General features: G+C 39.9%; 5 protein-coding genes across 9 annotated transcripts; 3 read left to right on the top strand and 2 right to left on the bottom strand.

Annotated features, from left to right (window-relative positions):
* Window positions 1-27,087: 27,087 nt before the first annotated feature.
* Window positions 27,088-49,610, bottom strand: mylk4a (myosin light chain kinase family, member 4a). 4 transcript variants are annotated; one of them, XM_077519700.1, is made up of 15 exons: window positions 49,324-49,610; window positions 37,164-37,298; window positions 36,904-36,988; window positions 36,348-36,771; window positions 35,885-36,171; window positions 34,207-34,312; window positions 33,662-33,755; window positions 33,256-33,365; window positions 31,898-32,039; window positions 31,744-31,814; window positions 31,538-31,666; window positions 31,115-31,267; window positions 30,969-31,047; window positions 30,812-30,866; window positions 27,088-28,769 (listed from the first exon to the last, which is right to left on the bottom strand). In XM_077519700.1, the coding sequence occupies exons 1-14, from the start codon at window positions 49,480-49,482 to the stop codon at window positions 30,813-30,815; spliced, it is 2,028 nt and encodes a 675-aa protein (XP_077375826.1). In that variant the 5' UTR covers window positions 49,483-49,610; the 3' UTR covers window positions 27,088-28,769; window position 30,812. The 4 variants fall into 4 exon arrangements, with proteins under 4 accessions (XP_077375826.1, XP_077375809.1, XP_077375834.1 ...); XM_077519683.1 differs by lacking the exon at window positions 49,324-49,610 and adding an exon at window positions 39,863-40,589; XM_077519708.1 differs by lacking the exon at window positions 37,164-37,298.
* Window positions 49,611-50,922: 1,312 nt separating this feature from the next.
* wrnip1 (WRN helicase interacting protein 1) lies at window positions 50,923-62,478 on the top strand. Its single transcript, XM_077519720.1, has 7 exons — window positions 50,923-51,739; window positions 52,027-52,221; window positions 54,486-54,727; window positions 56,247-56,470; window positions 60,281-60,436; window positions 60,522-60,601; window positions 61,911-62,478. The coding sequence occupies exons 1-7, from the start codon at window positions 51,155-51,157 to the stop codon at window positions 62,190-62,192; spliced, it is 1,764 nt and encodes a 587-aa protein (XP_077375846.1). The 5' UTR covers window positions 50,923-51,154; the 3' UTR covers window positions 62,193-62,478.
* A 1,060-nt stretch (window positions 62,479-63,538) lies between these two features.
* LOC144007862 (proproteinase E-like) lies at window positions 63,539-65,533 on the bottom strand. The gene is made up of 6 exons (XM_077507811.1): window positions 65,431-65,533; window positions 65,184-65,358; window positions 64,254-64,379; window positions 64,026-64,162; window positions 63,805-63,947; window positions 63,539-63,724 (listed from the first exon to the last, which is right to left on the bottom strand). Exons 1-6 carry the CDS (start codon window positions 65,465-65,467, stop codon window positions 63,539-63,541), a joined length of 804 nt encoding a protein of 267 aa, XP_077363937.1. The 5' UTR covers window positions 65,468-65,533.
* A 1,011-nt stretch (window positions 65,534-66,544) lies between these two features.
* Window positions 66,545-94,194, top strand: wnt3a (wingless-type MMTV integration site family, member 3A). The gene is made up of 4 exons (XM_077519728.1): window positions 66,545-67,267; window positions 76,233-76,474; window positions 89,229-89,494; window positions 89,572-94,194. Exons 1-4 carry the CDS (start codon window positions 67,161-67,163, stop codon window positions 90,049-90,051), a joined length of 1,095 nt encoding a protein of 364 aa, XP_077375854.1. The 5' UTR covers window positions 66,545-67,160; the 3' UTR covers window positions 90,052-94,194.
* A 21,966-nt stretch (window positions 94,195-116,160) lies between these two features.
* On the top strand, window positions 116,161-118,622 carry LOC144017825 (ADP-ribosylation factor 3-like). 2 transcript variants are annotated; one of them, XM_077519766.1, is made up of 5 exons: window positions 116,161-116,293; window positions 116,850-117,028; window positions 117,102-117,212; window positions 117,326-117,450; window positions 117,668-118,622. In XM_077519766.1, exons 2-5 carry the CDS (start codon window positions 116,893-116,895, stop codon window positions 117,824-117,826), a joined length of 531 nt encoding a protein of 176 aa, XP_077375892.1. In that variant the 5' UTR covers window positions 116,161-116,293; window positions 116,850-116,892; the 3' UTR covers window positions 117,827-118,622. The 2 variants fall into 2 exon arrangements, with proteins under 2 accessions (XP_077375892.1, XP_077375901.1); XM_077519775.1 differs by having other exon boundaries at window positions 116,287-116,348.
* The last annotated feature ends 1,625 nt before the right edge of the window (window positions 118,623-120,247 follow it).

Here is a 120,247-nt window from a genome sequence, read left to right as displayed (position 1 = left end):
TTATGGCTCCATTTTGTTTTGCTTTCAGAGAGAAAAGGAAGCGTGCGACTTAACGCTGTTGTGAAATTTGGTGTTCAAATGTTTTGCCGTTATTGTAAAGGAGTTCCTTGGTTTACGGCAGATTTGTCAGATGAGGTTTCGAGGTTATGAACGGTGCGTAATGAACCAGTTTGTGCCAGTTTTGTACTTAATTGTGGTCTTCGAAATGTGATAGTTTAACTACAGCATTACCAAGAATAAAGGATAGTTAGTAAGGAGATATTAAATTTAAATACATTACAAATGAAAGCCTCCTTCTCTTAACTCATTCACTCCCAGCCATTTTCACAGAAGCAGTCCTGTTCGCTCCCGGCTGTTTTACTGGATTTTGACTGATTTTGCAAGGCCCACAGAATATTGTGTTCTATTGCTATAAAAGCATGTAACACATCAAAAGCATCAAAAGAAAGATTAAAGTCTCTTCTTTCATCAGGAAAAAAAGTATGTTTCTATCTGTTTCCGTTTTGCAGCAATTAGCATTAGAAGAGAGCTAAGTTTCATCAGTTTTCACAAATCTATTTAAAATTGTAAGTAATTGAGCTTTTTTTTACATGGCCCTGGTTGATCTCCTTTGCTCTGCTGCCACCTGCTGGCCGTTTGTGTAATAAGTAATAACTACCATTTCTGCAACCCTTCTTTGCAGTTGAGAGGCTGCATCAAAGCCTTCTGTATGCTCTAACATAAAAAAACAAAAAAACAAAAAAACGTATAAATACGTCTTTGGGACACTTAGAACATTAAAAAAAACAACATATTTACACGCTATTGGGAGCAAATTAGTTAAGGTGCATCTCTTAATAATTGTTAACAAATTAGGTAATCGTGGAAAATAGTACATCCATTGAAAATTTTCCATAAACAGTGTAAATTATTTCAAGATTTAATTTCTTACTGCAATCGAAAACCCACAATTCTCCAACTCAAGTAACTGGAAAATTACATTAAAAATATATGAAATGGTTTATTATTTATTTATTTATTTTATTTATTCATTATTTATAATAGTGTAATTTATTCAGCTACACTTATTTCACATATGATTATTGTTGCATTTTTGTTACATATTTCAGAAAGATAATCAGTCAGTGATGTAAACACATGAGAGCGCATGCTCACTTGGTAGCCACTGCTACCTTGGCGTAATTCAAATAGGTCATATTAAATTATAATACACAGGTATATTGATAAACACACACGAAAGAAACACTAGCTGACACTTACTTGTGGTGACGACAGCAAAAATGTCTTTAAGGTGAAAATATCTCCACCATTCCTAGCTTTGACACTTAGCCAAGATATGCTAGGCTAGCACACCAATTTGTAGCTAGAAACAGCAGGTGCATTTCCCAACTGTTACCTTATTTAAACCCCTTCAACAACAAGCAATAAAGTCGTTCACAAATGACTAGACTCCACAACATTGGCAGGGTGGGCCGTCCACATGCTTGGATTCCACGGCCGCTGTCACCACCCCCACCCCCACCTTGTTTAGTCTGCGTGTCAGCGGCTATCAGCTCGCCGCCGCGCGGAGACACATTAGCGCCACAAAATCGAACCAGAAGCGGGAAATGTGAGACTTTCGTGGGCCACGTCTCACCTGTTAGTCAAACAAATAAACACCTAAGTAGCCTACACGTTTCCTGTCCAAATATGCTTTAAATGTGTCATCTCTTTCTTAACGGTGTTAAAAGAAGGTACGAACTGCAAAACATAACAAAACATTACCTTCACTGGATGGAGTCTTGTTCATTTGATCGTGGTATGCGTATGCCCTTAATTAAATGGCAAAAAAACAAAAAAAAAACAAAACAAAAAAACAAGTTGAGCTAATATTATTCTGGTTCTTGTGAAGTTCGTTTTTCTTTTTTATTTATTCATTTATTTATGTATTTGTACCCTGATATTTTGTGTGACTTTTGTAGCATATCCCCCGCCCACAAAAAAAAAAGAATTGTCCATTGAAGGCTTTGAAATTTAGAGGTTACAAAGTTCCATATAGGTTGGTTGGTGGCTATTAGCATTGTGCCAGCTAGCATTAGCTGCTTCCTTCTTGAAGTGGGTATTCTGTGTGGTCTTAACAGAGTTGCAGACTTGAGCTTGAAGGGCATAAAAACGGGGGATTGGCATTCAGTGGGGGAAGTCAGGGAGTAGCGTCAGCGAAAACAAGGTTTTGATTGACAGCTTGATTTGCACAAATACATGAAGCAATTTCCCAACTCTCTGAGAGTTTCTGCTTTGAATGAAAAACGTCAAAACGGTCATCTCAACAAATGCTTAAAGGGATACTTGACTTAGCTATTTTTGGCAAGTCAAACATTATTTTGCCTATAATAAATTTGATATTTTCCTTATTTTTCATGTACAATTAGTACCTTTAAAAACACATTTTGCAACTTGCTGTCGACTGAAAATGACGTCACAAGGGCTCAGGTAACCAATCACAGTTCCGCTTGGGAATGTCACATGACCAAACCTATAAAACAGGTGAGCTGTGATTGGTTACCTGAGCCCTTGTGATGTCATTTTCAGTCGACAGCAAGTTGCAAAATGTGTTTTTAAAGGTACTATGGTACATGAAAAATAATGAAAGTATCAAATTAATTATAGACAAAATATTAAGTTTTTATTGCTATAATAGGCTAAATAAGTGAAGTATCCCCTTGAACTTGTCTGTGCACGAATGTTGTACATTTCTTAATATTCCCAGACACAGGACAGACAATCTAAGGTCACAGTTTTTGCTAGTGTACAGCCTCATTTAAAGGACGTGGTATTTTTTTTATTTTTTTTTGCTTGTATATGAAATTGGTCACTGGAGTGTCATCCCCTGCTTTAAGCATGAGACTAGCCACAGGAGGGAAACATGACACCAAAGCTAAAAGTTAAAGCAGATTTGCATTAGCTAACAATGTTAGCGTCTGATAAGCGGCACAGACTTGGTTGAGATTGAAGTTGTTGACTGCAGTGGAGGTGGGGACAAATTTGTATTATAGGTGACATGTCCTCACAATAATTGTTCAGTATAGTTCAATGGCTTTGTGATGAAGTGCTAATATCAGAAGTCAAAATCAAATCCATGCTGTCTAGTAGACGCTCGTGTGTGTTTTGCAGTTCACCATAGCCACAAATACAAATCTGGATTCGTCATCAGGCCAACAATATGTGGGCTGGCACAACTGCATGAGAAAGTGTACTACTGTATATAAATCTTAATTGGTATATTTTGAGTAAATCATCTTACAAACATGTTATTTTAAAAATGGTTGTAAGAAAACATGCATTGTTTAAATGTTATTGTGCTATAAGTGCAAGAACATCTTTTTTTATTTTAATGGTAATCTGATGTCAAGAAGCAACTGTTTTTTTTATTCTCTATTTTTAAGTCCTGTACATGCATATTCAATATTAAAGTGTGCATAAACGTTTCGACAGGCGCTTCAGGTAACTGAGTGTAATGACCCGCAGCCACTCATGGTCCTCTTCGAAAAGCTCCCACAGGCATTACCGTCAAGGGGTGTCATGCTGGCGCCACCCGCAGGCCAAAGATTGTATGTGCACTTGAAAAAAAAGTCCAATGAGTTCTTCCACAAGAGTTGAGAACGTGATCAAAATGTACCCGTTTCGGCAACTTGAATATTATTATTATTATTATTATTTTTCTTGTTGTTGTTCTCATTTCAAAGTAAAAGTAATCATCCTTTGAAGATTACTGACAATTATATACAAGTTATATAATTACTGTAATCACAGAACAGCACGTTCTATTTTTGGTTCTGTTGTTATCGATTCGTCACACATGACATCACTGGTAGTTCTCTTGTTAAATGAATACTTATCTGATTATCTTTATTCGTCGAACACGGTTTTTGTGAGGTGTCCGGTGAGCGCACAGCCATGTGTGCATCGCGTCACTTTCTCACACTCGTCAGTCGAGCGTGTTACGGAGCCACGACTTCAAACTAAGCCGAATAAGCGGCGACCATGCGGACGGCCTCTCCGAGGGATTCGGATATGATCTATCCTGCGGAGAGCGCTCCTCTGAGGGCAAACACAGCCAATTTGCAGCCATTTCATGCTCTGCGCTTCAGCACACCAAAAGATGGAGACCACACACAAACGCACACCCACACACACACATACGAAAGAACCTGGATCTTCACTAGGGGTGAGACGATACGGGTAAATCACGATTCGATACTGTGACGATATTTGGCTCACGATATCGATAATATCACGATACACGATATCTAGGATTTTTGATATATTGTCAAAAAAATTTTGCAACATATCACGATATGTGACTGAAAAAGCCAACAAATGCCCATAAAAAGGAAAATGGCTAATTATGCATTTATTCAATACCAGAAAGTTCACAAAAGTTCTGCATAGTGCCTCACTGCCTCTGAGCGTTTTAACTGTAAACATTGTAAAGTGAGACAAATTAACTCATTCACTCCCGGCCATTTTCACTGAAGCAACCCCTTTACTGGATTTTCACTGCTTTTGCAAGGCCCACAGAGTATTCTATTGCTATAAAACATGGAATCTACCAAAAGAAAAATTAGCATCTCTTCTTTCAATAGGAAAAAAAAGTATATCTATTTACGTTTTTCAGCAATTAGCATTAGAATATAGCTAAGTTTGATCCTCTTTGATACTCTTCTGCCACCTGCTGGCCTTTTTTTGTAATAACTACCATTGCTTCAAGCGTTTTCTTCAGTTCCGAGGCTGCATCAAAGCCTTCTGTATGCTCTAGCATAAAAAAACAAACAAACAAAAAAAAAAACATAAAAAACGTATAAATACGTCTTTGGGAGCAAATGAGTTAAAGTGCATGAACATTTATATCATCACACTGCACAACTGGACACATTATATCGATATCTACCACCAGTGTATCGATAATTTTTTTGCAAAAGAGAGCGCAACAATATATTGCGATATCGATTTTTTTCTCCCACCCCTAATCTTCACCCAGCCTGGCTGATCATGTCATGCATGTAAAAACTCAGAATGGAGGTGGTGGTTTGGTTAATGAGCTACACTGTTACGTAACACAAAAACAAAAATTAGAAATGGTGGAGAGCAAAAGATTTACTCAGTTTAATTTCACACTGGATCATTCAAATGTCAAGTTTGCATAATATGCCCCCTTTAAACATCACTATGTTATCTCATCATGCAACAGTTATATATAAATATGATTTTTTTTCTTGCTACAAATGTCACATGACTATAATGCGGTCGATGGTGCTTGAGGTTAGAGAGAAAACGTGTATTTGTGTGCACTTGTGCAATGTGTGTGTCTTTTATTACATGCCTCAGTGATCCAGGAAAGGGAAAGCATATGTCTCGCTGAAATACGATCTAATTCGCTTTATCTGCGGACGCTGTGCCCTGTTTTAACCTCTCGCGTCAAACCAACCATATAAAAGTCCATCCTAATTCGGTGTGTGTCATGTTATACAAAATGTCTTCTTCTTCTTATGGGTTGTCGGCTTGAACTATTTTTACAGCTACCTAACAAAAGCCACTGTCAGTTGGCCACACGTGTCATTGTGTGGATCTTTTGGGTGGTTCGAGTAGATGTCGTGGACACGAGCCCCTGATGGAAACGCACAATATGTGCACGGCTTTGATTGACTACTCAAGAGTTGAGTACTTTTTAAGTGCAGTTTTTAATTTCACTTTTATGTGTTATGTTAAAAAAATATATTACACTGTAAATCAGGCGTGTCCAAACTTTTTCATTTGAGGGCCACATACAGAAAATCCGAAGGACGCAAGGGCCACATAATGTTATGAAGAGAAATTGTGTTTAGTCCTAAAAATTGTACAAATCATTTATTTGTGCTTTTGCATAGTTAGAAAAATGCTACAGTATATAAACCAATTTATTTGTAATATGGCAGTACGGTTATTATAGTTTTGGAATTTTTCATTTTAGTTATTTTTATTAGTTTTCAGGGTGGTTCTGTTAGTTTTTATTAGTTTTAGTTCTTTAATAAATGCTTAGTTTTAGTTAGTTTCAGTATTAGTATTTTTTTAATTATTTTTTTAATGTGTATTACTTGTGCGCAATATTTAAAAAACACCATAGGAGCAATGTCATCTTTTGATGCTTTTCTATTGGCTGCTTCTAGATGACGTAATTTCTGTGTGACATACTTTCAAACGTCATTATTCCGGTCTATATCTAAATAAAATTACTAATAATCATATTTAAAATAATCCCCAAAGGCTCATGCATTAAATTAATTACCAAAGACTAAAACGAAGGACATGTTTGCTATAATTAGAGTTAGTTTTAGTTAGTTTTGTAAACATAAAATGTAGTTTCAGTTAGTTTTCGTTTTTTAAAAAGCATTTTCGTTTTTATTTTATTTCGGTAATTTGAATTTTTTGTTTTATTTTTTTCATTAGTTTTAGTTAACTAAAATAACCTTTAATAGCACCTGTTTTTTCGATACTCTCCCTTCTTACTTTGACCATCTCCAAACATTTTTGTTTTGTTTATTTTATTTGAACTGAGTCAAATGCCAGATTTAGCATATGTCGCGCGCCACTGAAAAATGGACGGCGGGCCACAAATGGCCCCCGGGCCGTAGTTTGTACACCACTGCTGTAAATGAACCAAACTGTATCTTGCTAAGTGTTTTTTTTTTTTTTTTTTTTTTTTTTTTAGGCGTTATTCAGTGTCACACTGCTCTAAATTATCCATAGGTGTAAATGTGAACGTGAATGCTTGTTTGTGATTGACTGGCGACTAGAGTGGCCCCGCCTCTTTCTCGCCTCAAGTCAGGTGGGGTAGGCTCCAGCTCACCCATGAACCAAATGAGGACAAGCGGTTTTGAAAATAGAGGGACTTTCTGTCATGCCAGCTGCAACGTCATATATTTCCCCTTTTACAGTTTTAACCTCTGCACTACATCATGGCTAACTTTCATCTCTTTCCACAAATGAACTAAATCACTTCCCCCTCGGTGACCCGGTGCAAATCTCACCTCATCTATCTTGATTGCGAGAGAGCCAACGCGGTCGGAGGCCATCTATGGTAGTTAGTGGTGGCTACCTCAAGTAGCAACAAAGATGTGTAATAAGAAGTGCGCTCAGGTAAATCACTTCTCAGCCTGTCATCACCTGCCGCCACCGCCGGGATAATATTGGAAACAGGCGGCATGCACATGTCAGTACCTTTTTTTTTCTTTTCTTTTTTCATTGGGATATCTATCCATCCATTTTCTATGTGTTTATCCCAGCTGACTTTGGGCAAGAGGTAGGCTAGACTTGTCTCCCGCTAATTGCAGACACGAGAATAGATTTTTGTTTTATTTGAATTGCGTTCAAATGTGCGGAAGCGTATTGTATTCACTTGAAAAACTCGTGTTTTTCTGAGTAATTTTTTAATGGCTTTTTTTCCTTTTCTGTTTTATGGATTATTTTCTGTTTTTCAGAATCTTTTTTTCCGTGTTTTTTTTTTCCATAGTATGGAAGTGTATTGCGTTCACCTGAGGGAAAAAATGGCTTTAGTGAATGTTCATATATATATATATATATATATATATATATATATATATATATATATATATATATATATATATATATATATATATATTTAATTTTTTTCCCCCTTTTTTTTTAAAGTATTTTTTCTGTTTTTTAAGCATTTTTTTCTTTTGCTGTTTTTCAAAGTATTTATTTTATTGTATGTTTTTTTTTCTGGTTCAAATTTTTATTTATTTATTTATTCACTTTTTTTATGTATTTATTTATTTATGTTGCTGTTTTTCATGATTTTTTGACAGAAAAAAAGACGTTTCAAAAAGGGAATATTTATTTATTTATGTTTATGTATTTATTTATGTATTCATTAAAAAAATAAATATTCCATAAAATAAGCCCAAAAGAAAATTACTGAAAAAAAGCTTTTTTTCTTCTTTTTTTTTTATTCCCAAACAAATTAAATGTGCTTCCGTACAAATGCACTGGTTTTGTTCAACTGTATAATGTTCTCATGCCATATCATCACAAATATTTTAATCTGATCAAATAATGATGCCACGTTCATCAAGCTGCCTCTGGTGGGGAAGAAAAAGTCGGTGGAAAATTCAGTCAGGACTCCATTGACGTCCTTCTTCGTCTGCTGGCCAGAAAGCTAATCTACGTCTCAGGGTGCAGCGCTGCTCGAGCTTTAGTGGCTTTCCTCTTCCCAGGGTGGCCCTTACAGGCTGCTGACACGGCAATTTCATCCCTCTATCCCCCGGTCGCCTTTGTGCATTGCGGCTCTGCTACCTCAGAGACAATCCAGACCACCGATGGAACGCTGCTCCAAACGGCCAGAGCTGCCATGTTTATCCAGCTAATGAGCATTATATGAAACAGTTAGGGCGACACAGTGATGATTGGTTCGCACGTCCGCCTTCCAGTACTGAGGCCTCGGGTTTGAGTCCAGGCTCCGGCCTTCCTGGGAGTTTGTATGTTCTTCCTGTGCCTGCGTGGGTCTTCTCCGGGTACTCCGGTCTCCTCCCACATTCCAAAGACATGCATGGCAGGTTAATTGGGCACTCTGAATTGTCCCTAGGTGAGTGTGGATGGTTGTTCGTCTCTGTATGCCCTGCGATTGGCTGGCAACCAGTCCAGGGTGTCCCCCGCCGACTGCCCAAAGCCAGCTGAGATATTCTCCAGTGGTCAAGAAAATGGATGGATGGATCAATGGATGACAGGGATAGATTGGCCAGCGAGGCATCCTGGATGTTAAGGTTATTTTAAACTAAAAGGAAAAACCTTTCCATCGATTGACGCTTCTGCGTTAGCACGTCGGCCGCATACAGTCTTGGTACACCGACATTTTCAATAAAGTGAAAAAACGGTAAATGATAAAACAATATGCAGGTGAACTCCCTTTACCATTATGATCAAATTGGATTTTTCATTGTTTTTTTGGACTGTGACGTTTTTTTGGGCAAAAATACAATTAGTAACCCGTTCAAGTTGATTTGACTGGCTGGTTAAACAGTAAACAAATTTGTGAACGTGGATTTTGGCTGCGAGTCCAAGCGCTACAAAATCAGTGCAAATGAATTAGTGATAGACCGATATGTTTTTTTCAAGGCCGATACCGATACAGATTATTTGTAGTCAAGTTGGCCGATAACCGATATTTCAAGCCGATATTCATTTGCAGTAAAATGGGGAGGGGGGGGGGAATTCTTTCAAACTATATATAATTTCTCACTGAGTAACAAATTCATGTGAATGTAGCTCATTTGGGGTTTTTGTTAGGGTTCGTAAAAACGTTTCAAAAAGATTTTTGCGGTGAAAAATTGTGTGAATATGTTCCAAATGTGTTTACGACAAATAAAAACTGACTGCGAACATCTTACAAATCCTGATGAAAACCCCAAATTCGCTACGTTCGCAAGTATCCCCTGCTCAGTGAGCTTTATCGGCCTTCAGATTCAAAACATGGCCGATGCCGATATTTGTCAAAATGCCAAATATCGGCGCCGATAATCGTCCGGGGCCGATTATCAGTCTATCCCTAAAATGAATAAGCATGAATAATTTGATAACTGACCTTACCGTGGCACCCACTCCCCGCCCACTAAATGCTACGAGCAGCGCCCTCCGACATTTACCTGTCGAGATGAGCTGAAGTATATATTCCATAGTAATGGAAAAGTTGTCAAATCTTCCTTGTGATTTCTCAGGCAAGTATTTTTAGGACGCTAGTATTGCTCTTCCAAAGCAAGCAAAGGGGGCTTTAATTTTTTTGTGAATGCAATTTTGCCCAAAAACAAAAGGAAATATGCATCGCTGTCTGATGCTGCAGAAGTCAGGAAAAGACAGTCGCCTTACTCACTTCGACCGATTGTCGCCAAAACCGAAGTTTTTGGACATTATTCCCGTCAGGCAAGGTAAGAATGAATTTATATTACCTCATAGTTTCAATGTTTTGTTGCCATTTATAGTAACTAGTAAGTCAACAAAAGTGTGGACGGTTAGCTACCGGAGCTATCGTTAGCCTTTGGCTAAAAACAACAATGGCGAACATGATCATAGTGCAGACGTAGTAGTTTCTGGTCATTTTGGAGGCATTCAACTGGTCACATGTGCAAAGTTTGTTCTATTGGCATTTATAGTAAATAGTAAGACAACAAACGCGTGGACTGTTAGCTATCCGGCGCTATCATTAGCCTTTGGCTAAACACAACAATGGAAAACATTACCTTAGTGTGGACGTAGTAGTTTCTGGTCATTTTGGAGGGATTCGACTGGTCGTTTTGATTCGACTGGTCTTCCACAAAGTTTGATCCAGCGCAGACATTTTTCGTAATTGTTTGAGGGTGTAAGGAAGGTAATAAACTGGACAGTGTCTCTCTCTTGTGTCTCTCTTACACAAGCCGCGACTACCGCAGGACGCCGGTTAGTCGATCGGGATAACGGCTTTCACTCTTACGCAAGCCGTAACTACAGCGTTTAACCATTTTTATCGACTTTTTCTTGGCTTTGGATATCCACGCAATGCACCACCGGGAGCTGGATTGCTTTTGTTTGTCCGCAGCAAAACGCACGTGCCGTCACAGTCTTGCGTTTTGATTTGTTTACGAGGTCATGCGGGCGTGGTTTACGATAAGGTCAATTGTGCCTTTGACCGGAAGAGAGAGAAAAATTCAAACTAGGTTTGATTATTGGAATGTATGGACCCTGCTTGACTTTCTGGCGTTCAAATTTCTGAGTGAGCATGACTTGCAAATGCTATTTCTACTTAAGTGGCTTTGGGGCTCAGGCGATTGTGCTGTAGTATTTCCACCTAGCAAAAAGTGGTCATGTGAGTAGGAAAAAAAAAAAAAAAAAGAGCCTAGTTCTGTTTATGGAGAATTTCACGCATCTGTGTTGTTGTTTAGTACACTAAGAAGTGCTATTGCATATGAGACAGTAAAAGTACTGTAATTTTTCAAAACAGCATATGGGACCTCTTCTGCCATTTGCTGTCAGACATTGACTCAGAATGTCTTCTTCCTGCAGATTCTACTGTTACACTTTCTATGCATTCTGCTCCACAGGAGGTTTTCTTACCATCCTGCTTGGGTTTCCTCTCTACAGAAATGAAAGTCATGAGATATGTTATTTTTGACAGAAAGCTGGCAGGGGACACCTTTCGCTAGACATTGATGCTTTCCCAGAGTTTCAAGCGCCCTCTGCTGCAAGAACGCACCTCCTGCAGGATCCCCCCCCCCCCCCCCCCCCCCCCATAATAATGACATCTATTTTTGCCCCGGGTGGTCCTGGCGTTGAATTTTGTGACAGCGAGCCCACGTAAATGTAAGAAATTAGCGGGCCAATTTGGGGGAGGTTAAAAGACGTTCCGCTCGGAGTCCGTCTGTCAGCGAGGCGTCGAAAAGCAAAGCAGTGCACCCGCCTATTGAAGGCCTCTCTCGAAAAAGCTGACTGCCAGGACATTGTATTCTCCGCGAGAGGCCCGCCACCATGTAATGATGTAATGAGCACTGTAGCTACTTGAGAGTAAAATAGGGCGTTGTATAAGAGGTGCTCTGTGTGGCTACTTTAACTCGAGTCGCTGGCCATGTGGGGTTAAAGAGAGACTGCTGGAGGAAGTCGAGGGCGCTGAGAAAGTGGGGGGGTTCCAGGTGTGTGTATGTGTGCACTAATTTCTGCTGAGTTTCAAGAAAGTGGTTTCCTGCTTTGGGGCAATCAGCAGTGTTTCTTTGTGGGTCTACTGCATGGTTCTGATGGGTTCTGTCTGTCAGACCTGAGGTTTGCTGAAAGGAAACCATGTGGGGGAGTTTTTTTGTTGTTGTTGTTGTTGTTGTGCACTGAATTTCTAAGGGTGTATTCAGACCTGCACTGTTTGGTCCGCTTTAAACGGACCAGAGTTCGCTTCCCATGTTGGTCCGGACCTTTTGTGCAGGTCTGAATACACACAAACGAATCGTGGTGCGGACCAAACAAGCGGACCAAGACCCACTTTTTGAGGTGGTCTCGTCCGCTTCCAAACGCACTCGGTGCGGTTCGCTTCGCAGTCTGAATGCAGACCGCGGCTGATCCGCTCCAACTGCAGGACATATGCGCCTAACAAGCCACCGTAGCCAAGCATCGTGTGGAGGAAATATTGCCCGGTAGTTAATATTGTGCTACATTCATTCATAAATCATGCGTATACCTTTTAGCCACGTCGGAATGTCATGTTTTCCTTTATTTCTGGGTTTCGTTACGCATTTAATGCTTATCATTTTGTCCAGTAGGAGCACAGATCGCACATTGCTTTGCTAACAGTGGAGGAGTGGAGCTAACAGTCAGTTTTGCTAGCTTAGCAATTTGCTGGCTGTATTTTGCGATTTTTGCCGATCCCTCTATGACCATTTCCCAGAAAAGAGGCTAAGTTGCTATGCTGAGCTTTTAATTTGCCCAATGTTAAAGAGCAACTCAACAGGAAATCAGACTCTTACTCAATCATCGTGACGTAATGCATGCGTAAAATACACATTGAATGAATGACAACAAAGAACTCGCGAGGAATTATCACGTCCCATGGCGGATATCAAAGGTGGAATTTCGCCTTACAACAAAGAAGCACTTCTTCAAAAGCAGTACAGCCATGGAGGACACGCGAAAGATTTGTTTCCAACCGAAAGATGAATAAAATTAGCAGATCCAGCCACCGGCGACTCCAAGTGGATGTAAACATACAGTGACTTGCACTCTGCTAGACTAAGCTACAGTACATGTGTGCTGAGCACGCTTTAGCCCACATTAGGAGCGGCCACCGCCCCACCCCACACGGAATTACATGAAACCGGACGTGTTGAGGGCTTTACTCTGAACAAAATGGGCGCAATATTTGGGATCTAAGACGTCTTTTTCTTGCCATTTATGTCAGCAAACTCACTTTGAAATGAGCGAAGGCGCTTTCGTTTTACACACGGGATACATCATCACCATCACGTGAGCAGGAACATGGCGTCACTCACGGTGCATTCGAAATTTGATCGGATTAAGTTGCCAGAGATATTTGCACTTTTATTCTTTGTACACAATGCCTATAACCCAATACTGGCAAATGATTAATAAGTGGTGTCACGCGTTAAGGTTGGGAGGAGTCATTGATTTATTTTGCTTAACTCATTCACTCCCAGCCATTTTCACAGAAACAATTCCGTTCGCTCCCGGCCGTTTTACTGGATTTTGACTGATTTTGCAAGGCCCACAGAATATTGTGTTCAATTGCTATAAAAGCATGGAACCTACCAAAAGAAAGATTAGAGTTTCTTCTTTCATCAGGAAAAAAAAGTATGTTTCTATCCGTTTCCGTTTCGCAGCAATTAGCATTAGAAGAGAGCTAAGTTTCATCAGTTTTCACAAATCTATTTAAAATTCTAAGTAATTTAGCTTTTTTTCTAGATGGCTCTGGTTGATCTCCTTTGCTCTGCTGCCACCTGCTGGCCGTTTGTGTAATAACTACCATTTCTGCAACCGTTCTTTGCAGCTGAGAGGCTACATCAAAGCCTTCTGTATGCTCTAGCATAAAACAAAAAACAAAACGTATAAATACGTCTTTGGGGCACTTACAACATAAAAAAAACGTATTTAGATGTTATTGGGAGCAAATGAGTTAATTACAGATTAAGGATTTTGGGCCTTTTCTAACCGTACTATCCATCCGTCCGTCCATCCATCCATCTTCTGCAGTGCTTGTCTTGATGCGAGTTGTAGGTGAGCTGGAGCCTATCACACCTGACAATGACAGAGAGGAATGGGCATATATAGACAAAGAACCATTCACACTTGAGGACAAGAGTCTCCAATGAACCCAGAATGTTTTTGGCCCTTATACGTAGTACTTGCAGCTCCTTTTGAGGTTTCCTTTGTTTTAGATTTGCATGGCAGACCATATCAAACGTTCTTGCATCCATGTTCAGCCCTAGAGTCGTAGATTCCTCACTCATGATGAATGACCAAATGACCTTTTAAATGGCCTCTGTTGACACAATCGCTATTGGACGCTATATTCACAGCTAAAGTCTTTGTGGCAAACAACAAAAATTAGCCTAAAAAGTGAGACAAAAGGTGGAACAAGAACTCCAAATGTTTGTGTTGGGTCTTCAGGGGTTTGACAGCCACAGGATACGAGCCGACCATTGTTAGTCACTGCAAGTCACTCTTATTGGTACGACTTCCTCCTCTCCCACCAGCTTCTATACACACAAACATGCACGCACACAAACAAACAACGATCAATTGCTACAGTCCACATGTTTGCAAAACAAAACAACACGTTCAAATTTCAATTTGGATCTTTTCAACTGTGATGGCTTTATGATGATGAAAATCTTCCAGGCATGCACCCAATCACGCCATCGCGGAGTAGGAAAAACAAAGCATAAAATGTAATGAATCATTTTCAACCTACCTGTACTTCTATTATTGCTGACATTTACCAATTTTATCATCTTTGTCATTCAAATAAACGCAAGTAGTCAGTTTTGCAAGCTGAACACACATAAATCGTCTACGTCAAACTCTCTGTGTGGTCAAGTGAATTTGGGCCCAAGAATGCACCCCTCCACTTTGACTATTTTCCTGTTTCCTCTGTCTGAAAAGTAACGTGGTCTCAAACGATGGCAGGCGCAACGAGGTCAGACCAACAGCACACCAAGTAATGCATTTTTTTTTTTTTTTTTTCCTCAAAAGGTTGAGAGCAGCCTGCAAATACATTTTTACATTTTAATGAGACCAAAGAGCCTCTGTGGACCTGGAATTATGTCTCAATAGAGCATGTTCTCCCAGAAATTTTGGAGCCTTCCATAGTTAGTAAGTCATGTCTGTAATTAGTAAAAAATGGACATTTTTATTATTGAATGCTATGAAAGTAACATGCTCTAACCAATTTGAAAAGAGCCTTTTAACTTCAGCTTGTCCACCATGTTTGTGGAGCGTATTATGGCGTTGCTACAGCAGCACTACTTTACTTAACTTTTCACATGAGAAAATGTGTCCCATATGACCTTTTTCAGTATTTTCACATTCCAAATGTCATACAATTCAGAATCTGCAAATAATTCCTCTTTGATTTGTGTTGCAAGAGGTCATGTTTACTCATCATGCATACGAATGCGAGGAGCTCACACGTCATGACTGAGAGATCGTTGAGGACTCTGGATGGATACGAGGTTGACAAGAAGTTCATTCATTAATGTTTGTATTTTCTACCTTACATGGCCCTCAAAGTGCTTTACATTCGACTACTCATTCACCTGCTGACAAACACTTATTTAGCCCGTTTTTGGAGGTGCTTCAGCACCACCAAAATGAACAACAGCACCCCCACAATTTTAGAGTATATCCATCCATCCATTTTCTTGACCGCTTATTCCTCACAAGGGTCGCGGGAAGTGCTGGAGCCTATCTCAGCTGGCTTTGGGCAGTAGGCGGGGGACACCCTGGACTGGTTGCCAGCCAATCGCAGGGCACTCAGAGGGACAATTTGGAGCGCCCAATTAACCTGCCATGCATGTCTTTGGAATGTGGGAGGAGACCGGAGTACCCGGAGAAGACCCACACAGGCACGGGGAGAACATGCAAACTCCACCCAGGAGGGCCGGAGCCTGGACTCGAACTGGAGCACGTGCTAACCACTCATCCACCACATCATTTTATATATGTATGAACCATAAAAAAGTAATATAATAATAATAATAATAATAATAATAATATATATAATATATAGTACAACAAAAATAGAGTAACCCCCCCATTTGATTCGAAAATGGTTTGATCCACCTCAGCCCCTCCGCTCCCTCCCACACTCTCTGTTGCAACGTTGTAATTAGGGATGTAACAATATCCAAACATCACGATATGATATTATCACAATATGAAGGTCACAATACGATAATTATCACGATATTGTGGGGGTGTTGGCGATATTTAAAAAAGATCACAATATTGTCAAAAAGAGAGCTCATATTTTTTTTTTAAAAAGCACAATATTGTGCTTTTGTACATAACAGAAATGCATATAAACCACCTACAAACGCTAATAACAATATTGAGGCACTGACTTGCTAATGCAAGCACACATTGATCGCTTCACAAGCAAATTAGGTTCCCCTTCATCTGACAATTAGCATAGATTTTAAACATAGAAGGCCAAAACATCCCTAATGAAAATTAAATTGCACTAATAAACGAGCCACTAGAGGGTGCTAGAACTGCACAAATGGAAACCAACCTGACTTTTTTAACAGATGTGTTCCTTTTAAATATTGTGAACATGACGACGACGATATTGTGGCAGTTTGAATATCACAATATCACGATATTGCCCTTATCGTGACATCCCTAGTCGTAATGTACAAGCAGAGCACGCTGATCGTCCTCCAGCGGTACCTAGTGTGACTATCTAGTCGAGTTTAAATTCTAAGTGCCTTCCTTCCACCGCGATATGTGAAAGGTTTATTACTCTACCAAAGCCAACATTTTTTTTTTAGTCATGCTATTTGGTAAGTTCTTACGTCATGGTTGAGAATTTGTGGGGAATTCATACGTCATGGATGAGAGGTCAAGGAGAAGTTCATTCACACTGTGGCTGAGAAGTCCAGGAGGAGTTCATACATCATGGATGAGAGGTTGATGTGGAGGCAGGAAGGTAGATTGGATGGATGGATGGTAAATGCCAGGCACAGCTGAATGAGAGAAAGAGAGAGAGAGCTGAAGGGACTGACGTCCATCCCTACCTTTGTTTTCTTCACCTCATGTGTGACCTTCATTTCTACTGCTCGGAATGCATCCTGTGTTGCACGGTGGGAAAGCCGTCACACAGCAATGGCGGGGGCAGCGCCGGTGGCCTTTGGGCTGCCTTGTCCTCCGTCGTCAGCGGCCTCTCCCCACTGCAGCGACGCCGTGAAACTGCTCATCCATCATGCAGCACTGCGTGGGAGGACACACGCTGTGGGTGGGATGGGAGGACGCGACTAAATGTAATGCACAGCATGAACATGTGACACGTGAATGTTGGGCGAGCCGCCTGGGGGAGTAGTGAATATGACTGAGGGGATTTTTTTTTTTTTATGTGTGGGTAAGAAAACTGCATGTTGACGTCAAAGACGATGTTATACAACATGATTCAGGTGGAGTCCATACATGACTTAGCAGTTGAGAGGGAGTTCATACATGTATGACAGCACAAAGAGGAGTTCATAGGTCATGGAGGAGAGGTTAGCGAGGAGTTTATCCATCATGATTAAGAGGTCAAGGTGGAGTTTATACGTCATGGCTGAATGATCCAGAAGGGCTTCATACGTCATGTATGCAAAGTCAAGGAGGAGTTTAAACATCATGGCTAAGGTGCCATGGAGTTCAAATGTCATGGGATAGAAGTCGTGGAGAAGTTCAAAGGTCATGGATAAATGGTCATGAAGTTGTCCTTACATCATGGCTGAGGGGTTGAGAGAATTTTATCATGATGTTGCAGGCTCCAGGAGGAGTTCATACATCATGGTTGGATGTTCGAAGAGGACTTCATATGTCTTGGCTGAGGGGGTGGGGTGGAGTTCATACGTCAATGACAAGAGGTCAACTTTCAAATATGGAGAGATAGGAGGAGGATTTCGTAGGGAATGACTGAGTGGTTGAGGAGGAGTTCATACATTATGGACGACAAAAAAAAGAGGAGTTAATAAATAATGGATGAGAAGTAAAAATAGAGTTCATACGTCATAGTTGAGTATTTCATATGCCATGGCTGAGGAGATCATACATCCTGGTTGAGTGGTCCAGGAGGAGTACATACATCATGGATGAAAGGTCAAGGCGTTCGTGTTATGGATTAAAAGTCGTGGAGTATTTCATACGTCATGGATGAGAGGTCAAAGATCAGATGTTTTGGATAAGAGATTAATGAGTCGTTCATGGGTAATAACTGGGAGTTCATACATAATGGTTGAAGGGTTCAGGAGGAGTTCATACATAATGGATAAAAGTTCAAGGAGCTGATGTTATGGACGAAAGGTTGTGGATGAATTTATACACGAGTTCATACGTCATGAGGGAATGGGAGGAGTTCATACGTCATGGTTGAGGGGCTCAAAGGAGTTCATACGTCACGGATGAAAAACTAAGAATTTCTTATGGTCCTGATGAGAGGTCATGGAGGAGTTCTTGGGTCCTGGCTGAGTCCTCAATGAGGAGGTGATACATCATGGCTGAGGAGAAGTTCATACGGCTTGGTTGACTGATGGAGAAGTTGATGTCATGTATGGCAGGTTGAGGAGTTCATACGTCATGGATGACAAGGAGAGTCAAGGAGAGTTCATTCATCACAAGTGTGGGACCGAGGACAAGATCATACAGTATGTCATGGCTGAGGGGTTGTGGGGAGTTCATGTGTCGTGGATGAGAGGTCGAGGAGAAGTTTATACGTCTGGCTGGAGTGGTTAAAATGATGTGTGGAAACCAATGATGTGATCTTCTTAACACGCTGACCGCAGACACAAGTACGAGATCGTTAAGTCTTGCTTCAACAATGCAACTTCGCTACGGAACGAAAGGGCGACGCGCACACCCGGCAGCAGCCGTGATGGATGGGGCCTTTCTCGGCTACAGAGGCCACTCAGCGGGGCTGGCAGACTGAACAGAGACCCCATGCAGGCCTCAGGGTGAATCAGAGGGACGAGTAAATAGGATCCGACTCAAAGATGACCCGCAGCTCACGCAGATGAACGTGGGGAACCTCCGAGAACACTGGAGGCGTCACCGCGGCCGTTTGATCGTGTTTGAAACTGACGAGTGCAAACACACCACACGGCAAGTCGAGACTCTCCACTGGACATCACTCCGCTTCAAGATGGCCTTCTGTTTTGATTACATGTACATTAAATTGCTCCCATGTACAAAGTACCTTGTGTCATCCAAAATGATGACTTTTGGATGTACAAATATGAATACGGTAGAAACCTCATGAAATTATTATGAAGACAATGATGAGTTTTGAATTGAAAGTCACAAATGAATTAATGTAACAATGTTTTAGTATTGCATACTTATTTTTCAGTTAAGTGATACAGTTGATGGATGGGTAGAACTTCACTACATCACATAATTACCGTATTTTCACGACTATAAGTCGCACCTAAAAGCCTTCAATTTTTTCAAAAGCTGACCATGCGCCTTATAATCCAGTGCGCCTTATATATGGATCAATATTGAGCCGCAACAGGTTTCGCTGTCAAGACGCTATCGGTGACCCTGCACGATCGGTGACGCGCATGCGCAGAAGATCCCGCCATCTTGGATCGCTAGCTAATACTAATACTTTACCTCAGAGAAAATAATAAAACAGCTGTTTATTCATTTTGGGAGTGAATGGAGTTGTCAGAAAGCTGGTTTGTAATCTATTAATAAAGTTTGACTGACCTATCTGACTGTTTTGTTGACATTCCCTTTAGCGCAGCACCATCTAATGGATACATAACGTAACCACAGCCTCGACTGTTGCGCCTTATATATGGAAAAAGTTTTAAAATATGTCATTCATTGAAGGTGCGCCTTATAATGAGGTGCGCCTTATAGTGCGGAAAATACGGTAACTAAGACAGGTAAAGGAGCCATTTTTTGGAAATTTTATGTCTGTATTAAAAAAAAAAAGTAGATGGTAAAAAGAAGGACTTTTGCTCCACAGTTTTATATTGTAATAAACTTTACAACTCATCCCCAAACTCATCTATGATGTATAAACTCCTTCTCGACCACTCACACTGGTGTCTGACCTCCTTCTTGACCTCCCATACGTATGAACTCCGCTTCGACCTCTCAGCCATAATTAATGTCATTCCGGGTAAAATTTATTTAAATCAATCATCAATCAATTACTATTTTTTTAAATGAAGATACGAGAACTGGATCAAATTTCAGAAAATATTAATGCTCACTTTTGATTGACACAAACTGAAAGATGCTTATTAGGTAGAGTATTTATCGTTTCTAATCATTTGTACTCTCGTGTTGCTCGAAGAAGCAACCTGATTGTCAGTAACAACTTGTACATGTTTACAGTCTGGACGCAAGTGATGGGATGCAGGGCTGGACTGGCACAAAAAATTGGCCCTGGCATTTTGACTTAGGCCCCCCGGCCCAGCCCAATTCCTGACCACCCTTGGGTACCACGTAGCCCTACCACCAAGAGAGCCTCTATCCAGCCTGTTTTCTATGTCTCCGTCCTTCAGCACAGCTGAATCTAATGATCAGCTAATCATCAAGCTTTGCAGAAGCCTGATAACGATCCCGATCATCAATCAGGTGTGTTATTGGAGAGAAACATGGAAAACAGGCTGGATAGGGGCCCTTGAGGACCGAACTTGGACTGATGTTTATTTGTTCAGTTTAATCTCTATATTGTAAATCAATTAATGGGCTACACCCTCTAAATTGTGGGCCGGGAAATAATTGAATAGCACCACATCGGCCCCAAAAGACACCAGCCCACCGGGCATCTGCCCTGTACGCCAGATGGCCAGTCCAGCCCTCACGGGATGGGAATTTCAGAGTCTCCAGAAATCCACACACACACACACAAAAAAATAATAATTTTGCTGTCCATCACTTTTCTTAAACAAATGGTTCATACAAATGAAATTAGGGATGCACGATAATGCTATTTTCAACCGATACCAATAAACCAATCATTTAGACCGTGCCGATGTCGATAACCGATAAGTAAGCCGATAATTGTTTGAAAAATGAACTTGAATACAAATAAGTCTAACATGTACAAATACATTGAAACATTGTGTAAACTTTAGGCAATGTTTCAATGTATGTAAAGCATCATGAAGATGAATTTTATTGATATGAGCCACAACAAATGGACCAACGTGGCATGTCTATTATTATTGACCGATTTCTTTATTATCTAGTTTATCTGTATGAAATCAAATTGGTCGCTAATTGCCGATAATTTCCGGCCAATTTCTCTATTATCTGGTTTATCTTTATGACACCAAATTGACAATTGCCGATAATTATTGACAAATTTCTTTATTATCTGGTTTATCTGTATGACACCAAATTGGTTGATAATTGCCGATAATTATCGGCGGATTTCTCTATTATCTGGTTTATCTGTTTGAAATCAAATTGGTCGATAATTGCCGATAATTATTGGCAAATTTCTTTATTACCTGTTTTATCTGCATGATGTCAAATTGGTTGGTAATTGCCGATAATTATCGGCGGATTTCTCTATTATCTGGTTTATCTGTTTGAAATCAAATTGGTTGATAATTGCCGATAATTTTTGGCAAATTTCTTTATTATCTGCTTTATCTGCATGATGTCAAATTGGTTGATAATTGCCGATAATTTTCGGCAAATTTCTTTATCTGGTTTATCTGTATGATGTCAAATTGGTTGATAATTGCCGATAATTTTGGGCAAATTTCTTTATTATCTGCTTTATCTGTTTGACGTCAAATTGGTTGATAATTGCCGATAATTTTTGGTAAATTTCTTTATTATCTGCTTTATCTGTTTGACGTCAAATTGGTCGATAATTGCTGATAATTATTGGCAAATTTCTTTATTATCTGCATGATGTCAAATTGTTTGATAATTGTCGATAATTATCGGCAAATTTCTTTATTATCTGGTTTTTCTGTATGACACCAAATTGGTTGATAATTGCCAATAATTATCGGCGGATTTCTCTATTATCTGGTTTATCTGTTTGAAATCAAATTGGTCGATAATTGCCGATAATTATTGGCAAATTTTTTTATTACCTGTTTTATCTGCATGATGTCAAATTGGTTGATAATTGTCGATAATTATCGGCAAATTTCTTTATGTTCTGGTTTATCTGTATGACACCAAATTGGTTGATAATTGCCGATAATTATCGGCGGATTTCTCTATTATCTGGTTTATCTGTTTGAAATCAAATAGGTCGATAATTGCCGATAATTATCGGCCACCGATATTATCGTGCATCCCTAAATGAAATTAATGAATTTGCATAATATGAGTGATTTTATTGTGACAGGTGAATGTTAAGTGTCATATAATTTTACACTATATAGCAAGAATGCCAGAAACCTTTTAGTAAGACTCCCGGAGGAACAAAACTGCATTTATGTCACTGTTATGCATATTATACAGGTGTGCGTAATGTCATGGCCGGAGAGTGCACATTTGCTCGTTGCCATGTCAGCGTGTGACGACACGGGTCCCTCTCAATCCCAAGCCTCAAATCCGAACCACCTGCCCTTCAGCGGGCTCTCTCTCGCCTTGCCGAACTCCTTAAAGAGCGAACACTCCTTGTTTGGACTAACATCAGGGTCCGCTCCGGGGATCTTACATGAAACGTGGAATCTCACCCTTCCCATACCCTCGGACAAGTCCTCGTGGCCCCGTCTCCTCCCTGCTGCAGCGGGGGCCTCCATATTTTTTAATTACGTACAGGAAACTCCTGTTACAAAGGACACTTTCTTGGTGGATCTGCAGGGGGAGGCTGTGAGAACTTCTCGTCTCCGAGTGGCCTCTCCAGTGTGTGGGTGGTACAGGCTGAACAGCTTGTACCACCCGCAGATTTGGGTCAGTGGTGATTTTTATTTTTTATTTTTTGCCCAAAGCCAAGATGGCTGACTACAGAATCAACATGTATCGTATCTTTTTTCACGTCGTAATCATTTTATACAGCTGGATCAAGATTTCCACGTCAGCATGATTCCCAAGCCACCCCCCCCCCCCCCCCCCTTTCTAGCTTTTTTTTTTTTTTTTCTCCGGTGGTCTCTAACTGACAGGAACTCAAGCACTATTTGTTATCTTTAGGCCCAATAAGTCCATCTGGTTTTGGTTTGGCTCTTGGAGATCGCCCCTGGAGATGTGGATGGAGGGGACGGCGAGGCAAGGCGGTGGAGGGGCAGTACTTTCTCTCACTATTTCTCTCTCTCCTCCTAAATTGAATTTCTCACCATTGCGACCCGGGTCTCGGACCAGGGAGCCGGCCAACTTGCAGCTGGCTTTCAACCCTCGGGCTTCTGTGAAGAATATTTGGACAGAATCAGTATCACCTGTTTTGTCAGGAAAAGTTCTTTATATTCCTGAAAAAATGAAAAATTATCATTTGTGGAGTACTCCACTGGAAGATATGTAATATAATTACAGTACGCACAAACATAAGAGGCATAGAAGACCCCCAATGAGGCCCAAGTAAGAGTCATTGTTCCAACAAGCAAAGACAATAGGCCTATATGTACTTTGTGTTATAGTTTGAACATTTAGAATTACTGTAACAGCTATGCTAACTTCCATTAGCAATAAATTCTCACTAGGATTTTCATCGCTAGTCAATCTGGTGACCGGTGGTTGTGTTCTTACTTTAGCTAATGCTAACTATTCTCATGGTTGACAGTTTAATAGCGCTAAACAAGTCAATGCACTCACCATTATCCAGCCTTTTTTGCTTGGTCACAGCAGCTATTGGAAGCTGTCTGTGCCATTTCCCTAAAGTCAGTTTTCGCCGCCAGAAAAGTTTGCATTGGGTCTGACTGGCAAGCGCAGTATTAGGCTAGTATGATTCTTATGCTGCATTCGAGGATGGTCGGAAATCGGATTTACAGAGTTGGTTTGTTCTGGTTCCGACCTGAAAGCATTCGAGGCGAAAGTAAACAACCAAAATGGCGGCTAGTGGTAAATTGTTTTTTATTTTGGTTCTTAAAACTTATTTTTGACCTCCAGCAAACTTACCTTCTCGCAATTTTGCTTCATTTATTGTTTTTATCTTATTTCATAAGCACGCCAGTTTAGTAGTTCACCGTATAATTTCATGCCAGGAGATAGCGGCATACTGTCACGTACGTTGTGTTACGTCAATGTCGAATATTTATGAATGAAGAACGCTATCTAGTTTTATACCCAAGTAAATTGTGTTTTACCATTCTCGGTCTGAGTTCCAAAGGGGAAACCGTTGTAGAGTGACGTCACTTGTAGTCCGTTGGTGAAGTCGGGGTCCTTTTTTTTCCGACTTCGCAAGTGGAATTTAAGGGGGCGTTCCCGTACACACTTCCTGGTTTGAACTCGGAAAAGTCCGACTTCCGACCATCCTCGAATGCAGCATTAGACATTGAAGCAGCAAGTAGTCATTGGTCCGGTATGACGAAAACATGCCTACTAGCAGTCGAGAACGCAAATGTAAAAGTAAAATAGGAAAGAATATAACAGTTAAATTATTATTTTTTTTTTTGTATGAATTGCTATGACAACTGTGTGACATACACATAGCCCAAACAATTGACTTTAAAAAAGTGAGTATTATGTACAGTATATGCCGCTAATCAGATGCTAACACTGTTAGCTAGCACTATTCTGTGTCAATGCTAACGCGCTGCTTACCTGCTGGCTTTTGGCACCTCTGTCTCATCCAGCTCTTAATAGTGGCTCTCATCAAGTCACTGGCTGACAAACTCAATGTTGAAGTCGTCATTATTTTTTATTTGATTTGTATACATGCCGTTAAAGTCAATTTCCTTTACATTTTGTTTTCTCTCTGCAGTCTTTGGATACGTGAAGTTGTGAAAATATAAATGTGAAGAGTTGTAATATGAAGAAATTTACAGTGACCAACACAATGTGCCTCTACACAGCTGACACGTCGCCGTCACTGCAGTGAGATCAGTCCGAGGAGGTATGTGACTCCACTCTAACTTCTATCTATACATTGAATTTGAAATAGACGAGTGTGCACTTCCCATCCCTTTTATTTCATGTGTCATACATATTTCACCCCAGTTAACAGGCAGATGAAAAGTGTTTGATCACCATCCAATGTACATAAAAATTAACTCCACATTACATTCAATTTGTGTCTCAATAACTTTTTTTTGTTGTTGTTTTGCACTGCTGTTGCATGAATTCCTCCATCTCTCTGGGGTGTATTTAATTCTTTGACAACATACAAAGTCCTGCGCGTAATCTGAGCTGGGGATCCGATCAAACGTGACGCACATAAACACTTCCTGATAGGCCCGAGATGAAAGCGTGTGACTAACTCCTGGAAACTAATAAGAAGCATCTGAGGGAGCCTGTTGTGTGTGCGCGATACAATTTATTCACCTGAGCAAATAAACGGTGCGTGTGTGTGGGGCGGTGATGGCTTAGAAAAAAAAAGGAGGCTTTGACTGAGATACAGTATACTGCTGGGAGAAGAGGGAAAAAAAGCTGTAAAAGAGACTTTTTTTTTTTTTTTCAGAGGTCACAGGAAGGGCGAATAGATTAGTGAGGTGAATGTGACAATTTCAAGTTACATTGCCACAAAGTATACATTCTGTTAGAGGCAGCCATGTCCTGTAAAAAGGGACACTGAGGTCTTATTTTGCGCTGGCCGCAGCAGCATTAGTCAAGCACTGCTGCACACTCAATGGCGGAGAACCATGAGAAATGCATATTTATTTTATTTATAAGAAAAGCATGTGAATGTCCCAGACGATTCATGAAAGAAAATGCCATTGGACACTTTTTCAGCAACCAAAAATGAATTTCTACAAAAAACATTTTAATGTCACAAGACAAGACTTGCTGGCCACAACATTAGGTGCATCTGAATAAATGTACCTTGTCTAATTTTTAACATTTTTCAACGTTGAACACTTTCATTTTTCTTAAAATTAAGGCGACCATATTTTGATTTCCCAAAAAAAAAAGAGGACACTTGGTCTGGCCTCAATACCTAAATCAGGCGTGTCCAAACGTTTTCATTTGAGGGCCACATGCAGAAAATCAGAAGGACGCAAGGGCCACATAATGTTATGAAGAGAAATTGTGTTTAGTCCTAAAAATTGTACAAATAATGTATTTGTGCTTTTACATATTTAGAAAATTGCTACAGTATATAAACCATTTTATTTGTAATATGGCTGTAGTGTTATTATAGTTTGGGAATTTTTAATTTTAGTTAGTTTTTATTAGTTTTCAGGGTTGTTGTTTTTATTAGTTTTAGTTCTTTAATAAATGCTTAGTTTTAGTTTAGTTTTAGTTAGTTTCAGTATTAGTTTTAGTTGTTTTTTTTTTTTTTTAATGTGTATGTATTACTTGAGGGCAATATTTAAAAAAACACCATGGTAGCAACGTCATCTTTTGGTGCTATTCTATTGGCTGCTGCTAGATGACGTCACTTCTGTGTGACATACTTTCAAACGTCATTATTCCGGTTGATATCAAAATAAATATACTAAAAATCACACCAAAGACTAAAACGAAGGAAATTTTTGCTATAATTATAGTTTTAGTTAGTTTTGTAAACATAAGATGTAATTTCAGTTAGTTTTCATTTTTTTTAAAAGCATTTTTGTTTTTAATTTATTTCGTTAACAAAATTGTTTATTTGAATTTTAATTTGTTATTTTGTTAGTTTTAGTTAATTAAAATAACCTTTAATAGCACCTGTTTTTTTCGACACCCTCCCTTCTTACTTTGACCATCTCCAAACATTTTTGTTTTATTTTATTTGAACTGAGTCAAATGCAATTTTTAGCATGTGTCGCGGGCCACTGAAAAATGGACGGCGGGCCCAAGGCTGTAGGTTGGACACCACTGACCTAAATGATAAAAGTTTATTCAGCATATGCCTCCTCTGTATGGGTGCAAAATAAAGCAAAAAAGTAAAACATAACTCTTTTGAAGTCTTGAATATATAAGGACATAGTTCCCAAAAATTCTGGGCCGCCGACAGCTCAGCACTTTATTTGAATGCAATTGATGTATGTAAAAAGCTGACTTTTAAAAAAAAAAATAAAAAATAAAACATGACATACACAGAACCCCCCCCCCCCCCCCCCCCCACACACACACACACACACACACACGTCGCGTGTCAGTCAAATTCAACACATGCTAAGGTCCTGTGAAAAATATTGAAAACCGGACATTTGACGATGTCAATGTCAGAGCAAAAGAGGACGTTTTAACATAAAACATCATGGGAGGTTTTATCCTAAAACATTTTTTTACATTGAGCTGAAAAACAAACCAGTCAAGTTTGAGACACAATATCAGTTTAATGTGTGTCAACTCATATACAAAAAAAAGAAACCATGCTGAATTATGAGAGTAACTTATTGAACTTCAACAATACAAACATACATTATGACATTTAAACAAAAAACCTTGCAAGTGTGCAAACTAACCCAGGTACCATCCACTTATTAACTCATTTACTCCCAATAACATATAAATACGTTTTTTTTTAAATGTTCTAAGTGTCCCAAAGACGTATTTATACGTTTTTTTTGTTTTTTTTGTTTTTTTTTTTAATGCTAGAGCATACAGAAGGCTTTGATGCAGAAATGGTAGTTATTACACAAACGGCCATCAGGCGGCAGCAGAACAAAGGAGATTAACCAGGGCCATGTAGAAACAAAGCTCAATTACTTACAATTTTAAATAGATTTGTGAAAACTGATGAAACTCTAGCTCTCTTCTAATGCTAATTGCTGCATAACGGAAACAGATAGAAACATACTTTTTTTTCCTAGTGAAAGAAGAGACTTTAATCTTTCTTTTTGATGGGCTCCATGCTTTTATAGCAATAGAACACAATATTCTGTGGGCCTTGCAAAATCAGTCAAAAGCCAGTAAAACAGCCGGGAGCGAACGGGACTGCTTGAAAATGGCTGGGAGTGAATGAGTTAACACATTGACTGCCATAGACGGCTATCGACGTCAAAGATTCCTTTGGACTGGACTGGCAGTAAATGAGTTAAGCAAGAGTAGGTAGATATTGTGTTCCTTTCAGTTATACAGTCAACCTTCACAGAAGGCGAATCTATCATGTGGCGACAAGGAAACAAGCATCTAACATCGAAGCGGCACCAGGGTGTTTTGACATGCATACAGTACAGTTTTTAGAAAATAAAGATACAAAAATACTATTTTTGTGCACTGACTCAGAAGGAAGGCATTTTAGCTGATAAGACATTTTTGTTAATGCATTACAAAGTAGAAACCCAGCGGTGAAACTTACGTAAAGCTTCTCAACTTAAATATACTTTCATAAACACCATTTTAAAGTGCGCATACTACACCAACAACAACTACAGCACGTGGATCTGATAGTTATTTGTCAAGCAAAAAATGCACATGTACCAAAGACAATGTTAAAACACGTGAAATGAATCTTGCTGTAGAAGTGCTTAACACGTGATTGCGCCTTTAACATTCAAAGTAATGTTGTCACATCAGTTTATGCATGTTCAGTGTAGCTAGATAATAACTTAAGCAGGGGTGTCCAAATAGTCGTACATGTTCACATTTTTTGGGGGGGTGAAAACCAATCCAATGCACGTCAATACTAGTCAATAATGTTATTTTAGTTGTCAACGTGAGTAGTATTCACGAAGCCTATAACAATGTGATGGAGGTGTATGATGTATAAATAAAAATGGATGAATAGATAGCACTGGCCGCAAATGGCCCTCGAGCAACTTTGGACACCCCTGACTTAAATGATACATTCTCTATATATATTTAATATTACAGTACAGTAGAAATTGTGTTTATATTTTAACTCACAACCACCAAAGCCAAAGAGGCTTTAAAATGTAAAATAAATAGATAACATGGTGCTACGAGCCACAATTACCAAGTGGTGGGCGTGTAAGAGGACAGGAAGCTTGGTCCGGAGTGGCCACAGCTGGGAGCCATCATGTCACACTGGTACCCTGACAAGAAAACATCACATACGATGATGCTCACTATTCCTACTGCATATAGAGCATACTTACTGTTTAGATGTATTTATGTGTGTTTAGCTGCCACTTCACTGCTGCTAGTTTACACAGTATATAGACTACTTTGTTGACACATACAATACTGCTGACTACTGTAGCCACAGAACACATTAATTATAGAGTAGCTTGCCTTCTTAAAATTGAGTGTTGCTTCCCTCTAGTGGACAGTCTGAAATAATTTCTTTTAAGGATTTAGCTCACAAATAATCAAACTTGGCAGCAGGGGTGTTCAATTTTTTTCATTTGAGGGCCACATACAGAAAATCAGAAGGACGCAAGGGCCACATAATGTATGAAGAGAAATTGTGTTTAGTCCAAAAAATTGTACAAATAATTTATTTGTGCTTTTGCATTTTTAGAAAAATGCTACAGTATATAAACCAATTTATTTGTAATATAGCAGTACGGTTATTATAGTTTTGGAATTTTTCATTTTAGTTATTTTCATTAGTTTTCAGGGTGGTTCTGTTAGTTTTTCTTAGTTCAGTTCTTCAAAAAAATGCTTAGTTTTAGTTTAGTTTGTTAGTTTCAGTATTAGTATTAGTTTAAAAAAAAAGTGTATTACTTGTGCGCAATATTTAAAAACACGTCAACGTCATCTGAAGGTGCTTTCTTGGCTACTATTAGATGACGTAATTTCTGTGTGACATACTTTCAAATGTCATTATTCCGGTTTATATCAAAATAAATCTACTAAAAATCACATTTAAAATCATCCCCAAAGGCTCATGCATTAAATTAATTACCAAAGACTAAAACGAAGGACATGTTTGCTATAATTATACTTAGTCTTAGTTAGTTTTGTAAACATAAAATGTAGTTTCAGTTAGTTTTCGTTTTTTAAAAAGCATTTTCGTTTTTATTTTATTTTGGTAACAATATTGTTTTTTGAATTTTAGTTTTATTTATTTTTTTCATTAGTTTTAGTTAACTAAAATAACCTTTAATGGCACCTGTTTTTCGATACCCTCCCTTCTTACTTTGACCATCTCCCAACATTTTTGTTTTGTTTATTTTATTTGAACTGAGTCAAATGCCATTTTTAGCATATGTCGCGGGCCACTGAAAAATGGATGGCGGGCCGCAAATGGCCCCGGGGCCGTAAGTTGGACACCACTGGCCTAGTGGCTAGCACATTTGCCTTACAGTGAATGGGTTCAGGGTTCATATCTCCGTTGTGCAAGCATGATCTCCACATGCTTGTGTGGGACCCTCCCACACATGCGTGAATATGTGTATAATGCAAGTGCTAGGGACCAGCGGTGTCAAATGTGCCAGAACTGGCCCAAGGAGATAGATAACACATTAACTGCTATTTGTCAGTAAAAGTAACTGTTATAGGGCGCACTGACGACCACTTAAATGACATTGTGAAATTGGCTGTTATGCAGGATTTGATGTCTGATTCTGTATTGATACACTTGTGAAGGTAATTGACTAATGCAAAAATATCTGTCACGTCTGAGGTGTGGTGGTGGACCCAAAAGAGGGATTTAATTAAACTAAAAACTAGGAGTTAAAGGAGGTAGTAGCTAGAAACAAAAACAAACGCCAAGTCAAAACCATGGTGGGAACGACAGGGCAAAAAAACGGCAGCATGACAGCGGGGGAAACAACAATGGATCGATGCAGACAAAGGGGAGACAAGAGCCTAAATAAACACACACACACTAATTGAACCAATGAGACACACCAGGGCAAAAAAACGAGTGGCAGAGGGTGCTGATTGGTTGACACATGAGAAAGGTACAAAACCCAAACTAAACCTGAACTATGATGTAAGAAAAAAAACAAAACAAAACATGACAATATCAGCTTCAGTTTAAAACAGCTGCGAAGGAGACAACTTCACCTCAATCGGATAACTTCCCACTTTTGTTTGTATGATGTGCTGAGTCCATTGAGGTTGTCAAGATTTCCAGATAAATGTGAAAATGTACCACTGCCATTCTGGATAACTACTGTATACTTACTTCAACTCTCTGTTTGAGGCACACAGGATGACCGGCGAGACCGGCACATGGTTTTCTGTGGGAAAAAAGGTTGTAAAGTTGTTTTTCCCAATTTTATTCAGTTTTGTGTTTATTTGCACATAAAGTCCTCTAGCATAGCGCTGTTTGTGTACAATACCTTGGTATTAAGTTTGTAATGAAGGGAACCGTCGGACAGCCAAGGATGTTTCAGGGCCTCGGAAGCTCCCATCCTCCAACTGAAAAAAACAACAACATTATTTTACAAGGAAGCAAAATGACATCCTACACAAGCTGATAATGTACCATTTATTGACGACGAGGAGCCTGGTGATGAAGTCTTTGGCCTCTTCGGACGTGTCCACAAACTCTTGTTCTTCGAAGTTCCACTGGCAGGCCAAGATGTTATTGAGCGTCTCGTTGTCGTCGTCGCCCAGGAAAGGACACAGGCCGCTCAGGCTAAGTGGGGACAGACAGGCATGCATGTTTATTTTTATTATTACATATCGTTACATGTCAGCTGGGTTTCCTTCCCAGTTGACATTGGGCCAAAGGCAGTGTACACATTGGACTGGCCAGCAGCCAATCACAGAGCACATATAGACACATGACTCATGAGCATTTAAAGTCTCATTCACACTTAAGGGCAATTTAGAGTCTTTTAAGTTACCTGAGAACCCTTCAATATTGAAAAAAAAATACAGCAAATCTCTGTTAATGTATACTCACAGCATGTATGTGATGACACCAAGGCTCCACATGTCTGTGTTAAAGGACACAAAGTCGTAGTTGATCACTTCAGGGGCAAGAAATTCGGGAGTGCCAAAATTGACTCGCAGCTTCTCCCTCGGTTTGTAGCTATTTGAGAATAGAATCGTGCTATTAAAGTCAACAAAAGAGTCAACAATATTACAAATGCAGAAATGAGCACTTACATCCTCGCGAGGCCAAAATCGATGATCTTGATTTTATTAGTGACCCTGCTTACGCATAGGATGTTTTCCGGCTGCAGTGTGAGAATAATCCACTTTAGTGTTTGCTTTATGTCTAAAATAAAAACCAATTTTGTGTTTGTATGAATTCAGTTACCTTTAAGTCCAAATGTAGGATAGACATTTTGTGCATATGCTGCAAGCCCTCACAGATCTGCCTGATGAAGACCACGGCATCCAGCTCCATTAACGTGTAGTTTTCATCGATTATCCTGTCAAACAGCTCGCCTCCGCCGACGCTGGCAAAACAATCGGTAAATCGTCTATGAGCATCAAATGTGTACACTTGCATGCAAAGTAGAAAAATCATGCTCACTTTTCAAGTGAGCAAAGCATTGGAACAAGTGACTGATTGTGTTTTTAGTTGCTCAGGTGTTGCCTTTTAAACTGATTGCTTAAACATGAGTTATGCGGTGGATCTTAACCTGGGTTCGATAAAACCACTGGGGTTCAATGAGTCAGTCTCAGGTTTGGCAGAGGTCAAGACCAAACATATCCAACTCAAATGGTTCGTGATGATACACCCAACTGCAATGCCAAGTTCAGCAATTCTCGTCCAGCTAGCTATCAAGCAAAACTAAAGGAACCATTTTATTTATCAACTAGACTAAGTGCAATTTCTGGAGAAATTGCGTGGGAATGCTGAAAGCTAAATGCTAATGAAGGAAACAAAGAAACTGTGAAAATTACAAACGCAACAGATAACGCAACAGGTGTTAACTTGTTGTATTATGACTATACTGAAATTGAAAAAAAAAAAAAAAAAAAGTTGCTCCAGTCAGGGTTTGAACCTGCGCACCACTGGTATGGCTGCCTTTGCAATGCACCTGGCTCGAGCACTTAACCCCGTGAGCTAACCTGAATGAGTGAGCATCAGAGCGAATTGGCGTATTTGTAATTTAAAGTGTCATCTGATGCTGAAAGTCATCATTGCTGATTTGGGACACGTGTTTGCCATGTCATGTCAGGATAACGCATTTCCTGGTATGATAGTCAGTTGGTATACTTAATATCCATTTTCATAATTGCCACGGACACATGTGCAATGTACAGTTGGCAGTGGGATTTGAACCTGCAAACTCCTGCTTATGCTTTCAGCATTCCCACAATAAAGAAGGATTTGATCAATGCACACAGAAAACTGGTGGCGTTCAGCACCTCCAACAAGGTTAAGAACCACGAAGATAGTACTTGTTTTTGGCTTTTATTCACCTGTGAAAACTAAATTTACTGTTAAGAGCTGTCTATGGGAGAAAAGCAAACCATGTAAAACAAAAACAAGGATATTGTTGGAGTTGTTGACGTGGTAGCAGAATTTATCGTGACGCATGAAAGGTCCCACTTGAGTTACTAAAATGTCTCCCACAAGGTTCTGGAGAACAGCCTCAAACACCAAAGGATTCAATGTAATCCCTATTATCTTCAATGGAGAATGTGTAAGAAGATAGGACGTACTATTCCAGCACGAGGATGATGTCATTCCTGGACTCGTACGCTGCGTATAGTTGGATTAGGTTGGCGTGGTCCAGACTGTTCATAACTTGGATCTCGTTCTTCACCACCTCCTGGTAAGAAATCAACACAGGAGTCAGAAAAGACAAGCACAGGAGGAAGCAGGACAACGGCAGCTGTTGTCAGCTATGGTGATGCCACACAATGCATCATCATCATCATCATCTCTTCTAGGTCAAATATTTCACACCTCGACGGTTAAGATCCCTTCGGTGTCTCCTGTTATAACAGCGCGTGCTGAATACTGTAAATGAGCCTTTCGCTTTTTATATCGCGCACTCGAGTAGCCGTCTGTGTATCAAGCATGACTAATCCATCACGATGCTGATGTGTATGAGGGGGGCTATACCTTTTCTTTCTGTGACTTGGCTTTGATGACCTTGGCTGCCAACGTCAGACCGGATGAGTTTTCAACACATTTGTGCACTTGGCCAAAACGACCCCTTTGGAGAAAGTGAAGACAGGAAGGAAAATTACATTCGAAATCTACACAGCAACCTCCATTTTGCTCTCACCAAGCAACCGCGAAGCAAGGAACAACATGTTGATGGGTTTCCTACGTGTTAATGAAAAGAAAAGATCTCCGTGCAAACAAACAAGCCTAATCTGTTATTTCATTACAGCGGAGCTCACTGGTGCCTCCGCTTTGAAGCTGTGGATTAACACTTGGTGATTAGCAAGCAGCTGGCACCAGCGATACGGTTTCACATACCGCTCAGTCCGGCAATAAAAATAGACGCCAAGACTCTCGAGTTATGAAACAGACAAGGAGGGGGTGGGGCAGGTTATACAAGGCTTCATCATGGGGATGCGAAGTAAGAACTGACCCCATAAACATGCCATCATCTTTCCTTTTGTTTTAAATACATATTGGATTCGAAGAGCAACTCTCACCCGCCCAGGACCTCCTGCCAATTGATGGTGTAGAAGTTGCTGATCTGGTTGGGCTTGGCCGACACGATGCGGTGATTAAATGGCGCAGCCGGGGGAGGAGTGGTATCTGAAGTGGGGTGAAGACATATTCCATGATGAGAAGTCAGGCGAGAACATTCCATTGTTATTGACTGCCATTGTTTAATCAGCTACAATGAGGCTTCCTAAGGCTTTTGTCACTTGCAGACTCAATAGTCAATTGGTACAATTTTATTGTTCTGCTAGGCCACTGCAGACTGCCTTTTACTTAATGTCTTTCACAAGAAATTAAAAACTAAAGGACCCTTGCGATTCGTTGCCCCCAAATTGTGGAATGCACTTCCTTATGAACGAGGAGCTGCATCCATCCGTTCATCTTCTACCGCTTATGCGGGGTCAGATCTCAGAGGTAGCAGCTTTAGCAGGGAAGCAGAGAAGACAGTCTCTCCAGTGTGTCCTGGGTCGTCTCCGGGGCTTGCCCAGAACACCTCACCAGGGAGGCATCCAGGAGGCATTCTAACCAGATGCCCGAGCCAACTCATCTGGCTCTTCTCAATGTGGAGGAGCGGTGGCTTGACTTGATTAGAGTTTCTTACACTATCTCTAAGGGAGAGCCAAGAAACCCTCAGAGGAAACTCATATCAGCCGCTAGTATGCAGGATTTTCTTCTTTTGGTCACAACACAGCTCATGAGGGTTGGAAGGTAGATTGACCCAGTAAATTGAGAGCTTCAGTTTTCGGCTCAGATCCTTCACCACTACAAACTGACACAGATTCTGCGTCACAACAGACACTGTACTGATCCGCCTGTTGAGCTACCGCTTTATCGTGAACAAGACCCTAAGATACTTGAACTTCTCCACCTGTGGCATGATATCATCCCTGACCCGGAAGGGCACGCCACCCTTTTCCCAAATGAGGACCAAATGGTCTCATATTTGGAGGTGCTAATTTTCATCTCAACCGCAAACTCAATTTGGTCCCTCTCCAAGTCTGGGATAAGATTCTTTCAATTGGGAGGATTAGTGCGTTCCCAATACCTAGAGGGATTTTTTTTGTTTTGTTTTTGTCTTTGCCTCCCCAAAGAAGTAGAACGGAGAGGGGAGAGATAAACGAGACAAAGGTTGCAGAGTGGAGAGGAAGTAATGGGATTGACCCTAAGTACCTTGAGGAAAGAATGGAGCGTGAGATCAACAGGCAAATTGGTACAGCGTCTACATTTGGGGTTAAACTGACTAGCCAATGCATCGAATTCACCACCCCGCAATGATGGCTGTCTGTACCTTGAAGATAATTAATCACCAATCATGTGTTTTCAGTAAGATGGTGGGTTTGTTTAGTACCTTAGCTTGGTCTCAACTAGTTTACCGTCTAAAGAAGACCAACATGTGAAGCTAGACTTCTGTTCAATGTGACGCTGATGTGTTAAAAAGTGGTCAGAACATTCAGAGACATTTTCCCATTCCATTAAAAATGTAGAATCATAAAGCATTACTCATTAAAATACACCATATGAGCAAAGGTATAAAAGGGACACCTGGTCATTAGACAAACAATCAGGGAAAACAGAAGTAACTGTTTTTCCACACCACTCATCCATGTATATCATCCACTTTCTGAAAACCTTCACCGTAGGGATCCAAAAAAAGTGCTGACTTACCAATAAAGTATTGCTCTTCATCCCCAGGCTTCTTTTCTTCCTCAGTCTTGGCTTTCTTTTCCGTCCTCTCTCGCTCCAACCTCTGTTTCAGATCAAACTGGAACTCAACCCCATCCGCCCGGAAGACCGCCCAGTCTTCCTGCTCTTCCTGATCCTCGTCATCTTCCTCCTCAACTTCCAGGACCTCGGTGTATTCCTCCACCACCACAAGTTCTTCAGTCTCAATTGAACCGCCGGCGACGCTGACCTCCCTCTTTGACAGGAAGGTGACTTCACAATCGTCACTGCTGGAGCAACGTAAATGCTCAGACATTAGACCGTTATCGGATACAATGCAGTATGACTAAAGGGCTTAAATGGCTCAAATTTGAATGGAGATTATTTTATATGCTTTATAAACTAAATATAATGGTAATATTGTTGTATAATTGACATTGGCATAAAAAAAAAAACAACCAACTACCTTGTGTCTGTTTTTTCTTTTTGATTGTCAGAATCAGATGTGTGTGATTCTTCTTTTACTGCGAGTTCCTCCACCTCTACAACCTCTTCCACCACTTCTTCCTCAACCTCTTCTTCCTCCACTTCATCTTTGTCTACCTGTTCCACTACATCCTGCGTTTCAACCGTCTCGCCAGTAACCTCCATGTTTTCTTCGGGATCCTTTTCCTCATCCATCTGAACATCAAGCTTCTCCTTCTGAGAGCTTTGGGTATCTTCCCGTAAGCCGTCGACTGTGCCACTGTTAGGGTGTTGCGCTGCAGAGGAAACTTCAGCTTCTGTCTTCCAAGACACGGGGCTCGTCTGCTGAGATGACTTCGCTGCATTCTCCCTGTTGAGTTTGAGCACCTCTTCCCGAAGCAGTGCCTGTTTTTTCGGTGAGAGTTCTACAAAAACAAACATCCAAAGAGAGTAACATTTCATTGACCCTCCTTTATAGGTGCAGAGCACATACTGTATTAATATTTTTTTTTTTCTCAGCGTATATGGTAGGAAGAACTACTCCTATTCCTATATACCTGCAGTGTCTGGGGGTTTCATCGTCTTTTGGCCTTTGGGGGTCAAACAGGGCCTCTCTGCACCATCTTTACTGTGGTCCTTGAACTGTGAATTACAAGTCATTAAAAATCACACTCTAAAATGTGCAGCTATATAGGAGATATCACTTGAAGAAATCCGCAAAATTACGAACGGTACGGTGTACAAAATAAGTAACCAGGAAAGTGCAGATTATAAATAATACAGAGGCACAGCTCTTCATGAGCGTCAATAGACCTACAAAGGTTGCATGTTTGCGAGCGGCGAGGAAATGCTTTGGTCCGTGGATGATCGTCCTGTGAGATGACAGAGTAGCAGGCTCACAAATAGGAGTTACCTCTTCGTTCCCTTTTTTGGCTTTATTAGAGGTAGTTATCTAATGAAAAGACAAGATGGCAGCGCTTAGTAGGGTTATGACAAGAGCACATCATGTTGCATACAAATGCGGACAGATGACTCGCATGTAAACACACACAGGACAAATGAATTCAACTGTCACCATTTCAATAAAAACAGAAATTATGGGGATGATGTCAAAGCAATCTGATCGGATGTTAATTCAGGGGTCCTCGCTTCATGGAGTAAGTAAGTACTATATACATACTGTAGAGTTTACAGTGTATTTAGTGTAAATGTACACCCAGGATAAGTTATTGTGACCCTGGCTAGAGGGACAAGGGGGGAGGGCAGTTCTCGACTTACTTCGAGGGGCCCAGGCACCTTTGGACTAATGTGAGCAGCTCGAAACTTATCTGACTGGAACATTAGTTTCAGGAACCACAAGTGTGAATTACAAAAAGTTCCTGGAAACTAAGCGGCTGACTACTGAGTGCTATGGGCTTCTGGCAATGTTGTCATATTACTGAATTTGTATTTTCCTTGCCTTTAGTTCACTATGATGATGCGTCAATGCTTGACGTAGACACACAAAAGCACCATTGTGACTACTCGACTCTTTTAGTAGTCAATGACAAGGTAGATCTTGATGATGTTAGAGACACAACAATGGAAACACATGGCTCATCATGGCAGCACATAAATAAGCAACAATTCCCTTTGTTTTCAGGTTCCACTGACGCATGCGCTGATTGGCACAACATCATGCCCCTAATTATTCATGCCAAATGGATGGACGGCAATCGGCCAGCGAATTTAAAGCTTATCACTTGTTGCACTCAGATACAGAATGCAACGCGTTGGAGTCTCACCCTGAGTGGAAAATATTACAAGTGACGGTAGGCCCCGGTCCAAATGCCGCAGCTGAGGAAGCTCACTAAACACTGGGCGCTCAGGTTAACATGGAAAAAAAAAAAAAAAACTGTCTTGAACCCACCGGGGGGTGGGCTCGCACATTTGCTGCCGTGAGGTAAACGGCGCACATGGGATATTTCCGGTGCCGTCTCTCCCCAGTGACAGCGGATCAAATCGCTGATTGGGAGACACAAGAGTAACGGAAATTACTCGACAGCAATTTAGGAATGTCACACTTCGAATGGTAGACAAGCACAAAGTGTAAAGGCTCTGACGACAACAGAAATTCCCTGAAACGCGAGTCAGACACCACACGGTAGCCATACAGTTGGTAGACCGCTATCACCTTGGATTTATCATATTATTATATATTATCTTCATTATTCATTTAACTGTATGGCACTGTGACATAATAATATTCTCAAGTAGGTAACAACCTTAACGCTAGTCCTTGTTTTTGGTTACATAAGTCATGATAGCCGTACACGGATAACAAATTTGAGGGCGCCAGTGAAGGTTTCTCCTGGTGCCAAAAAAACACTTAGAGACCTTTTAATGAAGTTAATTGGCAGCAACTGAAGAAAACAAGGTAACTTGATTATGTTTTCCAGCATTTATTTATTTTTTTTTAGTAGATCTGCTAAGGACATTGATGATGTTGGTCATGAATCAGGGAAAAATTCTTGCTGTAAACTATTTTTTCCACTTTTGTTAACATAGCAGATTCTGGATAGATTGCAAATACAATTCCAATGAAGCAGGGTACGCAGATGTACTTTTCAGTCAGTCAGAATTACAGTAAATTGCAATAGATATAATAATGGCTGTGTCCTCTTGTGCCACATGAACGCAAACTGTACTCCTGTGCAGCTGCACAACTTGATTCCATGAACACTGTTGGAAACCTCATAACAGCGAATGTCAGGACATTCAGAAATAAAACAAGGACCACCACTATGTGACAAGTTTCAATGCTTGACGATCATTGTAGGTGGTTTTGCAAGTTTCCTTCATTTATCAATGAATAATAATGCATTGACCTCAAACCCAAAATATAGGCATAAGAAAAGAGGTCACACGTATGTATCCACAGTTCCAAAGTTTGCTTTGGCAAGTTTGCAGTCTACTGAATGCCATCGCAGTTTGTGTGCAAATGATCAAACAGCGGTAGGCCTATGTTATGTGCTTTGGCACTCTTATCAGGTGCATTTTTATGACAGTTTTGGCATTTGTCAAGGTATAACCAAGACAATAAAAACTGTCAAAAGTGTGTGAATGCTAGAACAAATGCATTTCTGACTCATAACACTCTGCTGACACTGGACTCCCAATGTATCGAAGGAATTCAAGTACTTTCAGACCACAAACACTGTCTGTGCCCGAGATCCCAAAACAGCATTTCTAAAGAGGCCCCTCGCATTTCACCTCTGGCCTCAAAGTCGTCTCGTGCCACACTGCAGTCCCAGTGACTCGCCTCCTACCGGTCAGGCCAAGCCCCACTTCACCATACGCACATGCATACAACACCTGCAAATTTACCTCACAAGACAGGTCACGTGTAAACCAAGAGTGTTGCTGCTACGATCCATTTCACATCTTTTTCCAAGATGAGACAAGACACCACCAAGACCAAAGATGGTTTATAATGGCTATCAACAAATGACACTGAGTAATTTCACAATTTCTCACCTTGTCTGGCTTTTTTATTGTATCTGATGATTTCCTCTTTGAGACTTGCTTTCCTTTGTTACCCTTGCTGGCAGCGGGACTTTTGAACATGAGCTCCATAACTTTGGAGCTCTTGATCGTCTCCCCGATGAAGCTGATCACCTGCTGCATGCTGAGGACCAGTTTCTCCATTCCCTCCAGCTTCTGAGCCTGAATCTCAGACCGCTGGTTAACCGCAGACATGATGGTGCTCATTTCCTGGTATATATCCTTGACGTCTTGTCCCTGTGACTGGTTGACGAGGCTTTTGACATTCTCCTCATCCTTTTCAGTAACACTGGACTTGGCATCCAGTCGAATAAGGACCTTCTCTTGAAGGTTGATGAGCTTGTCCATCTTACCACTCAATGACTCGATCCGATTTTGTATGAGGTCAAAACTGCTATTGTCGCCCACCCGCTGACCTAAACCCGTTGTCTTCATGAAGGAACTCATGACTCTTGCAGTGAAGAAAAATCACGTCAAGACACCAACTCGAGACAATGGAGGAATCTGTAACGTCCGTGAAACAGACGGAAAGACTTTTGTAACAATTGGAGCCAGCTCTACCCTTCAGTGCTCCCGTCAGATGTGCAAACTTGTCAATTAACACTCCGGAAAAAAGGATTTAAGGATTGAAAAAGGATCTATCACAAGCAATCTCAACTGCAAACGATGAGAAAAGAACCTAAAAATAGTATGCAGTAAACCATCCAGTAAACCTATAGTTCTCTCATGCAATATTCCTGGTGCCTGCTCCTGTCCACACTATTGGGGTTGCAGCAAGCCCGCGCACATAAATGTAAATGGACGGACTGCGTCATGGCATGGGTCAAATGTTTGGGGAGGGGGCTTGGCACTGCTCGGACTGTGAGACATTTGAGAGCCTTTAAGTGCTAAGCCCACCAGCATCACTCGCCTGAGTGCCTGGTGTCAAAATGGTCAGTGTACACACTACTTGAGTGGCACAGAAGGATGATAAAGCTTATTTGCTAATGAAAGGGCAAAGACACCAAGTGAGGGATTAGATAACCCTGTTTATGAGCAACCAATACAATCTCCAGAGCACATTAAATGCACTTCTGTGTTGCACACTTGTCACACGAGATGCTTACATTAACAAAATATTGTGTAATTGTTTGAAAAATGAATTAAATGCTATCAACTTACCAAGCTAGTTAACGTTCCATTATGTTAGCTTGTTAGTTATAGTAGTAATTTAACTCACTAGTTGGTTGGTAGCATGTTAGTAGGGTTGGATAATCCAGGTCCAGAAAGTAAAAACCCTACCCATAGATTGGCTTTAGCCACCTGTGCTTACTCAACCGGCAGGTAAATGAGATGGTCCCCACCTGTTGCTGTTGAGTAGAAGCACCTGTGGCTAAAGCCAATATGTTTCGTGGTTTTTACTTTCTGGACCTAGATTCCCCAAGTAGTTAGTATTTGTAAGTTAGCTTGTTAAATATATTAGCAACTTATCTTACTAGTCAGCATGTTAGTAAGTTAGTTTGTTAAGTTATACTCGCTAGTTGTCATGTTAGTTGTCATGTTAGCAACCCTAATTAGCATGTTAACTTGTTAGGTAGTCATACTAGCAACTTAACGAATTAGTTGAAAGTTTAGTAAGGTAGTTATTATACTAGCAACAATTATTATTTAGCCAGCTATTTTTTTTTTTAGGAAGAGTTTGTTGACATGTTAGAAATAGTGTTTAGCATCTTAGTTAGCATTTTATCAAATTAGTTAACATCTTAGCACGCTAGTTAGTAGGGATGCAATTTGTGTGGGTCCATATTTAGGCAGGACAATCCTAATTGTCAGTGATGTGTCCTACGTCCTGCGCAACCCTAAGCAGGATGCTGGTTTGTCCTCATTTTAAAAGAAGAATTAGCTCCGGTTGAGTTTATGTGACCTAAAATCAGCCCCACCCCACGTTTGTCACAACTGGTCTGTGATTGGCCAAGAGTGGCTTCTGTTAAAAATTTCGTATAGCATTGGTTCAGTAAAGTGTAAACAAAGCTCCACGTGTGGCTATCTGACCACGGTATTTCCTCTCCGTGTTCTTTGACAGCAACGTTAGTAAGCAAAAGCAGCCCTAGCAAAAATGCCAAAACGCCGGACATCTTTTAATATTGAATGGACGTAAGAGCACAATTTCCTGGCCAAAAACATTTGAGACTCATTTCACGGTTTCTGCGCTTTGCCGGTGTGATATGGACGTGGTCGGGGCAAATCAGCCATAGAACGTCACGCGGGGCGGAGAAGCAAAAAAAGCAAGAGGCGAGTAGCAGGTGCGTCATCTTTGAAGACATTAGTTGGTTGGTTAGTTAGATGGTTAGATCCACTTGAGAATCCAAATGACAGTCTGTCCTATGTTTGAAAAAGAATTGGATTTCAAGTCTGACAAATCTGCCTGCATCAAAACAGGTAGGGTACATTTGATTTGTAATCAAAATAAAGTATACAGCAACATACCAACCATGTACACAAGTGTAACACAAGTAGGAATTGTTTGCTGTCACCAATAGTTTACCTGCTTTTGGTTAAGTATTTAAGTCATTTATCAAGTGTAAAAAAAAAAAAAAAAAGAAGGTACTAAGGGGTTTTAAGTGGGCTGAGTGCCACTATCGTAGCAGATATACATAATTGGGCATTTAGTTTCCGTTTCATATTTAATGCCTTCTTCAAGTTCATGTCACTTGACTAAACTGTGTACATAATGTTCCAAGCATAAAAAAAGAGACATGTTGTAAACCAGACACTATTGGGAGAATGTAAAAAGGGGCTCGTGATTCCATCCGTCTTTAGGGGACATACAGTAGCTACAGTAAGATTGGCCTGGCTGCTGAAAAAAAAAAAGAGATGGCTGACACGAATGATTTATCGTGAGCTAGCTCACTGACAAGCACATCCACTGATAACCAGAAGGAAAGAGCTAATTTTAACTATATACTTGTTATATGAACATAATCCACATTCCCTCTCAAACACAATGTATGCGAGTGTACAGGGCAGAACCAGATATTGACTGTCATAAAAGAAAATCTTGCTGACATACCGTAGTCAAAGTAATTCTAATGATCATAAATCCTAAATTTCGATAGTTTAGCGGCAATGTGGCCCGCTCGAGCCGCCGTGATGACACTTGACAATGTCGGAGGCACGGACTGCAAACTGAGCCAGTGACCCCGGCCAAATTTGCCACACTGTAGTGCTTACAGCCAAGATCTGACCTCATGGCTGCAATGCGCCACGAGTGAAAGCTTGGCAGACCGAGCTGAGAAGCTCAAGTCGGTATTAAAGCGTGACACTTGACTCTTATTGAATTAATGACAAAAGTATGCTTGTTTTAAAACCGCTCATTTTAAAAACCTCACATCCGTGCACCTCTACGGTGCACGTCCCTTGCTTTTTGCTTGTCGCCCGTGTACGATGACAGTGGCAGGAAAGAACAAGCTCTTCTGACGTGACGGAAACAGACTGCTCTGAAAGCAGACATCCATCACGCCAGCAGGGATAGTTACGCTCACACCTTCCCTGGGTTGCCAACAGATGACAGACGGCGAAGGTCGTTTGCTGCATGTCGTGTCAATTTGAGAGGCATGGAACTTTCTTGCGCATGGAGCAATCCAAAGTCCATGGCAAATATGGAATTAGGATTCAACTCTGACAGTCTATCGTGACGTATAATGACATGGCGGAAGGTCCACCTGTTGCCATTTGCCAGATTTGCGTGCAACTTAGGGCTGCCGCAAACGACTATTTTGCTAGTCGACTAATCACCAACAGTAGTCGCGATTAGTCGACTAATCGTATCGTATCGTATCGTATCGTCAGCCTCCTTAAATAATTGGCCAATCTCTTTTTGACCCTTTTCGACCCCAAAATCGGAACCACATTCTGATTACATATTTTCATTTTCATCTCAGGGGTAAAATTATATATACATAAAATAATAAACTGTTCAACTCAGGATGTAGACAATTTTAGCAAAGGTGGCCAGCATTTTTTTTTTTTTTTCCGACTTAAGCCAATATTTTTAAGGGGCTGACAAGCAAGCAACTACTCTTATATAACCATCATTAGCATATAGCTTGAATTTGCACTGTAACGTAACGTTAAGACATCGTTGCCACATTTACTATTTAGCTATAACATTGCTGTAACTACGTTGCACGTTTTATCACACAGAGTGTGCTAAATACTGAAAGCGTTTCCGTTAACGTCCACATTAGCACTTAGCTACGCTAACCATCCAAAAAACATACAGTGGCTGAGATGACTGTCCCTCGCCGTCAGAAGGATTTGACAAAAGGTGATTCTGTCTCAAATGCTCATGTATTGCCGATATGCTGCCGTGAAAGGCAAGGTCTGTCTTGCATATTTTACATTGAACATTATTTGCTTTAGCGTCTTTGTAGAAATGTTTCCAAATTTTCGAAGGCCGATGTCGGTTAGCCATGATAGCATACTGTGTACAGCTGGTGCTAAGAGTATATCGCTTCCGGTGACGTCACGTCTGACGGATTAATGCCACTGTGCATGTGCGTCCAGTATGAGCAGGCAGGATGAGCGGCAGGCAGTCAAACGAACGGTTGAGGCAGTTTTGGAAGAAAAAAACAAGTATAAGGCTGATATATATTATGTAAAACTGACTAGTCGACTATTTAAATTAGCCGTCGACGCTTTTGGTCGTCGACATAGTCACGACTAGTCGACTAATCTTGGCAGCTCTAGTTCAACTAAAGAGGCCCAGATTTCACAGACGACATCAGCAATCTTTCAGTATATTTCAGTATACTTTTTGACATATTCTGCTTTTGCCTTAAACTCCAATTTAACTTTCATTTTACTGAACCACTGATATTATTTTTAATTGCCTAATGTGTGTACAAATGCCCCTGCTCACCGCATCTGCAGTTGTGTAAAGGTGTCCCCAGCCACTATTTGTATAAATACAGTAATAACATTCAGTTTTGAGTTTCATTGTCACCAGGTTTTTTTTTTTTCCCCTACTAAGTTCATTTTTGTTGTTGTAATTTGCAGTGGTGTAAAACTGCACTGAAAGCTGTTTTTGATATTTTGGTTACTTATTTTAGCTGTACAGAGCAGTGGGTGTCCAGCAGAGGCTGTTGAGAGTTTTGACAAATATATAGTATGTATCACTCACTCATTACAAGGGAAACCAATGCCAAAAAAAGTAACCGTAAGGTGACCACGTCTTCTAAGCATTTGCACTCACTTTATGTGCCAAACCGTGTCTGGATGCAGACACGCGTATGGCACCTGTTCAATCAGCTAGTATACGATTAAATATTCTTTAGCTAATGTCACTGCAAAATTCCAATGTGTTATGTTTGGATCCACTCTCCATTGAATGAATGGTATACTGTACTACGCTTTCATGCATGTGACCGCCAACATGCAACTGGCATGAATTGAATACATAGCAAATCATTTTTCTTATTCTGGTCAATGTATAAAAAAAAATAAAAAATAATAATAATCAAAAGTAGAAATAAGATCAATTAGAAAACATATTGTATATGTCAATTTACAAAAGTTTAATCCTGATTTGATTCTCAAGCTAAAATACAAGCTATGATATTTAAAATTCCCATTTGATCTACTAAGAATTTAGCAAGCAAGAACTCATAAAATCATTTATGCTTTTATTACATTATCCATACCTTTTTACTTACTTCATCTTTGTGACTTGTGAATTTAGACTGGTTAGCCTGTTTTATTTTGGATTTGGTTCCTTTTGTTCGGCACCTTTGTAAGTTTTGTATGTCTGTTGACGTCAGCCGTTACTGTGAAGTACTTTGCAACATGCATGAAATATAGTTTTTCCAGTTACCTGATTGCATTTGCGGTTCTATTGTAACTTGCATGGAAATCTCCTTTTTTGGTACTAAGTGAGTAACCTGCCTGACCCTCTGGTATCAGGCTATTTGGCGAGCGTTCAATGTGATCAGTTAAAAATGGAGCATGGCCTCCTGGTCAAAGAACAAAATGTCCCGAGAGGCGAAGGGCCACTGAGCCGCGTGGCTACCGTCCAGTCAGCCTCACTCTGGTCACTGTGCTTGCCAGCCCTGGCTCTACTTTACCTCGGAAACTTGTGCACTTAAATGTGTATGCGGCAGCCGTGAAACCTAATTCCCCACTCTAATGTCTCCCCAGCAGTGTTCTTTTGCCGTCATCCTCGAACATGTTCGCTCCGCATGCAAACATATTTTTCACATTTCAAAACAGCTATGTTGATTGGTTGGATGGATTCCCAGTTTTGCTTCAAAGCCTTTTGAAACCCCGATTATGGTTAAAGGATGTGTCTGGGGCACCTGCACTAGTGTCAGTGTTGCTCATTATCTGGCCAAATTTGAACATCCACCTACACCGCAATAAGAATCAACAAAGCAATTATGAAACAGCCTCCTGCTTGTCCTGTTGACGGACACAAATATTGCAAAAAAACTGGTTATGTCAGTTGAGTCTTTGCATGTGTCTCACAAGTAATAATAAAAATGGCAAGGAGAAGTGTTTGTAACCGCAATGTAGTTACCAGTTAAGCTAACAGTTAGCCTAGCTCCCTCTATTTCTTCTATTACAGTATGACTTCCTCCTTTGTACAATGAACCTCTATTTAGTTAGTTTGCTCTTATTCACAATCTTTCTGTACAACCTAAAATGTAAAAGTAGTAATTGCTGTTAAGGAAGTATGTTGAAGTTATACATCTTGCGTAAGACCTTAAGTTTAGCCTACCTTGTTAAATGATGTTCTGACAGTCCTCGATGCGTTTATGTTTTTGCTGAGCTGAGATGCTAAAAGCTAAAGCTAACAATCGATAGAGGTGTCGTTATTGTTTGACAGTATAAATTTGTATGGGTTTTAGTGGGACCATATGCCCAGAACATTTTTTTCAAACGCAAATCATCTATAAGCTACTAAGCCATTTATTTGTATCAGAAATGTATAAGAGGAGATTGAATTTGCAGTAATGATATTATGGCTTTGTATCATAATTTGGGGTGTATTTATGGTTTAAAATATCAGTAATTATAAGTATTTTTAGGGGAGGGCCGTTACTTATTTGTCATCTGTTGTTAGTGTATGTTATTTTAATAATGTGAGGCTAGCCATCTGCGGCGCTACCAAGATTAGCCAGATAAGCTAACGGGGCTAACTACTTATTATGGCCTCGGCCTAATGCCTTTTGATTTTGAATGACAGCTATTATCCTGTTATGTAGCAAATGTTTTTCTTTTAAATATGATAAACATTCATATTCAACGTTAATGTGTTTTTAAGTCAAGCACTCCTGTAAAGGATGAGAGCTGTGCTGCACTTATGATTCTGTCATTATGGTATCCATACACTTGCGAGGATGCTACAAGAGTCATTTTAAGTCAATGATAGAATGCGGGAGGCCGCATGGGAAGAGCTTAGTCACATAGCGATGGAACCGCTGTGGTAAATGTCATTGTAGATCTCCTAAATGTCAAAGTAGGAATGGAAACAAGAGAGGGTGAGAGTATGGCAACTTGTCTCTGAGGTGGCACACTCTAAAGGCATAAACCAAAACTGCTGAATGAGTGTTTAATGCTCTGTTTAAAAGGATGCATGTATTTTTTACACTATTTTAGATTCAAACAACCTGTTTATATTAATCCTTGGAAAAGAATGTTTTCATTGGCAGCGTTAAGATGATGCAACGCACCAGCCGTGTGAATCACTAGATGGCAGTAAACGCATGTTGCAAACTCCGGCTCTGTACTGTACAATCCCTGACACGCTGCACTCTCTCGTAAACGCCAAAGGCGATGTTAGCTCACGTTTAATTCTTCCAGCTGCTGTGTAGTGTGTACAGTATAAGCAGGGAAGTTACACACATGCAGACAAGCTTGCACACCGATGAAGGCTGGAAGGAGTGGCCCCCTCCGTTAAATGAAGCCTGCTACCTTCAAATGTCTTCTTTGTGGTGTGTGTCATTATTATTATTATTATTATTATTATTATTATTATTATTATTATTATTATTATTATTATTATTAATTTAGTTTAAAAAATCTTTGGTCTTCAATGACTTTACCTAATTTATGGGACACAACTGGGTCAAATATAATAACAGTAATATGCTATATTTCCATCTGTCCCATTCTGTACACGTTGTTGTTGTTGTTGTACACATCAGTGAGTTTGTGTTTGGGTCAGTTTGTGATCTTTTGCATCAAGCAATTTAAACTTTCCGGAAATAATACAACTTTTTGTTTTTATTATTATTATTATTGTTGTTATTATTATTATCATTATTATTTTAACCCAAGTTAAGTACCAATGAATTTACTCTGTTTGGTGACTCCTGCTTATAAATAGCCCTAAATATATTTTTTATAAATGTTTGTGACTTTGTTAACTTGGTTTGTTGACTATAGCTAAACGTCACAGAATATGTTTGTTTGCAGTCATTTTGACCCAATGCTCTTTTGGCTGTTTGAGGCCGTCAATCATCAAAAATCAAGTAAATGACAAGGAAATTTGGAAAATGTTCTTGCAATTATTTTCTGGAGAATTTAATTGCCATGTCAAATCGACACAAAATAACAGATGCAGATAAAAACAATGTATACAGGATTGAGTGAACTGTATCATTGTTCATTGTTATTTATATTTCACCCAGTTGTCCCCATAAAATTAGGTGAAGTAACTTAAAATAAACAAATGAAAACTATTTAAATCATTCGTTTCCAGACAAATTTACACAACAGTTAACGAAGTTAAAGGCATGTCTTTGCCGTCTTTGTCTGTGTTAATTGTGTCTTTAATGAGTTAACGCCTCTTACAGAGTGCTCCGCCTCATATTAATAATCAGGTGAGGGACAGAATGTCGTAACATAATGCCAACAACTGCTTTGTAGATCTTGTAAACTGCACGTTGCCCACTGCAGTTAATCTTTTATACATTATGGAGCATAATGCTTGTGGCTTTCTTTACCATTTGGATGTGATTGGTCACTTTTTCTGTTCTTCCGTGAAGCATTGTTATTTCCAGTATTTTGTGGGCAAACGTAAGGCAAGATTTGCTAACTACAGTACACCCTCCTACCCACGTTCAGTATATTGAATTGAAATTCTGCTCAGAATATTTTATGAACAAAATTTACAGATTAATTCACTAGAAAAGACCGTATTTGCATACTTGCAAAAGTGATGGAACTTATAACTCTCAGAAAATAAGAAATTGTGATGAGAAAATATAATATTATAAAGTTTTTTTTTTTTTTTTTTAATGTAATTTTAAGGTTGTGAAACACTTTTGATACCAAAGGAAAAAACAACAACAGGTTAACAGTCATTCATGACGAAGATCAAACTTATTCTACACATCAACTTTTCTTTCTGCATATCTTTGTAACATCTACTTCATGCATGTTGACTGTAGTACCTGTGTGTCGTGCGGTGATGCGTTGTGACTCCTCCTGAAGAAGAGTAAATCCCCAAACTTGTGCCAAATGTAGGCTACAAGAAGCACACACATGCTGCTGACCAACCAAACATCCCAAGTGCTGGTAAAGTCCCCTAGAGCTGTAACAAGCCCCCACATCTTGTTTCCTCCTCCTCTACAACCCTTCACTGCAATCTAAAAGACCTGTTACGTGCTGGGTGGGGAAGGACAGTTTCAAATGACGAGTTTGAAGGGATGACAGCAAGGTGTCGTGCATGGGGCACCCAAACTCGTCTACAGAGCCTCCGTTAATTCAGTCATGCCCCTCTCGGCTGCTATCAGCACTTAGAGCCCAGTGACGGTTGGTTTGTCCCTGTGACAAAAGAGTGACAGGTGCCATCGAGAGGACTTGTGACAGCTATGACGCACGTGCGTAATCCTGCGTAATCTCTACGAGAAAATTGCCCTTTATTAAAAACCAGTACACTTTTTAAAACTTCTTAAATTAATATTTAACAAAGCTCTGACATTGAGAAACGAGGAAGTCACGCAAGGGGATCGCGTCCCGTTGCACACAACACACGCACCCACCCACGCAGATGTGGTCGCACACGCGTACACTACACACACACTGGGGATGTGGTGTAAAATAAAATGCCTGAGCTACATCATATCATATTACCGAGGCTATAGAGGGATGTTAACACTATATATATATATATATATATATAAAAAAAAAAAACGTGCTGTTTGCGATGGACTGTATGCGCATCTGGGTTGGGCTTTTATTTTGAAAAGAATAAACCGGACATGCGCAGCAGTCTCATGTCTTTACTAGAAAAAAAACAAACAAACCAAAAAAAACAAAAAAAACAAGATGGGTTAGGGATTGTTTGTTTGTTTGTTTTTTTGGTTTAAAATACACAATGATACTTGTAGCTTTGTGTTGTACAGTTTTGTTATTAAACGTTAGCTTAATTCTCAGCACTCTAAAATACAATTTTTCAAATGAGCAAAACGAGTACCAGTAGTAAAAGTAACGTAAATATAATCATGATATAACGTGCCATTTTTTTAAAGTAAATATGCAATCTGTGGCCTTAATTATGTTGGGTATTTTTTATATTCAATTTGACCTTCCCCCCAATTGCCCCAAAATCTACTTTCCACTTGCAAATGAGTGCAGACTAGTACTATGTCAAAAAAGAAAATATTTTTCGCGCACAAGTGCTATTTTATTTCCCACTCCTCACTTTGCTTTTGAGTAGACAACTTTCAAAATGTGATTCTTTATAAATGCATGATTCGTCTGCAATACACTCAGCACAGTACAGTACAGTGTTGTTTAGCTTTTTAGCAGCCTCTGCTGGTACTCATGAAGTTGAATTCATCGTGATGTTATTTTTCAAACATAGAATGTATGTATGGATTGCATGTGTACCTCTCGTTTCAACTTCATCTCCCAGAAGGAGCGCATCATTTTCACCTTTTCTAAGTTGGGGAAGAAGACTATGATAGCACATACCTTATTCATCGTAAGGTTGATAAAAATGTGTAGTATGTTTTCAAAGCGGTCGCGGCTGCTACTTGACACTGTAATGTCCGATTACCCCTGAACGTTACACAGGAAGTGTGTCCTCAACACGAGGATACAACAGACGCGACAGAAGTTATTTTAATGTCATATTAGTTAATGTTATGACATTAAAATAAGGCACAGAATATGACAGTGGTTGTTGTTTCGTTTTTAAAATATTTTTGTAAGTAATTTTCATTTTTAAACAATGTTTTGGTCACGTGACACAGGGCCAAAGTTTTTGTGGGAAGCAAGATGGCGAGCTACATGTCAGGCGCCACATCGGATTCGGTGCAGTGTCCCGTTTGTTCTCAAGACTTCACCTCCGACGCTATTAATGGTCACCTCGACGTTTGCCTTTTGAAGAGGGACGCTGACAGTGGACCACCAATGAAAAAGTTTTGTTCCGAAGCAGTGCCAAAGCCTCCGGCTGGAGACCACCACACGGCGCCCTCTGGAGTATTTTCCATGTTCCACAGTAAGAAGGGGAAAAGTTCACATCAAAATGAGACGAACTCGTTATTTGCCAACAAACAAGCTGGTGGCGGCGCGGTCAACAAGGGAGTCAAGCGTAGCTTTCCGGCCGAAGTCCAAGATGAACCCAAATATTCAGGAACGCAAATGAGGAATGACGAACAGACACTGAACGCAACACCTACTTCGAGTCTGCGGGCACTGATAACTTCAAACAAACCCCTGGCGGAGACGCTGAGGCCGAACACGATGGATGAGTACTTTGGACAGAGTAAAGTTGTCGGAGAACAAACCCTCCTGCGGTCCCTGTTGGACTGCCAGGAAATACCCTCTCTCATCCTCTGGGGACCACCAGGATGTGGCAAGGTGCTGTGGTGACGTTTCACAATTAGGAATCATGCATATCAGGGGGCAAAAGGACTCAAAGTCTGTACTTAAATAAAAGTACAGATATGTCATGTGAAGAAGACTCTGGTACTAGTAGAAGTAATGATTCAACTGAGTGAAGTTAAAAAAAAATAAAAATAAAAAAGTACAGGCTCTGAATGTTACTAGACAGCCTACACGGATAAAAAAAAAATGAAATGCTCATATTCTTAAGAGATTTGCTTGCAATTTATCAATGTCTTTAACATTGCATACCCCCTGTTTAGACCACTCTGGCTCGCATCATCGCCAGCACCAACAAGAAGAAAGGCACGGCTCGTTTTGTGCCGCTCTCCGCCACCAGCGCGTCCACTGCCGAGGTACGGGAGGTCATCAAGCAGGCACAGAACGAACTGCGGCTGTGCAACCGACGGACCATCCTGTTCATCGACGAAATCCACCGCTTCAACAAATCCCAACAGGTGGGCTACTGTATGTATCGGTGCCAGGAATGCGCAGGAGCCACAGCTCGCGCCCAGACGCTTGCAAGTAAACCTGGCCCCGCCTCTTAAAGGCACTGATTTAAGACAGAGACTCTACAATTTGTACAGTATTTTCTAGGGATGTTCGGTACCACATTTTTTTCAGACTGGTGCTACTCATAGGCTTCTTGATTCTGAGTACTAATACATCTAGAACTTTTGCGTTATAAAATTTCATTTAATAGTATACAATGACAAAAAGATGTGACCAAAGACTAGTGATGGGTAAGTACTGAGTTCTAGAAATTAGACGAATGGAGAATTACCATTAATTTCATTGAATTTTAAGGACAAATTCAATATTGGGATATGTAGGTCTTTAACATTATGTGTCATTGTTTTGGGAAATTTTATGTATAAAAAAAAGCACGGGTGGTATTATTATCTGTGACTACTCAAGAGTTTAGTACTCCTACTTAGGGCTGCACGATATTGGAAAAACATGCGATATGCAATATACTTGCTGAACATAGCGATATCGATATTATTGCGATATTTAACATGTATCTAAAGAAATTACATTTTTATTATCTAATGAAAGAAAAACATTTTTCATGCCACAAAATAAGCAACCTTAATGTAATCTTAGTTAATTAATTGTAATTATGTCTTGATAATTTTCAACTATTGGATGGCGATGCACGTTTTAGTTAGCATCTGACTGTCAAATTCATATAAAAAGCATAAAATTCCATATAAAACTTATTGCATGCCTTTGCAATATGCATATTGCAAGTGCCAATATCGCGATAGTCTAAAAAATGTGGTATTGAACATCAAAGACCTTTTTTTTTTTCTGATGTAGATGATTCTCCCATTCATTAAAAGGCCGCAATAGTGTACCAATTACTGCCAAAAAGGACTCACTCCATGTGAGATTTTTTTGTTTTTTTGTTTTTTTTTGCTGTTGGTATCGGTGGCAGCTATCAACAGTCTCAACAAGTACCTGAAAATGAGGCTCTAACGGTCCGATACTGGTAGAGATTGGTGCCTGCCTAGTGTTTTATGTATATTTTTAAGGGCAAAACCTTGCTTGATATATATATATTATTATTATTTTTTTTTTTTAAAAGCATGAGTACAGTGATAGAAGGGCGATATGTCAGACTTTTTGGGTTTTAGAAAGGAGGTGTCAGAAAAGTTACCACTAGGATAACTGGCTAACAGCGGCAAAGTGTTCAAAGTAATGTTGCTTTTTTATCTTTCGATGCCACCTCTTCATATGGTGAAGCCAAATTCACCAAATGTTGCCTTGTTCGGAGGGTTTGGACCGTCGTGAGATGATGAGTTGTCGCAGGAGTAAAACAAAAACAATTAAAAAAGTATATATTTTGTATTTTTATTTATATATGGTCTTTCTATAAAAGGAAGTATGTTGATACGAATAGCCTGACCTATATTATATAACTGCTCCAAATGCCACACAAGGCATGTTAACGAAGACCATTTTATACAAAACAACTGTGTATTGTTTTTGATTTAATACATGTCCAGTGTGAGACTTTTGTTTAGAAAATCATTTTATTTAAAAAAAAAAAAAAAAAAAACTGCGCTGGGAAATATGCAGCAGTCTTTTATCTTTACTCAGATGAGATGTGTGTGTGTGTGTAAGATGTGATCGATGTGAGCTGTAATGTGTCCGAAAGGAAAAAATGAATAAACTAAACTAAACTAAGATGGTGAAGCATAAATGGTAAATGGGGCCCGGACTTATAAAACATGGGGCAATAATAAATTGAGTTTTCATTTAAAATTTTATTTATTTTATTGTCAGTTTGTGCAAAATATTGGGACTTCTACCCAAGTGAGAATAAGCGGTTCGGAGTGAATTATGAGCAAAGTGATTTTTTTTTTTTTTTTTACAGTTTTTCTGATTAATTTTAGTTTTCTGTGTTCTATATTGCACTTTGCATATGTAAAATACACTCAAAGTAAATAATAATAAAGCACCAATATTAAAAAAAGTTCAATTTTTTTTTTTAAAAGTTCACATTTTTTTTGTGTAGACCTGCATGTAAATGAATTAAGGAAATAACTCTTTTACAACCACTGAGCAGCACTGATTGCAGCATTGATCTTATGCTTTTATTAATGATTTGAAATGAACCACTCCACACTTACTGGGAGAAAGATGTCACCTCAGGATGGTCACTGTTACATCCTCACAGATTTCTGTCCCATGTTGCTCTTCTTCTGTATCTCAGGACACGTTCCTTCCTCACGTCGAGTGCGGAACAGTCACGCTGATCGGTGCCACCACCGAGAATCCGTCCTTCCAGGTGAACGCCGCCTTGCTGAGCCGCTGCAGAGTCCTCGTCCTCGAGAAGCTCTCGGTGGAGGCGATGGGCTCGATTCTGGACCGGGCAGTGGCGGCGCTCGGGATCACCGTGCTGGACCGGGATCAAGGGAGTACGAAACGCTCAGACGAGCAAGTGGACGGAAACGAGTGAGTGCGCCGTTCCTGAATGTACAACGCGCCGCAAATCAAAATTCTTTTTCCCCCGAGCGCTCTGGTCGTCTGTTGCTGGCTCAGCGGGCCCGGTTAGATCAGTTATGGGAGGAGAGCAGCAGGAGCCAGCGCAATCCACTCGGCTCTGGTCCCGTATGATGTGTTGACAGATCAGATTTGCGCGCAAGTTGTAGCCCGCCGAGGCCTTTGATGGCTACTGGCTCCGCACGGAATGCGATGCTGCACGTCAGGCAGATTTGTTGACCGTATTGTTTGCCAGGCGCGGAAAGAACGCAGAAAATCACAAATCACACATGTCCACATTAAAAGGTTGGACTTGCACCAGGCTGAGGTGGTCTCGGGCATGGAGCCAAGCCTCAGTCCCCTACAGAAGCTTTCCCAAAATGGCTACCGGATCGGTTGTCGGAATAATATACTGTCGCTACAGCAGTGCCTGATTTATGAGTTTATCTTGTTCTGTCATCTTACTTTTTACTCATTGAAATGAATTGAAATGTCATTCCAGGACCACCCAAAATTTTTGTGACGCATTTTTAATACTCTAAATAGCACTCTTCAGTACTGCACTTCATAAAACCACACAGTGATTGCTAGTGCTCACACCCAAAATCTCTGCTCGCCATTCGTGTTAACGTCAGCGAATGACAATTGAATCGATTCGCATTTGCGCTTTTGCGAAAAAGTCCAACAAATGAAGAATGCAATTCTATAAAAAAAAAATAGAAAATGTTGTGCACCTTTACCATAGTTTATAGTGCTTTATCTTCGTCACACTTTTTAAATTTAAATTCACTTTTCTCATTCATACGTATGGAATGGCAACAGTGAGGCACAGTGTCTTTTGAGATGCTATAAACTGTGGTACTTTTTTTTTTTTTTTTTTTAAGAAAGGAGGATAAAGAATATTTGGTTCAGACATCAGAGGTCCAAATTGCTCGGTGTATTTTGGCAGGGAACTCTCAGGTTAAGAGCTGTCAAAATTAATCGATTAATCGGTTATCAAATTAATTGACAACTATTTTAATAAACGAGTAATTGTTTGGAGCCAATTTTTAATTTAAAGCATATAATTTAAAGCATGATTTTAGCATATCAGATTTCTGTAGTCCTTGATGAAAAAAGACTGATTATCTTCTGTATTTAATCAAAAATAAGACATTTGGAAACATCTGTTTTTACTTTGGAAAACAATGACCAAACCAGTAACATAGTACAACATCCAGCCACTTTTTTTCTAATCACTATATGAATATGATACAAAATAAATAGTACAAAAGTACAAAATAAATACCAATCACTGGTCAAATAAACAGCAATCGGGGTACAAATGCTTTTGTAACACATTTTAATGCAAAATTCAAATGAATCCGAATAATCGATAGATGAGTCGATTACTAAAAATATTCAATAGTAACAGCACTATTGTAATCATGACTACAATCGTGACCATCTTTTGTTATTGTTTGTTGAAAGTGATGTATTGATTTGTTCTCAGGCCGAGAGTTTACATTGAACAAAAGGCTCTGGACACAATCGCCTACCTGTGTGACGGCGACGCTCGGACAGGGCTCAACAGTCTGCAGCTGGCCGTTCAGGCGCAGGTCAGCTTGACCCAGTCCGGACTGACGGGACCAGACGGTTGCACCCAGGAAATTCTTGTGAAGGAAGAACACATCAAGGAGGGTCTCCAGAGGTCTCATATTCTCTACGACAAAGCCGGTAAGCTGCTCGTCCAAAGAAAATTGTTCCAACACAAACAACTCGTGTTGCAGCATAGCAGTGTAGGCCCAATTTAGCAAACGCGTTAATATTTATAGCATGTGGTTCCACTTGAAATTGAGCTTGAATTAACTACTTCAAATTTGACTTTTCAATGGTTTTTTTATTTTATTTTTTTATTACTATGATAGGGCATGATTAATTCATAAGAATTTTATCAATTGTGTGAAATAAGTATGAGCTATTATTAGATTCTGACGGGATCATAACGGTGAGCAAAAATATCACGGTATCATGATATTAAAATTACAGCTCTAAAATGACCTTTTTTGATATATTTGGGTAAATAAAAAAAATTTTTTTTCCATTGAACGCAATGTATTATATTAAAAAAAACACACAAAAAAACAGAATATTTATTACATAAGAAACATGTACCATGCTAAGTTAAAATAAATGTTAACATTCTTCTTTTGTTTTAATTCTTCTTCGTAAGTTGCAGTGTCACCCCACTGGTGAACTATTTTTAGAACAGACCATTGGGCTACTCATGTTGTCCTGCTGGCACCATATAAATATATATATATATATATATATATATATATATATATATATATATATATATATATATATATATATATATATATATATATATATATATATATATATATATTAGGGGTGTTAAAAAAATCGATTCGGCGATATATCGCGATACTACATCGCGCAATTCTCGAATCGATTCAATAATTTATTTTATTTTTTTTTTTTTTTTTTTTTTTTTTTTTTTTTAGAGCTCAGAATTGTTCATTCGGTAGTCTTACCGATTCAACGTCTTATCATCATTGCCTTTTTTTTTTTTTTTTGTGTGTGTGTGATTTTTAAACTAAACTAAAAAAATATTCAACAAAACGTCTGACTTCGGGTTAGGATTCACACCTTGAGCATGGAAGAATGTTATATGAACGGAACATTAAGCCTTAATATTTTATTTTAATGCTGTTCAAACATGAAACAGATTACAACCTCTATAAGACTGAAATTTCAGATAAATAAATAATACATTTTCATATAAATCTTACACTCTACAAGCTTACTGATTAGTATTTTCTAAATTTGAATGAAAAAAAATCGCAACAATCGACTTAGAAATTCGTATCGGGATTAATCGGTATCGAATCGAATTGTGACCTGTGAATCGTGATACGAATCGAATCGTCAGGTACTAGGCAATTCACATCCCTAATATATATATATATATATATATATATATATATATATATATATATATATATATATATATATATATATATATATATATATATATATTTGTTTGTTTGTTTGGACAATGCACATTAATCAACAGTGCAAAAAAAAAAAATCAGCCAATAATATTGTTCCCTCATTAGAAGTCCCTTAAAAAAACAACAACAACAAAAAACAAAACAAAAACAAAACAGATGATCTCCTTACCGGTGCCAGCCAGTATAGTATCAATTATTGATATCTTGAATTTATAAAACAGCTGTAAACTGTAGAGGTGGGAATCTTGGGGCACCTCACGATTCGATTGCGATTACGATTCAGAGGCTACGATTCGATTATAAAACGATTATTGATTTCCCCCCCAGGCAGCAGAAAAAAAACAATGTATTTTTGTGCTTTTAATGTTTCGTACATTAGTTACAAAAATAGTACAAAAGTCCTCAGGCCTACATAAACTACTATTTCAGTATCAAGTTAACAGTTCAAAACAGTAAATAAAATACTCAAGTCCTCATTCTGTAACAACAGCTTTTAAGTATATTCAGTCTTCAACAGAATAAAACATAGCATTGAGCAAAAATATATTATTTTTATCCACTCAAAAGTGCATTGAGGTATAAATGAAAGACAATGTGAACTACTACTTCAATACAAATGCCAAAAAAAAAAAAAAGTGCTTTCCTGCTTTTTAAGTTGTGTAAAGATGAACATGTAAACATTAAAGTTTCTCAGAGGTACAAAAAAAAAAAAACCCTCAAGTGCTTTTCTGCTTTTTAACTTGTGTAAACATGAACGTGTAAACATTAATGGGATCGTTCGGCTTTTTTAACATGAATCTCAATTTGATCCTCACCTCCCGTGTGTGCGATCAGCACTGACTTCTTTCTGACAGCGTTCGGTGACACGCGTTCTGGTTCGACGTTGGACGAGAAGAAAATAAAAAAGAAAATAGTCCAGCAAGCTGGCTGGGGTCTCGGAAATAAAGCGTTTTTCTTCTAAAAACTATTTGTTTTCAAAAGCGTGATACATTTCCACCACAATACTCTTTTCTGAATAAAGTCAGACGCCATTACCGCCAGCCACTACTTTTCTGTTCGTTCGTTCGTATCACTGCGCGGCGCCCTGTAGAACGCTAACCGACGCACTGGAGCCAGCTAGCTGATACTTCCGCCTGAAGTTGTTTGCCTTTCGGAGCAGGTCTGATCTCACGAAGAGGTGGGTTGGTCAGCTCAGCCATGCTTGTTGTTGTTTTGAATCTCGAGGCGTGAGTTGTGGATGTGTACTCTCGGTCCGTCCCAAAAAGCGTCCCGAAGACCGCGCGCGCTACTGCGTTTCAGTTCCGCGTACTTTTCGCTCGTTTCGCTTCCCTTGGCATATTTATATAATCGGAATTTGGACGTTTGTGAATCGTTCTCGATTGTTCCACGGCCGAATCGTGAATAATCTAAGAATCGGAAATTTTGCACACCTCTAGTAAACTGTCAAACTGGAAATTGGCCAATGTCTAGTGTGGAATTAATTGGTGAAGCAATTATGGCAAAATGAGGTGCACTACTTAACTGCTTAGTGGGATTTATATAGTTTGAGTTTCATCTTCCACCCCTTTGTTAAATAATTACTTATCATTAACTAATGTGCTGTACTGTTCGCCTTCTAAATTTAGAATTAAGTATGTAAATTATTGATTTATTTCTCCCAGCATTAAATTCTGTTGTCTACAATCAAGTATTTAAAAAAGACTTTTGCTGCTCATCATAAATGAATTACGATGACGTTAGCGTATGCTCTTCTGTGCTAACCCTGCAGCTTTTCTTACCTTAGTCTGTTGGTGGCGACTGGCCATCGCTTAAAAATACCTCCCAAGTCGTGGGCGGAAAAGCTTGTTGTGGTCAAATCAAGTCAATTTTAATGCGTCCCCTTTGAACTTCCCCCCGCCTCCTGTCATGACCATCCGTTGCGAACGCCCTCTCACTACTCCTCTCTCTGGCCTCCCCAGTTGTCCGCTTGCATAACATTCAGCTGTCCCGAAACAGGGAGATTTACTGGTCCCAATTTTATGGGGTGATGAAAAGCACTCTGCCTGCTTAACCAATGGCTCCGATTAAAACAGCGCCCTGCGCTTGTTCATCACCGGGTGTCATTGTGTCAGCTGTAAGTTTGTTGAACAAACTCGAACACGCAATATATGTTGTACAGTTTGTAAGTCAGTATTCAGCCTCGCCTTCACACCTGTGGAAAATTTGCAAGCACAGGGAGAACATCCACACTTTACAATGCCAAGATTCAAATCCAGAACTTCAGCAGACGTGCTAACAAGTAGTCAACTGCCCTCAAGATATATGTTCTTTGTTAATTCATCATCTTTCCTAAGACACTTGAAACGAGTCTAGGCTTCCAACTTTGGAGAAGCAATGGGAAGAAAGTTCCCCGCTAGTAGTTCCAAGTGTACAAAGCAAATTTGATGCGTTTGATGTCGGGGAAAACCCAGTCAAACTCTTGACAGCAAATAATGTTGATGATGTAACTTAATGTTTGTATGACTCCAAGGCGAAGAGCATTTCAACTGCATCTCGGCATTGCACAAGTCCATGAGAGGCTCCCACGAGAACGCCGCCCTCTACTGGCTGGGCCGCATGCTGGAAGGCGGCGAGGATCCGCTCTATGTGGCTCGCAGGCTGGTCCGCTTTGCCAGCGAGGACGTGGGTATGGGAGGTTTTTCACTTTCAATTGAATTACTTTTTTGTTTTGTTTTTCCTGCCTCCTCATCTGGTTGTCTTGTCACTGTCAGGTATGGCAGATCCCTTCGCTCTTCCTCAGGCCGTGTCCGCTTTCCAGGCCTGCCACTTCATCGGCATGCCTGAATGTGAGGTATGTTAGTGGCCTGGACAATTCATCAAATTCAAATCCACATCACAGTGTTGTAGAATGCCATTTTCAAACTGCAAAGGTTGCCATTTTGAAAAAGAACAGAAAGTAGGCATGTCAAAATTAGTGTGTTAATTTTCAGTTAATTTATAGTCCCTTTAACGCCACTCATTTTTTAAATGGGCGATTTATGACCACCCCTTGCTTGGGAAGTCAACATTTAGCGGTAATAAATGTAATAATATTGCATGTATTTGTGGATATTGGGGTCAAGCTGTATTTTACAATGTTAAAAATGTGCAGAATTTCACAAGTTTAATATGTATAAATCATTTTAAAAATTAGATAGCTCTTAACTCATTCACTCCCAGTCATTTTCACAGAAGCAATCCCCTTTGTTCCCGGCTGTTTTACTGGATTTCGACTGATTTTGCAAAGGCCCACAGAATATTGTGTTCTATTGCGATTTAAAAAAAAATAAATAATAATCCAACTTACTAAATGAAAGATTAGTCTCTTCTTTCATCGGAACAAAAAAGTATATTTCTATCTGTTTCCGTTTTGCAGCAATTAGCTTTAGAATATAGCTAAGTTATATCATTAATTATTTAGAACTGTGAGTAATTGAGCTTTTTTTCAACATGGCCCTGGTTGATCTCCTTTGCTCTGCTGCCACCTGCTGGCCGTTTGTGTAATAACTACAATTTCTTCAACTGTTCTTTGCAGTTGAGAGGCTGCATCAGATCCTTCTGTATGCTCTAGCATTAAAAAAACAAAACAAAAAAAACGTATAAATGCGTCTTTGAGACACTTAAAGCATTTAACTAGAATGTATTTATACGTTTTTGGGAGCAAATGAGTTAATATGAAAAGAAAAATACACTGAGCTGTCACCAATGTCTTACAAATGCAATTATGCCATCTAGTGGCAGAAAAATTACCTCAACACAAATTAATATCACACTTGTTTTTTACAGTAAAGTACATCTTCATTTTAATTCAATTATTATGAATTATTATAAAATGACTAAAAGATGCAGCCATATTTCTGTTTTTTCCTCACTTTTGAATTATTGTACATTTTATTGTACATTTAGAACCGATAAATTTAGTGATTAATCGTGAGTCCCCCATTGAAGTCATGCTAATAATTACGATTACAATTTTTAATTGCTGACACCATTTCGTAGGAATTAACCTGATGTGAATTTCTCTGTTTGAACCAGACTGCTGAAATCTTTTCTACCATATTCTAATTTACAGAGATGCACCTGTACAATTGTGCTCTTCATCATTCTCTCCTACTCGACAGGTGATCTTGGCCCAGTGCGTGATCTATCTTTCCCGGGCGGCCAAATCGGTGGACGTGTACATGGCGTACAAGAACGTGAAGGCCTGTCTGAGGAACCACAAAGGCCCCCTGCCACCCGTTCCGCTGCACCTGCGCAACGCACCCACCCGCCTCATGAAGCAGCTGGGCTGCGCCAAGGACTACAAGTACAATCCGGCCTTCAGCGCTCCAGTGGAGCAGCAGTACCTGCCCGAGGAGTTGCAGGGCATTGACTTCTTCACCTGGACGCCATCAGAACGGTGATAACCAAAAGTCGCCGTTGGCTTGCAGTATGTTTGCACCTCGAGAGGTAACATAAGACTGAACACTGCATCCATCGAATTCTGCCTTTCTGTTATGTTCTGATTTGCGACTGATCGTTTGTTGCTCTTATCGAGCTTAATACATGGACGACTGTTAAGACGTGTTTAATGGTATGCCATTAACAAACACGCAGTTAGGATCTTCAGTACAGACAAGTTATGTTGCTTTTCCATTATCTTGCAAGTGTAAAGTTTTTCCAAAATTAAACATTATTGAATGATTTAAATATTTTCCAGATTGTTGACATACATACAACTAATGATTCGTGCTCACTTTTAATTGACCAGTTATAATTATTTGTCTCTGACACTCTGAGAATTAGTTTAGAATTATTATCATTATTAGGGTGTGACAGCAACCGTTGCGAGGTCACGATTGTTTCTGTTGGGATTTTTCTTCAAGTCTGGCAAAAACAAATTCGAGATTTCGAGAGTTTTCGTACACGACAACAAAAGAAATGGGTCAATAGCACCCCCAGTAGAGGTTTAAAGGAACCCTTTGCTGGTTTAACCTAGGGCTACAAAAATTGGGAGGCACATGTATCACCCTCAGACATAAGAACAAATCTTTGGTAGCAACTATGTGTATTTGAATGTCCAATTTTGGCCAACTTTTGTGCATTTACGGGAGTAAAAAAAAAAATAGTTTTCAACATACTCTTTGACAGGCATCATCACATTGTTTAATAATTCCTTCTGAACAAAGTATTCCTGGTTATACGTTTAAACTAGATACAAAAAAAATTGGGAGGCATATGTAACAGCCCACAATGTACGAAAGAGTCTGGAGTCACATGCTAAACCTAGCAGGAAGTCCACCATTTTGTTTGATTGTGGATTTTTGGCCTTTTGTAGAGGACATATGTTAATGAACTTGTCCTAGAGAATTCATCCCATTGCCTTCAAATTCTGCTTTAAGTTGAAAAGTTATTTCAAGGTTTGTATTTTGTTGCAGGCTGTTGCCGTGACGATGCACCGTCTGCTAAATTATACTGTTATTAAGGGTCTAAACTAGCGAAAACTTTTTGCACACACCTCAGGTCTGGTCTTTTGTGTCAGCACCCCAATGTGGGCAAGGTTGTGAGGGCTCTTTATAGCTCCTTGATAGCTGAACATGGTGGCGTACCTATTGTTGTGTCCGGCATGTTATCAATAAAATATAAAAGACAAACAATGATGCACTAAAATTGGTTTTATCAAGCCAGAAACATTCAGTTTTGGGCCATCATCTGCAAAGACATAAAAAAGGAGGTGTCAAGCTACAGTTACAGATCAATGGTGATTTATTTATTTTTTCTTCAATCTATTTAGTGTTGTTACCTGCATGATCCAAGGGATGAAGGAGGCCACACGGGTAAAGACGGTGGGTCTGCGAGGGGTGTTACAGCCTCGTCCGTCCACAAAGCTAGTCACTCCTTGGACGTACCATCTGCCGTCTCTGCCTTTACAGTTCAGGGGGCCCCCAGAGTCGCCCTGGAACATGGCCGCAGAATGAGCAGCTATCAGAATACTGCCTTCTATTTTTAATTAATGACGACCCCACTAAAACTTACATGGCAAGCAGACTTGCTCTCTCCTCCTGCACACACCATTGTTGTTTTTGCTGAACTGCCCCACCAATCGCTTTGACTGCAAATGTTGTGGCCCACTACGGGTAGGAGTGCCTGCTGTAGTTTAGCAGCTCGGGGCCCACCGGCTTTAGAACAAAAAAAAACAAAAACAAAATAACAAATTGGAAGCAGAATTTTAGTGTGTGTACAAATTGCAAGCTCACAGTAGAGGCGGCCCCAGCCTGTGACGTAGCAGGGCTGGTTGTGGGCGAGGGTTTCTCCGTGTTTGGGTAGGCACGCCAGTTGAACGTTCTCATTGAGCACAGCGCTCTGCTCCAGTTTAAGTAAGGCAATGTCGTTCCTATGAAACAATACAAATACAGTAAAGATACTTTTTAAATTTGAAAACGTGTCTATGCATGTGCTGTCTTGTGTGGGCATGACAAGCTTACCCGCAGGACACACAATTGTCATTCCATTTGGGATGGATGATTATTTTCTGCACCCGAATGGACTGTTCGGGTCCCTCGTCTAAGCTCATATCGTGCTCAGCCACAACCACTCTGTATGTGTGGAACCTGGAACAGCCAGAACAAAGAATATATATATATATATATATATTTATATATATATCTATATATATATATATATATATATATATATATATATATATATATATATATATATATATATATATATATATATATATATATATATATATATATATATTATACATATATATATATATATATATAAAGTAAATGTCATTCAATGTCAATGGGAGAAAAATAAAAACTTAAAACACAGGTGTCGATCTCTCCCGCCACTTCATTTAATGTGGCCGGCAAAAGCAAACCAAGCACATCAACTTTGAAGATGTTTGCTAAAATCTGTACCAAAATTTCAAGTTGTCATATGTAATATAAACAAGAGCGTTGAAATTACACTTGACCCCGATCTGATTGACTGGTTTGGGATCGGACGATGTTCGGCATTTTAAGCGAAATGCGTGATCGGTGAGTAAATATAGAAGTTTTTTTTTTTAAATAGATACATTGCTCCATCTTCTGAAAGAATTAGTGATTATCTTTTTTTTATTTTATTTTTTATGTTAACCAGTTGAAATATTGCAAGCATTATTTCGTTGACTTGAACAATAGTTGAACAAACTATTATTCTTGACTTTTTTATTTATTCATCTATTTATTTATTTATTTATTTTATTTACCGTTAAAATATTTTTTTTTTCTGTAATTTCTGTAATTCATGAAGGTCTCATTTTTATTTGCATCACAACAACATAAACCTGTCATTGAAACAAGGGTGTGTAGACTTTTTCTATCCACTGTACTGTGTGCTTGACATCTAAAAAGGCAGCTTACGTGATGCAGTGTGCGGCGGTCAAAACCCAATTTGGGGCAATGAGGGTCCCTCCGCATGTCGGGTAGAATGACTCCAGGGACACCTGCCACGGCCAGCTGTACGGTCGGGCTTCGGCGCCGTTGACCACACGTTGGCTGGTGTCGGGCGGGAAGCTGGAAACTCCGCAGCCCGACACTTGAGACAAGACACAGGTGGGACTTAGTCATACTTTTCACAGTCAGTATTCAAAATCTTTTGAAAACTCACCAGTTGTGACAAACAGGAGGACAAGTGCAAGTTCCATGTCTTTATTGACTCAAAAAAAAAAAAAACGCTTATCAAGCAGCGCTATTTATGGCATAGATGTTGAGTTTTCCTGGGAATTTCCCCACTTCCGCCAGGTGGTGAAACAACGTACAAGCCACAATTCGGGTCTTGACATTTAAAAAATAAAAATAAAAAAATTCATTAGGAGCACTTTTGTGACCATAATCCCATGGTCATTGGTCAATATTGACACCAAATCCATTTTCATATTCATATGCAAGTATGCCTATGATATATGTTTGACAACTAACGGCACAAAGAAAGGCTGGAGTCTGGATTTGAACTCATAACCCGCCTTTCTGTCATGTTTCACATCACCACCAGGTGGCGCTGACATCTTTTCTGACTACAGGAGCTGCAGAGCGCCTCAAGATTGAAGCGCTGGTTTGTCTTCAATCAAACTGATAACTAGTATTAACAAAACGAAATTTATAGTACAAATATTTGAATGATTACTCAATCAAATGTAATAACGCCAAATTAAGTTAAAGACGACATATTTCACAGAACAGCCGCTGTGAGTTTTTCTTAAGTTTACTCTTCTATGTAAACAAATGACTGCTGCGCCTGCGCACACGACCAGACTGCTAATTAGAAGAGTAATTAAATAGAACGTGTCACCCGTTTACGGAAGCTTTACTTCGATTTGGTGACCCCTGCTGGCTTAATGGTGTAAAGGGACACCGTTTTTGTTTTTTTTTGTTTTTTTTTTTCATTTAGGTGCATGACGTGCCGGTTTTTAACTTTTTTTTTTTTGTTTTTTTTTAATGTGTTAGCGTTTTGTTGTCATGCATGACATTTTATGGTTAATAGAAATTGTAAGCTACTGGTAAATTGCATATGTGATTTTTCACACATCAAGTTAAAGTAACGTGGACGTTTCAAGTGAATGTACTTGAAAGGTTTTCGAAACAAAGCACGTTCATGACGTAAAGATGTGATGAAAACTGTGCAACTGTCATTGTGGCTGATGCGGTACATTATTTTTCATGTTTTAATTTTTTTTTTTTTTATTCACTAATTAAAAAACAACAACAACAACCTATCGAATCCATTATGATAAAAATCCATTCCACCTGAATGGAGGAGAAGGGGGCTTGAAAGCACAGCCAGAGTGGGGGGCTTGTTGAAGTCAATAATGGTCCCGAGCAATTCACACATATTTATTTCTGCATTTTAGAAGCTTCAAGCCAGGGAGTGAAATCCGGACAGGTTGTTATAGCTACGCAATCCGCGGGGGTTCCGATGTCTATTTAAAAGCCTCTCGGACCCTCCCCTCTCTGCCCCCTTTAAACTACATTATATATCACACGCACTGCAATTCTCAATCAGCTCCAAAAAAAAAAGACATCTTCAAAATTGGCTCCTTGGGCGAGTCAGGGAACGTATCATCACAGATTACCCTTTGGCAATTCATCATGATTGGGTCCTAAAAAAAAAAGAAAAGAAAAAAACAACACAGGCAAGCAAGCTTTATAACTTTTTTTTTTTCTTTTTTTTCCTCCCCACATACATGACTGTCAGCTTGTTCCACGGAGTGATCGCCACGCGCGAGTTGATTGGCGCAAAGCGATAAAGATCCCATCATCGCCACCGTTTGTTTCCTGGGCCAGTTCGGTTCCGATCCGTGTGCGCGTCGGGCGGACGCGCAGCATCAGCAGCTGGCTTCCATGCTGGAGAGGTTCGGACGAACTTTTTGGAGGATGATATTCCTTAGATGTTTCCTCTTGTTGCTCTGCGGGCTCACGCGTGTCATGGCAAGTTATCCCATCTGGTGGTAAGTCAATTTGGATGCAAAAGTCACTTCAAGAAGTGTGCGTCAATTGTTGACAAATTCGTTTTGTTGCGTATTTGTTGATATTTTGTTTCTTCTTCTTTTGCTGTTTTTATTTTTGTTTAAAGTCTTTTTAAAACTATTTTCCAATTGTTATTTTTTTACATTTTATTATGACATCACTTGCAGTTTAATAAATACAGAATTTGACATTTTATTTACGAAGCATGATGCGTGCAACCAACATCTGGGGTCTCTAAAATGAGCTCTTTTCCTACCGAGAGTGCAGCAGGTGCACAAGTTTGACGTGCGTGTGCGCGTGAGGAATGGTCAGCTTGGACATGTTGATGATACCAGTTTTAATTGGAATTACTTTATAGTCACGTCCTGTGATTTATTTGTAGCATGTGGACAACAGCTGTATCAATAAATGAGATTGATGTTTAGAATTATGTTGTAGTTTATTGTGGTGTCAACTGCATTGCATCATACTAAGAGGTGTGTCCAATATTTTGGTCTTTTACCACAAGTAGGGAAGTTGTGGTTTCCCAGCAGTTTGCTCGTAAACACAAAACAATTTCTGCAAACTTTGTGAATAGGGTGAGCAGCGAGAAAGAAATGAGGCATTAAATTGCATGGATTCCTTGATTTATTGCATTTTTCCTGACTTTTTTTTTTTTGTCATTTGTGTGCATCCTGCATCTACATGTATAACTAGAACTTTTAAAAGCAGGAGCCATTTTTGTTTTTATACTAAACGTATGAAAAAAATACGACAACAATCAAAGAAATTATTAATATTCGGAGGTGCTTTTGTCTAATTTTGTTGAGGCTTTTCATACCTTCGTTCTCTGAGCTTTTATTTGGGTCAATACCACAATAAAATTGCTTGGTTTTATTAAAGTGTGTAACAAGTGGCTATATAAAATGGAATTCTTAATAATTAGATGATTTTATTTTCCACAAGTTTCCAAGAGTCACTTTGGTCCTGTATATATTTTTTATTTCCATAATCGTATTTAACATTTTGCATAATAGTGTTGTCCACCCTGTCATTATGTGGTAACTGGCCCTTTAAGAAACCCTCTGATGATTACAGTGACTTATGACCAGCATTTTTGCCTTCATGGAGGTCAACACAGGAGATAGATGCGGAATAAATATTTCGACTTGCCTTTTGTAATTTTCAGTATGTTCATGTCAAGCTGAACATGTCCACTCTGTCATAGTGACAAATCAATTGATATGACAACCGTTTGAGGAATTTGATTTACTCATCTTGCTAAGTGAAGGCTCTACATGTGCTTATTAAATGCTAACATTAGCCAAAAAATGTCCACTCTGTCATTGTCCACCCTGTGGGAGCTTGTAGTAAGTAAGTAGAAAAATTCTAATTTTTGAAATGGGGAAGTCTCAAGGGCACTTTAAGGTGATACTGACTCATTTTGAGAATTTCATGGGGGGGCTACATGGAACTTTTGCATGTGTTGTTTATGGCTCACTAGCCATATGTTACCCACCCCTCTCTAGAGAAAACGGTTAGCTCCTGTGTCAAGTACAAACATCCCCCCCCCCGACGGAATAGTTTTATAGCACTGTACATTATCGTTTGATAACGTGTTGTATAACGTCCAATGAGATCCTGAAGTGCCGTTGTTGCCAGGTGTAATCATGTCTGTGCGTCATACGCAGCAAGCGTGGACCTTATGGAACATCACAAACAAAACATAATTTATTTATTTTATGATTCAATATTTGCACATGGTTGGATACTGGGTGTATCTTCCTGTAACAGGTCCCCTGCTGCTTAGAGTGATGAGAAACTCATGATTGTGCTCAGCTGGGAGGAAATCCTGATATAACATTTGGGCCGTAGATGGAACAAATTCTGAACCACATCAGGACCATTGCGATTGCTTAAAAAAAAAAAAATCATATTTAATCCATCAGTGTATTATCATTTGATATGGGCAATGTTTTGAAGGATGTCAGTGTGTGAGACGTTTTGTGTTTCCATTGTGTCATCATAACAAGGAAATTCCAAAGTATCTTGATCTAATTTGGAATTATCAGTGAGTTTGATTTCGGAGGGCGGATCAAGTTGTTTGCGAAGAAGGACGAAAAGCAAACACAACCGTTTGCTACATAACTGTTACCAAACAATCACTCATTGACGTAATGTTTTTTTGTTTTTTTTTCATTTGGTAGGACTTATTTGTTTGTTTCGTGGCAACCGATCCCAAGGCAAATAACGTATTTGTAAAGCGCTCACTTGGCGTTTCGCTGAGCCAGACCGCAGCGTCACGCTCCGGCCTTGGTGCCCCTGAGTGTCTCCTCTCAACCTGCCATGACATCGCCTGGCTGCACCCGCCAAAAAAAAAAGTCACCCGCCAACCCCTTCCCCCCTCGAGTCCACCCCACCTTTAGAAGATAAATACCTGGAGGTGAAAGCTCGCCGCACATTCCTTTTCCCAAACATATTCTCTTGATGTCAAAGTCGGCTCCAAGGCCCCGGGGCCCACGAGTAAAGTGGTAATTCTGAAGCGCCCTGCTTGGGCTTGCTGAAATATGCATTAAACCTGCGCTGGATACGCTTATATGAGAGGGGGGCCAAGCGTGTACCCAGACTAATAATTGTATGCGTGTATGTGTTAAGTATTTATTTGAAACAATAGCGACCACTGATATCCAAAGACCTTACGAGGACCCGTCATTGGGAATCAGGACCAACCAAAGTCTCCTTAGCTCAAGACTGACTTATATTTATGTGGAGTAAATATTCGGGTTAAGGCCCAAATACTGGTTTCTGAAACATTTGGGATTACCCGTTTACATGCATGTGCAGACATTACGGTAGTTACTCCCGTACACTTATCACGATATAAACTGCGATATCTGGATAATATCAATACACAAGTCGGCATAATTTCAGCTTATTCATGTCACTCACCACACTAGTAGTCGGTTTCCTCCTTGCTTCAAAGTGTGGTCCTGTCCTGCCTTTGAGTTTCTTCATATTTACGTGCACGAGATGTATTTGTGTATATGTAAACACACTGTGGCATTTTCATGGTAGAGACAGAAAATAATGTAAAAACGCTGCGGAGAAATCAATGTATTCAAGTTAGGTTTGCCTAGCAGGTGGCAACGTAAGATGGCCGCCGGGCATACATAAGCCCTGCATTGTAGCCCAAGATCCCTTGCAAATAGACCCTGCGCAGAAGTGTTGTTAAATGTTAAATGTTAAATGTTTTGTTAAATGGAGATACACCGAAATGCATTTATACGAGCAAGTATTCGGGTTAGAAAAGGGGTACCCCAGGGGTCATGTTCGGGTTTTCCCACGTTTACATGGCCTTTAAAAACCCGAGTATTGCCACTATTTGGGTTTTGAAAGGATTATTGGCTGCATGTATACATATTGATAGTGTTTGTCATGTTTGTTCTCAGAGGTGGGCATTCCATCAATATGGTGGTCTGTCAATCCATCAATGACGGACGCACATTTTGTTGATGACACATTTTGTTGACAAATTGACGAATTTATCATTGACAGAATGGGTTTGACGCAATGACGGACGGTCATTTTGCTGAGCAATTGATGAATGGTGGGTTGACGGTTTGGCTTGAAATATTGACGATTGACGGAAGGGTGTCCCGACTGTTGACATTTGACGAATGACAAACCCTCAAAATTTATTGACACACCCACCTGTTTATTGCAACATTTTTCTTGAAGAATATGTAAAGTCAACAAAATATTGATCAAGCAATTAATTAGGTGTGTCCAGATTTCTTGGTTTCCCGACCTTAACTCTTCAACTTGCCAATAAACAATGTCTGGATGAGTTGCAGTAGAACTCCATCGAACATCTTTAGGATGAATCAGAACATAAATGGCAAGCCTGACTAATCTTTCAAGTCCAATTTAAGTAACCACCAACCTAACAATTTTGGATGAATGGACAACAAATCCCATAGATGCTACTCCAAATTCCTGAACAGACACTGCGAGACTTTTATTTTCACTTGTTGTTTTACAATGGATAGGTGGTGTCCCAATACTTTTGTCCATAAAGTGTATATCATGCCCTGCCACTGCTCTTGGGCTGATCTGAGAACTGGACCGCACCAAAACAATTTGACACTTTTGTTGCAGATGTCGCAATCAATCTTCCAAATACAAATTTACTTCTGTAAGATTCACAGAATGGGTGCTTAGAGATTTATTAATATAAAAAGAAGTGCCACGACAACGTCAGAGGCGCCACTTTTTTTTTTTTTTTTTCTGCGAGGCAACAGAGGTGGAGGAAGTTCAGGATGTGACTGACAAGGAGCTCTTTAAAAATGCGAGCCTGCGGCGCTTGTTTTCACCTCCCCTGCAGTATCACCGTGATGAGCCTGTGATGAATTGGTCAACACGGCTTCCTTTGCATTTGCACTCTTTTGTTGTGCGTGAGAGGGAGCAAAGCAAAAGTCTGCTCAGCTCTGGGATGTGGACTCGGGGTTTCTGCCGGGTGTGTTGTGCTGTTTGCGGGGGGGGTGTAAGGAGTGACAAGGGCCAAAGAGAGGTCAATTTGTGATAGCTCTTGTTTAATGGCGGATGCGCTGACTTCCTCCGGGGCCGTTTTAAACTTGCTCACCTTTTCTGTGATTTACTATAGCGGTGCAGTCTGTAGAAATGAGGCGAGAAATTCTGCCAGAACCGGTGTGACAAATAGCGCTGACATGCGCTTGAGGGCACGTAAAACCGTAATTCACTTACTGACACGCCGTGACGCCCGACAACATTGAAATGCAATCTCGAAATTCCAATTGCAATAAGCAATTTATATGTCATTGTGATCATCTGAAGGCATCATGGCGGTATTCAAGGTCAGGTTGTTTGGCTTTTCCACTGGGAGGTTTTTTACTGGAAAGCGCCTCAAGCCAGTGTCAGGACTTTTGCTAACCTTGTTGTGATTAGTCTCTGGACGAAAGGTCGACAGCTAGCGAGCTAGCCGCGTAGCTAAACACGACACACCTGCTCGGGTTCTGCGTGGCTGTTACAGTAACTGGTATCATTTGGGTGGATCATAAGATTAGTAGCAACTTTAATAGTCCGTTGACGTGGAGTGCAAACTTGCCAAAAATTCACTTTGCGGCTAACCTGCAGGGCATACGCCGAAAGTTAATAGTGGGCTGTTCTTTAAACAGTTTATCTGTTGTGACTTGTGTCGAGCACTCTGAATATTGATTTTAGTGAGTTGAATAAGCTGAATAATCAGGTCAACAGTTCATGTATTTATAGAAATCTAAATAGACAAGAGACCACTGCAAATCAATTTCTTGAATTATTGATAATAGAGAAGATATAGTACAATGTAGAAGCTAAATCTGTAGAGTCCTATAATGCTAGCTAGCACATAATTCATGTTGACGGCAGAAGACATAGAGCAATAGAGTTAAAAAAAAAAATCTGATAGCAGTCGAAAATCTAAACAACAAAAAGCTACAGTCCAGTTGCTGGGCAAACCCATCGTTACATCGGCTCGTCATTGACTTTCGGCGAGTTCTTTAAGACACGAACTGAGACGTCTGTACTGACATGGATCGACTGACTGAAACCTGGTGCTCAGCCCATGTATTTTGTCAAGGTGTCGCGTCATAAAGTACTCACCGAAATTGCGAAAGCACACAGCGAAAGATGGCCGTCTGTCAATGACGGGCCGATGGAAGGACGGTTTTGCTCAGCTCTGCTTACAGTCCATATTGTTCCACTCCAGTCCTAACAATCCAAAGTGGTAGGACACAGTGAAGACGATAACTCAGTAGAGCGCTGAACTCTGTCAAGGCTGACTAATGAATCAAGTTTGTGGTTGATACCTGTAAATGCTGACAGTGGTTGTAAACAGTGTTGCCAACTCTCCAGTAAGGAAAGTTGGCTGCCCTAAAAGTCGCAAGATTATTTTGAATAATTATCCATTTGCATGGACATAATTGTAATTGGACACTGTAGGAGAGAGGAATAACATCGTGGAAAAATAATTTTTAAAAAAACAAACAAACACCCTAAATATGTTTAGAACTACAAATGAACTTTCTTCTATGAAATAGGCCAACACTTCTCAAAATAACTTCATGACTTAAATGCTTTATCTACCAGAAAAAGTGGCTAGATTTGTTGCTAGTTTCTTTTGACAATAAACAAAATAAAAGTCGCTAGGTTTGAAAGTAGCCAGATTTCACGGGAAAGTCGCCAAGTTGGTAACACTGGTCGGAACATTTTACAAACTTGAGCTACAGTTGAAAAGGCGCATTACAAAAGTGGACGTCCCGGGTTCAAACCTGTCCTGGTTTTGAGCCTTGTGTCCTGAGTCCTGGCGGATTTCGTCAGCCTCATTGTTTTGTCCCACTGTTAGGCAAGTCCCGTTCTGGTGTCCCATTTTTTTTTTCATTTTTTGGTCCAGTTAGCAAGCCAATTGTAAATGTTTGGGCTATGTGCATGTCAATTACACAGTTGTCATAACGATAAACCAATTAAAAGTGAATGTAACTGTTAAATCACTGACAGGAAGGTTTTTGCCATACCGGAACTAGAACTACTTCTGTGTCTAATGCTGCATTCGAGGATGGTCGGAAGATATATCGGAGTTGTTTTTTTCCAGTTCCGACCTGAAAGCGTTCGAGGTGAAAGTAAACAACCAAAATGGCGGATAGTGGTAAATTGTTTTTTTTATTTTGGTCCTTAAAACTGATTTTGACCTCCAGCAAACTTACCTTCTCACAATTTTGCTTCATTTATTTTTTATTTTTTATCTTATTTCATAAGTATTTCATACAGTTCAGTAGTTGAGCGTATAATTTCATACAGGGAGATGGTGGCATACTGTCACGTACATTGTGTTGTGTCAAGTTATGTTGAATATTTATGAATGAGGAAAGCTATCTTGTTTTATACTTGAGTAAATTGCGTTTTACCATACATGGTCTGTGTTTTCTCATTGTAGAGTGACTTGTAGTCCGTCAGTGAAGTCGGGGTCCTATTTTCCCCCCGACTTCGCAAGTGGAAATTGGGGCATTCCTGTACACACTTCCTGGTTTGAACTCGGAAATGTCCGACTTCTGACCATCCTCGAATGCAGCATAATAATCATGGGCAATGTAGTCCTACTAGCCTTGCTCACCAGTCAGACGCAGCGCAAGCTGAGCTTTTCTGGCAGCATATTTCCAACATTACAATGCGAGACTGAGCAAAAAAAAAAAAAAAGGTTGGATCATGAGGGCATTGGCTTATTTACAGCTGTTGAACTGGGTCATGCCAGGGTTAAGTTTGAGTCATGCAAGGGTCATGACCGGGAGGTCAAGTGTCTGTTTTGAACTGATGTAACATCATCCTGTTTCAACTTGAAAAACGCTATGTGATGTCAAGAAGCAGATAATTCCATGTCAGTCCTGTTACCCACATGTCTAGCCACCGCCAATCCGATCAATTCACTGTCTATTTAAGCGAAACCGAGAAGTGTGTGTTTGTCGGATTATTACCTCGGTTCCTCTGTGCATCTATACAGCCCAAGGGGGCTTAGCGTCTCGTGATTCTCGATGCATTCTTATTGTTTCTCGTCTAGTCAAGTTGTTCTACGCCTCTCGATGTTATGTGAATAAATAGTTAAAATCTTATTTGTGTCTACGTTTTGGGATCCAACCCCAGCACCTAACATGTCAACCAAGTTGGATTTAGCATTAGCTAAAGTAATAACACAACCAAATTGGTTAGCAATTAAATTTGTTATAAATACAATAGCTCCTGGTGAGAATTTAGTGTATATTTGATTTTCAGCTAAATTGTCGTGTCCCGATTTTAAGTTTGAAAACCTGGTGGTCACCCTACCCATACCGCCTCCCCTCTACAAACTTTTACAGACCAGGTTTAGTTGCTTTTAAGTTATCCAGGTAACGAACAAATGCAGATTAAAAAACATAACATGCTGCTTGGCTCTTTGCACTTGGCAGTTAATGAAGATAGCCAGATAGAGGGAAGGTGAATAAAAGCAAAGACTGAACCAAGTTTGCACTTGTTTCATCCTCAAAGGAAAACAGGGAAGGCGGAGAGTTGGGGGAATTGAGTCGTGTGCGCGTTAACCTTGATACGCTCTCTTATTAGCCTAAGCTGGAGGCCTGTTAAGTGTGCGGACGGCTAATAACAAGGTGTAGCTCTCCAGGTTGTCAGCTGAAGGTGTATGAAGACTTTGGGATGCATTGTGAACTTTCATCTCGAGCAGGCCTGCAATTTCCACGCTCGCACAGGCCAGGTGTCTGCAAGGCGGGGAGGAGATTGATGGACACCTAGCATGCTAGCATCTGATAGTCAAATTAGCAATCATGTATTCACAGACATGAACTTACGTCTTACTTTCTTAACTCATTTGCTCCCAATATAAAATACTATAAATACTTTTTTTTTATGTTCTAAGTGTCCCAAAGACGTATTTATACGTTGTTGTTTTTTTGTTTTTTTGTTTTTTATGCCAGAGCATACAGAAGGCTTTGATGCAGCCTCTCAACTGCAAAGAACGGTTGCAGAAATGGTAGTTATTACACAAACGGCCAGCAGGTGGCAGCAGAGCAAAGGAGCTCAACCAGGGCCATGTAGAAAAAAAGCTCAATTACTTACAATTTTAAATAAATTTGTGAAAACTGATGAAACTTAGCTCTCTTCTAATGCTAATTGCTGCAAAACGGAAATAGATAGAAGCATACTTTTTTTTCCTGATGAAAGAAGAAACTCTAATCTTTCTTTTGATAGGTTCCATGTTTTTATAGCAATTGAACACAATATTCTGTGGGCCTTGCAAAATTAGTCAAAATCCAGTAAAACAGCCGGGAGCGAGCGGGATTGCTTCTGTGAAAATGGCTGGGAGTCAATGAGTTAACTGGGTTTTTTTTGTAGTGCTAAATCTCAAACACGAATGACCTTCTGTGTGTCTAGGTCACTAGCTGTGGGCCACCAGTACTCGTCGTTGGGCACGCAACCCATCCTCTGCAGCAGCATTCCAGGACTGGTGCCCAAGCAGCTGCGCTTCTGCCGCAACTACTTGGAAATCATGCCCAGCGTGGCGGAAGGGGTGAAGATTGGCATCCAGGAGTGCCAACACCAGTTCAGAGGGCGGCGCTGGAACTGCACCACCGTCAATGACAACCTGGCCATTTTTGGACCCGTCTTGGATAAAGGTAATACTTTTTTTTGTGTGTGTTAGCTGCCAATTAAGAGATGCCCTGCAGCAGTTTGACAAATGTACTGAAAATGATTTCCTCTGACGCTTTGTGACCTCCCAACAGACCATTTGACAAGTGTTGCATGTGATTTTCATTACACATTCTCAAAGCACCCTGAGGAGAAAGAGGGGGAAAACCTGCTCTTCTCACATGCATCAGCCATTACGCTGGTTCAAATCCTTATTTAAATAGAACGGAGACAACACTATGCCTGAAATCATGCATACAATCAAACTGCGTTCAGTCTTGTTGGAGTTTTCTTTCCGAGGGAATCCCCACTGATTGTTCTGCTGTTGATCCTCTGAAGCGCATTATACAACACTTCAGACTGAATGCTGGCGTGTTTTCTAATATGTTGACTTTCAGTGATGATGAATTGCAACTTACAGTCAAGTCATGTCAAGTCATCAAAACAAGACAAATCCAGGCAGTATTATTTGCGTGCATAGCGAGTTGAATGGGAACTTTTCCAACAGTTTGATATGACAAATACGTATTTTGCATATGTTTAAGCCAGGGGTGTCCAAACTACGGCCTGGGTGCCATTTGCGACCCGCCGTCCATTTTTCAGTGTCCCGCGACATATGCTAAAAATGGCATTTGACTCAGTTCAAATAAAATAAACAAAACAAAAATGTTTGGAGATGGTCAAAGTAAGAAGGGAGGGTATCGAAAAACAGGTGACATTAAAGGTTATTTTAATGAACTCAAACTATTGAAAAAATTAAAACTAAAATTAAAAAAACAATATTGTTACCGAAATAAAATAAAAACAAAAATGCTTTTTAAAGAACGAAAACTAACCGAAACTACATTTTATGTTTACAAAACCAACTAAAACTAACTATAATTATTACAAACATGTCCTTCGTTTTAGTCTTTGGTAATTAATTTAATGCATGAACCTTTGGGGATTATTTTAAGTGTGATTTTTAGTAGATTTATTTTGATATAAACCGGAATAATGACGTTTGAAAGTATGTCACACAGAAGTGACGTCATCTAGCATCAGCCAATAGAAAAGCACCTTCAGATGACATCACTCCCATGGCATTTTTTTAAATATTGCGCACAAGTAATACACATTAAAAAAAAAATTTTTTTTTTAAATAAACTAAAACTAAGCATTTTTTAAAGAACTAAACTAATAAAAACTAACAGAACCACCCTGAAAACTAATAAAAACTAACTGAAATGAAAAATTCCAAAACTATAATAACCGTACTGCCATATTACAAATAAATTGGTTTAAATACTGTAGCATTTTTCTAAATATGCAAAAACACAAATAAAAAATTTGTACAATTTTTAGGACTAAACAATTTCTCTTCATAACATTATGTGGCCCTTGCGTCCTTCTGATTTTCTGTGTGTGGTCCTCAAATGAAATAGTTTGGGCACCCCTGGTTTAAGCAATGCTTGCTTGGGGGAGAAAATGTTTATTAACGATTATTGACAAAAATCATTCGACCAGTCAACAACATTTAAAAGATGAAAGCAAAACTGCAAATTTCTAAGCAAACTCCAACCTATGAAGGCGTTCATATTCCTGACGCAGCACTTTTATCAGAAGCTGGAGAGTTTCACTTTTCACTGAGTGGCTGTTTTTGATCTACAGTAATAAGCATAATCGTTTCTGAGACTAAATCTGGAGTGTCGAAGCAGTTGCGAAATTAAGCATTTAAAAAAAAAAAACAAGGGCAAGGATTTATATGTATTTCATATATGGGGGTACAAGGTAGCTCAGTCTGCATCACATATTTAAAATGGAAAAAAGGTGAAATACAGCATTAAAGGAAAATAACTCAAGACATTGAAAAGAAAAAAGAAATTAAGACATTTAAAGGGAAATAAATTAATAAAATACTAAAATTACAAAAAGAATGTACATTGCGAGAACATTATTTTGGAAGGACTGAAGACCTAAAAAGTTTTTAACCTGTTGTTAGCTTATTCCACCTGTGTGCAGCATAACAGATAAATGCTGATTCACCATGTTTGCTTTGAACTCTGTCAATCAATTAACTGGGTATAAGACAGCCAGAAACATTGACAAACATTACTGTTGTACTTTTATTTCCTTTCACAAAGGTCTATTATAGAGCTGTCAAAATTAATCAATTAATCAACAAGTAATTGATTATCAAATTAATAATCAAGTAATCGTTTGGAGACGTTTTTAATTTAAAATTGTCCAAATGAATAATCGGCAGATTGATATTCACCAGTCTAGTCTACTCATACGCCAATGACGTTTCTCTAGATATACAATGATACTCATGTTGAGAACTTATCACCCAGCTACCAGAAGTTGAATTTAAACATGTCAAGCGACTGCTTTAATCTCTCAACCCCTTAATACTTAATGAACTCTTGAGCTAGTAATAAGAAGGCTTGAGGATGAGTAGGAGGTGAGAAGGATTCTCCATCCGAGCTCCTTTTGTGGAGGAAAATGCCGGCGCATCTCCCTCCTGTTGCCCCCCCCCTCTCCGAGCCCAAATTGCCGGGGCGCTGAGTGTTAAAGAGGAGGCAACGACCGGGCTTCAGTAGATCATTTTGATTGGATTAAGGTCAGTGAAGCCCTTAATAATGTGAGAGGTCAAAGTGGCTGGATTAAGTGCCTTTTGTCAGCGAGCAAGTCGAATGACTCGGGAGCTCCCGGGCCTTTGATAGGGCTTAGTAGGAGAGGGCTTCCATTTCATTGGATTTGATTGATGCTGGCGTTTGTCTGCGCTACGGCTCCATTGTCCTCGCTGGTGTCTGTTTGTCTGCAATTCAGACTGTAGTGTGTCCATTTCCTCCTGCTTCTTTTGGGCCAAAAGGGGAGCAGGCGTCTTTATAGGTCTCACTTGCTACCCGTAACGGCCCTCGTAATCCTCACCTTCACTATACGGAAGACAATTTCAGGCTGGTTAATGGGCAACATTTCAGCCTCCTTTCGCACGTTGTACGGTCAAACACTTGCCATGTTGTCGATCGTCTTCCCTGTTTGTTTTTTTTCCTCGCTCACTTCCAAGCCCCGAATCGCCAGCCCTGCCTGCGGGCTCCGTCTGCGTCAGCGCTCATTAATTTGCATTAAGTAAAGTGTCAAAACATGCACTGCAGGAATCTGCCCGTGATGAAAGGTAACAGATGTGCAGGTGTTCTCAGCGCAACCGGCCGATCCCGGAGCTGTTTTCGGCATTCCTGGTATTCACAGAACGCCTCCCTGCCGTCAACCTGCGCTTTGTGAGTCAGTTGACGGAGGCCTCTTTAAAACAAAATGAGGCAACCGTGGCAATTTCGCAGGTATTACAGGTATAGGTGTGCACCGTCACTCCTCCCTCAAATCATTACCGGCTTGATCGGAAACTCTGATTGACGTAACGTGGATGAAGCGCGCCCACATTCCGATGGATTGAAATTTTGCTTTTACTTCTTAAAGTGGAAGTCAACCTGAACTCTTTTACTGCCACACCCCGACAGTGGCAGCCGATTTCGAGCATTTTAGCTTCATCTTTCAAGGCAAACATTGAGCAAAAATTGAGAAGATAAGGAGAAAAGAAGCTTTTTGTGAAAAGATACATTTTCTCCACAACAGTGACTTTGACACTTATATTTTTTGTATAGTGATGCGCTGTGAATTAGATTTAATGTGACAAATGCTTTGATCATTCTCGTCATCCTTGAAAACGTTCTATTTCATCAGATTTCATCAGATTCCGTCATGTTAGATTGTAATTCCATACACCGGCAGCCCATTGAAAAGAGATACAATGCTGCCATCTGCTGGCCATTGTTAATGCGTGTTTTTGATTTCACAATCCATTGACCAGGCACTTAGACATTGCACTGCCCATTGATTAAAAAACAAAAAACAAAACAAAACAAAACAAAAACAAAACAAAACAAAACAAAACATAGTTGACGTCATTTAACATTTATGGCGGCATACATCGTGATTTTACTCATCGTTATTAACTCTTTTACTGCCACACGTTATCAAAAAACAACCCCGACAGTGCCAGCCAATTTCAAGCATTTTAACCCATCTTCAAGGTGATTGAATTTTTATTTATTTATTTATTTATTATTATTATTATTATTATTATTATTATTATTATTATTATTATTATTATTATTATTATTATTGTTAATTCAATCTCTGGTGTAATAACCTTATTGATTGATTGAATTATTTTTTATTTTATTATCAGTTCTTATTGCTGCTGGATATGTAAATTTCCCAGAGGGAGCCATCACAAAGGGATCAATAAAGTCAAGTCTAAGTCTAATGTAGTCAAGAAAATGGATGGATGGATGGATCATTCACGTCATCCTTGAAAACGTTCTATTCCATCAGATTGGTCATGTGTCAGTGTAATTCTATACATTGAAAAGCGATAGAATGCTGCCATCTGCTGGCCATATTTAGTGGATGTTTGTGATTTCACAAGTCCATTGAATAGGCACCAGTGCGCAACAACTTCCACTGTCCATTGAGAAGAGAGAAAAACAAAAACAAAAACGTAATAAACATCAATTACCGTTTTTGGCGGCATTCATTTGGAATTTAGTATACGTCATTAAACGTTTTTGGCAGTAAAAGAGTTAAACGGTTTTGGCGGTAAAAGAGTTAAACATTTCTTGACAATAATATGTTATAATGGACCTCACTCGTCTAAACATGACATTCTGATTAATATTTGTGGAATATGAGTTATGAAGCAAAGTCCAGCCGTTTCGATCCATCTCAAGGGGCGGCCATTTTGCCACTTGCTGTTGACTGAAGACGACATCAATGTTCCTCAGGGCTCAGGCAACGACCAATCATAGCTCACCTGTTTTCTGAAGCTGAGCTGTGATTGGTTGTGGCAAGTGGCTAAATGGGCTCCCCCCCCCCCTCAATTTTGCTGCTTAACTCATATTCCATTAACGCAATATTAACCCGAATACCTAATTTAAACTAGTGGGGTGCAGAGAATATATTATTTAGGGATGCATGATAATATTGGTGGCCAATAATTATAGGCAATTATCGACCTATTTTACGTCAAACAGATAAACCAGATAATAGAGAAATTTGCTGAAAATTATCGGCAATTATTAACCAATTTGACGTCATACAGATAAATCAGATAATAGAGAAATCTGCCGACAATTATCAACCAATTTGACGTCATACAGATAAACCAGATAATAAAGAAATTTGCTGAAAATTATCAGCAATTATCGACCAATTTGATTTCATACCGATAAACCAGATAAGGAAATTGGGCGATAGTAATCGGCATGCCATGTTGGTCCATCTGTTGTGGTTGTGGCTCATATCAATAAAATTCAGCTTTATGGTGCGTTACACACATTGCGTAAATTTTACAGGATGTTTCGATGTATTTGTACATTAGACTAGTCGGACCCCAAGGTATATTTGTATTCAATTTCAAATTAATTTTACAAACAATTATCGGCTTACATATCGATTATCGACATCAGCACTTTCTAAATGATTGCTTTATCTGTATCGGCAGAAAATAGCATTATCTTGCATCCCTAATGTTATTGTCAACATTTTTTTTAAAAGGGGAAGTCAACCCCCAAAAAACTGTGATGTCATCTTCAGGCAACAGCAAGTGGCAAGATGGCCGCCCCGAGATGGATAAAAATGGCTGGCTTTTGCTGCATAATTCATATTCCACAAATGTAATATTAATCAGAATGTCATGTTTAGACTAGTGAGGTCACATTTAACATATTATCGTCAAGAAATATGTGAGGTTGACTTCCTCTGTAACCAAACCGGGATAAGGTCGCGGGGATGCGGCTGCCGACCTCCGACCCGAGGATGGGAAAGTGTTAAGTATGTAGGATGAGCTCTGCTTTCCCCGAAACGTACGTCTCACCATGCTGGGGGAGGGAAGCGAGCACGCCGGTATATCATTAACTCTGTGCAAGAAAGAAAGAAGGGGCGTGGCAAATGGAGTTGATGGGGGGACCTTAGCCCCACTCCCTGCTGGGCTCAGCTCGGAGCACAATATCTTTGCAACCATGAGATTAAGCAGGAGAAAAAGTGCTTTTCCCCATTCACACGCCCTTTAGATTGTTTTATTAAAGCATTTGAATAGGGATTTCCCCGTCTGCCGACAAGCAGGGTCCAGCCAATGCATAGTTCTCTGTTGCTATGACTTAACTTGGTCCCCACTAATCACTGGCCAGGGCAAATTTCATATAAAATATCTGGCGCCATTGTGGGACTAACGCAGCGTGACAGTGGAGGCACAATAGGGGATTCAACCCCCCAGCAGGTTGTAGGGACCACTTTGGCCCGCCGGCGTTTGGCAAAGTTTGGTGGTGGAGCGCTGTCAGGGGATGCGAAGTGTCGTGAAACGCCATCAATTGCTCTTAAAAGCAAGCAGTGGAACTAATGCGAGAGCAGGTGAAATCAACGTTATTGTCGGTGTAATTGGCCCCACAAAGGTCAACCCCATGTTGATCGCCCACATATCTTTACGAGGCTCGAGAAGGCCACCTCACAAGCTCGGCGCTTTTTTGCTTTGACGCGTAAAGGAAAGTTGAAGTTGGAGAAGGAATTCACAGGTCAGTAACCATTTCATCCTTTTCCTCAGGTTAGCATGTTCATGTTTACACCGAGAGGCCAGGGCCTCTTTAATTGCTTCCCGCGTCTATTCCCTTGCTCATTTTGTCCCACGATAATCCTCTTTTCCTCACCCCCGTTCATCCCTCAACTCACTTATCCCTTATCAATGCAAAGCTGCCAAAGGAGTTCATCAGGGCTCCATGTTAGAACGACACTCACTTTTAGTAACACAAGACATTTAAGACTGTTCTTATCTGTGTTCTCCTGCATCGCTATCAAGCTTAAATAATTAAAGGTACAGTCAGTGATCACTAGCGCCATCTCGTGGTAAATCATAAATAAATAATAATTCATCCATCCATCCATTTTCATTCATTTTAAAAAGCGACTATTTATGTCAATGGTATGCAAAAATATGTTGTATCTCATAAACGTTTTTTTTTTTTTTTTTTTAATATATGTAATCATAGGTCTCGTAATCACTAATTATTTTAGGGCTGGGCTAAAACGGAATAATTGATATCGAATTGATTTTCCTTTTCAAGCCCGATATCGATTCATGAACTGAATGATTCATGAATTGATTATTTTAATCTCTTTTTCCCAAAAATTCTTAAGAAAATTGAATTTTAAAGGCCGATAATCTTCCTGTTTTCTTGAAATTTACTGTTTACATGAATTTAAATGTATTTTCTTACATTTATGAAGGACCTCACTTATTACACTCGAAGACAATTCAGACTATTTTTAATTTATATTTACAATTATTGAATTATCCATTTTCTGAACCGCTTGCTCCTCACAAGGATCGCAGGGGGTGCTGGAGACTATTCCAGCTGGCTATGGGCAGTAGGCGGGGTACACCCTTGAATGGTTCCCAGCCAATCACAGGGCAATTATTGAATTAGGATTCTGAAAATATTTTCATTTCATCCTTGCTGATGTCAATGTTTGTGTAACACTTTAGTGATGATAACACGCGTTACTTTGATAAATCAACTAAACCATTTGACCAGTTACTGCTTCCAAAAATGTTCATTTGGAATTTAGTGTTTGTGGAGTTTTGAGATTAGAATTGATATCCGTGGCTTTCGTTTCATTTACTAGAAGCAGCCATGTTTTGCTGCCATCTTCCTGCTACAAATGCCCAATGGACAATTTTGCTAACATAGTTAGCCCGTGTGGTGCTTGCATTGAGTGTCGGACCCAATGGGTCGACCGCCGCTTACCTTCCACAACTGGGGCCAGCAGGTGGTCGTCGCTGAGTCCCGTGATTCGGGCTCACGTAACTTGACAACTTCTGCTTTGCTCTCACAAGCTTTTACTATCTTTTTTTTTTTTTTTTACTACTAGCTTCGTCTGCTCGCCGCTTTTGCTAGCTGCTCTGGCTAAATCCGGGCCTAGGCTTGTGAAGTGTGCTCTCTCTGAGCCACCGTAGTGTGCGTGCTTCTAAATGCATGCATTTCGGCTTCATTCTATGCTATAGCCACATCTAGCGGTCACATATTACGCACTGGGGCTTTAAGAAAAAACATAACGTCCTTCTGCTTCAGATCCCACCTCACCCATTTGTTTTGAAGATCAGCAAAGACGAGCTGATCGCTGATGATTGAACTAAAAGTTTAATTCCAGAGTTGGATTGACAGGGGTCAAAAGGCACTATAAGCTTTGTGGGGAAAACCACTGGAAGCCATTTTAGAGTTTTCACCCGAGTCCACTTAAAGATTTCAAAACATTAAATTTAAAACCTACATCGATGTGTAATCAGACTTTTTATGGTGTTTTTTACAAAATACAAACGAGACACCCAGTTGTCACGCAGAATCACACATCCTGTTTTTTGTTGGTTTGTTTGTTTTAAATAAACTGTTGCCTCCCACTCTCTTAAAATGGTCACCCTGTACTTTTTGACAGTTAAGATTCTGTTACATTTATGGCACCACCAAGTGTGCTTGCATACAGTAGCTGTGTGGAGTGGGCGGTGGAGGATGACAGTGGGCCTTTTTCTCTTGCGTCATTGTTGTCTAATGCCCTTTAGTCCTTAAACTGGTTGGAACCTGCTGTAAGGGAGGAGCTCCTTCTGCTTTTAGCTTTGTACGTGTCCCTTTCTTTCTTCTCTTCCTTCACTCTTGATCATCAACAAAAACATGCACGAATGAATCTCTTCTTTTTTTTAGAAGTATTCCAAGATGTGATTCCGCTTCTACAACAATTTGCTTTGATATGTGGACACCCAATGCTACCGTCTGCGAGTCCATTTCCTAACCTCTCAAAAGCTTAATTGAGTCTCTTAATGATAGGCCTGTCACACCCGTGTCTTCCTCTCATGATGCCTGATGAGTCATCAGTTAAGTATGTCAGCCGAGAGACAAAGGCCCTCGCTGGCCTTATTCACAGACATGACGATTGATGTCTGGGATGAATGAAGCCCCACACTGGCACCTTTTGTGGATGCTACCTAAACACACGTGGTCGACACCAGTCATGACCTCTGCCGCAGAAGTTCACCACCAGAATGTTACAAGTGGTCTCAATAGCGTGGGTTGAAAGATTTGATGTTATGCAAGGCAGGATTAGATGCTTAGAAGCAGGTTGTGACCTACTTTCTCCACCACTAAACTCATACAGTACATCGTAAGGTCTAGTTGAAGAAGGTGAAATGACTACTTATCATTTATATAGAGTTACAATACAATAAATTAAATCAAGTTACTCAGATAGTGTTATGTTCTGAGGTTGGATCCCAAAAACACAGACACAAATAAGATTTTAACTCTTTATTCGCATAACATCGAGAGGCGTCGAACAAACTTGACGAGACGAGAAACAATGAGAATGCATCGTGAATCACGAGACGCTAAGCCCCCTTGGGCTGTGGAGATGCACCGAGGAACAGAGGTAATAATCCGACAAACACACACTTCTTGGTTTGGCTTAAATAGACAGTGGATTGGCTGTGGCTAGACATGTGGGTAGCAGGACTGACATGGATTTATCTGATTGGCTGTTGACCAGAAAAAGAGATAAACTCTTTGACTGACAAAAACGTTTAGTAAAATCACAATGTATAAACGTTAAGTGACGTCAACTACTTTTTTTTTGTGTGTGTGAATATATCAGTGGTCAATGTCCAATTGCAGCACAGCTGGGTCAATGAGTTGTGAAATCAAAAACACCCACTAACTATGGCCAGCAGATGGCAGCGGTAGCTGCTCGGGCCCTAACTAGAGCTGCGAATTACAATGAAACATGGCGCAATCTGATGAAATAGAACGTTTTCAAGGCTGACGTGTATGATCAAAGCTTTTGTAACATTAAACCTAATTTGACGGAGCGTCACTAAAAAAAATAAATATTAGTATCAAAGGCACTGTTGTGGAGAAAATGTATCTTTTCGTTTCAATTTTCGCTCAATGTCACTCAAATGACCCATTTTCAAATGGTGATTACTAAAGAACGGAATAAGTAGAGACGTATTTTTTTTCCAAATGAAATAATGGAATGCCATCTTTCATGTGGTACCCATGTTGTTTATGTAGCAAATGAACACAATATTCTGGTTGCTTCGAAAAATGAGTTAAAATGCTCGAAAATCTGCTGGCATTTAATAACGTGTGGCAGTAAAAGAGTTAAAGATTCTTGACATCACATAGCTCCTGACATCATATAGCATTTTTCCAGTTGAAACCAGATGATGGTTACATCAGTTCAAAACAGACACTTGACCTCATGGTCATGACCCAAACATGACCCTTGCATGACCCAAACTTAACCCTGGCATGACCCAGTCATGACAGATAGAATTGTTGCGTTATAAATTCGGGAGAAAACTCAAAGGTATGCAAGACGTATGAAAACTAACCAGCTATCTGTGAAATAGTTAATTTCAACTCTTCCCTGAAAAAATAGTCAATTTATGTTGAGCAATTAGGATAGGATTTTCTTGTACTTTTTATGAATATTTTTTTGCATTAAGTACAGTATCGGCCATTTTGGACAGTCACGTGATCATCCTGACGCATTGCATGCGTAAAATAGACATTGAATGACATGCCAGTGACAACAAAGAACTCCCGAGGAATTCATGCGTCCCACGGCGGGCATCAAAGGTGGAATTACGCCTTATAGCAAAGAAGCACTTCTTCAAAAGCACTACAGCCACGGAGGACTCACCAAACATTTGTGTCCAGCCGAAAGTGAAGATGAAACCGGCCGATAAGGAGGACACATTCAGCCGGCCGGCGAAGTTGGGGAATGTTGGCAAGTTGCGTGTTTCAGAGGCGCAAATTACCAGTCAAGTCAAGTCACCATTGACATTGTTTACTCTGGAAATGTAATTTGTGGGCAGTCCCTAACCTGGACAGTAAACATCCAGATGACTGTTACTCTGCTAGGCTAAGATGCTGTTGTGTGCTAAGCATGCTGTAGTCCACATAAGGTGAGGAAAACCCCCCACCATGCTTTGGTTTCGGTTAGTATTGTGGTTACAGCTCATCTTGCATTAGGGTGGGTGGGATAAGCTTCGCTCATTGACGGTGAATCGGGACTGGAAAATATTATACATTTGGAATATAAATTTGGAACTTCCAAGCATGGAACCAAAAACTGGATTCATGGCAGATCGGAAGCAGACATTCCATGGTTGGAATCCAAATTCCAACCATGGAATCTGAAATCAGCGGTTGGGATGAGGGATTCCGAATTTGAATTGGGGCTGGTGTCGCCCAACCACATATCTGAGTGGCAAGCCCCTCGGATGTTGGGGGGCTGAGATATTGGCGTCCAATTTACCATTCAGGTAGCCGTTGGGGTTAGGGTTACACAGTAAATTCTGTAGAGTAAATTTTACTCTAAACAGAATCTATTTTGTACCAATTTAAACACTTGGAAGAGAGTAAAATAAAAAAAAAGTCACTCAAGGGTTGAGGAACAAACAACTTCAGTTTGGGAGATTAAAAATCTACTCCCTGAGCCATGCAGTTCCCACCGTGTGTTAGTATATCGCTCGTGCAGGCTGGAATCTCCGTTTTTGGTCTCCGTTTGGATATAAGCAAACAGTAGGAGTGGCATAGCTCAGGTGGTAGAGTGGCAGTCTCCCAAGCTAAAAGTTGTGAGTTTGTTCCTCAACCCTTGTGTAACTTTTTTTGTTTTTGTTTTTGAATAAACTAGTCAAATTTAATCAAAATCTCTCCTGGCAAAAATGTACTTAGAATTTCTGAGTGAAAAATCTTTAACAGTTTTTTTTATGGGATAGGAAAATTCTCTTGTACACACTAAATATACTTTGAGTAAAATTTACACTGAATATTTTATTTTGTTTCGAATCAAATTTACTCTACAGAATTTACTGTTAGTGTGTAGTAAATATTACGTTAGATTGCCACTCAGATTCTTACAGTACCGTACTGTTCCTGAAATGTAAAACTTCAAATCAAAGTGCACATTTATCTGGATTTGCGCTGACATTTTGTTGGATTTTGGATTAGGTTAGTCATTGTGGTTGGAGCAGATGTTCGAGTTTTTGTGGCTCCGGTTGGATTTGGGTATTTTTTTTATATTATATCTATAACGGGGTGGCACGGTGGTTAAGTGGTTAGCACGTCCGCCTTCCAGAACTGAGGACTGGGGTTCGAGTCTAGGCTCCGGCCTTCCTGGGTGGAGTTTGCATGTTCTCCCCGTGCCTGCGTGGGTCTTCTCCGGGTACTCCGGTCTCCTCCCACATTCCAAAGACATGCATGGCAGGTTAATTGGACGCTCCGAATTGTCCCTAGGTGAGTGTGGATGGTTGTTCGTCTGTGTGCCCTGCGATTGGCTGGCGACCAGTTCAGGGTGTAGCCCCGCCTACTGCCCAAACCTAGCTGAGATAGGATGGATGGATATATCTATAACAAGCCTAATCTCTGACTCCAGACTTAATTTGAACCCAGACATGACTTCTTAATTTTTCTCAACCCATACCGAACCTGTTACTCCAAAAGCTGTCACAAATTTAACCCAAATCCAAATCCTAACACCAGTGTTGATTTAGTCTTCGGTGAGGGTTCTTCCCTCAAGACGTGCGCGATGAAACTGCACCTCATCTTCGGTCATCCGAATACTTTTGAGCCAGCTTTTGCATCTGTCTCCTTCCAGCCACTCGAGAGTCCGCATTCGTCCACGCCATCGCCTCGGCCGGAGTGGCCTTTGCCGTCACCCGGGCCTGCGCCGATGGCTCCGCCACCATCTGTGGCTGCGACACGCGTCACAAGGGCCCCCCCGGCGAGGGCTGGAAGTGGGGTGGTTGCAGCGAAGACGTGGATTTCGGCGGCATGGTGTCCCGGGAGTTTGCCGACGCGAGGGAGAACCGCCCCGATGCCCGCTCGGCCATGAACCGCCATAACAACGAAGCCGGACGGACGGTGAGCTCGTGAGACGAATTTAGGTTTTAATTTAGGCCGGCACCAAAGTCTGATGAATAAATCTATTTTATCCCCAGTCTCTGTATGACAACATTTTCCTGAAGTGTAAGTGCCACGGGCTGTCGGGCAGCTGCGAGGTGAAGACGTGCTGGTGGTCTCAGCCGGACTTCCGGGCCATCGGCGACTACATGAAGGACAAGTACGACAGCGCCTCCGAGATGGTGGTGGAGAAGCACAAGGAGTCGCGCGGCTGGGTGGAGACCCTGAGACCCAGGTACAACTACTTCAAACCCCCCACCGAGCGCGACCTGGTCTACTACGAGGGCTCGCCCAACTTCTGCGACCCCAACGCCGAGACGGGCTCGTTCGGCACCCGCGACCGCGTCTGCAACCTGACGTCGCACGGCATCGACGGCTGCGACCTGCTGTGCTGCGGCCGCGGGCACAATACCAGGACGGAGAGGCGCAAAGAGAAGTGCCATTGCATTTTCCACTGGTGCTGCTACGTCAGCTGCCAGGAGTGCGTCAGGGTCTACGATGTCCACACATGCAAATAATACCCGCTTCTCCATCTTGAAAATTCAAACTTTGGTCTCGAGCCGTCCGTCGAGCCGCCCTGGGATCCAGTGGACGAGACTTTGCGTTGTGTTCATGGAGGTTCGAAAAGTCAGCCTCCATTTTCTGGAACGCTTCACGAGGAGAACGTTATGAGTTGTGATGATCCTGATGAGGACTACCGATTTCTCATGGGGACGCAGAAAGGACTGTTTGGTAAATGTCAAACACCATATTGGTGTTTTTATTTTGTTCTTTTCACAAATGTTATTTTTGTCTTTTGTGTAGTTTAGCTGAGAATAGGACGACTTCCTGCAGCACGGTGGATAGTAGTTAGCATTAGGGCCCAACTAATTCATCGATATTAGCTCTTTTAAAATCAGCATTTTTTTTTTGTGTTTTGTTTATTTTTGCCCTTTTTTGCTTTGCCACCTCAAGATAATGTCAATTTAAATGTTCTGCCTGTCACTATACGTCACTGGCATAGATAGATGAACGAAGAATATTTGTAGATCGAAGACTTTTTTTCTTTTTCTTTTTCCTTTCTCTGCGTGACGCGCGCACTCATGGCCAACAACGAGGCGCTCAAAAGTGGTCAATAATACAAGCATTACAAGAATATTCTCTAAAACAAAAAGCACAAAATTTTCAAACCAAAGAGCCATACGAGGAAAACAAACAAACGCTCAAAGTCCAGCACTTGTGTCCATGTCGAATGAAGCATGTGTCCACTTCTCTTTATCAGTATTAGGAATGTCTCACATGAATGGGAGACAGTTGTGGCAGTTATTTATTGAAAGGAAAATAAAAGTATTTCCACCATTCCAGTTTGATTTCATCTGAGGGGATATGGGAGCAATGTTAAAAAGGGGAAGAAAAAAAAAACATGGGAAAAGTCATGTTAGGAGAAGTCCGAATATTACAAGAAGTAAAACAGAAATTTTCACTTTAAAAATATGACTGATCTTCTCGAAAGAATGCTGTTTTCTTTTAAATATCGTAAAAGTCATAATTGTGACTTTTTTGTTACAAAAATGTATTTTTCCGTAATATTGTTATTAGGATAAACATGACTTTTTGTCAGGTTATTCTCGTAATTGACTTTATTCTATATTTTAAATACAGTATTACAACTTTTTTTTTCTAAAAATTAAAATAATCCACAAAATTTGAAAAAATATTACCTTATTCTCTTCATAGTGACTTTACAATTACGAATATTTTCTCATATTACAATTTTATTCTTATAACTTACACCAATCTGACGTTGACCTGAAAAAAATACACATGTAAACAAATGTAAACAAGCATACCACCATCTTTTTCACTCACGACGCGTAAAATTGTGAAGGCTTTCTATCGCTAACCGTTTCGTTTATCCGTGTTTGTCATTTGCTGTTCTTGTCCCGTGCTCTCATTCGTTAGCTAACAGCCAATCCGTGTGATCATTTTACAAGCGCCCAAAATAACCCCCAGATGCTCGAGTGCATTCTAAACCAATCAGATGGCACAATTTAGGGCTGGGAATCTTTGGCTGTCTCACGATTTGATTCGATTACGATTTTTGGGTCTATGATTCGATTCAGAATCGATTTTCGATTCTCGATTCAAACGATTTTCAATTCAAAATTATTTGATTGACAAATGTTTTCTGCTTCAATTTACAGATATGCACAACATTGTCATGATCTACTTCAGTCTGCTTTGCAAGACAAAATGACAAATAGAGACAAAGTGTCTTTTTTTTTTTTGTTTTGTTTTTTTGTTTAAACCGTTATTAATTTTGTATTGTAAGTGCCTTTTTCCACAAAACAGCATGTGGGCTACAACTGCCTTTCCCCCTTATTCTTCATTTCTAATTTAAATAAAATCGATTTTTGGATATTAATATCGATTCGATTCGATTAGATTATTAATGAGAATCTCAATTCTTTTATGAATCGATTTTTTGGCACACCCCTATGGCACATACAGAGTATACTACTTTTTTTTTTTGTGCAAATTTAAATAATCAAAGTAATCAATTATTACTTTTTTTTTTATCATGATACTACCGCTTAATTCTCATAAAATTACGTTACTGTTCAATATAATAATAGAAATAATAAAAAAATACAATTCGTTAGACCCTCATTTTATTCTGACAATTTATTTTTATAACAATATTGTCAGAAAACCACCAGATTTTTCTAATAAAAAGTATATTTTTGTTGACAAAATACATCGTTTATCTTGTAAAATTCGGGCTTTTCTCATTACATTTGGACTTTTTTCTTGAACAAAATAAAAGTTTCATTTCATGATGTTGCAGTTATTTGTGTTATTGTTTTTGTTCATAAAAAGACAATACTATTTGCATAATTTTCTATTTTCTTAGGGTCCCAACCCCCTTTTCAGAGTGGCCATTAATGCTCCTTTGATACATTCACACTTAGTCTCACAATCATTTTTTTATTATTATTATTATATTGGTAAACATTCCCTAGGAAGAAGACAAAATAAATAACTAAAGATGACCAAAAGGTGCGAGTCTGCGAGCGTTCTCTATTCTCTTCTGACTTCAAAAACGCAGCATCACTGAGGCTATCGAACGTTCCTGCCTTCTAATGCTGCTAAGTCAACGTTGATTATTATTGTTTGTTTGTCATCGTCTGTTTTCAGCTTCTTACATTCAATATGTCTTTGCATACATTTTTTTGTTGTTGCTTTGAATTCTTTCTGTGAAAGAAGTGTGTTTTATAGTTTGGAAAATGTGAAGTTTGTATTAATTCCTGCAAACAGCGGCGTTCTCCCTTTTAAGCAAAATAGAGTTGTTTTTGTTTTAGTTGCTTTGTAGTCTGATTAGAGCAAAACGTGATTTGACTTGTTGCTCCACTTTTAATTTAAGATGACTCACAGCCGCTTTTTGCGTTTTGTTTTTTTTTCCCCCAAGTAAAACCCACTGAAAGCTGAATTGAGGTCATGTTGCCACTTTATTAGGTTCACCTGCACAAATGAAGGAAGGCCTTGCATTTTGACCCCCAAAAAACGTTTTTGTTTCCACAAGAAATAAAAACACAATTAAAAAAAAAAAAATCTTTCCCCTAAACAAAAATAAGACTTCCTCTTGAAAAATGCAGCTCTTTTGCAGGGGAAAAAAATAAATTCTTATGACTACAACTTTGGACTCCAACAATATGACGTAATCCTCATAACATTCTGACATTTTCTGTACAAATATAACTTTATAATGTAATATATATAATATAACATTGTAATGAAAACAAAAAATACAGCTATGTTTCCAAAAAAATAACATTCTCAGGTTATATTTATCTGAAAAATATCCCTTTTTCTGAAAGTTGTGACTTTTTTCAACAGTGCAACTTTTTTTACTTTCTTCGCTCAAAATTGAGATTTATTTTTCGAGAAATAATGTTTTCCTTAAGAAGAAGAAAAATCCTAAAAAAAAAAAAAATATTTTTTATGTTCTGAAAAAAAGACTTTCCTTGAAACATGAAGTTCACAAAATAAAAATAATTAAAGAATAAATTAATAATAATCCATCCAGCCATCCATTTTCTTAGCCGCTTTTCCTCACAAGGGTTGTGGGGGTGCTGGAGCCTATCCCAGCTGGCTTCAAGCAGTAGGCGGGGTACACCCTGAACTGGTTGCCAGCCAATACAGGTTAATAATAATAATAATAATAATAATAATAATAATAAAACTTTTGTGAAAAAAAATAAAATTTTTATTTCTAAAAAAAAAATACTATTCTCACTGAAAACATTTTTTTTCTTGACAGAACACATTTTTTTCATATAAAATTAAAACTTACATCTTGAAAAAATATATGATACGAACCTGGCAGTATTAATCAAAATGGAATATTATTATCTGTAGCAAAGATTTCCATACATTTTGAATACCATCATTCAATTGTGGCAGTGTACCTAATAAAAGACATGGCATTAAAGGTGTTTTCAGATGAATTATTAGATGCAGTGTAGCTAATTTCCTCACGCTATTAATGTCATCTGATGTGTTTCTGAAAACTGATGTGCTTATGTTAATTATATTTGCGCTCTAATTTCCTTTTTAAAGTCCAAAGTTTTGTAAATACTAGTTTATGATTTTTTTTTTTTACATTTATTTATTTTTCTATGTATATATTAGTAAGTAAAAGTATATATTTACAGAAATGTTTGTGTAGACTGATTCATATATATATATATATATATATATATATATATATATATATATATATGAATGATATATGAATGATATATGAGTGTGTGCGTGTGTGTATGCGTGTGTAGTATATATCGCCGGTGTCGGGCCGAAAACCTCGTAAGTCACAATTTGGCAAATTTCGTTTTGTTTTGTTTTTGTTTTTCAAAAATTTGTACTTTTGGTCAGTCCACACGTGTAGGTGTCATTTTTACGTTATTGACCAATTCCTTGATGATGCAATGCTAATGGTTGAAAAATCATGTTCAAACCTGAAAAGCGACGATTTTGGAGGTACAAGGTTTTGGCCCCATGTCCCCAAACACTGTATGCCTCCTTGGCCCCATTTCTGGTCTCACACTGGATGCCCACAGGCATTATCGGCCCTTGTAGATTTTTAACTCTGTAACAACAAAATAAAACAAAATAAACGACCAAAAAAAGTGTTGTTGTTTTTTTCTTAATAACTACATGGTTAAACTGATTAAAAAAAATAAATAAATACATATGTTCTTTATGTGCATAAAATGAACTGCTATCTTACCTCATTCACTGCCAGCCATTTCTGAAAATTAAAAATATTCAATACTTACACGATATTGTGTTTAATAGTTATATATACACCGAATCTGAACAGTAGAAAAATGTAGGCTGCACAAAATGCAGCCGATCTCATATAAATTGTGGCATCAGTAAAGTTGTTTCCAAGTTTGAAATTTACAGCGGAGCAGAAACACCTGACCCTGTTAGGAAAAAAAAAAAAAAAAAAAAAAAGAGAAGTTATACTTGGCAATGGCAGTGAATAGCTGCCTTAAACAAATATTACACTTAAAACCTTTGATACTTCCCAAACATAAATGACTGTGGCACTGGTTACTGCCAATTTCTTTCCAAAGGTCTTTGAGCCATGAGTGATAAAATCAATAAAGAAATGACCTAACAGTTTAATCCACACGTTCGTGCCTTCCTATTGCACTGAAACGCGACAGCAAACCATTTTTACCATAACAGGTTAACTATTTTCACTCATTATTGTCTGTAAATACAATCATGCATTCAATGGATTTTTTTTTTTTTTTTTTTTTTTTAGCTTTTATGTTGTGCACTATATGAAGGGAAAAAAAGAGTTTAGAAATAGATTAGTGGAAGAAGAAGAAGAATAAAAGAAAGATTAGAGGTCCCAAGTGGTGAATAGAGCCCACCAGTGCTCCAGCTCAGCCTATGGACCCCTCATAGTGGTTTTTGGGGCCTGCCACAATGTCACCACCAGACGCCTCATCTCATTCCGATCTACCCACATTATCACACTCCATTCAAAAAGTCAAAGAGTTCTTCTCATTCATGCACAACTACTCTACAAACCAACCAAATATATTGAAGGCTGTATTTCATCAAGCAAGTGAACGACTGATGATTATTTTCACAAATTGAGTCCGCGAGGAAGCTTGAAGTAAGCAGCAGCTTTGACAGCGTTGCCGCCAAAATGAATGAGGATGCAAACAGGTCCAAAAAGGGGGAAAAAAAACAAAAACAAAACATGAAACAGTTGTGGAAGCTGGCTGGCCGGCTCGCTGCCGGCCACCGCAGAGCCTCCGCCTCGCCGCTCCTTTGTCACCCACGTGAGACGGACATTGTTAGCAGATAGTTGCCAGAGGACGAATCATGTCCTCCCGACTGTGAGAACTTTGACACGGCCAAACTGAGAGCGGGAGCAGCCAATAACCATATAAAAGCAACACAAAGGACTTAATTGCAATCACTGAGCCTCTTTTATTTTATGGGGGTGATGCGTGGGGGGGTGGCTTCACTCGGACATTCACTGCTGACAATAGAAAACATTTCAAGGTGAGGACAACCCAAGTCACATACGCGCAAATAGAAGAATAAAAGAAGAACATGTCTGACCAAATGGAAACAATAACATCACGTTTTGACCTTGAAAATAAGATAACATTCTTCCTGCAGAAAATGAAAAAAAAAATTTGACTTGAAAATTACTTTACATCACTCAACTTCATTAGTTTTTGAACAACTGTATAAAGATATATCTTAAATAAATAAATAAATAAATAAATAAATAAATAAATAAAATGAAATAAACAAACCAAAAAAAATAATCCAACATTTCCTTCTGTCAAACATACTCCAAGAAATGAAACCTTTTGTTTTGTTTGGAGGGGGACAAAAAAAAAAGAAAAAAAAGGTCAATGGACTGTTTTAGACAACACTCTTAAAAAAAAAAAAATCTAAAAAAAATCTAAAAAAAAAAAATACATACATAAGGACTAGGTTTTTTTTTTTTTGTTTTTGTTTTTTTTTTTTACCAGAAAAAGAACATTTTCAAAATATAAACTTCTTATTCTCAGACAGCGCAACTATTTTCATATTTTTCTTCTTGAAAAGAATCTGACTTCATTTTCATAAGATTATGACTTCCATCACATTATCCATTTTCCAAAGTGCTTATCCTGTTCAGGGCAGGGATGGGCGCTACACTAGGGGGTGAAGGGGCAGGAGTTTCTTCTGTGTAGCCACAGCCTTTGTAATTTAATTTGATATTTATAAATATTTTTTTTCAGCTCCCCAATGTATCAGTGAAGCCACTAACAAAGCCCTGGGAGAGAAAAAGTCCCGGAGCCGTCCCTGGTTCACGGCTTCTTTGACTTCTTTAGAGTTACGTGAAGAAAAAATTAATTTCATTTATTTTCATAAAACTGATTACGTCATTCTCATAAGAGACCATTTTTTTGTGTAATCCTTTTGATCTCAGTGTGGCCTTTGCGAGACAGCGTTGAAAGGCGGCGCAGTCATGAAGGCATATTTTGCTTTTTCACAACGAGGAAGGCGAGTTGTTGAAGGCGCGAAGTGCGTCGCCCGCCTTGAATGCGATGAATGTTTATCAGAATGAAATGTGAAGAGAGGCGACACCTGTAAAAAGTGGCCTTTTGAAGTCTGTTTGCATTGTTGTGGCCAACAAAGAGCTCTCGGCACCTCACGCCTTCCAAAAGAACATCAGCCAGATAAGAAGGGGCCGCTGGGGGTTTGCCATACGGGAGACATTTTGATGCACTTGAGCCTGCGTGTGTGTGTGTGTATCAATCACGTCACCGTAGATGTATGATGTGGTGCTCCGGCCTAGACGCGGGTTTAATGGGGTTGCCTGAAGGGGATGACGAGGGGTCATCAGCGGATCAGAGGTGCAATGGGGAGGAGGCAGACATGATCACTCATTAGTCACCTTTTCACCTCAGTGTGTGCGTGCGTGTGCGTGTGTGTATAGTCCCGAGCAGTTGAACAGGTAGGATGAGATGCATTGCTAGCAGCAGTTTCACTTTTCATGTTTTTTGTTTGTTTGTTTTTGTCCCATTGGTCTTATTTATCTGTACTTCATTTGTATCATATTTTTCTTAGCATATGTGGCACCTTTTTTCCACACTTGGTCCTGCAAATTATGCTCAGTTGTGACTTGTATATATTAAAATTAGAGCTGAGAATGACACCCAACATCCCAGTTCGCTAATCTTGTTGACTGTTTAGTACATTACCGCCACCTTCTTTCCGCTCATGGTAATGCATCGAAAGTATTTGCCAAAGACAGTAGAAGAAGAAATGGAAGAGGGCGAAGATTTAGTCATGAAAAATGCCGCCAGTGGCCACTCCACTTTCTTTACAGTAACACTGCCCCTTGTTCTTTTTCTTTTATTTTTCTTATTTTTTTATTTATTTTTATTATTATTATTTTTATTATTATTATTTTTTTTTGTGTATGTGTATATGTATGTGCTGTAATCGACTTGTGTGTAACATTTTGTGGTGCTTAATTTGTTTGTACTGTATTTGATGTTGGTGATGTCGAAATAAAAAAAATAAAATAAAATAAAATAAAAAAAAATAAAATAAAAAAAAAACTTTCTTTACAGTGTGCTAAAGAAGGTGGCAATAATGCGCCAAAAGTATATGCCAACCACAAAAAGGAAATAGAAGAAGAAGAAGAAGAAGAAGAAGAAGAGGAAAAAGAAGAGGAAAAAGAAGAAGAAGAAGAAGAAGAAGAAGAAGAAGAAGAAGAAGAAGAAGAGGAAAAAGAAGAGGAAAAAGAAGAAGAAGAAGAAGAAAGAAGAGGAAAAAGAAGAAGAAGAGGAAAAAGAAGAAGAAGAAGAAGAAGAAGAAGAAGAAGAAGAAGAAGAAGAAGAAAGAAGAGGAAAAAAAGAAGAAGAAGAAGAAGAAGAAAGAAGAGGAAAAAGAAGAAAGAAGAAGAAGAAAGAAGAGGAAAAAGAAGAAGAAGAAGAAGAAGAAGAGGAAGAAGAAAGAAGAGGAAAAAGAAGAAAGAAGAAGAAGAAGAAGAAAGAAGAGGAAAAAGAAGAAGAAGAAGAAGAAGAAGAAGAAGAAGAAAGAAGAGGAAAAAGAAGAGGAAAAGAAGAAGAAAAAGAAGAAGAAGAAGAAGAAGAAGAAGAAGAAGAAGAAAGAAGAAGAAGAGGAAAAAGAAGAGGAAACGAAGAAGGAAGAAAGAAGAAGAAGAAGAAGAAAAAGAAGAAGAAAAAGAAGAAGAAGAAGAAGAAGAAGAAGAAGAAGAAGAGGAAGAGGAAGAGGAAGAGGAAGAAAGAAGAAGAAGAAAAAGAAGAAGAAGAAGAAGAAGAAGAAGAAGAAGAAGAAGAGGAAAAAGAAGAGGAAAAAGAAGAAGAAGAAGAAGAAGAAAGAAGAGGAAAAAGAAGAAGAAGAGGAAAAAGAAGAAGAAGAAGAAGAAGAAGAAGAAGAAGAAGAAGAAGAAAGAAGAGGAAAAAAAGAAGAAGAAGAAGAAGAAGAAAGAAGAGGAAAAAGAAGAAAGAAGAAGAAGAAAGAAGAGGAAAAAGAAGAAGAAGAAGAAGAAGAAGAGGAAGAAGAAAGAAGAGGAAAAAGAAGAAAGAAGAAGAAGAAGAAGAAAGAAGAGGAAAAAGAAGAAGAAGAAGAAGAAGAAGAAGAAGAAGAAAGAAGAGGAAAAAGAAGAGGAAAAGAAGAAGAAAAAGAAGAAGAAGAAGAAGAAGAAGAAGAAGAAGAAGAAAGAAGAAGAAGAGGAAAAAGAAGAGGAAACGAAGAAGGAAGAAAGAAGAAGAAGAAGAAGAAAAAGAAGAAGAAAAAGAAGAAGAAGAAGAAGAAGAAGAAGAAGAAGAAGAGGAAGAGGAAGAGGAAGAGGAAGAAAGAAGAAGAAGAAGAGGAAAAAGAAGAGGAAACGAAGAAGGAAGAAAGAAGAAGAAGAAAAAGAAGAAGAAAAAGAAGAGGAAAAAGAAGAAGAAGAAGAAGAGGAAAAAGAAGAAGAGGAAAAAGAAGAAGAAGAGGAAAAAGAAGAAGAAGAAGAAAGAAGAAGAAGAAGAAGAAGAAGAAAGAAGAAGAACAACACCAACAACACAAAGCAGGTTTAGTGAGAATCCTGCATCAAGAAACGGTGACATGTGGGAAACTCTGCGTCTTCCGTATCAAACAGGGAGGTAACTGAAACAAGAGGATAAGAGGGAACTCTAGCCTGTTTCATAAAAAGAGGTCATTTAAGCTGTCGGTCAGTTACTGGAGTAAGATGGTCCATCAACCTAACCTGGTCGGTAGCAGGTTTTCCACAATGAACCTCAAGTTTTTCCCTGTCCCCGCCTCCTTTCAGCCACACACAACATTGCATTTCCTCATTCATTCAGTCCGCTGTGGCGACTTTTTGCGTAAATACGCCTGTAGTCTATAGCGTAATGTCCACTTTTGTCACGAGCATGACATGTCATTTTGACAATGACCCTATTGATGAAGGTGCTTTTTTTGCTCAGGCAATTAAATATTTGCGAAAAAAGTCCTTCATCTACCTACACGACTTAATGCGTCCTTACATTTGCAACATCACCAGACGTAGTCATATGCGCTCACATCGCTGCATGTATGTATTACGCTCCATTTTTTTTCTTATACCCGAATAATATTTTTATATTTAATATAGGTTTTTTATATTTCATCCTCAGTCAAGTGCGTTTCTCCCGCACAGGATTGCACCTAAATGAAATGAATTAATGAGCTATCATCCAACAGGTTTCCCCTGTAATATTATTGTGATTGCCAAGGACTACATTTAAATGTACGCATTGACCTCCATGGGGAGCTGCTGCGGTGCTGCACTTTTCTTTTTTTTTTTTTTTTTTTAATAAACCTGTTCAAATTCGCCATATGATTGCATTAAGAATTTCTGTTGGGGGTGACGCTGAAGCAGATCTGTCTGTCTGTCTGTCCGTCCGTCCGTCCGTCCGTCTGTCCGTCCGTCCGTCCGTCCGTCCATCTCCATTCATTTAGGTACATTTGCCTGGCAAATATTCAGCACATAAAGTTTATTGGCATGATTGTATTCAGTTTGAAATACCAGTAATTCAAATCGATGGAAATTTTATATAATTGAAATACATAAATCTTGAGATGTATGTGTACTCAACATTCATGCTCTAATTAAATAATAAATTTGAAGTTACTCACCCGTTCGTAGTATTTTTTCCTACTTGAGTAATTTTTGCACAACTACTTTTTACTTTTACTTGATTCCTAGTTTCCAACTAACTAACTAACTAACTAACTGGTGAATATCGTGAATTTACTGTAGTAATCTTACATCAGTCCAATTTTTGGCCACACTAGCATCCTCCGGGCACGGCAGCGGTGACCCGAGTGGGCGAGATGAGCCGTATCAATGACAAGGTGATGAGCGGGCGGGAGGGGGGTGGTGCGCGTTGAAGGGGGTGTGCAGGAGCGGGGTTATCATTAGCTGGGCCTGGCGCTGGCCTCTGCTAGTTCCAGTAATTAGCTGACAAAGGGCGGCGCTTGCCTTCCCACTGCTTTTCCCACACTACACTGCAAGCTCAGAATTCCAATCGGCCCCAGACCTGCAATCTCCTCGCTTTTTAGCCGGCAAATTACTGACAAGTTCCATTCTTCACAGCACTGTAATTGCTTTTTAGTGTTGTTTTTATTGAGGCCGCCACATACCCCCCTACCGACCCCCTCGCCGCTGCCTCAATAAAGTCAAGCCGGGGAGGGTGCGAAGTGGGGCGAAGGGTTAATATATATAACATTAGCCCTAATTGGAAGGTCTTGGTCAGCAGGGTGGCTCGACATTTTTTTTTTTTTTTTAAATGATTGTTGTTATCTTGTTCTATAAGTGTGAGTTTGAAAATCATCTCTACGATCATGTCCTGTGTGTCACTCACTCACATGTATTCTTTGCGGGACATCGTTGGTGTCACAATACAAACCCGCTTGAGCAGAGAAAACATCTCATTACAGCACTTTGAAAGAGACACCCAACATTCTTGGCTTGCGTCAAGCCGTTTTTCACCGTATGACACTCCATGTCCACTTCACTGGCCAGGACAAATGTTCCAAACTGTTACCACTGGCAGAGGCCTGGGATTAAAGGATAAGATAAAAAGCAGTTGAGGATATATTCTTGGATATATTCTCCGAGGAGTTGACATGATTACTAGGATGTAAATCCTGCACAGAAACAGTCACAAATATTTCAAATCTATGTGGCAACAGGTCATCTAAATCACTGGTTCTCAACCCCGGTCCTTGAGTACCCCTATCCAGCCCGTTTTCCATGTCTCCCTCAACCAACACTGCTGATGATTGTTATCAGGCTTCATGCAGAGCTTCCTGATTAGATGATCGTTTGAAACACCCGAGTTGACTGTGGGAGACATGGAAGAAAAGGCTGGATAGGGGTACTCAAGGGCCACAGTTGAGAACCACTGATCTAAATAATGGTTTAGCTCTATTTTCGAACTGTCCTAGTCCGAGAAATTTGCACATTCATACATGCATTATATTGTCAATGTATTTTATTTAAAAATACTGGCATGGATACAAATAATAACTATTGAATAAAACTTGAACAAACATGATGAAAAACAAACTAAATAATTAAATTGAGTAAAATAACTACAAAAAACAACATTACAAATGCATCAATTTTAAATGTTTGTAATGACTAATAAAGTTATTTGCAAAAAAAAAAAGATAAGACATTTTCACTTTCACAAAAATATCACATTTAAATTTTGTACAATACAAGGAAAATGAATACACATTCTGTGTATGACGTTATTTTTTAAAATCACTTCTTTGCATTCACGTTTGCATAAGAATTCACACGTTATCCCTATTTTTCTTCCGCCCATTATTTTTGGCTTGCATCTCCTTCTACATAATTCATCCGATTCACATCATTCCAATTTCAACATATTCCAAAACCTCATGCTTTATAGGCTATTAATTTTCTGATTACAAAAATGATTTCTTTGCTTTCACACGTGATTCCTATTTTTCTTCCGCCCATTATTATTGGTTTGCATCTCCTACCACATAATTCATCCGATTCACATCATTCCAATTTCAACCTATTCAGAGACTTTCCACCTTACAGGCTGTTAGTTTTCTGATTATAAAAATGATTTCTTTGCATTCATACGTGATCCCGATTTTTATTCCACCCATTATTTTGGTTTACATCTCCTTCGACATAACTCATTCAAATTACATAATTCTAATTTCAACATATTCAGAAACTTCACGCCTTACAGGTTATTAATTTTATATATACATATATATATATATATATATATATATATATATATATATATACATATATACATATATATATATATATATATATATATATATATATATATATATCTTGACAAGTTGACAACTCGCTGTCATTCATTTTGTGTTAGGGGCAGACATAAGTTCTATTTCTTTCTGTCCCCTTTCATGTCTTTTACTTTAAAGAGTGAAATAAAATTGAATTGAAAAATTGAATTAAATTATTATATATTTTTCTTCCGCCCATTATTTGGCTTTCATCTCCTTCCACATAATTCATCCGATTCACATCATCACAATGTCAACATATTCTGAAACTTCACGCCTTACAGGATATTCATTTTCTGATGACAAAAAGTTTTTTTTTTTTTTTTTTTTACAAAACTCAACATTTTCAAACAATTGCATTCGTTCATTTCATTCATTCAGTCTTCATGGGACAATCAACATAATTCAAATTATTGTCATTTGAAATTCAAAACACTCATCTAATTCAATTCACTTAAGGAACAATTCTCAGCTTGACAAAAACTGACTAAATATTAAATATTTTCAACAGAAACATAGCCACACAAAAATTCCCTATTCATTCACACTGATACATTGAACAAAACAAATTCTGTTCCTTTTTTAAATTCAAAATATACATAATAATATAATATAATATATATATAATAATTGACTCAGGTAGCTCACTAATTCGCCCATGCCCTTACGTGTCTGTCCTGATGTCAGCGCGAGCAGTTTGACACCTCTGACCCTGTCAGGCAGCCGGTCAGAGGCCTTCAATAAGGTGCCACAACAAGCCCGCTAATGCGTTAGCGCACCAACGCCAGCCAGAAATGAAAGGCTGCAGTAGACTGCACAGCCTGGAGGCAGACAGGTGCGCCGTCGAGCCACACACGCACAAACACACCCACACACGTGCACAGAGGCCCTCTGTCTACAGCAAAACAATGACTCGAAAATGTTTAGGATGATATCACGGAGTGTGAATGGCAACATGTTTTAATGATGGCGCACATGTTCAAAATGTTGAGAACACCTTCAAAGTTCATTGATCACGTTAGTCAGTCACTTGCTAACATTTTTTAACAAATCAGATGACAGTGATGTCCGCAGAGTGGTTGAGACATGCTAACCACTGCTAACTTCCACTTGCATTCGGCAAGGGCGTGAGCTGCAGGTCACTTCTTAATTGGCTATCGTTGGGTTTTATGTCACAATCACAGTCTGTGGCTCAGCCGAACTTGGCGTCCACCACACAGAAGAGGATTTGTAATCAGTAAAGAGGTGAAATCCGCCGAGATGAATTGGGGGCCGTTGTCGGTAGTGATGGTGTCGGGCACACCCCAGCGGGCGAAGCGAGAGGAGAGGAAGTCAGTGACCACCTGGGTGGTTACAGACCCAACAGGACGCACTTCCGGCCATTTGGAGCGCAGGTCATAGGTCACCAGGAGGAATCGTTGGTGCTGGGGAAAGCCATGCAGGTCCCCATAGATGTCCACCTGGATGTGGGACCACCGAGCAGCTGGCCACGCGAGGGGCTGCAACGGTGGTGGCCGTGTCATACCCGTCTTGCCGCTGGTGAGGCAGGCTACACAGTCCTTCACCATGGTCTCGATGTCCATGTTGATACCTGTCCACCAAACCAAGCCCCTGCAGCGCTGTTCCACTCTGACGACTCCCAGGTGACCCTCGTGGACCATGGCCAGGATGTGCCCACGCAGGGCACTGGGAATCATTGCACATCGCCACCTTGCAACGCAGACGTCATTCCAGCAGGAAAGGTTGTTTCTGACCTGGTGGTAGGCAGCCAGCTCCTCCGGCACCTTAGAAGGCCATCCCTCCTGGATGAACGTGCGAAGCTGGGAGAACATTGGGTCCTGTGCGGATGCCGTCTGGAGATCCTGCAGATACAGCAGCCTGGAGGGGTTCGTGCAGCATGAAGACCTCAGAGTGGTCGGGTTTGGCTCTGGAGAGCATGTCAGCCATGACGTTGTCCCTGCCTTGTGTGAACATCGTCTTGAAGTTATAAGCCTGCAATCTCTCTAACCAACGGTACAAACGGAGCAGCTTGTGCCCTGAACTGGATGTGGCCAGGAGAGCTGTGAGGGCCTGGTGATCCGTGCGAAGCGTGAAATGTTGTCCGTATAGGTACATGTGCCACCGCTCACATGCCCAGACGCAAGCCAGGGCCTCCTTTTCCCCCACTGAGTACTTCTTCTCAGTCGATGTGAGTGACCATGAAGCAAATACCACAGGGCGTTCAGTCCCGCCCTGGACCTGGGACAGGACGGCGCCGATGGTGGTGTTAGAAGTGTCGTAGGTCACAAATGTGGGGCTCTGCAGGTCGAAATGGGCGAGCACCGGTGAGGAGGTGAGTTGTGCCTTCCGCCGGCGGACCGCGGCTGAGCACTCATGCGTCCAGGACCAGGGCGTGTCCTGTTTGAGGAAAGCACGCAGCGGGACAGTGATCTCCAAATAACGAGGCAGGTAGAACGCTGTCATCCCTAGGAAGGACGACAACTGGGCGGGGCAGGAGGGCTCAGGCAAGCACAGGACAGCGTCAATGTTGGAGTGGAGCGGGCTCAAGCAGTCGGTGGTCAGGGGGAAACCCACAAACACAATGACTAAAGAAGCAAAAATGCACTTGTCCCCGTTAAGCGTGAGGTTGTGTCGAGCGAGCACATCAAGTACCTTGGTGAGGCGGTCATTGTGTAGCTCAGACGTTGCTCCATGCACCACGATGTCATCCAGGTACACGACCACCCCGGGATGCCAGCGAAGATGGTGGACATAATCTTTTGAAAACAACTGGGAGCGGAGCTAATTTCAAAAGGCATGCGGGTGTACCTGAAAACCCCTATGTGGGTCACAAAAGCAGTGAGGTTGCGGATCTCGAGGTGGAGAGGAATCTGCAGGTATCCCTGTCGGAGGTCAAGCTTGGAGAAAACCGATGAACCGTGAAACTTGGCTGAAAGCTCCTCCGTGGTGGATAAAGGGTACTTGGTGATCACTGCCTCATTTACCCACCTGAGGTCGAGGCAGGGCCACAGGCCACCCGTCCTCTTCTTTGTTACGACTAGGTTGGAGACCCACGGTGACGCGTCCACCCGCTCAATGATGCCTGCATCACGAAGTTTGTGCAGCTCAGCCGTGACATCATCACGCAGGGCCAGGGGAAGCTGCCGCAGAGGTTGGATGACTGGGGTCACAGCTGGATCTACAACCGGCTGGTGATCAAAGGTAGTGAGGCAGCCAAGCCCCGTGACCAGGGATGGCCAGCGGTGTAACCATGGCGTGGCCACTTTCAGTACGGTGGCACCCAGGTTATCTTTGATAGAGAAGCCCAGGGCGCAGAATAGGTCGAAACCGAGGAGGTTGGCACCCTGGCGAGACACCTGGAAGGTGAATTTTGGTAGGACTGTGGAGCCGTAACACACAGCAAAGGTGGCAATGCCCACCATGCCAATCTTAGCGTGCCCGTAGCCGTATAGATCTTCCGCTCCAGCCTTTATCAACATCCGACGGAAAAGTTGGCGCACTGTGGACTCGTTCAGAATGGATCTGGAAGCCGATGTGTCTCGTAGTAGTGAAAGTTCAACACCCTCTAGTTCCACCGTGCACCACTTAAATGGCAAGGTGCTGGAGCTGACTGAATGGACAGTTGTTGTGGATGAACTAGGTAGGGGGGCTGCAGGGGACGGCGTAGAACGCCACACGCGGAAAAAGTGGTTCAGCTTACCGCAGCGTTGGCACCGCTGCCCCGTGGCTGGGCAGTCGGGTGCTCGTGTGGGGTGAGATGGTTGATCCGCAGTTCCCACATTGCTGCTGGGGTGTAGCGTCCCGGCGTCCCGCGATGTTCACCTCAAACTCGTCGGGGGGAGGAAACGGCTCGGAGAGAGGTGCAGTCGGAGCTACCGTCTGTGCCAGCGCAGTGGGGCGGGGGGTGGGGAGAGCGGGCCCGGAGCCGCTAGCTGAGACGTCAATTTAGCAGCCAACTCGAGCTGAAAAGCTAACTCCACTGCCTTCGACAGAGTCGTGTCGTCCGGTGACATAAACAGTTTTTCCCGCAGTCGGGGACTGGTCGTGTGCTCTGCCAATTGATCCCGAATCAATTCCTCTTCCAAAGTTCCAAATTTGCACAGACTAGCCAAACCCCGGAGGTCGGCAACGTAATGGTGAATGGACTCACCCGGCCTCTGTATGCGTTGGCGAAAGACAATGTGGCGTACTATAACGCTCTGTGGAGAAGCGAAATGTCCGGACAGCAATTCCACACAGTCATCAAACTTCGGTACGGGTCCAAGAAGAGTTCGGCTAAGCCAATAGCCTCGATAAACGTCATAAATGACTTATACTAGCGAGGCCACGGAACCGGCGGTTCGCCAGGTAGAGAAAGGAAGGGAGGCGGGACTGCAAGCGAAGGCTCCATCCTCGTGTTATGCCTCAATAACGAGCGGACGACGATTTGTGCTCACTTAACGTTTTATTTTCTCATTCCACTGACTTGGGCCCCGGTCGCCGTGACGTCACAACCCTGCGACCATAAACAATGGCTTAAAGCCATACACCACACTCTTGAATATGGAGTTTCAGTTTGCACCACTGCACTCATTCTTCACAGTTAGTTTCATGGTTTCACTGGTAATGTCATATTAGAGGTTATCAGAATAACCGAAGCTAGCAAGGCTAACCCCTGCGCTCAGGTACAACCATCTTATTTCCATACTCTCAGACCTGTGCATGAAGCGTTTTAAGACAGTGTAGCCTTGTTGGATGGATATTTGACGGACAGTTTGTTTTCCCCGACCCTACCGAAGAAATTTACAACACGAGTAAAACATTATCATCACGGGCTGTCATCACCTGAGCTCTACAACGTGGCCAGCTATCAGTTTGGGACGAAACCAGAAGAGAGAAGGCTTGGAGAATGATGTGCGAGTGTATATTTACTTGTTTAGTGGGGCGCTCATCCTTGGCAGACTGAAACGGTCAGGTGGTACTGACCCGATATTGATGATTACATTGATGAACGAAAACCCATTTCCGACAATGCTTAGTCTGTCAAAGTTTCCCGTCATTCGTCATTGGAAACAAAATGGATGTCCGTCATTGACCGACTGACGGACCTTCAGTCAAATGCAAATGTGAATCAACTTCAAACAAACACTCGTCATTCAAAGACATACCTTCACTCGCCATTTTGTTTCATCTCTCAAGATCAAGACACTTTGATCTTTGAAACAACTTTACAAAAAGCGTCACACAACATTTTGTGAATCCCTGCTTTTGAGAACCGGACCATACAGCTCACATCCAACAGAGTCACCCTCCATTATTAAATCTACTTCCCTGGCACGGTGATTATGTTTACTCTTAACGCCTTGCCAATAAGGCCCACATCCTGCAAGGCAACAATCGGACCCTCCTGACATCAGAGGTCCCCATGTCTTTTGGGAAGTAGCGCATCCTGCGAGGGCTTGTCTTAACCATCTGTCACGGATGTCGTTCATTGACTCCAAAGGCTCTCGTGTCCTTCAGCCAGTTCTACTTGGATGGATTGAAGGGTTCATATTGGATAGACGTTTAACTAGAATGTCCAGTATCTACAGAAATGACCTTGAGGAACAGTCACTTTCTTGGCTCAAGCATGAATGATGAATAGACTTGCAAACTACTGGATAGGATTAGGGACATTTAAGTTTTGACATTTCATTGTGAACTGCATAAAGTCATTACACCCTGTTTCGGATGCAGCAAAGCAGGCCCAAAACAGAACTGAGATCAAATGACCAAACCTTCATGTTTCATGATTGTTGATACTGGGCATCACACTTTTGCTTCTGAATGCCTTCTTGAGATTTGATTGTACCCTGAAAGAATCAAGACACTGTATGATAGATGCCGCTAAGTAGCCCCAGAACATCCTCCATAAGTATCCTCTGGGTTTCAAGCTTTCTGATATTGGTCAGCATATTTTGCTCCAGAATACCTTGATAGTCTTTGACTTCATTGTACAGTTTGGATTCAGGATACCCTGTGTCAAATATAGCAAAGCAGCCCCAAAACAAAACTGAGATCAAGATTTTTTACACCACATATATTCCTGAATGCCTTGATAAGTCTTCAGCTTTCAATGGAACCTGCAGAGATTCTGGACACGCTATGGTAGATGTAGCAAAACAGGCGCAGAACATAACAGACAAAACCTCCGTGTTTCAAGCTTGCTTATATCGGCCATTACATTTTTCCAGAACACCTTGATAATCTTGAGACTTCATTGTACACTGCGCGTTTTCAATATATCCTGTACCATATGTAGCAAAGCAGCCACAGAATGGAGTCAAAACAAAGCTTTCTGTCACAAGACAGCACATTTCACTCAGAATGTCTTGATAGTCTTGAAATGTTATTGTACCCTACACAGTTTAAAGACATCCTTTGCCAGAAGGAGCAAACCAACCACAAAACATAACTGAGCCTCCTCTATTTTTCACAGGAAGTACCGTGTTCTTTTCTTTGTCCGCAAACGTAGACCTGATGGTAAAAAAGCTCCAGTTTTGTCTCATCTGTTCAAAGGATATTCTCCCAGAATCTTGTGTCTCATCCATAAGCATTTGTGGGTTGAAAGCAACCAACAATTTTGTGTGTACATGAAAAGCATTGCCGGACATAATGACGCACACGGAATCAAAGTTGTCCGCATGTAACCGGGGCGGAGTGTAAAATCGTATGTAAATCCCCTTAGCAACCTTTTCAATCAGCACACAAAGGTGATTGGCAGACGACACCGCCGCACATTGATCCTTTGCCCTCGGCCTGTCTCTCTCTGTGGCGCCCCCTAATGTGAGAGGCGTGGGGTACGGTGCCCGCTGGCTCCGGCTGCCGGCGGCCCGGGGCCAGCGCGGATCCTCTCATGGCGGCTGTAATAATGTTCGGTTTGTTTCCTGCCTCTTTTGGAGCCTTTGGCCCGAGCCGTCATCCTGAACATGAAACGCAGAGGGAGGCATCCCATGCCTGTCCCTCTGCGTTGCGTTACATCTCGGACCGAATTGCACCGCTTTTGTAGCACTACTGCAGCCAACCACAACTCATTTTAAAAGAAAATGACCTAAAGTGCACCAGAAGTTACGATGCTTATCACTACTGACACCCATGATGTGTCCAAATAATGAATAAACTTTTTTTTTAACATGTTTGATAGCAGGAATATGAGACACTGCATTTCCATGCCCCTTGCTGAGTGTTTTTATCCCAACTTAGCAGGGAGCAAGGCCCCTACTGAGCTCCTCACCCTAGGAAACCTCTTTGACACCCCCCGAGATCCCCCCCAACTCATTTAGTCATACATTCATATTGATCTGATATGATGTGCACCAATAAGTGGGGGGGATTACTATCCATGCAGAGGTCTACCGGGGTTGAGGGCCGCCATCTGGGACAAGGTGGAAACATTTTAAGGGGGATTTAGAGAGACCATGACATTGTGCGTGTGTGTGCAGGAGATTTGTCAAGCCATCACAATTTGTCTGTTTGCTTTTTTAGACTGGATAGAGTGGGAACTGGGGGGGCGTATGTTCACCCCCTACTGTCCTATTTATAGTCCTGTGTCCACACGTCACAACTGTCAGTATGTGCTGAGATATGATGGCGAAAAGGAGCGAAGAACATGCAACACAGAGCGAGGAAATGATGGATTTAAATGGACCTCAAGCAGCTTCACTACTAAGGATGGCGGCACAAAGCTAAATCCCGATTTTGGCCAGAGTGAAGTAAGTTACTCAAGTATATTGCCACATATATTTACTTTCAACAAACATGCAATTCTGTTGTCAGCCTGAAGGTGTTCTTTGCGTCATGCTCGTAATTTATAATTTGTTAAAATGTCTACACCTGGGTAACGTTTGATTATTAAAAGGGATAGATAGGCATGATCATTCTTGGATGAGGTTAAAAAAATATTTTAATTAATGTGTATGTAAAATATTAATTAATTAAAAATATGTAAAAATTTAATCTAGAATATAATGCTAATTCAATGATATAAATGTATTATATATCATTCAATCTTTGATTAAAAAATCATATATATATATATATATATATATATATATATATATATATATATATATATATATATATATATATATATATATATATATATATGTTATTTATTTATTTATTTATTTATTTATTCATCTGTCGGATCGGATGTTTGCTTGTAACTTTAGTTAGCATTCGAGATGGTAACGCTAACTGTATGAAATTTCCTATAGCAAATCATTTACCCTGGATCCGATGTCACTGTGCTTATATTCTCTTGTACTATAATTACCACATATTTATTGGCCTGTACACTTATGATGTACCTTAGTTGTAAATAGTAGTTAGTTATATATATAAATTAGCTGTATGCTAACTTCGGCACGTTTACAGAGTATCATTTATATAATGGTTTATGCATATACTGTAGCTACCGCATGTCTATGCATATTTACTCAACTTTAATGTTTTAATGGTTCACTTATAATGTATAAGATTTACAGTACATCAGATTAAAAGGGTATGTGATTGTACCATATGTCATTGTCAGTGCACTTGCCAGGTCTGGAATTTTGTCACTAAAGACAATGCAGTGTAAAATAAGAGCACAGCAGAGCGATGGGTGCCACAAATGCGCATGTGTTTTAAGTCGGCAGAATGACAGAAATAAGCATTCTGATGCAAATGTCACTTTCTAAATTAGTCAACTGAGCGCAAGGTCAGGGCAAAGCTCCCAACTCAACGCCTCTTCATTCTTATAAAGGACAACAACAAGCATGCAACTCAGGAAATAAAAAAAAAAGCCAATTTTTTCTTTCTTTCTTTCTTTTTTGGTTTATATAAAGACTTCTTCTTTCTAATCAGTCATTTACTATGAAGAGATTTGATTGATGGCTTGTATTGGCTGCCCACCACCTGAACTAAAAGGAAAAGCCCATTTGTTTTGTTTTTTTTGTTTGTTTTTTTCAGGGGTTGTAAATTCTTTGAGTGGGTGTCTTCAGTATATGAAATTAAAGGATGAGGCAAAGAGCGACAAAAAGTCAAGCGTGGGTTTGGAAACCGCCGTGTGTGTTTGTTTGTGTGTTTTTTGTAGAAGCCAATTTCAAGTTGTTTACCAGCGAGGTCAGTGGCGTGACTGCGTTTACAAAAGAACAACGGAGCTAAGCTAACATTACCGCTAGCATCGCTCCCAGTCCTCAGTTTTTATTTTATGTGACATACACAGACACAGGGCAGCACGGTGGGTGACTGCTTAGCATGTTCGCATCCCAGGACTGAGGACGCAAGATCGAGTCCAGGCTTCGGCATTCCTGGGTGAAGTTTTCATGTTTGCCGTGCATGCGTGGGTCTTCTCCGGGTACTCCGGTCTCCTCCCACATTCCAAAGACATGCATGGCAGGTTAATTGGGCGCTCTGAAATGTCCCTAGGTGTGCTTGTGAGTGTGGATGGTTGTTTGTCTCTGTGTGCCCTGCAATTGGCTGGTGACCAGCCCAGGGTGTCCCCCGCCTGCTGCCCATAGCCAGCTGGGATAGGCTCCAGCACTCCTTGTGAGGAGTAAGCGGTTAAGAACATGGATGGGTGGATGGATACTCAGATAGTGTTTAGTCCTTATGACCTTTAGTACGAATGACCTTTAAGTCAGGTGACCAGATGTCCTGTTTTCACCATGACTGTTTTTTGAGCCTCGGGTCCTACATCCCGGCAGAACCCCAGTGTTTTGCCCCGTCCCAGCGTCACTTTTTTTTTTTTTTAAACATATGTCAATCACAAACTGTGAGAAAAAAAACAAAACAACAACAACAACGTTGTTTTTATGGGGAAAAACCGGCAGCTGTGGTTACCAGGGAAAATATGTAAAAAATACAGTGGGAAAATGAAACAACTTTACAGAACAACTTGTTTATTTTACAGTGACTGTATGTTTATTTTACAGAACAATGTAGTATAAAAGCTGCATGTGCTTGGAAAATGATACTTCATTTGTGTAGTGCTTTACTACCTTACAAGGCACTCAAAGTGCTTTGACTACTCATTTCACAGCATCAGAAACAACTGGACTTAGATTACCTTGTCATGGGTCTTGAATACTGTCACACTCAGTACTTGTATTTGCGCAGTATTTTTTATTATTAGTTATTCTGGTGACCACAACTTCCAGGTTTTGGTCCGTAAAAACAAACATTTTCTTTACACATGGTTTTACTGTTTAGTAATGTGTAAGTAACGTGTAAAATTTTTTTTACTTTATAGTAAAACCATGTGTAAAAACAAACAAAAAAAAATGTTTGTTTTTGTAGAACAAAACATGGAAGCTGTGGTTACCAGAATAACTCTGTAAAAAAAAAAAATACTATGCAAATACAACCTTCCAGAACTTTTTAAACTTGTAGATTCAGCAGTCATTGACTAACAGCTCAACAACAACAACAACAGGTTAGTGTGGGCTAGTGGTAGAGCGGTCGGTTTACACCACTGAGGTTGTTGGTTTGATCCCGGTGCAGTCTGACGGTGTTAAAGATCCATAAGCAAGGTAATCTAAGTCTAGTTGTTTCTGATGCTGTGAAATGAGTAGTTAACCACAAAGCACTTTGACGGCCTTGTAAGGTAGTAAAGTGAGTACCATTATGAGTACAAATAAAGTACCATTTTCCAAGCACATGCTGATTTTATACTATTTTGTTCTGTAAAATTTACATGCAGATTGTGTTTATTGTACGTTGAATCCCAGTAAAATTCAGCAGCGGTTACTGTTTATTGTACATTCAATACCAGTAGAATAAACAAGTTGTTCTGTAGTTTTTTTTTTTTAATATTTTCCCAATGTATTTTTTATAGAATTTCCCTGGTAACCACAGCTGCCAGTTTACCCGTAAAAACAACAGATTTTTTTTTTTTTTTTTTTTTTTTTTTTACAGTGCACAGTTGTCATAGCAATTCATACGATAATCCCCTTAAAAGGGAATTGAACAGTTAAATTAATTCCTGTTTACTTCAGAATTCATGTTTGCATTCACATTCGCATCTTATCGGTAGGTGTGTTTTTGTTGTACGGGGAACTAGCACTATTTCCTTCTTCTGTGTCTAAGAATCGTGGGAAATGTAGTCTTACTGCTGCGGTTGGGGACAGTCAGAGGCTAGCCAACGCAAGATGAGCTTTTTTTGGTGCCATGTTTCCAATGCGGGACTGCTGTGAGATAAACCACACAGCCAGCTTCCAATAGCTGCCGAGACCGAGCAATAAAGCTTGTGTCAGCTCTGTTCAACTGTCAACCAAGGTAGCATTTAGCATTAGCTAAAGTAATCAACCCCTGCCCACCATCGACCAAAAAAGATCTTCTTTGTTTGGAAATGCTTTAGGTTTTGAGCTTTTGGTTGTGTGAAAAACATTGTGTTGTTTTGTGCACAAAATGTGCTATACATAGGAAGTGAAGATACCTTGCCTAGCTACCTTCTATTTCCTCTTCAACTACTCTTTCTATCCTGTGACACCATGCTTCTTCTCACTGGTTAGTCTTGGCAGTACGACAGAAACTATTCCACGTGTGGTGTGCTGTTTTACTCATGTGGACTACACAAGACACTAGGTGTCAGGTTAGAGTTGTACACCACTGTAGTAAGTCTGTGTAGCATTATTTTTTTGAACGAGTGATATCAATCAATACTGTATAAAATATATTCACTCCAAACATTAATTAAGAAGTAATTTTCTCGAGGACTCGCCATTGTAAATCATTTTTATCTCCGGACAAACAACACCCACATGAATGACAACAATGCATGCAAATATTCTGAAAGAAATCTTGGGTGCGATTGGCAGGGCCAAACGCAAATTATGGTTTTGAGGGAGGGGGTAAGACAGTGTTATAACCTTCTCTGTGTGGTCCGTTACCAGCTATAAACTCCACTGGCCTCCTGCTGCACCCCCTGCTGGGGGTAGTCGGCATAGTTGACCCTGGTTAAAATTCAACTGGCTTCTCAATGAGCTCTTTTTTTTCTGTGACCTGCTCGGTTTATAAAGGAAAAGGAAGTGGATTTATTGTGGTTTAAAAGACTACTTCTAATACTTTCGCTGATTCCAGTAAATATGATGTAATAAAAGTGGACTGTTATACCCTGATGAATGACAAGTTATTAATGTATTTGTATTTGTTTTTTATTATTGTATTGTGTTGTGTTGTTTCAAGTTTTATGTTCAATCTGCATTTTGTAACGCGGTTAAGTGTTAAGGAGTCTTAGGGCGACAGTGGAAAGAAAAAATACGCTGAAATTGCATTGATCTGAAATCTAAAAATTTACACCTTTTTTATGTTGAAAATATATGAGTTTTTAAATCTAAACATAAAACAAACTTAAACTGTTCTTATATAATACAATTATGATCTCACTTCTCGTAACTATTCAACTAATTTCTGAAAACAATATATAGCTTTTATTTGAAAAACATGTGTTATTATACTTTTTACTTTTTAAAAAATGTAATTTTTAGATTGAAAATGTTATATTACTGTCACATCATGACTTCAATCGACAAAATAAATGACTTGATTCTCCTAATATCCAGAGGTGGGTAATCCAGGTCCAGAAAGTAAAAAAAATAAAAAAATAAAAATAAAAAAAAATAAAAATAAAAAATAAAATAAAATAAAATAAAAAATAAAACAGTTTGGCTTTAGCCACAGGTGCATCTCATCAACCAGGAGGTAAAAAAAAAAAAAAAGTTATTTACCAATCGGTCAAGTAGAACCTCCTGTGACTAAAGCCAAATTGTGACAGGGTTTTTAGTTTCTGGACCTGGATTACCCACCTCTGCTAATATCGATATTGCTAATATCTCCTAAGACTGATGTTGAATATATATGATTGTTCTCAAAAATATTAACATGTTTCTCTAAATATATATATATATATATATATATATATATATATATATATATATATATATATATATATATATATATATATATATATATATATATATATATAATGCCATGTCCAAATTCGTTGTCACACAATGTTCACTCGTTGTAAACAATGATAATAAAGGCCATTCTATTCTATTCTATTCTATTCTATATATACTTTTTTTTGCTTTGAAAATATATGAATTTGTCCACAAATTTATTGTCCTTCACTCTCAACATTTTTTTATTATGATCATTATTATTATTATTATTATTATTATGTAGCGACAGAAGAATTGTTTGACTATTTTTAAAGGCTGCTATGCCTAATGAAGTGCCGCCCTTGACCACAGGGGGAGATATTCCGCGGAAAGGATGGAACGCGGAAGCGGGGCCACGGCGGAAGCTGTGACGTGACGTGTCAAACGGTCGCCATTTCCTGGAGGAAGGAAACGCCTTGAAGACGCCAAAAGCTAAAAGCACCGTGTAAGTGCTCACGCTAAGAAACTACATCAAAGTCGTCTTTCCTCTGCGTTTTGTTGTAAGCGACGGGCAACGTTTGACGAGTGCGAGTGGCTAAAAGCAAATCAACGCAGACTGCTAAGTGCTAACCTAATCGGTTGGCTAACTTTGCCGAAGCGTAACATCGGGTGTTTTCGGCTACTCACTTCGTTTAAACAGTACCCCGAATGTGTGCCGCTGTAATAATTAACTCGCGACCTAACGTTCTCTGTTTGTGGCACGACTTGATCTCATGTAGCCCATTTTGTCAATTGTATCCCGATTAGCAATGCACATTCGCACTGGAATCTAGCAGTTTGTTTACGTTTAATTTGATAATTTGATGACTCGTAATCAATTCCACCCAAGCCGGGGTCTATTTATTTTCTCCTTATACGCCTAAGAGTTGTTTTAGCATTTTTATTGTGTTCGATTCCTCTAGATTTTTTGTTTAAAAAGAGCTTCACATTTCTGCGACGCCATTTAATCACGTGACGCAAAATAGTTCGGTTGACAAATTATGGATGTTCTGTTTCTCCAGACAAGGCAAACGCCCATTCCTATCAGCACCAACGGAAGCAGCCATGGGGAATTTACTTGCCAGATTATTTAGCAAGAAGGAAATGAGGATCCTCATGGTAGGCCTGGACGCTGCCGGCAAAACCACCATTTTGTACAAGCTCAAGTTGGGGGAGATTGTCACCACCATTCCAACAATTGGTAATCCGCATCGGCATGTTTGTCAGTACTTAGGACGAGAACATTAGTATGACTGTACTTTTCTGTGTGACAGGTTTTAATGTAGAGACGGTGGAATACAAGAACATCAGCTTTACGGTGTGGGATGTTGGCGGTCAGGACAAGATTCGACCGCTGTGGCGTCATTACTTTCAAAACACGCAAGGCACGTGGAAAGGCGTCATGCTGCATCCAGTTGAAAGGACAAATATTTTCTCAAGTACATGCGTAGCCATTAAAAAAGCCTGATCATTGGCTTAATGTGTGCTTCTGTCACAGGTCTCATCTTTGTGGTAGACAGCAACGACCGAGAACGATGCAACGAGGCTCGCGAGGAGCTCATGAGGATGTTGTCGGAGGACGAACTGCGTGGCGCTCATCTTTTAGTCTTTGCTAATAAGCAGGTGAGTCAAATTGTATTCAGAGTTCTGAGCACATGAAAACTCAAAACCTCATGTAAGTGAGGTATTTGGAGGATTACAAACACCTTCCAAGTGTGTTGAAAATCAGCAGATGTACTTGCGCTAGGAAAAAGCAAAATGTCTGTTTCAAAGATGACTTCCTATTTGGCATCATAATGACTTTATTCCTGAGCAAACGAATACCCTGTGGTGTTGACAGGACCTGCCCAATGCCATGACGGCAGCTGAGATCACAGACAAGCTTGGTCTTCACTCCATGCGCGACAAACATTGGTACATTCAGGCTACCTGCGCCACAAACGGGGACGGCCTCTACGAGGGACTCGAGTGGTTGGCCAACACTATGAAGAAGAACTAGCAGTCACCTCATATTTGTACATTCTGCCTTTACTGAGCTGTTACCGCAGACAAAATGGACGATGACTTCGTTCGGCTAAAGCTGACACGTTTTGTTTTTTATGTAAGTATAAAGAGTTTTGGTAACGGGGCAGCTTTACTTGACTTTTTCTACTGTGGTTGTTTGGTTGGCCAATAAATGAGGGAAGCGGGTAATCAAGTTTTCCCAGCAAACATATGACCAATTGTCTAAAAAAAGATGCACTTGCAGCAATTTGAATTTGGCAGATTATCAACCTCAAGTCGCTTCCCGTTTGGTAAACACTGGTCTATGTTTTATGCAACATATCCTTTTTTAGAAAGGCATTTTCTTTTTATATTTCGTCAGTCTCAGGTCCACGTTTGCCTTAAAGAGCACACACTAACTTAAACAATGCACGGAAACTTATCCCACATTTGGCACACTTTGTGCTGTATACATTGAGATTGCCTTTTGGAAAATGAGGCAAGGATTTTTGTATAGCAATAAAGAATATTTCTTCATTTTCTGCTTTGCACTTCGTCATGTTTAGTGTAAACAGAAACCTATATATGCCTTCATCTCTTAAGGAGAAGTGTTGCCTCTTTTTCCTTAATGTTACTGCACTGCTCTGAATCTATCTGGGTGTAGGTGTGTTTTTGTGATTTATAACTATTGAAATGTTTGAATTAATCTATGGGTGTTGAGTAAATAAGCACTGTAATTAAAGTGGATTGAATGTATCTGAAATTGATTTTTCTTTATACTTGACTATGCAATAAAGGTGTTACAAAATTAATTGTGAATTGATTTTTCTTTAAAAAAAAAAAAAAAAAAAAAAAAGTCAAGTGGCTTACACATATCAATATTTAACATGTGAGTGAGGAGTAAGCAAATGGATGTTTGTGTGAACATGACCAACAGCACACCACTCTAACAAAGTTGTACTACCAAGACTGACCTGTGAGAGGCAGCCTCGAGTCTTTTTGGATATGTTGCACACATTCCACATCGCAAGCTCCATCAGAGTGGATGGCAAGAGTCGGTGCATAGCCAATTTCAGATCTTTCCGGGGATGTTCAATCAGATTCAAGTCTGGGCTCTGGCCGGCTCACGAAAGGACATTCACAGTTGTCCTGAAGCCAACCCTTTGATATCTTGGCTGTGTTCTTTAAGGGTCATTGTCCTGTTGAAAGATGAACCATCACCCTAGTCTGAGGTCAAGAGCGCTCAGCAGCAGGTTTTCATTGAGGATCTCGCTTTATATTGCTGCTACATTCAGCTTTAATTTTTTATTTTTTTATTAGTCCAGACAGCAAGCCAATAGTTTGGGTCATATGTCAATCGCACAGTTGTCATAGCAATTCATATGATAAAACAATCGAAAATTAATTTAAATTCCTATTTACGTCCACATTCATGTTTGTGTTCTGATTCTAATCCGCAACCAATCGCTTATTGGTGTCTCATGTTTTCGCCATGCCGGAACTAAAAGTACTCCCTGCTTCTGTGTCTAAGAATAACGGGAAATGTAGTTACTTACAAGCTTCATTCCTAATGTGAGCTAAGCGTTTCTGGTGACTGTCAAAATTAATTGATCTATTAAATTAATCAACTATTTTAATAATCGAGTAATTGTTTGAAGCCATTTTCTGTAAAATTGTCAAACTCCTTAGATTTCAGTATATCAACAGTAATTGTTCACTGATTTATGTAGTGCTTCATGAAAGAAGACGGATTACCTTCTGTATTTAATCAAAATAAGACATTTTCAAACATCTGTTTTTACTTTGGAAAACAATGACGAAACTGGTAACATAGAACATTAACCCCGTTTTTTTTTTTTTTTTAAACCACTATACGAATACAAAGTACGAAACAAATGCCCATCACTGGTTAGTCAACTAACCAGGTGGAAAAATGCTTTTGTAATACACTTTTATGCAAAATTAAAATTAAATAGATTAGTCGATTACCGTAAATAATCGATAATCGATTCTAAAAAATATTTGACAATGACAGCACTACGTGTTTCCAATGTTACAATGTTGGACTGTGAGGTAAACAACACAGCCAGCTTCCAATAGCTACAGGGACTGAGCAAAAAAAGTTGGATAATGGTAATTGCATTGACCAGATTAGCACTGTCAACCGTCAACCAAGCTAGCAATTAGCATTGGAAAGTAATAACAACCAAAAATACTAAACAGCAAAAACAATAAATGTGTTCTAAATAGTGATAATTTATTGCATCTTCGATTTTCAGTCAAACTGAAAATCTAGTGTCACGGTGTTTATTTTTGACGAACAGCTAAAGTTGGGGGGGGGGGGGGGGGGGGGGGTCCGAGCTGCTCTCATTAGGTGACCCATGGAGAGAGCAATATGATGCCTGTGGGTGTGTAGAACATTTACATGTTTGGCCCG

This window comes from Festucalex cinctus, chromosome 1, assembly GCF_051991245.1.
Source record: "Festucalex cinctus isolate MCC-2025b chromosome 1, RoL_Fcin_1.0, whole genome shotgun sequence".
In the NCBI taxonomy this organism is placed as follows: domain Eukaryota; kingdom Metazoa; phylum Chordata; class Actinopteri; order Syngnathiformes; family Syngnathidae; genus Festucalex; species Festucalex cinctus.
Note: the sequence above shows the minus strand (reverse complement) of the source record. Positions and strands in the feature narration are given on the sequence as shown.

What these genes read in the sequence shown, in the direction of transcription:
- LOC144017825 (XM_077519766.1), top strand. Translation starts at nt 116,893, where the DNA reads ATGGGGAATTTACTTGCCAGATTATTTAGCAAGAAGGAAATGAGGATC. An exon ending in CACCACCATTCCAACAATTG is followed by an intron (nt 117,029 to 117,101) that starts GTAATCCGCATC and finishes TCTGTGTGACAG; the next exon opens with GTTTTAATGTAGAGACGGTG. An exon ending in TTACTTTCAAAACACGCAAG is followed by an intron (nt 117,213 to 117,325) that starts GCACGTGGAAAG and finishes CTTCTGTCACAG; the next exon opens with GTCTCATCTTTGTGGTAGAC.
- mylk4a (XM_077519683.1), bottom strand. Translation starts at nt 40,336, where the DNA reads ATGAGTTCCTTCATGAAGACAACGGGTTTAGGTCAGCGGGTGGGCGAC. An exon ending in TGAAGAGCAATACTTTATTG is followed by an intron (nt 34,313 to 35,884) that starts GTAAGTCAGCAC and finishes ACCCCACTTCAG; the next exon opens with ATACCACTCCTCCCCCGGCT. An exon ending in TCCTACATTTGGACTTAAAG is followed by an intron (nt 31,815 to 31,897) that starts GTAACTGAATTC and finishes CTCACACTGCAG; the next exon opens with CCGGAAAACATCCTATGCGT.
- LOC144007862 (XM_077507811.1), bottom strand. Translation starts at nt 65,467, where the DNA reads ATGGAACTTGCACTTGTCCTCCTGTTTGTCACAACTG. An exon ending in CCTCCTGTTTGTCACAACTG is followed by an intron (nt 65,359 to 65,430) that starts GTGAGTTTTCAA and finishes TCTTGTCTCAAG; the next exon opens with TGTCGGGCTGCGGAGTTTCC. An exon ending in AGGCTGGGGCCGCCTCTACT is followed by an intron (nt 63,948 to 64,025) that starts GTGAGCTTGCAA and finishes TTTGTTCTAAAG; the next exon opens with CCGGTGGGCCCCGAGCTGCT.
- wrnip1 (XM_077519720.1), top strand. Translation starts at nt 51,155, where the DNA reads ATGGCGAGCTACATGTCAGGCGCCACATCGGATTCGGTGCAGTGTCCC. An exon ending in GACCACCAGGATGTGGCAAG is followed by an intron (nt 51,740 to 52,026) that starts GTGCTGTGGTGA and finishes CCCCCTGTTTAG; the next exon opens with ACCACTCTGGCTCGCATCAT. An exon ending in TCGGCATGCCTGAATGTGAG is followed by an intron (nt 60,602 to 61,910) that starts GTATGTTAGTGG and finishes CCTACTCGACAG; the next exon opens with GTGATCTTGGCCCAGTGCGT.
- wnt3a (XM_077519728.1), top strand. Translation starts at nt 67,161, where the DNA reads ATGCTGGAGAGGTTCGGACGAACTTTTTGGAGGATGATATTCCTTAGA. An exon ending in GCAAGTTATCCCATCTGGTG is followed by an intron (nt 67,268 to 76,232) that starts GTAAGTCAATTT and finishes CTGTGTGTCTAG; the next exon opens with GTCACTAGCTGTGGGCCACC. An exon ending in ACAACGAAGCCGGACGGACG is followed by an intron (nt 89,495 to 89,571) that starts GTGAGCTCGTGA and finishes TTTTATCCCCAG; the next exon opens with TCTCTGTATGACAACATTTT.